The following is a 144,179-nucleotide window of genomic DNA, read 5'->3' on the forward strand; positions in this document are numbered from 1 at the left end:
GATCGATTTAAAGTCCAGGTGCAACGATTTTGGCGCTCAGCTCTTCCAACCAGCAGACAACGGTTTAATTCTTTTTTAATAGATCAATAGTTACCAAGGCCAATGTGACAACCGCAAAAATGCAGAATAAAATAAGAATAGACACCAGACTAAAGCCGCGATCAACATTTTACCCCTTATTTCATGTCTTTACGAATGTGGTTTCAATATCTACAACGAAACGTTCAAGCGGTAATAATTTGACTAGTAAATTGGAACTGTAAATCTATAACCTTACACAAGATATTCATAAAGCACAATGAAGTGTTATTTGATATAGTCCAAAATCTTCATTTCTTCATAAGAAGGTATTGCTCTGGGTTTTTATTTTCAAGCGTAAAACGGCGCAAATTCTGTAAATCCAGCGCCCAATCTATTGATATTAGAGATACCAGATCGCTGATTGACTGACTGACTGAGTACTTGAATGGAGCCTATTAATGAACATTAAGCACATTTAGGATATATTTCTCACGTAGCGGTACATATCGGTACTGAAATCATACGAAAACCATCCGGCTGTTTCAAGAGGCCAAAGATGAATAGAGCCATCGACAGGAGATAAACAAAGATAAGCAGAATTAACTACGTTGAACATTAATGAACACATCTGTAAACACTTTTTAATCCAATAATCTTAGAGCAGAGAAATATCCCTACCATGAAGATGTCTGTGTTCCCAGTCCCTCCTGGTTCTGGTCAGCCGGCCAGGTTCGCAAGTGGTCAAACCATTCCGTCAGTCTGGAATTTTCTTGGAATTTTTTTTTTAATCCAAACTTCTACGCCGACATTCCAATTCTGAAAAAAAGGGAAATAGAATTAGTATTAAATATTACTCAAGCTTTCTTGTTTAACATAAAAAGGAACCGCACAGGTGAGTCGATAGTTTCAGTACATTTGTAGACTTGTGTCATATGATCAGATCGATTACGTAACCGGTGACGCAACATTGCGAAACCGTCTGCTGCTGATGCACGGTAAACCGCTGTAACGAGATATCCGTGAGGAAACAGACACTTTCGGCGGCAATTTAGGGAAACAGTTCGAGCTGCTTACAGAGTTGTATTTCTCATAAGAGTCTGCTAACAATGACAAAACAAACGTTGGTTAAATATACTTAAATAATCGCTACAATTAACTTCCAATCCATTCAGTTTTGATTTCCAGAAATGACGTGAGAAACTGGAACATTGCATTTCAGAAATAATAACTTTTGTCCCCGCGCAGTGTTGAGAAAAACCAACCTTTCTCATGACGAGTTAGGATCCAACTGCTTGTTTTCCAGAAACTTTTCTTGATAATGTCAATCTCATGTCCAGTATACGTCAGCTTTCGCTGGTGTCAGAAGAAAAATCGTGTTTCGTTGCGAATCTCTTTGGCGAAGGAAATATATAGCGCTAGCCTCAAATTGACCCTGTACTATTTTCGTCCGCGGCCGAACTATTTCGTAGGTTTCATTAGAATGCACAGAAGGTTTGGGCGACGAGCCTTTGTCTATATATCCCTACAGAGTAGGTCTAGCCTTGCCGGACGGGCCCACCAGTTTTGACCGACGGAGAAACTGATCGCTCTCTGCCGTGGACTCTAGCCCCGAGCTTTCTAAGTCACTGGTCAGTGAGCCAGCGAGGCTGGTAGCCCTAGACCAGTTTTTACATGGCTTTTCAAGCGAATGACCTCGACTGACCGTCGCAAATGACAGCGAACTAACCTCTGTGTAACCCCTTCAATACCTCCCCCCCCCCACAATCCACCCCCCAACCAACTCTCTCGCTAGCCAGTCGTTCCCATGTTTAGAGCTTGACCATCCACAACTTCTGTGGTGAACTATTGAACCCGCTGCCCGCGTGACCTCAGCCTCGCTTACGCAACGGTCACGTGACTCAACGACTGGTCCACAGTGCACGGCCGAAATTTAACAAAGATGGCGGCCATTTATCGTACTTAATGTCCAGATTTGCACACCATGACCAAAGCATTCATACAAAACTGTCATTGGAGGCAAAACTAGCTGTAGGCTTATGTTTTCGCGGAAACTCTAAAAGAAATCTATGAAATGCATGCATGCGACTTAAATTTACTGATGATATGATACGAACACTCAGGATCCTGGACAATAAACGCCCCGATACGTCCGTCAGTTAAGTTCCGGCCTCTCCACGCGCTTGTTGCCATGGTATTCGTAAAAACCGTGTCAGCTTGACCTGTCAACTCGGACAACAAAAGTCAATATTTTATTTCGGATCGATTTGTGTAGCTAAACAGGTCAGTCGTGAACAAAAGGAAAATGAAGGACTTGCTGTTGTTGCAGGCTATGGCTGGAGAAGCAGTAAATAAACAATACAGGGTCAAGTACATGCAAGACGAAAATATAACCGTTTCAAGGTTCTGTGCAATGTTAAGCCAGGACACCGCCATATATGTTACGCTGGTTCGCCTCGTGTGGACTATTGCCTAAAAATAAACCATTAATCGTCCTGTTCAGATTACGTTAATCCAATAATATAATTGGAAAGATGATTATTTGGTTTACATCAATTATTTAAATGTAATGTATTTTTGACGTAAAATGTAAACAAGTGCTTCATTTGGTCAGAAAAAAAACATTCGTCAAAGAGGAATAGAATCGTCCAGTTAACTTGGTGTACCGCTAAATGGGATGTGTTTCGCACGGTGCGATGGCATGTATAGGTGATGAAAATTTGTAACACATAGTGTATTCCACAGATACATATACTTTTTCAACAAGCACAAAACTATTAACTTTGTCTACCACCGCCAAATGGTATAAACTTAACACTGCTTACGCAAAAATGAGTGAAAATAATCGTTGTCTGCCACCATAAAGCAATCAAGCAGCACAAACTTATAAATTATCTCAATAAAAATACGCTTTTCATATTTTACGTAATCTATTCAGGCTCATGTGTCATATATATATTCACAGTAGGTGCACGCGTACTTGTATCGGGACCTTGTCACATATACACGGTGACTTGGAATTAACAACAAAGGAAATAATGTGATGAAGGCCCCATTTGCAACATGTGATTAAGGCCCCATTTGCAATATGTGATCTCTCCCATTGGCAATAAGTGATTTGAAGCCGCATTTGCAATATGAGATATATGGCCTCATTTGAAATATGTGGTTTAAGGCCACATTTGCAATATCTGATTTATGGCCCCATTTGCAACATGTGATTTAAGGCCCCATTTGCAATATGTGATCTCTCCCATTGACAATAAGTGATTTAAGGCCCCGTTTGCAATAAGTGATTTGAGGCCGCATTTGCAATATGAGATATATGGCCTCTTTTGAAATATGTGATAGGTCACATTTGCAATATTTGATTTATGGCCACAATCACATTACTTCAAACTCAGATTTAGTTGTTAGATCTCTCAGTTAGTCAATTAGTTCTGCGACAAAAGTCATGCAAGTGAGAATTTTAATCACTCTATCAGTACACATGTACATAAAACTCATTATGTCACACGTAAGATGAAATACCATGGCAATCTATGACCACTGGTACATTTTGCAAACGTTTTGTTACGAAAAAGTATCAGAAGAAAACTATTTTCAAAGGTGACTTCTTTATTTACTTATTAAGTAAATTGCTCAGATATCTCATGTTTCAGCCTGACCTCCAATCAAATAATGAAATTTAATGTTATATCGCTCATGTATGTTATCTTAAAGGGAAATCAGTTCATTACGATGAACTGTTATCAATTTATGTCATAAAACTCATGGCCAGCTTAAAAATCAGCACGTTGGGCTGTGCCCGCTTTCCACCTACTATAATGCTGGTCGCCGTCGTATAAGTGAAATATTCTTGAGTACGGCGTAAAACACCAATCAAATAAATAAATAAATAAAAATCAGCATTTTAAATCTTAGTTATAGTGGTCGTGCTACATGTATCTTGCAAATGATTTATTAATACATTATTTACACTATTAATACAGTTTAACAGCACATACATATATGGATTAGGTATCTGTGCATATTGAAACGTGGTACGTCGTGGACATTCCAAAGTATGGAAACATCTGGAATTTATTTATTTGCCAGATTTTTTCCGAGACAGTATGGGCTCACTGAAGAAAATATGTACGTATCATTCATATTTCTGACGTGTGTGACTTAAACATTTGTATTCTCCAGATACCCCCATCAACCCAGCCCCATATATCCCCATTTACCCTACTCCAACCAAATACATAATTAAACCATTAAATGATTATTTATTTCTTTGATTTGATTGATGTTTTACGTGGTACTCAAAATATTTCACTTATACGACGGCGGCCAACATTATGTTGGTAGGAAACCGGACAGAGCCCCAGGGGAAACCTACAAGCACCCGCAAGTTGCTGCAGACTGTCCAACGTACGAGAGGAAGCCAGCATGACCTGGACTCGAACTCACAGCGACCGCATTAGTGAGAGGCTCTTGGGTCAATGCGCCGCGCTGGCACGCTAACCACCTTGGCCACATTAAATGATAATGTATCACACGTTATCAATTGCCATAACAAAAGATTGTCCCATAGCTGAGGTAATAGGCTGATGACATTGCGCACAAGTTTTCGGTTGTCGTAACAGAAGAGAGTCGGCGAGCTATCGGCCAAGCACGTCATCAACTGGCTGGGGTATACAGGTCATGCCCGCTTGCTGTCGAGAGTACGATACTTTAGTGATGCAGCATTTCGCCTGTGAAGGATTTGTGACCGCCTTATGTCACAGGAATACATCGTCGTGATTTCACACAGTTAATTGTTAAAGAGAACAAAAAGTTCACTGCAACACTCTCTAAAACGTTTTTGCTATGAAATTAATAAATAAATAATTTTTGAACGCAAGACCACTCAGTTGTCGAGATACAGTGCATAGTGTTCCAGAAAAGCTATAGGTCATACTTTAAGCACGTAAAAGTAACCTTTTTCGCTTTATAGAGAAGGGATGATAACACTGGTTCAATCAAGCCCCCCGTCCACACCTCAACCCCTCCTTCGCCTATCAGTGACAGTGAATAAATTGTTCTCAAAATTGTCAGTCTGTGTCCACAACGGCTTGACTACGAAGACAACTTGCACTTTTGTCTCTTCCCAAAGTTCTGCACATCTGGTTTCCATTTGCTTTCTAAAGCTATCAAGTCTGAAACTGTCCACGGGCATTTGAGAAGTTACGGGCGGACAAGGATATTGGGGTAAAACGGGCGGGGTGGATTTCACTCGGTCCAGTTTCTACAGTCGTTCATCTGTCAACTCTCTATAACTATAGTTGCTGAAGTCCTTAGCATTAAATGAAATCTTATCTTATCTGGCTGTAAATAGCGCCATCTACAAGCTGTTCTTATCGACAGCCACGTGCGCAGAATGAAGCGTTGTGTTTATATTGTTATAAACACAATAAGTCTTAATAATATGGTCTACGGTCATTATTTTAAGAATCTGAGATTAACGGCTTTCAGTCTAGACATCGAAGCAGATATCCGTATCCCATCCGCCGGCAAAATGGACGTTCCGGGTCAACAATCGCCAGGTCAATTCCCAATACGATGTTTAACACAAACACAAACCAATATGCAAAGAACTAAGAAAGTATATAAAGGACGGGATCATGCAAAGAGAAGCAGGCACCAGTTTTCAATGATGTTGAAAAGGCACAATGTTTAACAGAATTCAAGAACGCATCACTTCCGGTTGCTTCAACAGGCACCAAGGATTTGATGCATGGAGAGAGCCTCCTCCGGTAACGTCATAGTCTCAAACCAATATGACTACGTATATGGATGTTTGGTGTAATTTGCCTTCCATTTACCTGTGTATTTAAAGCTGGTGGGATTATCCTGCTTAAAGAGGTATACCACCATCGAATATGACCAAAATAATTCAGCTGAATTAATGATTTATTGATTTATTTATTTGACAGGTGTTTTACGTCGTGGTTAAGAATATTTCACTTATACGACGGCGACCACCACTTTACTAGGAGGAAACCGGGCAGAATGAATTATATGACAGAAATTTGTGCTATTATAACATAATAGCTAATATCCTATTAAATCACTTATGACAATATCTCTTTTACAATGTCTCTTTTTTTTTAAATTGTAACAGAAGTGTACGAGCTAATATTAATGAATGATAAAAGCCTTAATTGACTGGGTTGCAAACTGTTGATTAAAACTTAGGTGTTTATAAATTATAATCTGGACTCAGATCGATAAAAGGCATAATTTAATTAGTTTTTCCAATACTCTGTTAAACCAATCCTGGCCTTGGCTTCTTAATTATGTATTATAATATTTTTTCTCTGTATATGTATTTAGTAGTTCACCACCCACATTCATACTAATTAAATATCCAAGTCTTAACTACCTCATACATCTGATATTGAACCCTAATTATTTAACTAAAAAAAAAAATGCTTTTCACTTTCATTTTTTCCCACGACATTCCACCCCGGTCTTCAGTGCGGTCCGCGTTTGATCGAACGTTGCTCGCTTCCATTTTGTTTATTTCCACTCGTATCTGTCTTCCTCATCCCGCTATCTATTGTGCATCTTCGGTTCCCACACTCAAAGTTTCCACCCTGGGATAATGCCCGTTTTGTTCAGGCCTGATGCAGGTCATTTTTTGCGACCTACAACAAAAAAACTAGACGTGTGTTTTTGTGAGAGGGTCCGGTCCACCTTGACTGGCAGGTGTGGAGCCTTATCCCTGAGTCTGGACAGGGGCAGGTGCTAGGAGGCTTATTTACTGCGCGACACCCCCCCACCCCACTCCTACACCCCTTCACCCCTCCCCCCCACCATTTCACCACCCGCTATCAACCCAACCTAAATTCCCCAGTGACCCTACACAAGTCCCCTCCCCTGCTACAATCCCATGCACCTCCTCACCATACATGCCTCAAGATTCTACAGATAACATGTGATTATACATGCACTACCTTTTAAATTCAGATGTTTAAAGGTATGTATCTACCTACCTGTATGTATACTAGTTTTAAGCAAAAATCCGAAACTAGATGAAGGTTCGTAGACACATTTTGCACCATTTTCAAAACTTTTCAAAAAACACATTTCCTTCATATAAATGGTATGTTGTTACATTAATGCATATAGTACGACCCTATCAGTTTATAGATACAGTTAATACGTTAATTTAACGCCTGAAATCTATAAACTGTTCAATTGTGGTCTACATCCCACAAATCTTGATGCGACAAATGGTAAAGAGCTGGATTCGAACCGTCTCTCCATCGCTCATACAGATAACTCGACTATAAAGTCCAAAGGCTCACAAAGCTCATCCTTAGTTCCTATAACGAACTTGTTAAGTGCCATGAATAATTAACGAAGCCTACCTTACATGTGAAGAAAAGCGTTACCAAATCTGTCCCAAGCCTTATCTCAATGCCAGCGACATTAATCGAGAATTTCAAATGATAGCCAAACATTTCAAATATATATAATAACAGCGTCTTTAAGAACGGATGCTCTAACTAAGAAATAACACTGAGCTTACGTCTATGAAAGGCTATCTAACTAAGCTTAAGTAACTGGGCGAAAAATGTCACAAGCTAAGCAGAGAGAAGAAAAGTGCAACACATTTTTTTTATTTTTAAAGCATGAAACAAAACAAAACGAGTAAAATTGCTTGTCACGATGGGAGGGTCGGTGCCGTCTTTATAAAACTTGCGGGCGACAAGTGTGTGCCAGCTCTCGAATCATGGAGAAGTCACGTCTGTTCCGTGTTGAAATAATGAGACAAAAACCCGCTGAAAGATATTACATTGACGTTGTATATAACAAAGAAGATCTTTTCAATATTTTTTGAACATGCTGTTCGTCTTTTTGGCTTAATACGTTGACGTGTGAGGCTTTTTAGAAAGGTAAATGTCATAGAATAAACGTTATCTTTAACAGCAATGAAGACATCCGTGTATTCAAGGCCTACATAGATAAAGGGCCTGCTTTATGCTTATTTGCAAAATGTTCACTTTACATATTGAACAAAGCTGAAAATCATCTACGTTATCAAATAATCTATCCAAACCAATGGATAACACCCTGTCCTTCCTATTTTAAAGGAAAAACAAAACACTGACTGAAAAGCCGTCTTTTCTACATAATAAACCTTATTCTGTGTAACTAAATGACGTCAGCAGTGTTCTGTGACGTATAGGTTCTCGTGGCAGATAATATCTCGTGCAGTTTCATGCCTGCGAACGTGACCATTAACACTTACTCTTCATATATTATATATCATATAATACCTATATGATGATAAAAACATGGGTATAATCAAAATGACGCTAATTTTACATAAAACTTGATCTACATTCGGAATTTGTGGTCAGTCGTTTATGTAATAATTTCACCAGTTAAAATTTACCAAGTTAAAATTGCCTTCCAAGAGAGAATTACTGACCAAAACAACGGGAATGCTGACAAAAAGACAATGTATACTATAATATTGATTTTTAACTTTGAAAGGGGGCGTGGCCTAGTGGTTAGCGTGTTTGCGCAACACAATGACCCAGGCGCCTTTCACAAATCCTCTTCCCCTCCTCTCATCCGTGGGAAAGTCTGCCAGCAACCTGCAGAGGGTCGTGGGTTTTCCCCGGGTTTTTGCCCGGTTTCCTCCCACAATAATGCTGGCCACAGTCATAAAAGTGAAATATTCTTAAGTACGGCGCAAAACTTCAATTAAGTTAATCCGATTGACTCCTGATCAACATAGTCCCAAGTTTCGAATCCGGCTTTCGCAGATTAAGTTTTGATTCAAATAATAAAAAATATATATATACTTATGAGTGTTATGTTCTTTATTATGTTCTTTATGATAGTCACGCAGATATTATCCCACGACCATCCGCCTGCATAAGCTGGACTTGAACTCACAGCATTGGTTCTCACCGGCATCGGTGAGAGGATCCAGGGTCATTGCTCCGCCCTTGGCGTGCTAACCACCTTCGTTGGATAAGATGTTAAAACTGACACCATAAATGATATAAGAGGCCATATGTTCTAAGGTGTAACTAATTAATGTCTGATAAAAGGGAAATGATAAAAGTTCTACTAACCATAAGTTAAATATAAGGACATACGCGACATTCGTTTTTAAATCAGACAACATTAAATTGTTTTGGAAACACTAGTAACTAAACAGGATAAAGTGAAATCTTTTCAAGAATTCTGTAGTTAAAACATTAAAATATTTTAGAAAAACATTCAGCAATTCTGATGAACAGCCATTCAAATAAAACAACTTTAAAATATATTGGAAACAAAAGAAGACAAAACAATTCTTTGCAGGAGCTTGCAGGAACTGTTGTCTAGGCGACATACTGAAATTCGTCTAATTTTTAGGACACTTGGTCAGCTATTTTAGTCAATATACATGTGACTGACAGGAATACAGTTTCTCTTCTCAAATTGTCAGTACATCTAACAACATATGCACACCTTTCCTTTTCTGAGAAAATGAGAGTGAATTGTATTTTTTGCTTTCAGCACTATCATTATCTCATGTAAAATTAGAAGAATTACAGTACACATTTTTGTGATCCAGATATTGAAAGTGAAACTGCAGGCCATGGATATAGTCATGAACTAATGCTCGTGAGTCACGACTTACGTGAACAGACTAAGAGGAAGCTGTTTTAACTGCTTGCCGACATTCCCATTGCATAACCATTTATACTGGTCATTAACAACGGATTCTATTTTCGGAAATCAGCGCATCATTTCCTCGTGTCGCTGGACCCCCAGGACAGACTAAACATGGCAAGAAAATGTCATCACTTGACCACATTTCTCGGAACATTTATTTATACTGCTGACCGATTTTATCATTTGGCCTGGTTACCTTGGAGTCGCGCGCGGTTAGTGGGTCAGCGCGAGGAGGCAACTCGCGGTCATCGCGAGATGCTCGTGACAAACTCCCGTCAGATGAGCAACCTCAACCGCTTTCTGACGTATTGATTTGTAACAGCCATGCGACAGAGGCTACTGTAGCAAAATGAGCTGCAGTAAGAAGATTGCAGGACGTAGCGATACATTTCTATGACAACAGTACATTGCGTACCAACACACTAACTAAGGAAAACTTGCTATCTGGAGCGTTTTGATATCAGGTATTCCCAGACACAATTAAAAATCGCGATGTTTTGTACACTTATACGTAAAACTAAATACAAATATTGAGCACAGAATGTTGTACAGCAAAACGTTTTATTTGCCACGATATGGCTGAAATATGGCCATTGTACGCATTACACTTCAACCATTCTCTCGATCATTCATTCATCCATCCCTTCACAGGGACAAACATTACATATGGGTACAATGTTAAATAGACTGTCAACGGCACTTGAAGATGAACCGATTATATTGTTGCCCGACGATGTGAACAATATCTATGGAGGTCCAATGGTAGTCTCGAGGACGAGTTACACAGAAGGTCCAAATGACAGTAGGACGCATTGTTTTCTTCTGTGACTTTGCAGTACGTGTGTACTTCATATATGTTTTATGACCTTCACATTCACAGATCATTGTGACGTAACAAAGGAAAGAATAAATGGGTTCACAGTTTTAGACTGTCTTGATTGAGGCGTGGAGGAGTTTTATGAGTTCCCCCATGAGGTACCATTTACCGCACAATGGCGACTCTGGCCGAAGCCCCATTGCCCATTCTTGGTCGTTGTAATTCATAAATACGTGTAAGGAGTAATCACTTTGCAAAACGTCAGCGTCGAAAGGCAGGCCTAAATAGCAGCTTAGGATCGAGTTACATTAGGTGGGAAAGCGTACTCCATATCTATTTCATCGCAAAAATATTCCACAAATATTGCTGTTAACAGACTATGATATCAGGACCATGCTCTGTGAGAATACAAGATGAATTACGACACTCAATCATTTGTTGTTCGTTAATGTCCAGTACAAATCTCTAAGCTACATAACACAAGAACTTCCCTAACATCAGTACATACTTCGCCGTTACAATCATCACAGTACACTAAAGTCCAGTTGACAAATCTCCCAGTTAAATACACCAGAGCTTCCCTAACACCAGAACTTCCCTAACACTAGAACTTCCCTAACACCAGGCCTCCCCTAACACCAGAACTTCCATAACACCAGAACGCCCCTAACACTAGAACGCCCCTAACACCAGACCTTCCCTAACACCAGAACTTCCATAACACCAGAACGCCCCTAACACTAGAACGCCCCTAACACCAGACCTTCCCTAACACCAGAACTTCCTTAACTCCAGAACTTCCATTACACCAGAACTTCCATAACACCAGAATTTCCCTAACCCCAGAACTTCCATTACACCAGAACTTCCATAACACCAGAACTTCCCTAACCCCAGAACTTCCATTACACCAGAACTTCCATAACACCAGAACTTCCCTAACTCCAGAACTTCCATTACACCAGAACTTCCATAACACCAGACCTTCCCTAACACCAGAGCTTCCCTAACACTACAACTTCCATAACACCAGAACTTCCCTAACACCAGACCTTCCCTAACACCACACCTTCCCTAACACCAGACCTTCCCTAACACCAAACCTTCCATAACATCAGAAGTTCCCTAACACCAGAGCTTCCCTTACACCAGAACTTCTCAAACACGAAATGAGTACAAATGTCGCAGTTACATAACGCAAGAAGTTGTTCTTTGTTGCAAGTCGCAACTCAATTAAGTTCGTTATAGTTTAAAACTAACAACACACATGTTCAACCACAAACTCATATTGTATATGTTTCATAATATGCGGGCTGTTAAGACTTATCACTTACGATTTAAATCTCGGTAGTGAAAAGATGTCCAGAACTTTCCCATCTCTACGTAATCCCACAAACTCATGCCAGTAAATGTGTCTTTAAAATATCAAATTTCTTTTGTTTATTTAATTTTTGCTACAATTTCATGATTCACCCTTTTCTGTAATTTACTCATCCACAACAGTGGATTTTTCAGGTCAAAATTAACGTTCAGAACAAACTAAGAAAGTACAGGTACATGAAGTGAGAAATTAGGACGACTTCAGGTATTAAACAGAAGGAGTCAAGTTATTAATGATGCCGAACAAGGAATTCTATAATTTTTTTACTCCTAGATCTACAGGCGCAGAAATTTAACCTTGAACCATGATACAAAAATGTTTTTGTTATCAAAAAGATGAACATCAGCTGCGCTGTAATCGCAACTGTTCACATATGTATATCCTACGTGGTGACCTAATTCAAAACTATGCATCCACAGCCCCTAGCCCCCGGGTTAAACGGAATTAGACACAATTATGAAGCAGAGCCACTTAAATAGGTAGGCGTAATGAATCGACCTGGAATCTGTGAATAAGTGGCAACTGTCTATTTAAAGCCTTCTTAATTATTGAATTACTTTCCTGCATTGGCCTAAATTACAAGACAATTTTATGTGTAACATTTGCATGAGCGAGTCTCATACACAAAGTTGATATCGTCTCCATGGCAACGCTTTTACACCTTCGGCTAACCAAGTGATCAAAATAGTCTGATTTGGCCAAACTTTTTATGTGATAAATACAGCTGTAATTGATTTGATGAAAATGCGCATGTCTCGTTGTTCTTGCCTGTTCACTGTTCAGGTAATACTTCAAACAGATCGCACAATTAACTGTTAATGTAAAAAAAAACATGTATCCTGTCTTCCCCAAAGTCCACGCTCGTTACCTGGAAAATGACCAATACTGCGGTCAGTATTGTAGAAACTAGGTCACCCGTTATTATTTCCCTGCGCGTGACCTCAGCTTGACCTTAGCTTGCCCCAGTAAACTTTGGATGGCCCTCTCTTTTCATCTGACCACCCGTAATTAAGGCCGGTTGGTCGATCAGGTATATACCGCGCTTCTGTCTCCCGTACAGTTGGCGATTGACCTTAACTTTGCCCGCAGAAAGGAGAGAAAAAAAGACCGAAACAACCCACCTTTGTTAATTTTTAGTCTGATGTCAAAACGTTTTGACGATGGACAAGAGCTATAACAAAAAATGGGGTCAAAATCAATTATGGTTCTGTTAAGATTCATGTGTATTTGGGGGTAGTTTTTGTCTTTCGATTTATTTTTAGTATTATAGATAGGACACCGGTCACTAGTTCTCGGCACGCTGCATTCCAGTTTTATACACAGACTAGACTAAGGAATGTTTGAGGTCCGTCGTTTATACTTGTTTATGTAGTTCCTCGGAAAGCGACAAAATGAAGGCATTTACTTAAGATTTACAGCAAAGAGAGTAAAACCAGAGAAACCGCCATGGCTATCTTGACACCTCCCAATGCCAAAGTCAGGATATAAAAAAACGTGACGTTTTGATTTTTGAACCGTTACAATAACTCCTCATACTTTTTCCCTTACAAAAAGGAGTGCTAACAAGATTGTAAATCAACACGTACATTGATGGCCCATTTTAAAGCTCCAATTTCCCTTCCCTGTAGCAGTATAAAAATATTAGTGAAATTTTAATGCTTTCATGTGAAATAATCGCTGATATAATCACTGATACAATAAGGATACGTTTCATTGTTTGACAACCCCTTAGTTTATAGTACACATAGAGTATTATTTATTGTTGGTCATGATAAATCACTGTCCGTCGTAAATACTGTATTTGTTCCCATTTAACGCCACTATGTTGCTTCTGGTCTTGAAATGGAGTGTGGTAGGTGTCTTATCCATTTTTTAAAAAAATATTGTTTAATGTTTTGAGAAAGGAAAACTGGAGCTATAATTTGGATCTAGGTATAAATATTGTCACTGTTCCGCAGGGCACTCCCTCCCCGCCAAACACCTGACTTGTACAACCGTGCTTGATATCGAATTTTCCCTTTTTTTGTGTGGGACAAATCAACCGTAGCTGGTTGATTGGTTATGTGTGACCGGATATGTGAGTGGGTACCAGTTATGTTTGACCGCATACCTGTTATATGTGACTGGACACCGATTATTGTGACAAGAGACCATGTTGGGTGTGACGGGATACATGTTATGTGAAGCTGGATACTACCTGAGTGTGACCAGTTACCTGTTATGGGAGGCCGGATACCAGTTAGGTGTGAACGGATACCTATTTTGTATGACTACATCCCGGTTATGTTTGACGGGAACCTAGTTGTTATGTTAGGTCGAATACCCGTTATGTGAGACCGGATACCAGTTAGGTGTGACCGGATCCCGGTTATTGTGACAGAATACCCTTTGGGGGTAACCGGATACCTGCTATGTGAGGCGGGATATCAGTTAAGTGTGACCGGGTACCTGTTATGTGAGGCCCGATACCTGTTATGTTAGACCGGATACCAGTTATGTGTGACCGGGTACCTGCTATGTGTAACTGGATACCAGCTGGGTGTGAACGGATACCTGTTATGTGTGGCCGGCTACAAGTTAGGCGTGACCAAATAGGCTATCGCGCAATCCCTACAGCTTTGATTTTACTCCGCTCTTCGCCAGCCTTTCTTTCTGCATTGCATCAGACATCGATGGCTTTGGCGTACACGGATATTATGTCAGTGTAAAGTGACCAGTGTCAGAGCGATGAGTGATGCGTGCACCACCCCAATTAACCAAGTAGCGGATTCCACAAATCCATTTCTATGGCAACGTAAGACATTATTTATAACGTTTAAGTTTTTATGCTGAAAATGGATATTAGATAACGTTTCCGGTTTAGTCAAAATTTTAATTTCCGCCTTAAAATCGTATTTTTAATTTTGACTGAAGTTAGAAATGTCATTGTGAAATTGTCACTTGTGACTGAACTTGAACACAGAAATAAAGTCATAAGATACCTACCTGAGCTGGAGCAACGTACATTTTATAACACTACTACAAATAAAACTTTCCAACATAACAAAAATGTTTTTTTTTCATTTCCGGATCCCAAAATGAATTTATTCCATATCGCATGAAAATTGTACTATTTTGTTCAGAAATAAATGTTTAGGCTGTATAAAACCTTGGCCTAATACGACAATAAATATTTGACTGTACACAGTAAGCGCATAGGGGAAATTTATTGTTGTGCGGCTGGGCACATAGGCCTACGTCTATGGTCAGCGAGAGTAATAGGCCAAGGGAGACAACTCAGCCAGCACTGAATTCTAAATGACACAACAGTGATTTATTAAATTAATTAAAATTCTTAACTTAAAGCCAATTTTTTTAAGGTTTATCAATACAAAAGTATTTTAGTCACATTATCCTGTAAATGTTTGACGGTTACCGGTTGTACCCTGTCTACTATTATGGAAAATGCTCTAATGACATTCCATATGCAAATAAGCTGAGCTCACGATGCATTCACGGCAACCCCACGCTGGGTATATAAACGTGGCTGTATTCACTGCACCATCGGTGGTCCGGTGGCTGACTACGGAGCTCCTACTCACCTGAAAGATTTGATTTACTTGCTGTATCTGACTTGACTTTGGGGTGATGAGTTGGCCGTTCTTGACTTCCATTTTGGCAAGAAATTTTTCCATTGTTCATCTCTTCGAAACTCCTGCGCAACTCGTCCATCTGTTCGTGTCAAAAAGAATACAAGGACCAAATAATCGGATAAGCAGGCCACCAATTGACAGAAACTGATGCAAACAGCTAATTATTTGCAAAATTAAAGACACTGTTTGTGCTTGTAGAAATGAGAAATGATGATTTTGTGTCTCACAGCAGTCTCCGTATATCCTTGATAGTTGTAATTTTTTTTAATTACAGACTGCTATGTGTCTTTGTACACAATTTTCCGATGTGTTCTTGACTGACTGAGAGTAAATTCAACCTTTTCAAAAATAAAGGACTGAGTGAGTGAGTGAGTGAGTGAGTGAGTGCATGGGGTTAAAGGTCGTACTCAACAAGTTTTCAGTCATACGACGACGAATAAAGGGTTGAATAATCATAGATATCATACAAATAAATTTTATTATGGTGTATGGGTTAATAATAATGCTCAAGGGATTTAGCACCCCAGCGGGGCACAATAACCCAGGAGTTATCCCACCAGTGGTGCGGTCGCTATGAGCTCTAGTCCAGCTCACGCTGGCTTCCGATTTGGCCGTATGTGGGACGATCTGGCAAAAACCTGCGGATAGTCGTGGGTTTCCCCCAGAGCTCTGCACGTTTTTGTCCCACCACAATGCTGACCACTGTCATATAAGTCAAATATTCTTGAGTACGACCTAACATCAATCAAATAAGTGAATAAATAATTGCAACTAACTGTGACAATCAGTGAAAACTGATGACTGTATCTTCGGCATTAATCAGATGGTGGTATTTCCAACAGATATTATTTAATTGTTGTTGAAGAGGTTGAATAGTGTAGGTATTATAGAACATTAGGGATTAACTGAGTGGATTAATAAGCTAATCAGCTATTAGTTCACTGAATTGTGGACGAATTTAAATGCATTAGCGGTTAGTTAATGGGAAAAGTGCTTGTGCAAGCATCAGCCACTTGTTAATGGGGATGGTGTGTGTATAAGCATCAGTCAACAGTTAATGGAATAGTGGTGTTATAAGCATCAGTCAGTAGTTAATGGGATAACGCTTGTATAAGCATCAGTCAGAAGTTAATGGGATAACGCTTGTATAAGCATCAGTCAGAAGTTCATGGAATAATGGTGGTATAAGCATAAGCCACTTGTTAATGGGGATGGTGTGTGTATAAGCATCAGTCAACAGTTAATGGAATAGTGGTGGTATAAGCATCAGTCAGTAGTTAATGGGATAACGCTTGTATAAGCATCAGTCAGAAGTTCATGGAATAATGGTGGTATAAGGATAAGCCACTTGTTAATGGGGATGGTGTGTGTATAAGCATCAGTCAACAGTTAATGGAAAAGTGGTGGTATAAGCATCAGTCAGTAGTTAATGGGATAACGCTTGTATAAGCATCAGTCAGAAGTTCATGGAATAATGGTGGTATAAGGATAAGCCACTTGTTAATGGGGATGGTGTGTGTATAAGCATCAGTCAACAGTTAATGGAAAAGTGGTGGTATAAGCATCAGTCAGTAGTTAATGGGATAACGCTTGTATAAGCATCAGTCAGAAGTTCATGGAATAATGGTGGTGTAAGGATAAGCCACTTGTTAATGGGGATGGTGTGTGTATCCACAGTCAATGGATAGTGGGGATAGTCGCTGTCAATGCATCAACGAGCAGTTAATGACTGGATAATAGGGCCGCCACTGGGTCTTCCATGAGGTTAAAAAGGTGCCTTTTTAGGAGAAAGCTGTGGTCATGTGGGATTTATGGCTAATGACAAGTTTCGGAGTTAAACCAGCGTAAGCTAGTTGAAAACCTAGCTTCAGTGTTAGTGTAAACTTATTTAGAAAGCCTAGGATAAACTTTACGTTTTTAATCCACTTGAAGGTACATGTAATTTAATAATCCTGGCCCACATCAAATACAGATTCGGCGAACTCAAAGATTTTTTGTTCTACCTCTATACTGAAAAACATCGATTCTGTTGATTCAACAGACTCATTCTGTTGTCTACAACATATGAGTCACTATTGTGACATAACCACATACGATATCCCATTTTTCGTAGTTTCACGCTTCTAAAACTAAGTCGCAGTCGTTGTCGTGTAACAAGGGAGGTAATTCAGAGCAGGCCTATTATGTATGCACATCAGGGAGTTTTTGCAATTAAAACAATAAAGATCAAAACACCAATTAGGTACAGGTGCTTGGATGTTTATTAAAAAAGGTCATCATTTCATAAAAAGTGAACAAATAGCCGAACTCAATTTAAGTAATTATATCAATAAACCATTACCGATATTCTTCGTGCGGCGCTGAAGACTCTTGCAATTTCTCAAAATACAAAATGGACGTAGGCCCACGTCTAGGAAGATAGCTCGAGCAAAATTGATTTAAAACCAAAACATAACTGTTTTTCGTGTTTGTCTCTGTAATGAACGTATCCTTACTAACAAAAGCATACATTATGTGTTGTCAAACTTTACATCGTGGGTGCCTCTTTTTATGCAAATGATTAAGGCCCATAACGCATCCACGGCAGCTCCTGGTCGGCTATATAAAGGGTTGGTCGTCCAGGCATCAACGGTGGTCCGGGGGCTGACTACGGAACTCCTATCTACCTGAACGATTTGATTTCTAAACCTGATTTGATTTTCATTTGGAGTGAAGAGTCGGCTTTTCTTGACTACCATTTTGGAGTAAATATTTGATCATGTCTTCAATAAAACTGCCAAAGGTGTCATATTGGAAATTGCAGTTATCAATTTTGATTGCCTTTTATTCGCTTAACTTGTCGTAATTCATAGTTATCATGTCATGTGCACAGGTGTATGCATCATTTGATGTATTCAACTTCTGTGATAAATTCAAGTTATTAAGTTTGTCACTTGATGTATGCAAGTTATCATTTGAAGCACATGTGTGCAAGTGATCATTTGAAGCACATGTGTGCAAGTGATCATTTGAAGCACATGTGTGCAAGTGATCATTTCCCGCATTAAACTTATCACTGGTGTATGACAGTTATCTTTTTATGTATGCCAGTTATCATTTCACGTGTATGCCAGTTGTCACTGGATTTATTCATTGGTCACTTTTGGTCGTTTACCGTGAAACAAACATCTTTGAAGTAAATTATCGCACAATCATTTCAGTTAAAAAGTTCAATTCTTACCGAGCCTGGTCGTTGTCTAAAGGAAAACCCTGGCTACAAATGGCAGGTTTTCCGCTAAATAGTTTGAATCCAACATCCCATGGTTAGGTCGAGGCCTTACGTCAGTGTGTTTGTCTAATTCTGCTTAAGCTGAGATTCCTTACATGCGGTAGCGGTATACGGTACGCGGTATGCGGTACGCGGTATGCGGTACGCGGCAAAAAATCGAAATAGTTAAAATAAGTTGCAATGATTCCATAGGTACGGTCGCGGATCCGTTTTTTCATGCGGAAACGTATACGGCAAAATCAATCGCACCATGTAGCGATCGGTGCGGTATGCGTTTTCAAAACCGGACAGGGTATCCCAAGAAATGACGTCACTGGTGGGGTGTTTCCCCGACACGTGGTCGGAACTTGTTTAAATTGTTCTCTGGTTAGACGAAAGTACTGTTGGAATTTTTCTCCATCCAGCTGCAATTCCGAGACCAAGTTATGGAAAGCTCCCTGCTGAGCTCTTTGCCGCAAAATACTGTGGACCCACCATCGGTGTTTTCTCTTTTTACGCTTCTTTAGTTGCAACAACTTATATGACATTGCTATTATGGTAAGGTCTGAATCTTGCTCTAAAGCCACACGTCGTGAAATGGAGGAATGCGACATGTTTTGCTCTGATAAAAACGCACAATGAATGAAAGAAAACGCATAGGTTACCACATAAATGGAATCAGAGAAAGCGCATACCGCATGCCGTATCCGCGTACAGCTGAGATTCCATATACGCGGTATGCGGTTTGCGGTATACGGCACGCGGTACGCGGATACGGCATGCGGTATGCGCTTTCTCTGATTCCATTTATGCGGTAACCTATGCGTTTTCTTTCATTCATTGTGCGTTTTTATCAGAGCAAACATGTCGCATTCCTCAATTTCACGACGTGTGGATTTAGAGCAAGATTCAGACCTTGCCATAATAGCAATGTCATATAAGTTGTTGCAACTAAAGAAGCGTAAAAAGAGAAAACACCGATGGTGGGTCCACAGTATTTTGCGGCAAAGAGCTCAGCAGGGAGCTTTCCATAACTTGGTCTCGGAATTGCAGCTGGATGAGGAAAATTCCAACAGTACTTTCGTCTAACCAGAGAACAATTTAAACAAGTTCCGACCACGTGTCGGGGAAACACCCCACCAGTGACGTCATTTCTTGGGATACCCTGTCCGGTTTTGAAAACGCATACCGCACCGATCGCTACATGGTGCGATTGATTTTGCCGTATACGTTTCCGCATGAAAAAACGGATCCGCGACCATACCTATGGAATCATTGCAACTTATTTTAACCATTTCGATTTTTTTGCCGCGTACCGCATACCGCGTACCGTATACCGCTACCGCATGTAAGGAATCTCAGCTTACCGCGTGCCGTATACCGCAAACCGCAAACCGCATACCGCGTATATGGAATCTCAGCTTTAAGCCATGGTGCTAAGTGTGCGTGTGGGGGGTGGGGTGGGATTTGCTACTATTTAGCCGTACTTCACCGGTTATGTGTGATCATTTGCCAGCTATCATACTGTCGTCACTGCTCTGGTCTTGCTCTCTGTGCTCTACGTCTTATAATTATATCATATACCAACAAGCACAACGTCGAAACTGTCATTGCTTCTCTGGTTTTACTCTCTGTGCTATATTCCCCCCCCCCCCCCCTCCTCCTCTTGTGCTGGTATGTACATGTCACAGGGTGATAGACTTTTCGCAACTTTGTTTCTGTATCTGTTTTATAACTGCCTGCACCTGGTGACAACATTTTATCCTTTGATATAAAAGACCACGAAAAGCAAAACCAGCGCAGTGACGAGATTTTAATTTTTCTGAAGTAAATGTTCAAATAGACCGATGCAGACTCTGGCATAGCTTTTCTTGTTTGGACCTAAGTATGAAGCGAACTTTACAATATCATTTTTAATTTTAAAAATTCAAATTTTATGTGGATATACAAACTTTAAACTATCATGTTTGCACACACTACTGTATTGCCTGTAGGTAATAAGTGTGCTGCGTTACCGACCATAATGCAATTTCTCTAAATCAAAAAAAGATTGTGCGATGTCAAACTTTGCATAATTGGTGCACCCTTATATGCAAAACGGCCCATGACGTTTCCAGGGCGTAGGAAACAATTTCAAAGTGTGTGTGGGGGGGAGGGGGGGGGGGGGTTTGAAGAGGGGGCAAGAATCCCAGCCAAAAAGGCGAGGGTCCATTGACTAGTTAAACCTGACAACATTGTAACAATTTATCTAGAATTCAACATTAAATTTATGCGTGTCGGAGAGAGGTTGGTAGATTGACTAATACAAGCATTTAACTCGTATGGAGGAGAATCGGTGGAAAGAAACATCCATGTTTTTACTGGGCCTTGGTGGTAAACTTGCCGGCCTATTCGCACTGGCTTGCTTTCGATTCTCGGTCATCCCTTTCTCATCAATAAATATAGGCATATTATCAGATTAACTTTGTGGAACACAAGTCTATAGGCCTTATATCTTCAGATTGTATCTGTAGACGATGCAGGGTTTTTTTTTCTTTATTTTAAAACTGCCGTTTGTATTTGATTCAAAACAATCATAATAGTCAAAAAAAAGTTTAAAAAAGGCCAATCGGGCTATAGGAGAGATTGCACGCCCTATGTGTAGGCCTACGCTTTTACCCGTTATTAATAGTTATTACACGCTACTTTTGTCAAATATTTAGGCCTACACTTCGCATATGATAACATTTTAGAAGCTAGTATTAAGAAAAGTTGGGATCTTGTATATTAAATAATTCAACACACACTTTTGACGTTTTATCAATAGGTTATCACTGTGAGTAGACCAATTTTCAAAAATACAAATTTAGATCCCATAGAATATTTTTTCTTAAATTATACACAGGCATATGACAAAGTTGTCAGCAGTTCATAATATGTATTTATAAATGTATTACACGATAGTAGTTGTTGTTGTTTATTTTGTTATTGTTTACCTCTTGATTTGCTGTTGACGGCATAACTTCACTGCCTGACTTGTTCGCTTGTGGAGGGACTTGTATTGCTAGACGACGAAATTCGATTTGCAGATGTCGTGAAAAGGAATCCATCGGCCGTTGAACTTCACGAAGTTTGTAAGGCGGCTCCATTTCAATCGACTGACGAGTCCCATCTAAGGGAGCTAACTCCTAAACATATATAAACGTGTAGGCCAAAGGACGGGAAAAAAAGATGTAGGCCCTAGATAATTAGTAACGTGCACTGGGAAAATTGCAGTTTACCATGTTTAGTTTCCCGAGAAAATATATAATATATATGCAATCTTGTGTGTATAATTTTCGGAACCTGAAAAGTGGGATGGAGGGCGGTGGGGGGGGGGAGATATGCTTTTGGTCGTTTACTGTGAAATAAACATCTGCGAAATAGAATATCGCACAATCACTCAGGTTAAATACAATACTTACATTCCCTAGTCGTTGCTCTGGGTAAAAATGGCACATTTTTTGCTAGAAACCTTAAATCGAGCATCCGCTAAACAGATGGAAGAAAACCCCAACAGCGGTAAACTGACAAGAGGCCATGTTTCACCGGTTACGTGTGACCATATACCAACTGGCACCCTGCCGTTGTTGGCGTTACTTCTTGTGAATGTTTTAATATCATGTACATGCCAAAGGGTGATAGACTTTTCGAAGCCTGTTTTTCTGTATCTATGTTATAACTGTTTTAACCTGGTGACAGCATCTTAACGTATAATATAAAAAAAACCTACCCCTCGAGAAGTGAACAATCGCAGCGACGTAAATTCTCGTCTCAGGTAAAGATACCTCATTTTTGGGTTTTATTCTAACCATTCATGCCAGCTAAATGCTCAGATAGGCGCGCCTATGCAAACTCTGGCATGGCTTTTCTTTTTTAGACTTAACTATGAAGTGAACTTTAGAAAATCATTTTTAACAAATACCTTGAAATGTTATGTGAATACACAAAAGTAGGCTATCATTTTTGCATATGCTGGACTGCCCGGAGGTATTATAATATGTGTTCTTAAGGAATTACCTCCAATATACCAGACAGGCCTACTGTCTTTAGTGTAGCTTATTCCCAAACCTAGGAGATAATTTCAGAACCATAATTTAAAATCATAAAATCACTAGTAATTTCTGTATGTTCACGTTTCTGTCCAGAACGAGTGAATATTAAAATAATAAAGCAAATATACGATATCAAACTTTTTATGCTAAGTAAGAAAGCTGACAATGTTTCCTGTACTTTTAGGCTTTGGGCCACGTCATATATCCCATATTTTTAAAAAAAGGTCAGCCTTTCATGTATCATGTAAGTTGAAGGGCCCCTCTCGCTGCAAATGACAGGTACTGAGAGTATGAATCTAATTTAATTCCACTGGTTTAGGTTTATACGCCAGATTGTTTGTCAGATAAGCCTACCTGGTAAAGGGAGGTAGTTTTCACAGCCTCTCAAGAAATACAAAACTATTATTTATGGCTTCACTTGGTTAACTGTGGGCTATTGGGTCCCTTTGCATTGTTTAATGTGACTGTATGTTAAATGTGTGTAATTCCAGACCAGTGACGTCTCACAAATTGCATTTTTTGATACCAAATTCTTCTTAAGCCATGGTGCTAGGGGGTTAGAACAGTTTAAATAAAACCCTATGTACCTCGAGAGAAAAGAGAAAAACACCTCATGTAATTTTATATTTTTCTGATTTTTGTCCACAAAGGGTGTATCCCAACATAACAAAGCATACCTTTATGCAGCCCTGTGATAACATATACTATCACAGCCCTGTCTTGTTCCATAAGCTTACCTTGAACACCTCTGTAGGCCTACTTCCTTTGCTGGCTTCAGTAAACTAGCGCTGGCATCAAATAATTTTTCTCTTGTAGTCATAGTCGTCTCAGGTATCAATTCCAGGTAGGTCTTCCCATGAGTCATCACTAGTAAACCACACAGGGATGAAACTACAGTAGAAACTGGATAAATTCCAACATCAGCTGCCATGTTTGAAAGCACGCCTCACAGCCCACACAGGGGAGATAACTACTGACACTTTTAGACTATTTTGCACTTGTTTAATTTTGTACTATTTTTGAAATTTATTTGGGAAATGTTTTTAGTGATCTGTGTTGATTATGGTTCCCTCTAAGTCATTACTCGTGAGACTGATCCTAAACAATTAGCCAGAATGCGAGTCTAAAGGTCTAACTTGCCTAATAGCGGCAGTGGGAGTTGTATACATGATTTCAATTACTGTAAGGAGTATGTATTTAAACATGGCGGTTGGAGTTGGAATTTATCCACTTTCCACACCAGTTTCATACTTGTGTGGGATTACTAGTGATGACACATGAGAACACCTGCCCGAAATTGATAGATGAGACGACTGAGACTACGGACAAACACATTATTTGGTGCCCTGCAGTAGTATACTGAAGCCAGCTAGGGAAGTACAGAGGTGTTCAATGTAAGCTTATGGAACAAGACAGGGCTGTGATGGTATACGTAATCACACCCCACAGAGCTAACCTCTGCGATGTTTAACTTGGCATCGTCAGTGAGTGAATGAAATTCGATAATTGGTGATTTAGAAGAAACTTGGCATCACCTGTACCCCCTCTATTTCCAAATGAGCAGCGCCCACCGGAATCCACGCTAGCACCACACTGGGTGTATAACGAGCTGGATGCTCAATTGATCCCTTCAAGTGGTCTCAAGGGGTCCGTTGGCCAACTACTTAATTCCTGCTCACCTAAAGAATTCCATTTGATTACCTTATGTTATTCCCACTAGGGGTGAAGAGCTGGCCGTTCTTGACCATTTCGCATCATACTTATTGTCTTGCAGGCTGAGAGGTAGTTTACAAACTACCAAAGCTGTGATATTACAAAATGCGAATATCAGTTTTGATCGTTGGATTCACTGAGTGCACGAAAGGCATATATCGTTTTTCCCCCAAGTTATGATTTAGTGTCAGGCAGACCGGGGGCCAATTTTTGTAATGTTGGTTCATTCACCTCCGTTTTTGAGATATCACAGCATTATTGACATATTTGTTACCGGAAACAATGTCTATTCTCCTCAGTTTAGGCAGGAGAGAGAGAGAGGGAGTGCTTGGGTTTTAACGTCGTACTTAACTATTTTTCACTCATATGACGACGAAGGAATCCTTAGAGTGCATGTAATGTGCTTCCTTGTTGCAGGACGGAATTCCACCGCTCTTTTATCTGGTACTGCTTCAATGGGATGATTTACCGAAGGCAGGTAAGCCTCCCCGCCTCAGCCATTATGCTGATACGGGTCAACCAGTCGTTGCACTGTCCCCCTTAATACTGAACGCCAAGCGAGGAAGCTACAATTTCCTCTTTTAAAGTCTTAGTTGTGACCCAACCCAGGATTGACCCTGGATCTACCGTTCCCGAAGCGGTGGCTCTACCAAATGTGCTATCAAGACCGGTAGTTTAAGCTGGATATCACATCCCGGCGTACACACACTTTATATGTGGAGCTGAATTTAAAACAGACAAAATCGGTAACAATTTACCTCATATACTGAGTATAAGTTATTACATGGCGAGGCATATTATGTTTGTGATGAATTAGGGATGTTAGTTCCTCTTCGAAATATCAAGATAAGAAGTAGTCGTACAAACACTTTTTATGTGACTTTGTCCGAATAGACAAACGAGCACTTTTCAACTCACTTTGTCCGGGTAAACAAACAAACACTTGACTCTTGACAAATTTGTCCGGTAGACAAACGAACAATTGACTTTTAACTACCTTTGTCCGGGTATACAAAAGAACAACTGACGTTTAACTTACTTTGTCCTGCAGACAATCCAACATCTGACTTTTAATTAACTATTTCCAAGTAGACAAATGAACACTTTTTAACTAATTTTGTTTGGGTAGACAAACTAACACTCTTTAAAACTTTGTCCGGGTAGAGAAACGAACATTTTTTGACTAACCTTGTACGGGCAGACAAACGCAATTAATTTCTTTATTTATTTATTTGATTGGTGTTTTACGCCGTACTCAAGAATATTTAACTTATACGACGGCGGTCAGCATATGGTGGGTGGAAACGCAATTAATGATATATACAAAGAGCGACGTTGTCATTCACACATTCTGTATAGAATATATTTTATTTCAAAAATGCCCACATTGTAATATAGAACAAAATTGTTTATCGCATGGAAGGGTAGGCTATAGGTCTACTTATTGTCATTTTCACCGTTACACAAATTGCTGGGATTTGCCAGTGTAGGCGGTCATAAGAAATATAATCTAGATAAGAGGCAGAACCGAAGGACACCTAACAACTGTGCATCCTTGGGTTAGCAAGAATGATGCCAAGATATAACCCGTGTACGCATAGATCTCAACAACAGGAATACAATCCAGGTATACGTACGTGTACATGCATGTAGAGGGAAGTATCAGTAGGAAGTGCTGGATGTCTAGAGCTCATATACATGACTAAACGAGACAAAGCTCTCAGATATTTAAAACTCATTATCCTAAAACTGAATTATATCACATTTTCAAGGCCACTTGGAACAAATATTCTACAGCTTATAAGCTATACAAGCTTATAAAGCAATCTAAAATTTCCATATATAGGCTGAACTTTCACATATACATGGAATGGTAAACTAGAAGGTGTATGTAGGCATATGCCAAGCTGGTTTTCAATTTCAAGGCTTTTCCGTCTATGTTCAACTACAAAAATACTGATTTTCAAGGTTTTTCGATGTCTGGAAAAGTCTCCTTCAATGTCTAGGCTTTTCAATGTTTTCCAGGCTCCAGACGAATCCTCGTCTACATGGCGCCCTGTTGACGGGCCTGACGGTTCCTGGACGCTTTCTCCAATTTCCTCTCCAGCCGTTCCCTGGTTTCCCGTCTCTTAGATTCCTCACCCTCTGCCTTCTTGAGAACGACCTGTCGTTGTCTGGCAGACGCGATTCGCGCCTTCCTCTTCACAGATGCCAACTGCTCTTTCCGCAGGTTGGTGGCCTTGGACATGCGGTTATTCAAGTCAGCCTGTATTTTGTCCTGCTGTGGTTTGAGATCTATGGGATCAAGCAGCCTTGGTTTTCCAGACGGGTAGGCGTTTCCGTCAAAGGAAAGGTAAAATGCCACGCTTCCGTTGGCTGTTTCTCGTAGGGTTTCCGATTTGAGAAGACCATCCTGTCGGAGCTGTGTACGGACGTCTTCATCGGTGTCCCGTTTTCGGGCTATTGCCAGCGCGGGTTGCAGCTCCAGTGGTAAGTATATGGCCTCCACCACTGTAACTCCGTCGTCCGCCGGCTGCTGTCTTGCACAGTGGGATTTAACCTTCTTCTTCTTCCTTTGGCAGGTCATGCATCCCATGCATGACGCCACTGTAACCATTAAAACACTTCGTAAAAATCTCCTGACGCAAGCCATGTCTTTGACAATACTGTTGTCATCAACACAATAAGTGTGAAGAATCACGTCATGCTATTGTCTACTGTGACGTCACGTTGCTGAGTCACGTGAGAGTGACGCATACATTAGATTATTAGAATACGCCGCCTAACGTCACCAACAAACGTGACAATGGAGATGCGGCGATCGCCCGGCTCAACGTGCATCTGACGCCATCTTGATTTCTTTCCCCAGCTCATCATAATGACGCGACATTAACGACAGACTGCTTCGGTGGGCTGATGTGTCTAGCGCGTCCGCCTCAAAGTCGGGAGACCTGAGATTACACCCGGGTCGTGTCATAGAGTATAAACCTTAAAAAAAATTGCACTTGCTGCTATCTCCCTTGCCGCTCAGGCGTGAGATGCTATTAGAAGGGAACATGATTGGTTAGGTCAATTTCAGGATTATGTCACCGGGCGGGGTGTCGTTGTTATTGTCAGTTTTAGTGGTCTTATCGTGTATCACATTTGTCAACTTTTCGTGCATGCTCAACTACAGAAACTATTGCTCAAATCACATTTTCCAGACTCCTTGGAATGCCGTAATGTTATACAGTTATGCAAACTTTAAGCAATGTGAAATGGTTTATTTTTCACATATATATGGCAGTGCATCACCCAATTTCAGATATCCTGGATAGAAAGCTTGTTCAAAAGAATCTCAAACATGATATAGTATCTGAAGCTGGTTCAGTAGCCTGTTTTCAGCTCAAACTATATACATATGTTTACCCAGCTGGTATTTAATTTCAAGGCTTTTCCGTGAAGGTCCAACTACACAAATGTCTAAACCTGTATCTTATTTTAACCTGCCCAGGTGAAAAGAGCTCTACAGGATTATGGCGATCCCGAAAATCTGGGCGCATTTGCCCAAGCAAAAGCCTGACATTTCGCCTGACACCTGCCATGTTTAGTGATAGTGTTTTACTGAAGCAACCTCCTTACCACACGTAAGCAATTTGCATAATTTGCTCAAGTCTTGTGTAGGGTTTGACTTATGTTTTTTCGAGAAAAACTCCATGTTAGACTTAAGCAAAATACTACCGACTTAAGCAATTTACTGAACTTCAGAACCCTTGTGAAACGGCGCCCAAATCTATTACGGACTTTATCCAAAGCTAAACTGAACGTTGCTACCGTAACGCACCACTTCGGTCATATAGACTTCCGCGCATGACCGTGCCGCGAAGATGAAGAAAAAAAAATTCCAAAAATGGTAGATGTTGATTTGAGTAATCTGATTCGAAAGTTTAAACGTCTGGATTAGTCTTGAAGGATGTTTTACCAATGCTGGCTTTGACATATTACATTTCGGGCGTTTCAGGGTATCGGTTGATAGCAAATATAATGTAGGGTTCGAGCTGGGGTCTTTATTTTCGTCAAATTGTCCGCGTGGAAGTCTGTATGACCGAAGCTGGGCGTTGCGGTAGAAACATCCAGCTTAGCTTTGGGCTGTTACCGACTAGGTAGTTGCTAAATTAAATGTACCTATACGTGTACACCTTGCTTGGTCGGGTGCGTCGGCTCAACTATGATTAAAGGAGAAGAAAATGTATATATCAAACAAATGCCATAGAAAAGAGTATGCATTTCCTTGCATGTACATGCCATAAAAAATTCTAATATGTACCTCAAGTTGATAAATTATAAATCAGTTCAGCGCCAAAATCCGCTGCGGGCGACTCCATTTTCCCTAAGAACTAGTCCTGAAGTCTTTATGTGTTTTACTAGGAGAATTTCCGTCGGAAACCGCCGAAGTGCAGTTCGTACATTTCCGGTAGAACTTTTCTTTCCGCTTGACAAACGGGAAACCGGAAACTTGGACTTTGGTTCCCAGTTTCCACGAACAAGCTGGCAGTTTTAACTGCATATCCACGGCAGTTCCACGTTGGTCGTCATTCTTTTTTAACGTATATGCCAGTTTTTATTTCATTTATTCATGGGTCGCTTTTGGTCGTTTACTTATTCATTTATTTGATTGATGTTTTACGCCGTATTCAAGAATCTTTCACTTATACGATGGCGGCCAGCATTATGGTGGGTGGAAACCGGGCAGAGCCGGAGGGGAAACCAACAACCATCTGCAGGTTGCTGAACACACTTTCCCACTTACGGCCGGAGAAGAAGCCAGCATGAGCTGGACTTGGACTCACAGCGACCGCACTGGCGAGAGAATCCTGGGTCATTACCAACTGAGGCCCCCTTTTGGTCATTTAGTATGAAATAAACATCTGCGAAATAGAATATCGCACAATCATTCAGGTTAAATACAGTACTTACATACCCTGGTCGTTGTCAAAAGTTTCGCTCTGGCTAAAAATAGCACATTTTTTGCTGGAAACCTTGAATCGAGCATCCGTTTAATATATACAACAAAACCCCAGCAGAGGTAAACTGACAAGAGGCCATGTTTCACCGGTTACGTGTGACCATATACCAACTGGCACACTGCCGTTGTTGGCGTTACTTCTTGTGAATGTTTTAATATCATGTACATGCCAAAGGGTGATAGACTTTTCGAAGCCTGTTTTCTGTATCTATGTTATAACTGTTTTAACCTGGTGACAGCATCTTAACGTATAATATAAAAAAAAAATACCCCTCGAGAAGTAGAACCATCGCAGCGATGTAAATTCTTGTCTCAGGTAAAGACACCTCATTTTTGGGTTTTATTCTAACCATTCATGCCAGCTAAATACCAGATAGGCGCGCCTATGCGGACTCTGGCATGGCTTTTCTTTTTTAGACCTAAATATGAAGTGAACTTTAGAAAATCATTTTTAACAAATACATTGAAATGTTATGTGAATACACAAAAGTATCATTTTTTGCATATGCTGGACTGCCCGGAGGTATTATAATATGTGTTCTTAAGGAATTACCTCCAATATACCAGACAGGCCTACTGTCTTTAGTGTAGCTTATTCCCAAACCTAGGAGATAATTTCAGAACCATAATTTAAAATCATAAAACCCCTAGAAATTTCTGTATATTTACGTTTCTGTCGAGAAAGAGTGAATATTAAAATAATAAAGCAAATATACGATATCAAACTTTTTTATGCTAAGTAAGAAAGCTGACAATGTTTCCTGTACTTTTAGGGTTTGGGCCACATCATATATTCCATATTTTAAGAAAAAGGTCAGCCTTTCATGTATCATGTAAGTTGAAGGGCCCCTCTCGCTGCAGATGACAGGTACTGAGAATATGAATCTAATTTAATTCCATTGTTCTGGTTTAGGTTTTATACGCCAGATTGTTTGTCAGATAAGCCTACCTGGTAAAGGGAGGTAGTTTTCACAGCCTCTCAACAAATACAAAACTATTATTTATGGCTTCACTTGTTTAACTGTGGGCTATTGGTCCCTTTGCATTATTTAATGTGGCTGTATGTTAAATGTGTGTAATTCCAGACCAGTGACGTCTCACAAATTGCAGTTAACATCGCTGCATTTTTTGATACCAAATTCTTCTTAAGCCATGGTGCTAGGGGGTTAGAACAGTTTAAATAAAACCCTATGTACCTCGAGAGAAAAGAGAAAAACACCTCATGTAATTTATATTTTTCTGATTTTTGTCCACAAAGGGTGTATCCCAACATAACAAAGCATACCTTTATGCAGCCCTGTGATAACGTATACTATCACAGCCCTGTCTTGTTCCATAAGCTTACCTTGAACACCTCTGTACCTCCTTTGCTGGCTTCAGTACACTACCGCTGGGCATCAAATAATTTTTCTCTTCGTAATCATAGTCGTCTCAGGTATCAATTCCAGGTAGGTCTTCCCATGAGTCATCACTAGTAAACCCACACAGGGATGAAACTACAGTGGAAACTGGATAAATTCCAACATCAGCTGCCATGTTTGAAAGCATACTCCTCACAGCCCACACAGGGGAGATAACAACTGACACTTTTAGACTATTTTGCACTTGTTTAATTTTTTGTACTATTTTTGAAATTTATTTGGGAAATGTTTTTAGTGATCTGTGTTGATTATGGTTCCCTCTAAGACATTACTCGTGAGACTGATCCTAAACAATTACCCAGGATGCAAGTCTAAAGGTCTAACTTGCCTAATAGCGGCAGTGGGAGTTGTATACATGATTCCACTCACTGTAAGGAATATGTATTTAAACATGGCGGTTGGAGTTGGAATTTATCCACTTTCCACACTAGTTTCACACTTGTGTGGGATTACTAATGATGACACATGAGAACACCAGCCCGAAATTGATAGATGAGACGACTGAGACTAGAGACAGATACATTATTTGGTGCCCTGCAGTAGTATACTGAAGCCAGCAAGGGAAGTACACAGGTGTTCAAGGTAAGCTTATGGAACAAGACAGGGCTGTGATGGTATACGTAATCACATCCCACAGAGCTAACCTTTGCGATGTTTAACTTGACATTGTCAGTGAGTGAACGAATTCGATAATTGGTGTTTTAGAAGAAACTTGGCATCACCTGTGCCCCCTCTATTTCCAAATGACCAGCGCCCACGGGGAATCCACGGCAGCACCGCACTTGGTATATAACGAGCTGGATGCTCAATTGATCCCTTTAAGTGGTCTCAAGGGGTCCGTTGGCCAACCACTTAATTCCTGCTCACCTAAAGAATTTCATTTGATTACCTTATGTTATTCCCACTAGGGGTGCAGGGCTGGCCGTTCTTGACCATTTTCGTATCATACTTATTGTCTTGCAGGCTGAGAGGTAGTTTACAAACTACCAAAGCTGTGATATTACAAAATGCGAATATCAGTTTTGATCGTTTTTAACTGAGTGCACGAAAGGCATATATCGTTTTTCCCCCAAGTTATGATTTAGTGTCAGGCAGACCGGGGCCAATTTTTGTAATGTTGCTTCATTAACCAACGTTATTGAGATATCACAGCATTATTGACATATTTGTTACCGGAAACAAAGTCTATTCTCCTCAGTTTAGGCAGGAGAGAGAGAGAGGGAGTGCTTGGGGTTTAACGTCGTACTTAACTATTTTTCACTCATATGACGACGAAGGAATCCTTAGAGTGCATGTAATGTGCTTCCTTGTTGCAGGACGGAATTCCACTGCTCTTTTATCTGGTACTGCTTCAATGGGATGATTTACCGAAGGCATGTAAACCTCCCCGCCTCAGCCATTATGCTGATACGGGTCAACCAGTCGTTGCACTGTCCCCTTAATACTGAACGCCAAGCGAGGAAGCTACAATTTCCTCTTTTAAAGTCTTAGTTGTGACCCGACCCAGGATTGACCCTGGATCTACCGTTCCCGAAGCGGTGGCTCTACCAAATATGCTATCAAGACCGGTAGTTTAAGCTGGATATCACATCCCGGCGTACACACACTTTATATGTGGAGCTGAATTTAAAACACCAAAAATCGGTAACAATTTACCTCATATACTGAGTATAAGTTATTACATGGCGAGGCATATTATGTTTGTGATGAATTAGGGATGTTAGTTCCTCTTCGAAATATCAAGATAAGAAGTAGTCGTACAAACACTTTTTATGTGACCTTGTCTGAATAGACAAACGAGCACTTTTCAACTGACTTTCTCCGAGCAGACAAACGAACATCTGACTTTTAACTACCTTTGTCCGAGTAGACAAGAAAGAAACTGACGTTTAGCTTACTTTGTCCTGCAGTCAATCGAACAATTGACCTTTAATTATTTCCAAGTAAACAAATGAACACTTTTTAACTAAGTTTGTTTGGATAGACAAATGAACACTCTTTAAAACTTTGTCCGGGTAGAGAAACGAACATTTTTTAACTAACATTGTCCGGGCAGACAAACGCAATTAATTTTTTTATTTACTTATTTGATTGGTGTTTTACGCCGTACTCAAGAATATTTCACTTATACGACGGCGGTCAGGACGATGGTGGGTATAAATATATATAAAGGGCTACTTTGTCATTCACACATTCTGTATAGAATGTATTTTATTTCAAAAATGCCCACATTGTAATATAGAACAAAATTGTTTATCGCATGGAAGAGTAGGCTATAGGTCTACTTATTGTCATTTTCACCCTTACACAAATTGCTGGGATTTGCCAGTGTAGGCGGTCATAAGAAATATAATCTAGATAAGAGACAGAACCGAAGGACACCTAACAACTGTGCATCCTTGGGTTAGCAAGAATGATGCCAAGATATAACCCGTGTACGCATAGATCTCAACAACAGCAATACAAATCCAGGTATACGTACATGTGCATGCATGTAGAGGGAAGTGTCAGTAGGAAGTACTGGATATCTAGAGCTCATATACATGACTAAACGAGCCAAAGCTCTCAGATATTTAAAACTCATTATCCTAAAACTGAATTATATCACATTTTCAAGGCCACTTGGAACAAATATTCTACAGCTTTTAAGCTATACAAGCTTATAAAGCAATCTAAAATTTCCATATATAGGCTGAACTTTCACATATACATGGAATGGTAAACTAGAAGGTGTATGTAGGCATATGCCAAGCTGGTTTTCAATTTCAAGGCTTTTCCGTCTATGTTCAACTTCAAAAATACTGATTTTCAAGGTTTTTCGATGCCTGGAAAAGTCTCCTTCAATGTCTAGGCTTTTCAATGTTTTCCAGGCTCCAGACGAATCCTCGTCTACATGGCGCCCTGTTGACGGGCCTGACGGTTCCTGGACGCTTTCTCCAATTTCCTCTCCAGCCGTTCCCTGGTTTCCCGTCTCTTAGATTCCTCACCCTCTGCCTTCTTGAGAACGACCTGTCGTTGTCTGGCAGACGCGATTCGCGCCTTCCTCGTCACAGATGCCAACTGCTCTTTCCGCAGGTTGGTGGCCTTGGACATGCGGTTATTCAAGTCAGCCTGTATTTTGTCCTGCTGTGGTTTGAGATCTATGGGATCAAGCAGCCTTGGTTTTCCAGACGGGTAGGCGTTTCCGTCAAAGGAGAGATAAAATGCCACGCTTCCGTTGGCTGTTTCTCGTAGGGTTTCCGATTTGAGAAGACCATCCTGTCGGAGCTGTGTACGGATGTCTTCATCGGTGTCCCGTTTTCGGGCTATTGCCAGCGCGGGTTGCAGCTCCAGTGGTAAGTATATGGCCTCCACCACTGTAACCCCGTCGTCCACTGGCTGCTGTCTTGCACAGTGGGATTTAACCTTCTTCTTCTTTCTTTGGCAGGTCATGCATCCCATGCATGACGCCACGGCAACCATTAAAACACTTCGTAAAAATCTCCTGACGCAAGCCATGTCTTTGACAATACTGTTGTCATCAACACAATAAGTGTGAAGAATCACGTCATGCTATTGTCTACTGTGACGTCACGTTGCTGAGTCACGTGAGAGTGACGCATACATTAGATTATTAGAATACGCCGCCTAACGTCACCAACAAACGTGACAATGGAGATGCGGCGATCGCCCGGCTCAACGTGCATCTGACGCCATCTTGATTTCTTTCCCCAGCTCATCATAATGACGCGACATTAACGACAGACTGCTTCGGTGGGCTGATGTGTCTAGCGCGTCCGCCTCAAAGTCGGGAGACCTGAGATCAAACCCGGGTCGTGTCATAGAGTATAAACCTTAAAAAAAATTGCACTTGCTGCTATCTCCCTTGCCGCTCAGGCGTGAGATGCTATTAGAAGGGAACATGATTGGTTAGGTCAATTTCAGGATTATGTCACCGGGTGGGGTGTCGTTGTTATTGTCAGTTTTAGTGGTCTTATCGTGTATCACATTTGTCAACTTTTCGTGCATGCTCAACTACAGAAACTATTGCTCAAATCACATTTTCCAGACTCCTTGGAATGCCGTAATGTTATACAGTTATGCAAACTTTAAGCAATGTGAAATGGTTTATTTTTAACATATATATGGCAGTGCATCAACCAATTTCAGATATCCTGGATAGAAAGCTTGTTCAAAAGAATCTCAAACATGATATAGTATCTGAAGCTGGTTCAGTAGCATGTTTTCAGATCAAACTATATACATATGTTTACCCAGCTGGTATTTAATTTCAAGGCTTTTTCGTGAAGGTCCAACTACACAAATGTCTAAACCTGTATCTTATTTTAACCTGCCCAGGTGAAAAGAGCTCTACAGGATTTTGGCGATCCCGAAAATCTGGGCGCATTTGCCCAAGCAAAAGCCTGACATTTCGCCTGACACCTGCCATGTTTAGTGATAGTGTTTTACTGAAGCAACCTCCTTACCACACGTAAGCAATTTGCATAATTTGCTCAAGTCTTGTGTAGGGTTTGACTTATGCTTTTTCGAGAAAAACTCCATGTTAGACTTAAGCAAAATACTACCGACTTAAGCAATTTACTGAACTTCAGAACCCTTGTGAAACCGCGCCCAAATCTATTACGGACTTTATCCAAAGCTAAACTGAACGTTGCTACCGTAACGCACCACTTCGGTCATATAGACTTCCGCGCATGACCGTGCCGCGAAGATGAAGAAAAAAAAAATTCCAAACATGGTAGATGTTGATTTGAGTAATCTGATTCGAAAGTTTAAACGTCTGGATTACTCTTGAAAGATGGTTTACCAATGCCGGCTTTGACGTATTACATTTCGGGCGTTTTAAGGTATCGGTTGATAGCAAATATAATGTAGGGTTCGAACTGGGGTCGAACAAGTGCCATAGAAAAGAGTATGCATTTCCTTGCATGTACATGCCATAAAATATTCTTATATATACCTCAAGTTGATAAATTATAAATAAATTCAGCACCAAAATATACTGTGGGCGACTCCATTTTGCCTAAGACCTAGTCCTGAGGTCTTTATGTGTTAGGGGGAGAATTTCCGTCGGAAACCGCCTAAGTGCAGTTCGTACATTTTTGGTAGAACTTCCCTTGCTGGCTTCAGTACACTACCGCTGGGCATCAAATAATTTGTCTGTCCGTAGTCACGGTCGTCTCAGTTATCAATTCCAGGTATGTGTTCCCACTTGTCATCACTAGTAAATCCACACAACCAAGCATGAAACTATAGTGGAAACTGGATAAATTCCAACTCCAGCTGCCATGTTTGAATGCATACTCAACACAGCCCATACAAGGAAGATAACTAAAGACAATTCTAACTTATTTTGTACTTGTTCATTTTTGTACTTTTGTACTCTAGGTCATTACTCGTGAGACTGATCCTAAACAATTAGCCAGAATGCATGCCAAGGTCTAACTTGCCCAACAGCGGCAGTGGTAATTGTATACATGATTCCCCTCACTGTGAGCAGTATGCATTTAAACATGGCGGTTGGAGTTGCAATTTATCCAGTTTCTACACTAATTTCATTCTTGTGTGGGTTTACTAGTGATGACACATGAAAACACCTACCTGGAATTGATAGATGAGACGACTGAGACTAGAGACAGATACATTATTTGGTGCCCTGCAGTAGTAAACTGAAGCCAGCAAGGGAAGTACAGAGGTGTTCAATGTAAGCTTATGGAACAAGACAGGGCTGTGATGGTATACGTAATCACACCCCACAGAGCTAACCTTTCCGATGTTTAACTTGGCATCGTCAGTGAGTGAATGAATTTCGATAATTGGTGATTTAGAAGAAACTTGGCATCACCTGTACCCCCTCTATTTCCAAATGAGCAGCCCCCACCGGGAATCCACGGCAGCACCACACTGGGTATATAACGAGCTGGATGCTCAATTCATCCCTTTAAGTGGTCTCAAGGGGTCCGTTGGCCAACTACTTAATTCCTGCTCACCTAAAGAATTTCATTTGATTACCTTATGTTATTCCCACTAGAGGGTGAAGAGTGAGCCGTTCTTGACCATTTTCGTATCATACTTATTGTCTTGCAGGCTGAGAGGTAGTTTACAAACTACCAAAGCTGTGATATTACAAAATGCGAATATCAGTTTTGATCGTTGGTTTCACTGAGTGCACGAAAGGCATATATCGTTTTTCCAAAGTTATGATTTAGTGTCAGGCAGACCGGGGCCAATTTTTGTAATGTTGCTTCATTAACCAACGTTATTGAGATATCACAGCATTATTGACATATTTGTTACCGGAAACAAAGTCTATTCTCCTCAGTTTAGGCAGGAGAGAGAGAGAGGGAGTGCTTGGGTTTTAACGTCGTACTTAACTATTTTTCACTCATATGACGACGAAGGAATCCTTAGAGTGCATGTAATGTGCTTCCTTGTTGCAGGACGGAATTCCACCGCTCTTTTATCTGGTACTGCTTCAATGGGATGATTTACCGAAGGCAGGTAAGCCTCCCCGCCTCAGCCATTATGCTGATACGGGTCAACCAGTCGTTGCACTGTCCCCTTAATACTGAACGCCAAGCGAGGAAGCTACAATTTCCTCTTTTAAAGTCTTAGTTGTGACCCAACCCAGGATTGACCCTGGATCTACCGTTCCCGAAGCGGTGGCTCTACCAAATATGCTATCAAGACCGGTAGTTTAAGCTGGATATCACATCCCGGCGTACACACACTTTATATGTGGAGCTGAATTTAAAACACCCAAAATCGGTAACAATTTACCTCATATACTGAGTATAAGTTATTACATGGCGAGGCATATTATGTTTGTGATGAATTAGGGATGTTAGTTCCTCTTCGAAATATCAAGATAAGAAGTAGTCGTACAAACACTTTTTATGTGACTTTGTCCGAATAGACAAACGAGCACTTTTCAACTAACTTTGTCCGGGTAAACAAACAAACACTTGACTCTTGACTAATTTGTCCGGGTAGACAAACGAACAATTGACTTTTAACTACCTTTGTCCGGGTAGACAAGAGAAAAACTGACGCTTAACTTACTTTGTCCTACAGTCAATCCAACATCTGACTTTTAATTAACTATTTCCAAGTAGACAAATGAACACTTTTTAACTAATTTTGTTTGGGTAGACAAACTAACACTCTTTAAAACTTTGTCCGGGTAGAGAAACGAACATTTTTTAACTAACATTGTCCGGGCAGACAAACGCAATTAATTTCTTTATTTATTTATTTGATTGGTGTTTTACGCCGTACTCAAGAATATTTCATTTATACGACGGCGGTCAGCACTATGGTGGGTGGAAACGCAATTAATGATATATACAAAGAGCGACGTTGTCATTCACACATTCTGTATAGAATGTATTTTATTTCAAAAATGGCCACATTGTAATATAGAACAAAATTGTTTATCGCATGGAAGAGTAGGCTATAGGTCTACTTATTGTCATTTTCACCGTTACACAAATTGCTGGGATTTGCCAGTGTAGGCGGTCATAAGAAATATAATCTAGATAAGAGGCAGAACCGAAGGACACCTAATAACTGTGCATCCTTGGGTTAGCAAGAATGATGCCAAGATATAACCCATGTACGCATAGATCTCAACAACAGCAATACAAATCCAGGTATACGTACGTGTACATGCATGTAGAGGGAAGTATCAGTAGGAAGTGCTGGATGTCTAGAGCTCATATACATGACTAAACGAGACAAAGCTCTCAGATATTTAAAACTCATTATCCTAAAACTGAATTATATCACATTTTCAAGGCCACTTGGAGCAAATATTCTACAGCTTATAAGCTATACAAGCTTATAAAGCAATCTAAAATTTCCATATATAGGCTGAACTTTCACATATACATGGAATGGTAAACTAGAAGGTGTATGTAGGCATATGCCAAGCTGGTTTTCAATTTCAAGGCTTTTCCGTCTATGTTCAAATACAAAAATACTGATTTTCAAGGTTTTTCGATGCCTGGAAAAGTCTCCTTCAATGTCTAGGCTTTTCAATGTTTTCCAGGCTCCAGACGAATCCTCGTCTACATGGCGCCCTGTTGACGGGCCTGACGGTTCCTGGACGCTTTCTCCAATTTCCTCTCCAGCCGTTCCCTGGTTTCCCGTCTCTTAGATTCCTCACCCTCTGCCTTCTTGAGAACGACCTGTCGTTGTCTGGCAGACGCGATTCGCGCCTTCCTCTTCACAGATGCCAACTGCTCTTTCCGCAGGTTGGTGGCCTTGGACATGCGGTTATTCAAGTCAGCCTGTATTTTGTCCTGCTGTGGTTTGGGATCTATGGGATCAAGCAGCCTTGGTTTTCCAGACGGGTAGGCGTTTCCGTCAAAGGAGAGGTAAAATGCCACGCTTCCGTTGGCTGTTTCTCGTAGGGTTTCCGATTTGAGAAGACCATCCTGTCGGAGCTGTGTACGGATGTCTTCATCGGTGTCCCGTTTTCGGGCTATTGCCAGCGCGGGTTGCAGCTCCAGTGGTAAGTATATGGCCTCCACCACTGTAACCCGGTCGTCCACTGGCTGCTGTCTTGCACAGTGGGATTTAACCTTCTTCTTCTTCCTTTGGCAGGTCATGCATCCCATGCATGACGCCACGGCAACCATTAAAACACTTCGTAAAAATCTCCTGACGCAAGCCATGTCTTTGACAATACTGTTGTCATCAACACAATAAGTGTGAAGAATCACGTCATGCTATTGTCTACTGTGACGTCACGTTGCTGAGTCACGTGAGAGTGACGCATACATTAGATTATTAGAATACGCCGCCTAACGTCACCAACAAACGTGACAATGGAGATGCGGCGATCGCCCAGCTCAACGTGCGTCTGACGCCATCTTGATTTCTTTCCCCAGCTCATCATAATGACGCGACATTAACGACAGACTGCTTCGGTGGGCTGATGTGTCTAGCGCGTCCGCCTCAAAGTCGGGAGACCTGAGATTACACCCGGGTCGTGTCATAGAGTATAAACCTTAAAATAAATTGCACTTGCTGCTATCTCCCTTGCTGCTCAGGCGTGAGATGCTATTAGAAGGGAACATGATTGGTTAGGTCAATTTCAGGATTATGTCACCGGGTGGGGTGTCGTTGTTATTGTCAGTTTTAGTGGTCTTATCGTGTATCACATTTGTCAACTTTTCGTGCATGCTCACCTATAGAAACTATTGCTCAAATCACATTTTCCAGACTCCTTGGATTACCGTAATGTTATACAGTTATGTAAACTTTAAGCAATGTGAAATGGTTTATTTTTCACATATATATGGCAGTGCATCACCCAATTTCAGATATCCTGGATAGAAAGCTTGTTCAAAAGAATCTCAAACATGATATAGTATGTGAAGCTGGTTCAGTGGCCTGTTTTCAGATCAAACTATATACATATGTTTACCCAGCTGGTATTTAATTTCAAGGCTTTTCCGTGAAGATCCAACTACACAAATGTCTAAACCTGTATCTTATTTTAACCTGCCCAGGTGAAAAGAACTCTACAGGGTTTTGGCGATCCCGAAAATCTGGGCGCATTTGCCCAAGCAAAAGCCTGACATTTCGCCTGACACCTGCCATGTTTAGTGATAGTGTTTTACTGAAGCAACCTCCTTACCACACGTAAGCAATTTGCATAATTTGCTCAAGTCTTGTGTAGGGTTTGACTTATGCTTTTTCGAGAAAAACTCCATGTTAGACTTAAGCAAAATACTACTGACTTAAGCAATTTACTGAACTTCAGAACCCTTGTGAAACCGCGCCCAAATCTATTACGGACTTTATCCAAAGCTAAACTGAACGTTGCTACCGTAACGCACAACTTCGGTCATATAGACTTCCGCGCATGACCGTGCCGCGAAGATGAAGAAAAAAAAATTCCAAACATGGTAGATGTTGATTTGAGTAATCTGATTCGAAAGTTTAAACGTCTGGATTACTCTTGAAAGATGGTTTACCAATGCTGGCTTTGACGTATTACATTTCGGGCGTTTTAAGGTATCGGTTGATAGCAAATATAATGTAGGGTTCGAGCTGGGGTCGAACAAGTGCCAAAGAAAAGAGTATGCATTTCCTTGCATGTACATGCCATAAAATATTCTCATATATACCTCAAGTTGATAAATTACAAATAAATTCAGCACCAAAATATACTGTGGGCGACTCCATTTTGCCTAAGACCTAGTCCTGAGGTCTTTATGTGTTAGGGGGAGAATTTCCGTCGGAAACCGCCTAAGTGCAGTTCGTACATTTCCGGCAGAACTTCCCTTGCTGGCTTCAGTACACTACCGCTGGGCATCAAATAATTTGTCTGTCCGTAGTCACGGTCGTCTCAGTTATCAATTCCAGGTATGTGTTCCCACTTGTCCTCAATAGTAAATCCACACAGCCAAGCATGAAACTATAGTGGAAACTGGATAAATTCCAACTCCAGCTGCCATGTTTGAATGCATACTCATCACAGCCCATACAAGGAAGATAACTAAACACAATTCTAACTTATTTTGTACTTGTTCATTTTTTTACTTTTGTACTCTAGGTCATTACTCGTGAGACTGATCCTAAACAATTAGCCAGAATGCATGCCAAGGTCTAACTTGCCCAATAGCGGCAGTGGTAATTGTGTACATGATTCCACTCACTGTGAGCAGTATGCATTTAAACATGGCGGTTGGAGTTGGAATTTATCCAGTTTCTACACTAGTTTCATTCTTGTGTGGGTTTACTAGTGATGACACATGAAAACACCTACCTGGAATTGATAGATGAGACGACTGGGGCGACGGACAGATACATTATTTGGTGCCCGTCAGTAGTAAACTGAAGCCAGCAAGGGGAGTACAGAGGTGTTCAAGGTAAGCTTATGAAACAAGACAGGGCTGCGATAGTATACGTAATCACACCCCACAGAGCTAACCTTTGCGATGTTTAACTTGGCATCGTCAGTGAGTGAATGAATTTCGATAATTGATGTTTAAGAAGAAATTTGGCATCACCTGTGCCCCCTCTATTTCCAAATGAGCAGCGCCCACTGGGTATATAACGAGCTGGATGCTCAATTGATCCCTTTAAGTGGTCTCAAGGGGTCCGTTGGCCAACTACTTAATTCCTGCTCATCTAAAGTATTTCATTTGATTACCTTATGTTATTCCCACTAGGGGTGAAGTGTGGGCCGTTCTTGACCATTTTCGTATCATACTTATTGTCTTGCAGGCTGAGAGGTAGTTTACAAACTGCCAAAGCTGTGATATTACAAAATGCGAATATCAGTTTTGATCGTTTTTCACTTAATCCACGAAAGGCATATATCGTTTTTCCAAAGTTATGATTTAGTGTCAGGCAGACCGGGGCCAATTTTTGTAATGTTGCTTCATTCACCAACGTTATTGATATATCAGCATTATTGACATATTTGTTACCGGAAACAAAGTCTGTTCTCCTCAGTTTAGGCAGGAGAGAGAGAAAGAGAGAGAGTGAGTGCTTGGGGTTTAACGTCGTACTTCTCTATTTTTCACTCATATGACGACGAAGGAATCCTTAGAGTGCATGTAATGTGCTTCCTTGTTGCAGGACGGAATTCCACCACTCTTTTCTACCGTTTCCGAAGCGGTGGCTCTACCAAATATGCTGTCAGGACCGGTAGTTTAAGCTGGATATCACGCCCGGCGTACATACACTTTAAATGTGGAGCTGAATTTAAAACACGAAAATTCGGTAACAATTTACCTCATATACTGAGTATAAGTTATTACATGCCGAGGCATATTATGTTTGTGATGAATTAAGGATGTTAGTTCGTCTTCGAAATATCAAGATAAGAAGTAGTCGTACAAACACTTTTTATGTGACTTTGTCCGGGTAAACAAACAAACATTTTTCAACTAACTTTGACCGGGCAAACAAACAAACACTTGACTCTTGACGAACATCTGACTTTTAATTAACTATTTCCGGGTAGATAAATGAACACTTTTTAACTAATTTTGTTGGGGTAGACAAACTTACACTCTTTAAAACTTTGTCCGGGTAGAGAAACGAACATTTTTTAACTAACATTGTCCGGGCAGACAAACGCAATTGATTTCTTTATTTATTTATTTGATTGGTGTTTTACGCCATACTCAAGAATATTTCACTTATACGACGGCGGTCCGCATTATGGTGGGTGCAAACGCAATTAATGATATATACAAAGAGCGACTTTGTCATTCACACATTCTGCATAGAATATATTTTATTTCAAAAATGCCCACATTGTAATATAGAACAAAATTGTTTATCGCATGGAAGAGTAGGCTATAGGTCTACTTATTGTCATTTTCACCGTTACACAAATTGCTGGGATTTGCCAGTGTAGGCGGTCATAAGAAATATAATCTAGATAAGAGGCAGAACCGAAGGACACCTAACAACTGTGCATCCTTGGGTTAGCAGGAATGATGCCAAGAAATAACCCATGTACGCACAGATCTCAACAACAGGAATACAAATCCAGGTATACGTACGTGTACATGCATGTAGAGGGAAGTATCAGTAGGAAGTGCTGGATATCTAGAGCTCATATACATGACTAAACGAGCCAAAGCTCTCAGATATTAAAAATCATTATCCTAAAACTGAATTATATCACATTTTCAAGGCCACTTGGAACAAATATTCTACAGCTTATAAGCTATACAAGCTTATAAAGCAATCTAAAATTACCATATATAGGCTGAACTTTCACATATACATGGAATGGTAGCCTAAACTAGAAGGTGTATGTAGGCATATGCCAAGCTGGTTTTCAATTTCAAGGCTTTTCCGTCTATGTTCAACTACAAAAAATACTGATTTTCAAGGTTTTTCGATGCCTGGAAAAGTCTCCTTCAATGTCTAGGCTTTTCAATGTTTTCCAGGCTCCAGACGAAGCCTCGTCTACATGGCGCCCTGTTGACGGGCCTGACGGTTCCTGGACGCTTTCTCCAATTTCCTCTCCAGCCGTTCCCTGGTTTCCCGTCTCTTAAATTCCTCACCCTCTGCCTTCTTGAGAACGACCTGTCGTTGTCTGGCAGACGCGATTCGCGCCTTCCTCTTCACAGATGCCAACTGCTCTTTCCGCAGGTTGGTGGCCTTGGACATGCGGTTATTCAAGTCAGCCTGTATTTTGTCCTGCTGTGGTTTGAGATCTATGGGATCAAGCAGCCTTGGTTTTCCAGACGGGTAGGCGTTTCCGTCAAAGGAAAGGTAAAATGCCACGCTTCCGTTGGCTGTTTCTCGTAGGGTTTCCGATTTGAGAAGACCATCCTGTCGGAGCTGTGTACGGACGTCTTCATCGGTGTCCCGTTTTCGGGCTATTGCCAGCGCGGGTTGCAGCTCCAGTGGTAAGTATATGGCCTCCACCACTGTAACCCCGTCGTCCGCCGGCTGCTGTCTTGCACAGTGGGATTTAACCTTCTTCTTCTTCCTTTGGCAGGTCATGCATCCCATGCATGACGCCACGGCAACCATTAAAACACTTCGTAAAAATCTCCTGACGCAGGCCATGTCTTTGACAATACGGTTGTCATCAACACAATAAGTGTGAAGAATCACTTGATGCTATTGCCTACTGTGACGTCACGTTGCTGAGTCACGTGAGAGTGACGCATACATTAGCTGATTAGAATACGCCGCCTAACGTCACCAACAAACGTGACAATGGAGATGCGGCGATCGCCCGGCTCAACGTGCATCTGACGCCATCTTGATTTCTTTCCCCAGCTCATCATAATGACGCGACATTAACGACAGACTGCTTCGGTGGGCTGATGTGTCTAACGCGTCCGCCTCAAGTCGGGAGACCTGAGATCAAACCCGGGTCGTGTCATAGAGTATAAACTTTTAAAAAATGGTACTTGTTGCTATCTCCCTTGCCGCTCAGGCGTGAGATGCTATTAGAAGGGAACATGATTGGTAAGGTCAATTTCAGGATTATGTCACCGGGTGGGGTGTCGTTGTTATTATCAATTTTAGTGGTCTTATCATGTATTGCATTTGTCAAGTTTTCGTGCATGCTCACCTATAGAAACTATTGCTCAAATCACATTTTCCAGACTCCTTGGAATGCGGTAATATTATACAGTTATACAAACTTTAAGCGATGTAAAATGGTATATTTTTCACATATATATGGCAGTGCATCAACGAATTTCAGATATCCTGGATAGAAAACTTGCTCAAAAGAATCTCAAACATGATATAGTATCTCAAGCTGGTTCAGTAGCATGTTTTCATTATCAAACTATATACATATGTATGCCCAGATGGCATTTAATTTCAAGGCTTTTTCGTGAAGGTCCAACTACACAAATGTCTAAACCTGTATCTTATTTAAACCTGCCCAGGTGAAAAGATCTCTACAGGATTATGGTGATCCCGAAAAACTGGGCGCATTTGCCCAAGCAAAAGCCTGACATTTCGCCTGACACCTGCCATGTTTAGTGATAGTGTTTTACTAAATCAACCTCATTACCATACGTAAGCAATTTACATAATTTGCTCAAGTCTTGTGTAGGGATTGTCTTTCGAGAAACATTCCATGTTAGACTTAAGCAAAATACTACCGACTTAAGCAATTTACTGAACTTAAGAAGCCTTGTGAAACCGCGCCCAGATCTATTATGGACTTTGCCCAAAGCCAAACTGAAAGTTCCTACCGTAACGCACATTGTAAGATACACTTTGGCGCATCGTCGACCCGCGAAGATTCTATTTTGCCGAAGAACTGGTCCTGAAGTCTTTATGTGTTAGGAGGAGAATTTCCGTCGAAAACCACCGAAGTGCAGTTCGTACATTTCCGGTAGAACTCTTTTTTCCGCTTGACGATGGGGAAACCGGAAACTTAGACGTTGGTTCCCAGTTTACACGAACACACCGGCAGTTTTAACGGCTCTCATTGGCTGAGAGGGAACACTTCCCCAGCATTAATTACAGGGTGTTCAAGATGGAGGACACGATGGACTCAGCAATTTATATCATCTTTGCCGTTTTTATCCTTTACGTGTTTGGCGAGGAAAAATCGCAAAATTATGCATCAGGTACCACCAGATAGAAAAATGTATGCTCTTTTGCAGCCTATAGTGCCATTTTACACACTTTCTTCTCCTTTAAAGAAATAGAGTCAAACTGGCCATGGTACACAATCTTCGATATTAGTCCTCCATGAAGGAAAAAAGCACAGACGTACTTGTCTAGTAACGTGTTGCCATAAGCATTTATTTATAGCAGCAGGAAAATACAGTGTGATTTTTGTCCAAGATTTTCGCTATGTATAACAACACTTTAGCACTTGTGATATCTATTTATAGAACACAGAACAACAAAACACAATCCAAATGTTTGACATTGTGCTTAAAAACAGGTTAATTTCTTTAAATTTCTTTCAGTGACGAGCCCTTATTTGAATGCTGTACGTTTCAAAATTACCACAAAAAAATGCTTTATTTGTGGCACAATAAAATTTATAAAGCATCTGTAGAATGTCTTTTCCACAAACAAACCCAAAACTAAACATAAATATGATAGATTGAGAAGTGTTTGTCTTCCCTTTAATTTGGGCAAAAATTGGCAACTTTCAGCCCGAATTTTAACATTACCGTCTGTACAATATACGTACATTCGAGTTGCCAAGAATTCATTACAATCTAAGTCTCAATAATTTTGTAAATTTAACCCAATAATTTTGTAAATTGTCTACATTTTTCGCAATTTGGGTATTTTCTTTTTATTCACTATGATATTAGTCATAAGAATAACTAATCTGGCATCCCTATATCCAAAACAGTAAGTGTTTCACATGTTTGTTCTATTCTTCAGGAATTACTCCCCTTGCTTAATACTACCCATACAGTATTGTAACATGTACGGTTCTCTCATCACACTACAAGGCGTTACAGATACCTTCTACACAGCAAAAAATAAGTTCATTTCATTGTCATAAATTATAAAATTTGAAGAAAAAAAAGGCAGGTTTGCCTTTAAAACATGGGATGTGACCCTCTTAATGCTCAATTTTATCTGCAGCTGATGAACGCGCATGTTCACAAATACGTTCCCATCTGAAACTCACCACCCCCACCCCTGTTACATGTCAACGTCTTTCGTTTTCCATAAAGTTGCCAATATGCTAGTGTCCTTATTATCAATAACAACTGAAATAATTTAATGGCATTTTAAATTATTATTATTATTTTTAATTATAAATTTAATCAATAATTGCCACTTACCATCTCCCAAATCCCTCGGCATTTTTGTATCTTTTGGTACTTCTATGCTGATGCCACATGTAGCCTGCTGGTGCAATTCTGTGAGGATGATGCAGCCACGGTGTTTAATAATGGCTGTATCCAAACATGTCAGCACAGTTTGTGGTATGCATCTGTACTCAGTCAGTGAAAACAGTTCTAGCACAATGTCCTCAATCTGTTTCAACCTATTTCTGTTTTCCATGTTCGAATTATTAACATCTAATGTTTTAGTCAAATTTCATTCCTTTCTTACGGGGCCTGGATACAAGATTATGGCTCCTGCGAAATATCTAGCACAATATAAGCTGAAGTTCAACACGATAACCATGAAATAAAAAAAAAACATCAAACAAGCGCAGACTCCAATGTGTGAACGCTTTGTCACAATTTCCTAATCTGGAGGACAACAGAACGCAGTGTTTCGTTTTCACATTAAGAGCACAATCAATCATAATCAAAATTATCCAGATATATTTATACAGTAGTCGGGTAGTTTTGACAATAACTAGAATAAGATTCCAATACATTAAACTGAAAAATGCTGTCGAACAAATATTGTACAAGCTACATTTATACAAATTAATTAATATCTGGAGTTATTCAATCAAATATAAAAATCATACAGAACAGTGTATTCAGCATTTCCTGGGTTAATTTCACTCAGCATTCAACATCATACAACTTATGCTCAGCTTTACGTAGTAAAGAGCTGAAGGAAGTAAGAAACACTTTTACTTACAAAACAGTTTGTGCGCTGAAGAGAAGTAATTCTTGAGGAAAAGGAGGTAAAAATAAACCTGACATAAGACCCCACACTAACCACACCTCTTCCTGCGCGATGATAAAGCCTCATTAGGCAACGCCAACTTTAATTTTTGTTTTACAGGCAAAAAATCCAGAAACAGAATAAAAATAAATCTGAAAAACCACCTATTTATCAATTCTCAATATATCTATGTTCCTGTTTGTTTAGGCTCTCCGATCAGCTATATATGTATTCAACTGGAAAACCTTTCCAGCATGCATGTAGTCCACATTTTACACAAATGATTTTCAAGTTTTCATTTTTATACCATCCTCCCACAAAATAATTTTACTCTGCCAGTAAACAACAATTAAAACTGATGTGGCCTTAATTATTAGAAATAATTTGGTTCTTTTCTTCTTTTTCACTTCCTTTCCATGAATCTTTTTCTCGTCAACTGGAATTGGGAACTCTGGCCTCTGACGACAACCCAATCCCAAGCCATGAATACACGTATTGTTGCTCTGCTACGCACATTATATTTACTCTTAAACACGCCTAGTGGAACCACAAGAATGACAGGATAAGCGATATGTCACGTCCCAGGGTGTGCCACATGCCACAGCTATTATGTGGCACATGACACAGGGCGTTCCACATGTTATACCCAATATGTGGCACATGCCACAGGGGGTTCCACATGTTATACCCAATATGTGGCACATGCCACAGGGGGTTCCACATGTTATACCCAATATGTGTCACATGCCACAGGGGGTTCCACATGTTATACCCAATATGTGGCACATGCCACAGGGGGTTCCACATGTTATACCCAATATGTGGCACATGCCACAGGGGGTTCCACATGCCACAGCCAATATGTGTCACATGCCCCAGGGTATTTCACATGTTTCAGTGTATGCCACATGCCATAATACGTGCCACAAGTCCCATGAAACCCAACAATCACAAACAGTGTCAGCATGATGAAGGCCCATTTTGTTTAGTTTCTGTATCCCAAAAAAGAAAAGAAAAAAAAAAAACAGATAGAGAGAGAGAGAGGCAAAAAGGCCATCAAAACAACTGGAATTAGACAGTGGAATATTCCACTACTTATGCCACCCCTTGAAGCCGAATCCCTCTGAATAATTCACTGGGAGTGAGCCAGTGGAATCGAGGAGCATGTTTGACGGAGATTTCTCTGATTGGCTGGTGTCCATAAGAGAGCTGTCTGATGAGGTCATCATAGTGTCCTTCTGTACACTCTCAAACATACTGGCCAGCTCAGCATTAGACTTGATCTGGGTCAGGAACTCATTCATCTGTGGATTCTTGTCTGTAAAACCACAGAAATAAAAAAAAAAAGATATCTTTATGATATCCATACTAACAAAGTCATATCTCATGTATAATGGGTCAAACCTAGCACAAAAGTGCATTTTTAGAGGCAAATAACTACCATAAAATATCATTTTTGGAGCTGACACATACATTTTTCCAGCAGGATATCGTAATACCTTCCAAACCAGCCTTAAAACATTTTTCCAGAGTCATTAGAATTCTCAGAATACGGTACATTGAGCAAGATAGTCATGGACGGAATTTGGGGTCATTTGGGGTCATTCACATGTACCTTTATAATACCCTTACTAACAATGTCATTACTCATGCTCACAAGGGTCAAAATTAACCAGGAAATGTCACTGGCCAATAGGATCAGTCATTTATTTATTTGTTTGTTTGATTGATGTTTTACACCGTACTCAAGACTATTTCACTTATACCATAGCAGCCAGCATTATGTTGGGAGGAAACCAGGCAGAGCCCGATGGAAACCAACGACCATCCCCAGGTTGCTGCAGACCTTCCCAGCCGGAGAGAAGCACTCTTCTAGAATCATTAAAATTCTCAGAATATGGTAAATTGAGCAAGTATTTCATGGACGAAATTTGGGGTCATTTAGGGTAATTTACATGTACCTTTATAATACCTTTACTAACAAAGTCATTACTCACAAGGGTCAAAATTATAGGATCAGTGACCTATAAGACATACTGGCCCTTCTTGATATTATCAGCTGGTCCTCCAGTTAAATACCATAATTCTTCAATTTTTTTGCACGTTTGCGAGGTGTTCATTCAAGCATATTCCCAAAGTAGACTAATAAAATTATACTTTTTGTAAAGCACTGATATGGGCCAATCCAATTAATGTAGCTCTGTCTCCAAAATGTAATCGTAAATAAGCATAAATTGCACTGAAAACTGCTCTTTTATATGCGAAAAGGTTGAGGAATAAGGGCGCAGGACAACCTAATAAAACTGTTCTACCATTTATTTTCATGCCAGAGGTACAGCATCTTGCACCATGCCTGAATTCAGATGATTGTTTTTAAAAGTAGGAGGATAAAAAAAAATATTTATAAATCACAGATGTATTGGACAAGTGCTTGTCCTCTAAATGCCAGACCAGCAGAGCAGTGTTAATTTTCAAGGTCAAAGGCATGAAAGCAGAAGGAGCATAGGGTAGCAAAGTAGGGGACTCCCCATACACACCAGCATTAAGTGTACAGAACAGTGTTGATAAGACAGCTGTACCAGATTTGTGAGCTCTTTCAACAGATTATTATTATTTATTTGATTGATGTTTTATGCCATACTCAAGAATATTTCATTTATGACATTCTCACGTAGTGGCCGGAGGGGAAGCCAGCTTGAGCCGAAACTTGCACTCAGCAGAGATTATAGAAGGAAGGCTAGAAGCATGATTCAGAGAGAAGAGTATGTTTGTAAATGTAGGTAGTCAACAATAGCTTAACAAAGACTTATACATTATATGTCAGACAAGTGCTAGTTAATCTCTAAAGGTACATGCCCATGTTAATTTTCCAGGCCCGTGGGCATGACAGAGGAAAAAGGGGCAAAGTAAGGGATTCAGTGCACGTACCTGCATCAAGTATGGACAGCAGAGCTGTGACAGCCCTCATGGCTGAGCGCTTTAACTCGTCCTGTTTCTCAAACTCCTGCTTGACAGAGTGAGCCTTGACCTTCGTGGTACAGGTAGATCTGAGCGGTTCAACCAAACGGTCCAGCCCTGGGGGGTAGGGGGGAAAAAAGAAATATACTCTAGTGATTTATGACTGAATTACTGATGGACCGGTGACGAACATCAAAAATTTTTCACTTATATGACAGTGGTCAGCATTAATGTAAGGAGGAAAATGGGAGTGTCTGGGTTAAACCATCATACTTTGGCAAATTAGTTACGAACTTTCCCACACGTCCTACGCACATCAGCTTGGCAGAAGACAAGGGGTCTTCAGTAAACAATGGATGGCCACACAATCATCCTCTTCCAGTATTTATTTATTTATTTGATTGGTGTTTTAAGCCGTATTCAAGAATATTTCACTCATATTACGGCAGCCAGCATTAAGGCGGGAGGAAACTGGGCACAGATCGGGGGGAAACCCACGACCATTCGCAGGTTGCTGGCAGACCAGAAGAGGAAACCAGCATGAACTGGACCTGAATTCACAGCGACCACATTGGTGAGAGGCTCGTGGGTCATGCGCTGCGTTAGAGTGTTAACCAACTGAGCCACAGAGGTCCCCACCTCCAGTAACTGAAGAGGACTACAAAATGCCAGTCCAAGGTTGGGATTGAACCCTCCCCTGATTATGATTATTACTTACTCTGTAGTACAGCATTAGGACAGAGGGTGGCGAGCCTCACTAATGTCAGGTACATCAACATTTTAATATCATAATGATCCTTTAATCCGTCCTCCACATGGTTCAAGAACTCAAAGATGTCCAGCCGGTCCAAGCACGAATCCAACAAGGTATACATGCACTCAAACGCTGCCTGTGAAGTAAAAAGCATAAAAAGATTGTGATCACCGATTCATCTTGTACATGTTCTATCAACTATATAATGAAATGGAAATATGCAATATTGTTTAAATAATGAACTTTGTATGCAATTGAGCCGGCAATTGCCGTTTTTCATTTAGTTAGACAAAAATGGTGTATTAAATCAAAGTGTGATTTAGGCCACAAAAATAGGCAATATAATAAATGGAGCCAGCTTAGTTTGGGTTACCAGTTTTCTTGCTAGTATAAATGTCCAAGCCTGCCCTGAGCAGGCCTTTTGTCACCAATTTTTCCTAATGTAACGACAGTTATGGGCATTTAATGTGATAACAATCTGATGGGAGACACAAAGAAGTCTATGTGGGAATCCACCTCGCCTCACTAATACACTACCAAGCTTCATTGCTGAAGAAAACTTCAGCTGATCAGCATAAATGAGATTTACTTTGTTTGTAGAACCTCAAACTTGTTGGCTTGCCTTGAATTTGCCTGTTTTGATACATTTGTTTAGTTAAATTTTGGTATGTGTTTAATGCCATAACCACAGACATTTCACATCTAGGCAACACCGATCTTATTTTATGTTTTATGGAAACATTTTAAGCAAACACAAAAACTCCAAAAATTCAATAAAAATTAAAGCTGTTATCCAACAGAGTTGCTGGGTCCATGCAACTATACTTTTACCACTTCTTGTAGCCTGATGTCTATAAAGTTCATGACAATCGTAAAAAACACGAAAACATGTAAAGGAATGTACTGGATTTGAACCCTACTCTGCCAAGCATCATTTACAATTGGCCAAGTACTGATGACTAGAACAGAGATTAGGCGGCTTTGATCTTCTACTGATACCCCACGACAAAAGACAAAAAGAATGCATTGTTGTGAAGTTGGCGCCAGAGAGCAGAAGACACCAATGCAGAGCTTATGACCATTACCACGGTAAACTGCAGTCAATGGTTTCATGCAATCTAGCACGAAGTTCCATTGTTATTTACATAGGACAGTTTGGTCAAGTTTTTGTTGGTTTTTTGGTCGAAAAATATGAAAAAAACACCAAGTATAAAAATAATTCTTGCAGATTTGGAATTATGAAGTCAATGGGCACCAGATAGTGTGTTTGTTTAATAATTTTAAGCGGTTATAAAAATTGACCTACTTTTGAGCCAAGTTCATTGGTCAGCTTTGACCTTACTTGCATACCAAACTAAAAGTTTTTACACAACGGGTAGAGCGATTCACCTAAAAACTATGAACAGAAAGTTTATCTTGACAGGTTTCACCATTTTGGAGAAGAAGACTTTTTTCGGTAATCAATAAAATTCCAAATGGCCGCTAAAAATCACGTGACTGGTAAAACAGCACAAAACGTCAAAAGTTGCTTCATATGTTCCTCATTAGGAATCCAAGGTTTGGTTTTTCTACCTTTACCAGTTTTGACTAAGAGCTGACTAAGAATAATAATAATAACCCAAACGATTTCAAGAGGTTTCCCTCTATGATACTAGCGTGGACTCTTAATAATCATCCAAATGATTACGATTGTCCTGCTAGAATACCGGCGTGAACCCCTAATAAAACTGAAAATCCACCTTTTCATTTCATTCAATCTTCATGCTTCTTCTGATTTCCATTTTTCAACACTTTCCAATCATGTCTTTAACAAGAAAATTTGCTGGGACAGTCCACATGTTCCACAAATTAAATGATTTGCAAGTTTTATCTTTACTGCTATACCCTCCTCTGAGGATGAAAAAAATTGACTCTGCCTGTAAAACAACAGTTTAAATTGGTGTGGTTCTAAGACAGCTTCCAGGCTGTTTGGAGATGTGAAGCTTGCTTGTAATCCATGGATGTCTTACCTTTCTGATATCCAAACCATCATCTACTGTGTGCTTGAACGGACCCATTTCTACTTCTTTAATTAAGTCTTTCTGCAAATATAGAATTACACATTAGTAAACAAAGGCAAAATACGAGGTGGGGGGTCGGGGAATAGTAGTTCTTAAACTGTCCATGTGAGGTCATAAAATGTTGAACTGCTGAAAGTCTCACCTGAATAATATCTGAAACGTGCTCCAAAACTAGAGTGTTCCTCAATACATTTGTTTGGTCTTCCAATTATTAAAAGACAATTGGTGTTTAACGTCCTATTCACAGATGTTTAATGTCCTATTCACAGATGTTTAATGTCATATTCACAGATGTTTAATGTCCTATTCACAGATGTTTCACTTGTATAGTTTATGGTTGGGTTTTTAGGGAAAAGGGCACTGAAACCTCCTCTCCTCACCAAGTACCCATCGAACATTTGAAATTACTATAAAGTTGTCGCACATCTATTTACAGGTATGTTCTAGCCTCTTACCTCATCAGTTAAGGGCCTGATGAGCTTTGTAAGTAAGCACAGCACTAACTCAAATGAGACTTCAATACATTTCTGCGAAGTAATAAGTATTTTTTTTCTAGATGATTCAGGAGATCATGTACTAACTTGCCGTAACTTTGGCTTCCTTTTCCACATATTAATTTACCCTAACTTTGGCTTCGTTGTTCCCATATTAATTTACCCTAACTTTGGCTTCGTTGTTCCCATATTAACTTACCCTAACTTTGGCTTCGTTGTTCCCATATTAATTTACCCTAATTTTGGCTTCGTTGTTCCCGTATTAATTTACCTTAACTTTGGCTTCGTTGTTCCCATATTTACTTACCCTAACTTTGGCTTCATTGTCCACATATTAACTTACCCTAATCTTGGCTTCGTTGTTCCCGTATTAACTTACCCTAATTTTGGCTTCGTTGTTCCCGTATTAACTTACCCTAACTTTGGTTTCGCTGTAAAGGTGTGGTAAAACCAGTTCTATGAGATCATGTATTAACTTACCCTAACTTTGGTTTCGCTGTAAAGGTGTGGTAAAACCAGTTCTATGAGATCATGTATTAACTTACCCTAACTTTGGTTTCGCTGTAAAGGTGTGGTAAAACCAGTTCTATGAGATCATGTATTAACTTACCCTAACTTTGGTTTCGTTGTAGAGATGTGGTAGAACCAGCTCTAGAAGATCACGTATTAACGAGGGTTTGTTGTGAGCTGCCGAGTTGAACGTTACCAAGGCAACCCGCCGCACATTGAGGTCAGGGTCTTGTAAAGTCCGCAGGAAGTCTCCGATGCAGCTCCTCAATAGAGAGTCGATGCCTTGAGGCTTGGTGGAACAAGCAGACAAAGTTTATGAAAGCAACAATGGTTTTTTTTTTTTTTTTTTTGGTATTTTAACGAACAATCCCATTATTAGTTAGAATTAGTTTGAACATGGTTTATGGCTGTTAATGAAGCTTCCATGAGAGTAATTTCATGCATAAACACATTTTATATACATGCACTAAAAATTCGCCCAAATAATGCTTCAGAAAAATATCAATTCCTTGCTGAAGTTTACAAATTATTTTGCCCGTGGTTTTTTGTTTTCTTTTACTACAGAACTAGTTAAGAGTCACAATCATTAAAATAAGCACCCTACATACGCATAGGACCATGTCTTGGTTTAATAATGCCTCAATTTAGGCCAATCAAATAATCCCGTGCTTAACATGGCCTTACAATGATTTACCCACAAAAACACAGCAATCAAGCTAAAAACCCACAAAACACAATAGTCGCTCCCAAAATGGCTCACACTTATCTTGCTTGTAGATGTATATGTAATAAGCACCTTAAGAGGAATGTAAGTGTCTGCTTTATTTTTCTTTGTTACTTTCTACCAATAAGGTAATGTGAGATATTTTGATTAAATCCAATTCATTGGCTGTGAATATCATCAACAGAAAACCTTCCCATTGGCATGTGGATATATACATGAAATGGACAGACAGAAAAATGGGCAACAATTGCCATACAATCTCTGTTAAAGTTTACAAACTGCTACTGTTTTACCACGTATCACCCATCTCACCTGATCTGTGATAGTGAATTTGACCGCTGTCACCACAGTACATCTCGTTAAGGCTGATGGAGAGTCCAAGTACTTCTTAAGCCGGGGGAGTAAGGTGGAGGGGTCAATGAGAGTCAGTTTTCCCAGACATTCAGCCACTACGTTCCTTGTGCCTTCCTCAGGGAACTCACAGTGGTCAAACAATAAGCCCCTGAGATGAAAAAGAAAAAAAAAAAAAAAAAAAGAACACCATGGATAAAACCACTGATGGAATTTAAAATATCAAAACATTGCATATCCCCTATGTGTACCTGTAGTAGTCAAAATAAGAGAACAAAAACAGAAATAAGGCCTCACAGCACCCATACGAGACCAGTCTTTCCTAGAGGTAATGTGCAGATATGATTTCCATATTGGCGGGAGGGTTAGACCGTGCAATAGGTCACATGACTGCTGTTAACCGTTTACTGTCCAGCGCCGATGTCCTGGACAAAGCTGGGATTGAACCCACACCTAGACAGTGGGAAAATGTCATTACTCTCAATACCAAAGTACCTGTGCAAAAAATTGCCATTTGCATCTATTCTAAATGCACAAAAATAAAGTGCAATGAACCAAAAGTAGTTAACCTTACACGAAATTTCACATGCAAGTAGTCACAGTTAATCACTGCGGTTGTTTAAATTCCACAACGCTGGTACTTGTAAATGCTAACTACATTGGATATTTGAACCGATGCTTACTGCTAAGGGAGATAAATCTTTGAACATCACTCACCAGATGGACTGTACATAGGGTTTGAGCGTTTCCACACCTTTACTGCTTGCTGATTCACAGCTGATGATCTGAGAAGGAAAAAAATATATTGGTTGAAACAATCATAGCAGCAATGGACTGAATCCACAAAGCCGTTTCTGACTTAAGTCCAAATTTAATAACTCCTTACAATGCTTAGTTCTGGTATTGAAGTTGCAATCTGAACACATTTTTCTTAAGACAACATTGATGAGGGGGACAAAATTTTAATTAGTAATGCCCATCAATAAGCTTTACAACTGTAATTCAAACTTCGACTTAAGTCAGAAATGGTTTTGCCAAATTGGCCTCAGATCTAGAATCTAGATTGTGGAATCAGTAAAATATACCAATTTCACAAAGCCGCTTCTCTCTTAAGTCTCTCTTAATTAAAATCTTGCCATAATGCTTAGTTTTTGGTACTTGGAAGTAAAACTTATGAAAAATAACACAAATGACATTGTCAAAAGGTTGATTCATATATTCCAAAAAATATATTTTGATTCATATATTCCTCTTGGAGCAGTGAATGCAAATGATTTTAGAACAACTGAAGCTTCCGTTATGAGCCTGATTATAAGATCAAACCATCTGACTGAGAAAGGTTGAGGCTTATGTTAAATACTGGAATGAGTATTTGCCACAAAACATTGACAGCAAATTCAAAACAAACACACCATTAATTAAAGAATCAAAACTTAAAACTTACACACCCTATGTATATTTGACTTAACTGATTGGCGTTTTATGCCGTACTCAAGAATATTTCACTTATATAACAGCGACCAGCATTTTGGTGGAAGGAAACCAGGCAGAGTCTAGGGGAAATCCAGGATCTTCCCCTGGTTGCTGGCAGACCTTCCCACATACGACCAGAGGAGAAGCCCAATGTGTACTTGATTTGTACTTAAGTTTTACGCCATATTCACAACTATTCCATACAATGGCGGCCAGTAATATGGTGGGAGGAAACCAGTGAGAGCCTGGGGCCGGTTTCATGAAGCTCACTTAGCTAAGTAAGCCCTTAACTACCATGGCAACATATGTTGTAGATATATCAAGTGCACTTAGCTAAGGGCAACTTAACACCTGGTGGTAACCCACGACCATCCACAATTTGATGGCAGACCTTCCTATGTATGACGGGAGAGGGACCTTAGTCAGTTAGCCCGCTAGTGGAGGGTAATGACCCAGGAGCCTCTCACCAATGCGCTCGCTGTGAGTTCAAGTCCAGCTCATGCTGGGTTTCTCTCCAACCGTAAGTGGGAAGGTCTGTCGGCAACCTGCGGTTTCCGCCTGTCTCTGCCCGGTTTCCTCCCACCACGACGCTGGCCGCCGTCGTATAAGTGAAATATTCTTGAGTATGCCGTAAAACACCAATCAAATAAATAAATCAATTAATAAATATGACAAGTGAGGAAGCTCAACGTCTATTTTGAAACAGGACAGGTTGCACATTTGATTTATTTATTTATTTGATTGGTGTTATACGCTGAGGGAAACCCATGACCATCTGCAGGTTGCTGGAAGACCTTACCACATACGGGTTACACATTTGACTCACCTCCTTCAGAGAATGCAGAAGTAGATACTGACGTTTTGGTTGGTTTTCTATCTCCTTCAGCACAAATGGAAGGAATTTTGGAAGATTTCCTACACTGACGTTTCCTGAAAAACAAGTTAAAAAATTTTACACTATGGCTTGGCTTTTACTGACTTGCAACGACACAGACCAACTGCTGACAAGGCACCTGTGCGGTTAGAAACACTACAACTACATTTTACAACTGAGAACACATGAAACTCACATGCTGAACGCAAAAGGTGTATTAATGACAGAGATATTATATGCACTTTTAGAGGAATAAGATATTTCTGCAATTTTGTTTATTTATTTGTTTGACTGGTGTTTTACGCAGTACACAACCATTCTTCACTTTTATGAACTGCCAGCACCATTATGGTGGGAGAAAACCGGGCTAGACAAAGGAGAAACCCACGCATAACAGAGAGCCAGCAAAAGCTGGACTTGAACTCACAGAAATCACCTTTATGAGAGGCTCCTGGGTCATTGTGTTGCACTAGCACACTAACCACTAGGCCATGGAGGCCCCATTCTGCCAGTTTGAGACATTCAGATCATCCCCTCTGTTAGTACTGTTGACCATCTTACCTAAAGCATACGAGGCTGCGGCCTTGACCTCCTCATTGTGGGAGGAGAATGACTCGATTATCACTGCCTGGATCTCACCCTGGGGACTGAGGTCTCTGAAAGAGCAACACCAACAATCACGAGTAATACAAACTGTGAAACAACAACAACTGTAAACTAATGCAAACAATGAGGAACAACAACAACCAGGTGTGGGTCATGGGTGTGGAACCAGTGTGCCCGGTGTAAACCACTGACCTTCGGTGAGTTCCTGACAATCATTCCCACGTGCGATATATGCAGTACTCGTGGAAGGAAAGTGGACTTCAGTGAATGTCACGCGATATATATATATATATATATATATATGTATTACTTCACAAAACAAGCTTTCCCCAGGAGGCTACAAAACTGCTACTGGTTGGCTAACAATCTGAATGAAGTTGGTTTATGATATAAACACATGTAAGTGTATACTCACGCATGTTTACCGATCTCTCCCAGTGCGAGTAAGGCAAACAACCGGATTGAGTCTGATGACTTTGCATTCTGGAAATGAGAAATTTGAACGAGATGCCACAACAATACGGACGTTTCCAGACATTATGGTGATGTCCGTATGTTCTGTGGCCTCGTCGTTTTATGGCAAATCAGTGAATTTAAACAAAGCCGGCATAGACAAAAATAAACATTATTCACAAAATATGACTTCAATTTCCTCACTCCAAACTCCACTAAATCAAGTATCTTTTATTGATGACTTTAGCCTAATTCCTCAACCTTCTCGCATGTGAAAGAGCACGCTTATAATTCAATTTTGGAGACAAAACTCCATTGGTTGGATTGGCCAGTTTCAGGGCTTCACAAAAAGTATAATTTTATCGGTCTGCACAGAATAACGCCTTTGGAACATGCGAAAAGGCTGAAGAATTACTGTACACGTATATACGTGCATTTTGTGGTGCATCAATGTGCCCTACTGTGACCTAAAAGAAGAAGTTTGAGCACAAAAGATATAATGTTAACACAACATTGTTCATGTCTTACATGTACGCAGATTTCAGAAACTGTAATTCTTCAACCGTTTCGCACGTTTGCAAGATGTTTATTCAAGCATATTCAGAAGGCAGTATTCTGTGTTGACTGATAACATTATACTTTTTGTGAAGCCCTGAAACTGGCCAATCCAAACCAATGTGGTTTTGTCTTTAAAATCAAATTTATTTATTTATTTGATTGGTGTTTTACGCCGTACCCAAGAATATTTCACTTATACGACGGCAGCCAGCATTATGGTGGGTGGAAATCAGGCAGAGCCCGGGGCAAACCCACGACCAAAATCAAATTAAAAATTGTGCATAAATTGCACTGAAAGTTGATATTGCATATGTGAAAGGTTGAGGAATTAGGTTTTCTAAACCCACCAAGTTAACGCCAAGTTATGCGTGTACCATGAATCAGGGGAAAATGGTTCAATTTGCTATACAAGTGTAGAGATGACACACCACGAAAATGTTCATGGTGAACGTCAAACAGCATAAACACTGTATAGTTTGACATGATGTAAAGTCTAACGCCAAGTACTATGACAGCCAGCCTTGAATTCTCAACAACTTGGACAGTAACCCAGTGCCTCATCACCGACAACTATATTGATACGAGTGCGTCTTAGTTTGAAATGTAACTGAGTTGTGTCATCAAGTTCTTCTAGAATACTATTATATTTCCAGTGCTGTCAGTACTTGTAAACACAACTTCAATCTTCATAATCCCACCCAAATGGCCAGAGAAAAGATGGAGTGGGCTAAAATTTGTTCTTGTTGTCACACTTACCTTTATGTCACTCACAAATTGATTGACAACCACAGACCCTTCCCCTTGGCTGATAATCGTCAGGGCAGCCACGCACTTTGCTATTGAATGAAACGCCTACAACAGGAAATAAAGGACAAGTCCAAGTATAAAATATCTTCCAAAACAAAGCCTAAGTGAAAACCTGCATACTTGTGATTCTATGTTTCTGCCATGTGCAAATGGTCCTCTAAATTGCAATTCTTGAGAAACTATTTTTCATTACTATTTTTCAGATCACTTTATATCCCTTAATAAAGCCTCCACTTTGTTAGTATGCATATTTTCCGTCCATGGTCGGGAATATTCAGAAATGATGTCATCGATAAACACACTGGGAACACCAGACCAGCTTATGGCCCCTAGTTCCGCCTCTCCTCTTGACAAAGTCTGGACGGTTATCAATGTTAGTGTCACCACAGCAGGCTACTCCATATTAAGAAAATAGAAACCAAGCATTTCATGTATGCTTCACACGATGTAGTGGACGGGGTAATCAGTGCCTTCAGGGTACAATCTTACCTGTTTGTGAACTGCTAGCACCCCCTGGGGAAGCTGACCTGGGTTATAGATGGGCATGATTAACATCTGTGAAGAGAAGAAAAAGGAAATTAGTCATTGTAGCTTTCTGCTGTCTAAACCACAGCAATGATTTAATGTGTAATTAATAAAATAATGGCATCTTGTGTATTTTGGAGGAATTTTCCTCGTCGATTCATTACATTACTCCAAGCCATAATATTTTTTTCCTCTCAAATTAGTAAAACCACGCAAGAATACCAAACTTACCGGCAAAACTTTTAAAATAGTTTGATTTCTTTGTTTCAGTTTAAACAATACAAAGAAACTGTGTGAAACGCATTCATTCTGAACAAAAAGAAAAAAAAAAAAAACAAAAAACAACAACAAAGCAAACCTGTGACAAATCTTTAAATCCCAGCTTAGGCAAGTTGGATTTGACAACTGCCTGAAAAAATTCTAGCATGGCATTTAGAGCGCCCCCTTGTAGCAAAGGGGAGCGAAGCAGAACCAGAATCTGTGGTAAGATTTCCTGCTGGATGTTTGACAATGAAGAGTTGTGGATCTTTGATATGGAGGTTAGCAAGTTCAAGGTCAACTGAAAGATAAAATTTGACAGATCAATTGTAGTACACCACTTTAAAAAAAATCTATGATCTACATGTAGCCAATTTATCCTGTAGTCCATACCCCTGAATATTATGCTTTTATAACTAACAAATCTTACCCTAAATGACCTAAAATTACGACCACAAAAGTGCATTTTTAAGGTAATTAAACGTAATAAAATTTAAACTTTGGTACTTTTTTTTAGTACATCTTCAACTTTTTCAAACACTGAAGCACCTTTTAAAATTTAAATGTACAATTACTATGAAAGCGACGCTAAAAATGACTCGTTTGTGACACTTAGGATGCAAGCATCATAAAACTGTGCAAATTATTTCTTACACCCTATATTTCTTTCAGAAAGATTCAAAATATTGGTTGCATAGGTGGTTGAAAAGGTTGAGGACTTAGGGTATACTTTCCCAGAAGAAAATCCAAACAAACCTTTTAACAACTTTCTAAAATCAATACAAATCTCAGAATCTAAAATCTGTCATTTCATGGACAGCATTTTAGGTCTCTTAGGGTAGTACAAAATCCCATTCCCGTTTCATAACATCTTGAAACTTGTTACCATGGTCTAACCAATTCGCTGAGGTAGCATTACGCCATAATCATTCATTAATCTAAATTAAGGGCGTGCACGTGATTATAAAGTCGTCATAAAGGTGTCATTTCATTCTAACGGCTCGATGTTATTCTAACTGCCCTGATCAACAGTCAATCACCCATAATCATCAGATGATGTCACCAAGAACAAGTCCAAAATTTCACACATGTATACAAAGACAAACTGAATACAGTCAATAAATTTTAACCAATGCTCAGAAAAAAAATACTTATTTACTTATTATAAATAAATCTGATTGCTGTATTCAAGAAAACATATTTTAATTCTTTGAATATACTTCGCAAGCTACAAAACAGATTTGTTCTGAAGTGTCTTGTCGTTTGTAATGACTGTACGACTGTAATATAGTGTAGCACAGTATAATATAGCCATAGTAACGCTCAATTATTCCCACAATGCACCACATAATTTTATCTCCCTAAGCTCTGCCTACCTGTGAGACGTGGAGGTCGTTCTCGTGTATAAGGGGTGGCATTTCCTTCATCACGTCTCCTATCATAGCACGGGTCAAACCAGCACCTGTCCCGGAGGGAGGAGAAAAACAGAGATACACCATCAGAGTGAGGGGAAAATAATTTGATTCATTTTTTTTATTTATTTGATTGGAAGTTTACGCTGTATTTAAGGATATTTCCTTCATACCAGCAGCTTTATGGTGGGATGAAAACCGAACACAGCTCGGGAAAACCCCACGACCATCAGCAGTTTGCTGACAGACCTTCCCATGTATGACCAAAAGAGGGAGCCAGTTGGAACTAAACTTATAACAATTGCATTGGTGAGAGGCTCCTGGGTTACTGTACTGTGCCAGCATGCTAATCACCAGGCCGAAAATGCTGAGATCTTCACGCACAAAATACATTGACACTTCTGAGAAACTTCTGAGGACTGTTGGCAGGTGGAATTAACAACATTGTTATTAACATTGCTTGTGGCAGCTCGATCTTTCAAGAACACAGAATTCTTGTTGAATGCCTGCTTGAGACAAAGCCCATTAAAGCCAGCTGAATGTTTAGGTAAGCCACATTTATTTAAGCTTGACCAAGGCTGAAAGTATTATCACCACAATCAGCCAATCAGCGTCAATTCTGTATCTCTCGAATGTGCTGCTTGAGTGAAACACCATGCATGCACCAAAACAAAGCATGCACAAAACATGCTGAAGAGACATGTCGTCCCATCCAAACATACACCACAGACGCTTGGCTGGCAATTGCAAACTCAACAAAATATGGATGTGTGAACTGCCAATTGCAGTAGAAAGGTACAAATCATACTTTTTTTTCTACTTTGCTACAATACATCTACAGTATGAGAAAAAAATCGGACTGGATGAAATGTGAATCGATTTTAGTGGAAAGATACAAACTGCATGAAATAGTTTGACCTGTTTTACATCAACAAATCAAATAATGAATCTGTACAATGTCAATGCTTCAAGTTCTACTCAAAAATCCCACTGAAAATGTCTGTAAAGCAGACAAATGGCAGAAAATGTCTGTAAAGCAGACAAATGGCAGAAAATGTCTGTAAACCAGACAACATGGCAGAAAATGTCTGTAAACCAGACAACATGGCAGAAAACTTTCATGTCCAGTTCATATAACTCTGTACAACCTACCGTAATTTTTAACAAGAACATCGAGACAGGCAAGGGTGCTGAGTTTTAATGCTCGGTGATTCTTCCTCAGAAAAGAGGCTAAGATTGGCACTCCTTCTCCCTGAAAATAAACAGAAAACATTAACATACAAGGGGGTCAATTGTTGGTTTTGTAATTTACGACCATTTCATATGCACACAGGGCATTAAAAATAGAACAACGACCTTGTATTATTGTGTGTGAGTGAGTGAGTGAGTGAGTGAGTGCTTGGAGTTTAACATTATACTCATCAATTTTTCAGTCATATGACGACGAAGGAATCCTTAGGCTGCATGTACGTGTAATGTGCCTCCTTGTTGCAGGACGGATTTCCACTGCTCTTTTATTTAGTGCTGCTTTACTGAAACGCCTTACTGAAGGCAAGTAAGGTGCCCCGCCCGAACCATTATACTGCACTATCCCCTTCATGCTGATCGCCAAGATACAACTTGAAAGTCTATCAATTAAAATCATTAAAAACATTCACAAAGCCTATAAAACTAAAACCAATAAAACAGTTCAACCTTCCATCAGCTAGCCCTTTGTAGATGTAGGCAAAAAGAAATATAAAAAAAAACAACCCAAAAAAATAACTCTCTATCACTGTATGCTGGAGATCCATGTACGAGTTAAAAAAACAAAAAGCTTAACCTTCCATCCGAGAGTGTGCATTTACACACCATACTTTAGACTGGAGAGCTAAACAAATAAGCTTACCCTTCGATCAATGAATGAGAGCCCATTATACATGCATAGGAGCTAAAAGAAAAAGCTTAACCTTCAATCCACGTATGACAGCCCATCATACAGGAGCTAAAAAAAAAGAGCTTAACTGGACACCAACACTGACACCTCAGCTGACACTGCCACTTTCCCCCTGCTTAGAACACCTCACCTTACTTCGTACAGGCCAGCCAAAAGTGACAGATCTAACTTAACTGATAGCTTTTACAGATTACACACAAGTGATTTACTTGCAGTTGTGGTATACCGGTCATAAAATGCAATGATAATGTATGCTCAACTGGTTTGATTAAGATAACTTCTGTCACATGGAATAAGACCAGAAACTGAAAACCTTCATGGACAGTACATGTCCAATCTTATTCATAAATTAAAAAAAAAATAAAAATAAAAAAAAGACACTTTTTTTCAGAACTTACCAATATTGGTGTTAAATCTATCTTCAAAGGAGATCTGCAACATGTCATAGAAAATGTTTAAAGATATGTGTAAATAATATGATAGTTAAACAGTAACGATGCCATGGGCAATGACAAAGTTCTCAAAGCTCCACAAATTAAGAAATTATAAACACAGACTCAGAAATTTTTTTCCCCATGTGGCACCAATGACTAAGAACAAGGTTAACTGATGATATCATTGCATATATAAAGCTTTAAAATTTACACACATTACATTTACACACACCCAGGTGGTAATTTCAATCTAAGGCACCATGGTGAACACACCTAAAATGGAGACACACCATCAAACACATCATCCAGACATTGGATATGACACCACATATATTACATTTACACACACCCAGATGGTAATTTCAATCCAAACCATTATGCTAAACACACCTAAAAAGGTGACACACCATCAAACACATCATCCAGACATTGGACATGACACCACATACATTACATTTACACACACCCAGGTGGTAATTTCAATTCAAATCATCATGGTGAACACACCTAAAAAGGAGACACACCGCCAAACACATGATCCAGACATTCGATACACACGCCAACCCAACATCCACTATGACATTTTCTACTGCCACATTATCCATATACTAGGCAGAACACATCAAATCGCACTGTTCAGACAACTGTAACAGCCAACTGTAACAGCCACATCATCCATATACATGTACTAGGCAGAACACATCAAATCACACTGTTCAGACAACTGTAACAGCCACATCATCCATATACATGTACTAGGCAGGACACATCAAATCACACTGTTCAGACAACCGTAACAGCCACAACATCCATATACATGTACTAGGCAGAACACATCAAATCGCACTGTTCAGACAACCGTAACAGCCACATTATCCATATATTAGGCAGAACACATCAAATCGCACTGTTCAGACAACCGTAACAGCCACATTATCCATATATTAGGCAGAACACATCAAATCGCACTGTTCAGACAACCGTAACAGCCACATCATCCATATACATGTACTAGGCAGGACACATCAAATCACACTGTTCAGACAACCATAACAGCCACATCATCCATATACATGTACTAGGTAGGACACATCAAATCGCACTGTTCAGACAACTGTAACAGCCACATCATTCATATACATGTACTAGGCAGAACACATCGAATCGCACTGTTCAGACAACCGTAACAGCCACATCATCCATATACATGTACTAGGTAGGACACATCAAATCGCACTGTTCAGACAACCATAGCAGCCAGATCATCCATATACATGTACTAGGCAGAACACATCAAATCACATTGTTCAGACAACCATAACAGCCACATCATCCATATACATGTACTAGGCAGAACACATCAAATCACACTGTTCAGACAACCGTAACAGCCACATCATCCATATACATGTACTAGGCAGGACACATCAAATCACACTGTTCAGACAACCATAGCAGCCAGATCATAACGAAACACAATACAAAGTGATACACAGGATGAGAATTTCTCACGGCTGCATGGCCCAGAAACCACCAAGGTTAGGTACTACAGGTGCAAATCATGCCTTACCCAGCTATCATGGAGAGAGCTTTCACTGTCGTTAATCGTGTGATTTCATTCTTCAGCCGATCAAGGAATATAGGTAAACAAACTCTCAGGTCATTGGTCAGTCTGTCACCAAGGTTACAGATGATCTGTCCCCTGAGAAAATATTTAGTTGTTTATTTATTTATTTGATAGGTGGTTTAAGCAGTACATGCATATATATATATATTTCACTTATACGATGGAATCCAGCATTATGGTGGGAAGAAACCCTGCAGAGCCTGGGGAAGTGAGTGAGTGAGTGAGCGCTTGGGGTTTAACGTTGTACTTAACAATTATTCAGTCATATGACGACGAAGGGATCCTTAGGGTGCATGTATGTGTAATGTGCCTCCACCCCTCTTTTATCTAGTGCTGCTTCACTGAGACGACTTACCGAAGGCAAGTAAACTCCCCCGCCTGAGCCATCATACTGACACAGGTCAACCAGTCGCTGCACTATCCCCTTCGTGCTGAACGCCATGCGAGGAAGTTACAACTTCCTCTTTTAAGGTCTTAGGTGTGACTCGACCCAGGATTGACCCTGGATCTACCGCTCCTGAAGCAGTGTAACTATTTGAAAGCTGGGGACTTGTTCACATGCTGATGCCTTTGTTGGTCACTGACCCACTTCTTAGATGCTGATTTTGAAGAGAAGATTCTTCAATGAACCTAGTCTTTACAACTAAAATGTGTTTGTTTTATTACATACGCAAGAAAGTACACAATGTACATGTAGTTACTTACGACCGAATTATCTTCTTTTTTTCTTATTTGATAGGAAGTTCATATTTCAATAGCTTATTTATTTCACTGGTGTTTTAACGCGGTACTTCATTTTCACGTGTACATAAATTGAGGTCAAGTTTATGGGTAGAGGAGGAAACTGAGTAGTCAGAGAAGGAAACCAAGTAGCCAGTGAAGAAAACAATTTGCCAGTGAAGGCCATCACAAGACATCTGAGAAACCTTATCCCATATTTATCTGACTTATTTGATTGGTGTTTTATGCCGTACTCAAGAATAGTTTCACTTATACGAGGTAGCCAGCATTGTGGTGGGAGGAAACTGGGCAGAGCCCGGGGGAAACCCACGATCATCCGCAAGTTGCTGAAAGACCTTCCTACTTACGGCTGGAGAGGAAGCCAGCATGAGAACTCACAACAACCGCACTGGCGTGAGGCTTCTGGGTCATTACGCTACCTTAGCACGCTAACCAACTGAGCCACGTAGGCCCCCCATCATCCCATAATGCCACAATAAAACAAACGGTTGGAAGCTTAACACTTAACCTCACCAGACACTGGCTACAATCTTTTTGAGGTGAATATTTTAGCAGGGCAAAAAACTTGAAGGCTCTTGTCCCAAGCTTTGCGAAAGGGTGAAAGTGAAAAAAGAAGTTTTTAAAATGAAACTAAAAAGTTATCTAATTTTCAAGTCTTTTAAGTTTTTAAGTGTACTAAACTAGACTTTCTTTCATATTAGTGGTAAACCATCCTTTCTTTGTTAAATTTTCTTGTTACATGTAGTTTTCATACAGCTTGATTATTCTGCGAAATGTTTTCCGGAACAAATATGGCTATAGATATGGCTCTGTTTTTTAAATAGGGGTGTACATTTTCTAAAACACCTCATGTGCTATTTGTAACAGATAATAGTGAAGGTTTTTGATATAAAAGGTGAGCCTTCAGTCAACTTTGTCATCAGGTAAAATATGACATGTGCTTGGAAAGCATCACCAGGCTCTAAAATTTGTTCTAACATACTTCGAAGGATCATGTATTTATTTATTTGATGGGTGTTTGATAATATTTTACTTATACGACGGTGGTCAGCATAATGAGTTCAGGAAACCAGGTAGAGCGGGAAGGAAACCCAAGACCATCTACAGGTTGCTGGCAACCTACCTACCCACGATATCAAGCTGTTGAAAGTTTGGGAAAAGCGAATGGGCTAAAGATAATGTTTAAAGATTATGCCTACCTCTACAGAGATATTTCCATAAACGGTTAACCCCGACTGAGGTAAAAGGCAAAAGGTTGGACTTCATCTGATTTGTGTGACCATTTGCCAATGATCACAATGCCATCCTTGCTCTGGTTTTATGCTGTAATCTTCTATAACCTAACCTGGCCGTAAGTTGGAAGGTCTGTCAGCAACCTGCAGATGGTCATGTGTTTCCCTCGGCCTCTGCTCGGCTTTCTCCCACCATGATGCTGGCCGCCGTTGTACAAGTGAAACATTCTTGAGTACGGCGTAAAACACCAATAAAATAAATGAATAAATAAATCTATAACATAACAGTAATCCTTCTAATCAAATAACCTGGAATGAAGTGAAAATTTCCATGTACTCACATACAAGCTATGGCTCGTTCCTTCACTTCCTGGTCTATATCTGCTGCCTTGAGACGACTCAAGCAAGCTGTGTACAAATTCTTCACATACGGTTCAAAATCAAACGACGCTGAACCATCTGTAAACGAAAAACAGAACTTTAAATTTAACTTTTGGTTCGGGAAGAATCTTTTCTTAAAGTTTGCTGGAGAGCATAAAAATAAAACTGAATACCTATCTAATTGGTTGTAAAGGTGGACTGTCTTGACAATTGCTCCTCATTTAAACCATATATTGACCTGCTGATGGTCATGGGTTTCCCCAGAGCCCAGTTTCCATCCACTATAATGCTGGTCATCGTGGTATAAGAGAAATACTCAAGTATGGCTTGAACCTCCAATCAAATTTATTTATTTATTAATCTGATTGGTGTTTTAAGCCGTACTCAAGAATATTTCACTTATGGCCGCTGCCAGAATTATGGTACGACGAAAACGGGCAGGGTCTGGGGAAAACCCACGACCATCAGCAAGTTGCTGGTAGACCTTCCCACTTCAGGCCGGAGAGGAAGCCAGCATGAGCTACACTTGAACTCACAGTGACTGCATTGGTGAGAGGCTCCTGGGTCATTACACTGCGCTAGTGCGCTAACCCAATGAACCACGGAGGCCCCTCCATACAAATACAAAAATAAATCTGCATGTTGCTGGCAGGTCTTCTCACGTATGACATTATAAGAAGGCAGCATAAGCTATACCTGAACTCACGATGAACACACTGGAGATTAAGACTAATGGGTCATTGTGCTGTGGTAGCACATTAACCACTTGGCCATGGAGGCCCCGCAAGAAAACCTGTACCCTAATTTTTCCACGTTTTCAACCACCTCTGCAACCACTATTTTGAAACATTCTGAGAAAACTATTGGGCGTAGAGAAATAATTTCCATAATCTTATGAAGCTTGCATCTTTTTTGACAAACAAATCCTTTTTAGTGTCGTGTTCAAGTAAATAATTATATGCGTAAAAACCTTCCACTGAAAAAAGCGCTTTAATGGTTGGAAAGGGTTGAAGATTAACAGTAATGATAATCAAATCAGGGTGTATGGATGTCACTTTTAAAACCACAGTGGCTTTAACCACTGCAGAGTTAACACACAGGACTGACCTATGGGTCGTATGACCTTGACGAGCTGTTGTGTGACCAGCAGAGCCTCTGATGTGATCTTGTAGAACGGATCTTCCACAGCATGCACAATCGGCTGAAACAGACAAGGTGCGGCAAGTCGAGCATATCACTTTCAGACGTGTTAAGAGTGAACAGATAATTTATTTACTTATTTGAACTATCAGCTAAATAAAGAAAGTTCTGTGTCAAAGTAAATATGTCCCTCTTGGACATGTTAGAGAGAACAGCTACTTTTTTAAATTATTTGCACTTATAGGCCAAAAGAAACGAAAGAGTGTGTCAAATCAAGTATGTCACAGATGAGTGAGTGAGTGAGTGATTGGGGTTTAACTTCGTACTTAACAATTTTTCAGTCATATGGCGACGAAGTAATCCTTTGAGTGCATGTAATATGCCTCCTTGTCGCAGGACGGATTTTCACCGCTCTTTTATCTAGTGATGCTTAACTGAGACACCTTCTGAAGGCTAGCAAGCCTCCCCGCCCAAGCCATGATGCTGATAGGAGTCAACCAGTCGTTGCAGTATCCCCTTAATGCTGAATGCCAAGGGAGGAAGTTACAACTTCCTCTTTTAAGGTCTTACGTGTGCCTCAGCTTAGGATTGACCCTGGATCTACTGTATTATCATACTGACACTATTGGTTGAAACAAACAAGTCAAATCAAGCATGTCATTCCTAAGCCTAGCTTACATGTACCCTAAACGACCTAAAAATTTAACCTCAAAAGAGCATTTCTGGAGGCAAATAAATGTCAAGAGATATTACATCTGGTGCTAAAATTTACGTTTTCTCAGTAGAAAATCATTCTACCTTCCAAACACTTCCCAACACACTTTTCTTAAGTCAACAGAACTCCCAGAATGTGGAAAAAAGAGAGACTTAGTCCTGTATGAAATTTTAGGTCATATAGTCACAGTGGCGTCCCGTCAGAACTTGCTGTAATCGGGTCTGGGTGCGTCGGTGATCAGTGAGTGATCAGTTGTGTCTACCAATGTGACAAGTGCGCTTTATTCGTCCATTGGCAACTGGTAAGGGCCAGTTTCTGTTAGTAGGTCGTGTTCTACTTTCATCGATCAGTTGGAGCTATCTCTAATTAGTTCCTCACGCAACATTAGCGCTCTAGCGATTGACTCACAGCTGGTTCTGTACAAGTACATGTAATGGAGTGTAAAAATAACACGATTACTCAGCTGGACTTTTACCGCGCCATTTTGGAACAATGACATGGTGATCATGTGTCCTAAAATGACAGAAAATTGGTGATATGAGTGCTCTCTTATGACTGCGATGAACTACTACCTGTCAGTTGTGTCCTGTTTCCAATGTGCGCCACTGTGAGAGACATAAACCTCCAGTTACAGTTTAGCGCAGACAACATACGCCAGGCTTTAGGTGTGTTAAAGACAATCACTTATTTGAGACAGGTGATCTGTGAATTAATGTCAACAAAAGTTACCTAACACTTCTATCACATCACGTTAACATTTTTTAATTCCTCCCACCGTAATGACTGCCGCCGTTATATAAGTGAAATATTCTTGAGCACATTGCAAAACACTAATCAAATAAATAAAGATTATCTTTTCCATCTTTACCAAACAAAAGAGTTAAACTCAAAACTCCCCTATTCATCTTGGATTTTTTTTTTTTTTTTACTGGTGTCTTACGCCGTACTCAGAATATTTCACTTATACGACAGCGGCCAGCATTATAGTGGGTGGAAACCGGGCTGAGCCCGGGGGAAACCCACAACCATTAGCAGGTTGCAGGCAGACCTTCCCACATACTACCAGAGAGGAAGCCAGCATGAGCTGGACTTGAACTCACAGCAACCACATATTCATCTTGGAGCCGAGTAACGGAAACCCATGTCTGGAAACAGCTCAGTATGACAATTACCGGTACCAAAACCCTGATGTGAGGATGGAACACTGAGGGACTGTGATGAATGAAGATACAGTTCAGGAATGACACTTACCGGTACCAAAACCCTAATGTGAGGATGGAACACTGAGGGACTGTGATGAATGAACAGACAGTTCAGGAATGACACTTACCGGTACCAAAACCCTCATGTGAGGATGGAACACTGAGGGACTGTGATGAATGAAGAGACAGTTCAGGAATGACACTTACCAGTACCAAAATCCTGATGTGAGGATGGAACACTGAGTGACTGTGATGAATGAAGAGACAGTTCAGGAATGACACTTACCGGTACCAAAACCCTGATGTGAGGATGGAACACTGAGGGACTGTGATGAATGAAGATACAGTTCAGGAATGACACTTACCAGTACCAAAACCCTGATGTGAGGATGGAACACTGAGTGACTGTGATGAATGAAGAGACAGTTCAGGAATGACACTTACCGGTACCAAAACATGGATGTGAGGATGGAACACTGAGTGACTGTGATGAATGAAGAGACAGTTCAGGAATGACACTTACCAGTACCAAAACATGGATGTGAGGATGGAACACTGAGTGACTGTGATGAATGAAGAGACAGTTCAGGAATGACACTTACCGGTACCAAAACCCTGATGTGAGGATGGAACACTGAGTGACTGTGATGAATGAAGAGACAGTTCAGGAATGACACTTACCGGTACCAGAACACAGATGTGAGGATGGAACACTGAGGGACTGTGATTAATGAAGAGACAGTTCAGGAATGACACTTACCAGTACCAAAACCCTCATGTGAGGATGGAACACTGAGTGACTGTGATGAATGAAGAGACAGTTCAGGAATGACACTTACCGGTACCAAAACCCTGATGTGAGGATGGAACACTGAGTGACTGTGATGAATGAACAGACAGTTCAGGAATGACACTTACCGGTACCAAAACCCTCATGTGAGGATGGAACACTGAGTGACTGTGATGAATGAAGATACAGTTCAGGAATGACACTTACCAGTACCAAAACCCTGATGTGAGGATGGAACACTGAGTGACTGTGATGAATGAAGATACAGTTCAGGAATGACACTTACCGGAACCAAAACATGGATGTGAGGATGGAACACTGAGTGACTGTGATGAATGAAGATACAGTTCAGGAATGACACTTACCAGTACCAAAACCCTGATGTGAGGATGGAACACTGAGTGACTGTGATGAATGAAGAGACATTTCAGGAATGACACTTATCGGTACCAAAACCCTGATGTGAGGACGGAACACTGAGTGACTGTGATGAATGAAGAGACAGTTCAGGAATGACACTTACCGGTACCAGAACACAGATGTGAGGATGGAACACTGAGGGACTGTGATGAATGAAGATACAGTTCAGGAATGACACTTACCGGTACCAAAACCCTGATGTGAGGATGGAACACTGAGGGACTATGATGAATGAACAGACAGTTCAGGAATGACACTTACCGGTACCAAAACCCTGATGTGAGGATGGAACACTGAGGGACTATGATGAATGAAGATACAGTTCAGGAATGACACTTACCGGTACCAAAACCCTGATGTGAGGATGGAACACTGAGGGACTATGATGAATGAAGATACAGTTCAGGAATGACACTTAACGGTACCAAAACCCTGATGTGAGGATGGAACACTGAGTGACTGTGATGAATGAAGATACAGTTCAGGAATGACACTTACCGGTACCAAAACCCTGATGTGAGGATGGAACACTGTGGGACTATGATGAATGAAGATACAGTTCAGGAATGACAGCGTGTCGATCTTCATGTTCGAGCTCGAATTTTTGTCTCTGAAAACGAGAGCAAAAATAATCATTTTTAATAATAGTTTAAATATAAAAACTTCACAAGAAAACTGTTACATGGTCCTATAATGTGGATGACTCGAACAGCGTCCAATAATATGTGTCCACTAAAAAACCTTCAGGTGCAAAAGAGTAACTGCTCTAGAGCACTAACAGTACTACAAAAATGGTGAATGGTGAAAATGGTGAAAAATCACCTTAACTTATATGTGATTTATAATTACTCATATAAATCTCACACTATTTTTTTCACCAGCTTAGCACTGGAGGGTCAGGAGTTGGTGATGAATTTGATGCAATTTTGGGTGATTTATCAAATTAATGCAGTTTTTCCATGAAAAATTTGATACGTGTATGTTCTAAAACACAAACGTTTCTAAACATTTCAAATGAAGTCGGTTGCGTGCAAAACAGCTCCTTTTAGACCACAAAGCCATTGGCAATAACGAAAACAGCCACTGTTGAAAAAAAAAAGACACTACAGTACGGAGAGATAAAAAAAATACAGAAGTATTGACAGCCTTGTGTCAGTTTACCTCAGTCAGTGTTTTATATTACCTGTCCATGTATAAATGCTTAAACAGTACTGTTGCTACTTAGCAAATTACACGCATATGCAAAGATGTCAATTGCAATTTATTATATGTCCTTGAAATGACAAAAAGTTCTCGCCTTACCCCAGGGAGTACTGTATGCCTGGGACTAAGGCAGGTATATGATCTGTCAGCGCCCCAGGTAACACCAACACCATCTCTGTCAGCAAACTAAAACAGCCCTGTCTCGTTTTTACGCTTTTTTCTCTTAACTGCTTGTTCACTGCCTTCACGATTGATGGGATCTGGCCCTGTAGCATGGAAACAGGCCTGAAACAGAGCACAGAGTAATAAGAGATTGATGGGATTTGGCCCTGCAGCATGGAGACAGGCCTGCAGTATGGAAACAGGCCTGAAACAGAACACAGAGTAATAAGAGATTGATGGGATCTGGCCCTGCAGCATGGAAACAGGCCTGAAACAGAACACAGAGTCATAAGAGATTGATGGGATCTGGCCCTGCAGCATGGAAACAGGCCTGAAACAGAACACAGAGTAATAAGAGATTTATGGGATTTGGCCCTGCAGCACGGAAAACAGGCCTGAAACAGAACATAGTGTAATAAGAGATTGATGGAATGTGGCCCTGCAGCATGGAAACAGGCCTGAAACAGAGCACAGGGTAATAAGAGATTGATGGAATCTGGCCCTGCAGCATGGAAAACAGGCCTGAAACAGAACACAGAGTAATAAGAGATTGATGGAATCTGGCCCTACAGCATGGAAACAGGCCTGAAACAGAACGCAGGGTAATAAGAGATTGATGGGATCTGGCCTTGCAGCATGGAGACAGGCCTGAAACAGAACATAGTGTAATAAGAGATTGATGGGATCTGGCCCTGCAGCATGGAAACAGGCCTGAAACAGAACAGAGTAATAAGAGATTGATGGGATCTGGCCCTGTAGCATGGAAACAGGCCTGAAACAGAACACAGAGTAATAAGAGATTGACTGAATCTGGCCCTGTAGTTTGGAAGCAGGGCTGAAAACAAAAAGATTGTGTTGTCAGAGATTGATGAATCTGACCCTGCAGCATGGAAAGGGGCCTGAAAGCAGAAAATTTACTAACAATCATAGTGCAAATGACTGACCAATTTGACTGCCAGCTATTCCGAAATCATAAACGGTATGAACAAATCTTGTATGTTTAGGTTATCTGGATATCTGGCTGATTCTAGACCCATGACAGGAGGCAGCAGGGACACAAGTCTAGGCTTTCAGTAGCCAAGGATCTCAGCTGTGATCTTTTTATTATGGGGTTAGGCGTAGATCACAGCCGAGGAGTCTTCCAGGTTAAAATAGTGGTATTCAAGAACAGCGTTGTGCAGAGTTAAAAAATCCATGCCAAATAAACCCATACATGCATTAATAGGGCAAACCTCCAATACATTATGTTCACTAAGTCATTCTCTCTTCCTCTGCCAATATTTTCCACATTCTGTAGCCTTTACGACCAGTAAATCCATGATAATTCACAGTTGTGACCAATGCTCAAGTGCTGTGTCAACCTCGTGACCTAATAAATAGGGTCGATGCTCCCCACGCATGCATGGTTGATATTTCGTGACATCACTATGTTTTGATCAGCTGCTCAAACCCCTCTACTCTTGGCCACTGGAGACCGTTTGTGACCAGCATGAATTATACCACAATCCCTGGGCACTAAAGTCACATGACTGTCACATGTCATAACACAATATAGAGACATAAACCTTCGGCACGACTGTCTGCTGAAGATTGTTAAAATACAGTCATTTCTTGTTCCCTTGGATGCAGCCTTATCATCCCCCTGAACATGAATGGACTCACCCTTCCTCCTGTTCCATGGAATCAGGGTCTGTTGTTACTGTTGGGCGAGTCTGTTTTAGCAAGGTGATGTAGGCATGGAATATGTCCACCTTCACATTTTCCTCTCTCTCTGCAAACACAATACAAAACCAGTGCGAAAAATCCGAACCCATTCACTAACAGACACAGAAGGCAAAACACTTTGCAAAACAACTTCATGATGAGCCTGACATGTTTAATTATGCACATTCGGTCATATATTTGTGAAAATTAAATTAAATTAAGTTTATGATACAGATTTGACTTATTTTGATTTAAGATTTTTTTTTCTTTCACGATGGCTTCGTGGTCTAAAATGAGCTGTTTTGGAGGCAACCAACTTCATTTGATAGGCGCTCGTGTTTTAGAACATATCAAATTTTTCATTCTTTTTTCTTAAACTCAGCTGAGTTAGTGAAAAAAATTCGCCAACGAACGAAATGTAAATATTTTCAACATGAGCCTTCAGTAAACTTTTTCACCACAGAGTAAATTCTGACATGTGCTTGGAAAACATCATCAGGCTCAAAAAACTTAAAACATGAATGCTCTTATACACAAAATTAAGTATTTTCTCATTTTCAAAGAATGGAATCATAAGGTTGTCTTATAGAAATTCTCTACATGTAAATTTCAGAAAATTTTAACCAGTAATTTACCAGCGATTATACAGTGAGATGTTGCCTTATAACCGTTCTTAATTCTAAAGGGAGATAACTAAGAGATTAAAATACTGATGAACTCTAATCTAACAAAACAGAAAGCATCCTGTGTTTGATCGTCCTTCGAGTTTAGTTCACATTTAGCAGGTGTGTTCCTAAGACACGACAGAAGAGCATTGGATATACAAATTAGTCTATGGTTTTTGTCATGAACTAGCACAGCACTAGCCAATCTCTTTTCTCAGACGATCACATTTCTCACCTTTGAACCGTGCAATAAGAGCTGGTGACACAATCCTGTAGAATTCCATCAGCATCTCGTGCCGTGTGGCGATGATGGCGTCAAGACATTTGGCCGCAGCACGTCTGACTTTCCAGCTCATGTCATCGTCATCACTATATTCCTCCTCACTCTCTCTGTCAACAGAAACGGTGATCAGCTAGATTGGGTGTCAACAGAAAAGGTGATCAGCTAGATTGGGTGTCAACAGAAACGGTGATCAGGTAAACAGGGTGTCAACAGAAAAGGTGATCAGCTAGATTGGGTGTCAATAGAAATGGTGATCAGCTAAACAGGGCGTCAACAGAAAAGGTGATCAGCTACACTGAGTGTCAACAGAAACTGTGATCAGCTAGATTGGGTGTCAATAGAAATGGTGATCAGCTAAACAGGGTGTCAACAGAAAAATGATCAGCTACATTGGGTGTCAACAGAAACTGTGATCAGCTAGATTGGGCGTCAGCAGATACAGTGATCAGCTAAACAGTGTGTCAACAGAAAAGGTGATCACCTAGATTGGGTGTCAACAGAAACGGTGATCAGCTTAACAGGATGCCAACAGAAAAGGTGACTGGCTAAACAGGGTGTCAACAAAAATGGTGATCAGTTAAACAGGGTGTCAACATAAAAGATGATGAGATAAACATGATGTCAACAGAAAGGGGTTCAGCTGAATAAAGTGTCAACAGAAAAGGTGATCGGCTAAACATGGTGTTAAGAGAAAAGAGCTTGTCTGTAGGGGACACATGAAGGCAAAACTTCACCCCAATACATGAAGTACTGAAATCGTGAATTTGGTAATTTCAGTGATTGAACATCCCTCTCGTGCCATTGCGTTTTATATGCACAATATACAGGACAAAGGACAATATACAGTCTGTACTTTTTTAGATACAATCCCAAACATTTTGTTTAAAATTGCTTTTCATGTTATTGGACGCAGATCCTCATGGTACAACATTAGTTATGCCTGTACTTTGTACTTTCTAAAAATATACGTGTTAACAGTTTTAGCAACTCAGCTAAACTTGCCAATAAAAGCAAATCACCAATAAGCAGTGAAGTCCTGAAAAACAATGAAAGCATATTCCACTTTCATTTTATTATTACATCACAACATGTGTTACACTTTAAACCTTATTTTTCCTGTTACAAAAAGTTCAAGTTTCACTTTCACTTTTGAGTTATGATTGACACTGAGCGGCCTGTGTTATACTTGCTCACCCTTCATCTTCATCTTCCATCTCTGTATCCATGGAGCTCTCATCATCATCATCATCATAGTTGTAATTTGGATCATAACAAATGTACTCCAGGCAAATGTGGATAATCTGTCAGAGGCAGAAAAAGAATTATCCTTACTATTTTTTTTTTTCCCCCTAAAACCTCATCTCTGATAGCATTACTCATTTTGCATTGTACTAAGTTACATTAATCTTCAATAAGGTGCTCTAAGGTCACCTGTGCCTTCTGCACCAAAAGGAAAAAACAGGACTACTGTGATGTCAGCAGAACCTGTGGTGCTCTCGGGTTATAGAAATAACTCTGGCCTGATTAGTTATCAGCTGATAACATGCCAGTGCCTTTTATTGTCTCACTTTGGGCGAATTTGTTTAATCTTAGTGTACAATATTTCCACTGGAGAAGCCTGACAACAACAAAATTCGGGAAATTTGAAAGCATTATTGGCAGTTCAGCTTTAAACTGGGTATTATCTCCCATGATTTACCACACTGCTGGGCTCATCACTTACATCAGTCACGAACGGCGTCACCTCTTTCGGACACTTCCTAACAAACGACTCAAACGCCTGGATACAGTACTCCCTCAACTCATCGTCTTCTATTTTACAGAATTTCACCACTAGAGGGACTATACGGTCCAAATGTTCCCCAATACGATGTCCCGCCTGCCGGCTAAAAATACAAAACATTGTGCTATAAATTCATATGTAGTACTTTTTCAAAGAATTTCAAACTACATTACAAGGAGGTGTATGGATCAATGGCATATTTCATCCCCAATGCAATATTATCTACAAAATGATGTGCAAACTTTGCAACTCTACCCACTGACACTATTAAAGCTCTTCACAGAGGAAAGGCAGGCATACATCTACTGATATACCTACTTGGATGGTATTTCAACTACAACCTTCACCAATGTAACTAAATCTACAATCGTCACACTGTGGAAAACTCCTAGCATTTTTTCTAATTCAATCGTTGGATTTACATTAAAATTAGCAGTGATTTAGTATACCTTATTTCTTCTAAAATTTGCGACACCTGCTTTGCTCCGTTGAGCCCATATATATGTAATTCTAACAGTAATATGGAGTTTCTTTTTTTTTTTCTCACATGGTTAGACCAGAACAACATACTCATAAGTTTACTTTTCCAAGAGGCTGATAAAGAAATGTAATATTCTAATTTCAAAACTACTAGTATCTGTTCCAAATTTTACCGTCTTTTGCAAGCTAAAGGAGCACCACTTGTCGCTGATAAAGGGAGACAATTCTGTTTGCAAGAATTGATGTGTCTAAAAGAGTCGGCCATGTCCGATTAAATGTGCATCAGTTCGTCTGAGAAACCAGTCTTACACACAAAAGACAAGCATAGCTTTAGAAACACCTGTCTTCCATGTTGATCGGTTAAGACCTGATTCCTCACCTGATTGCCCCGAGACACTGGATATAGGTCCGGGTGGTGGACGTTGATGAATTCTTGCTGAGTTCAGATAACAGGAATTCTATCAGCTCCACGAACAGTGTGTTGTTACAGCTCATCACCAGGTGGCCAATGGCTATTATCGCACGTTTGCGCACGGCGAGACGCGGGCTAGATAACTGGGGAAGAAGTGCCTGCATGATGGAGTGATGGAAGCTTATCAGCAGGCCTGTGTGGAATAACAATAACACATGGGGATTAGAATCATTTACTGTTTGAATAAAAGGGAAAAAAATCAGTATTGTCTTCATTAATGGATTCAGCATTCGGAGTAATTCTATATCAGTGACGTAGCGGCCTCCATGGCTCAGTTGGTTAGCGCGTTAGCATAGCGCTGTGAGTTCATGCAGTCGCTGTGAGTTCAAGTCCAGCTCATGCTGGCTTCCTCTACCGTATGTGAGAAGGTCTGCAGCAACCTATGAATGGTTGTGGGTTTTCCCCGGTGCCCTGCCTGGTTTCCTCTCACCATAATGCTGGCCGCCGTCGTATAAGTGAAATATTCTTGAGTACGCCGTAAAACACCAATCAAATAAATATATCAGTGACGTCTAATATATTGCAATTAACATCACTGTATTTTTTTCTTCTTTTTTTACCTAATTCTGCTTAAAGGAGAAACCCAACGCCTTTATTTTCATCCTAAATGTTCTTTACACACATTATATTCACTATGTTAGTATGTAAACTGCATTTTAAAAAATATTATTTTAACTAGTTCCACTTTAAAAAAAACCATTTAAGTTGGACTGTTTGCTGATCTCGTCGGCCACGCAGCCCTGTTCGGGTGATGTCATGGCGTGAATACCTGTCAGAATTATGTAATGAACAGCCCTGCAAAGCACAGCCGAATCCATGCATTTGGCCCTACCTACCGAGTGCTTTTCCCGACACTACCTTAATTTATTATTACCCCTCCATGTACACCTCTTAATTAACACCTTGAAAATCATTTACATGTATGTAAAACAGTTTTACAACAAATATTTTGAAAGATACCTCAGTTGTATTAGATCCTAGATAAGCATGCTGGCCTACAACATAGCGACTGAGCGATCAATGGCCGATTTTTACCCACCTTACCGGCCACCATAGATTATGCAAACGTGCTCCAGTCTGATTTGAATTGGACGTTCATTAAATTAAGGTAATACCCGTGGAAAATTTGGTGTGGATCATTATTTTTTCGAGCGATAGGCCTACTGGCTGCGACAAGAGGATCTAAGCAGTAGGGCCAGCTGTTTGTGAGTTGCAGTGACGAGAAATTTGTTTTGTTTTAAAAAAGTAAAAATCAGGAAAAGCTTGAATGATACTGAAGGGAAACCGTGATTAGTTAACACATAGAAATGCAAATTAAAGGTATGGCACGTGATGGAGTATCACACGCGCACAGCGGCCTGTAGGCCAGGTGTGAACTGAGCTGGAGGGCTGCCCTGTAGTCTTGTGGCCATTGCAGGGCAAACGTTAGCGGTTCTTACAGTTTGTGCTCTACCTGCTGTTTCAAACAAGCAAGTACTGAACATCTTAATTCTGCATTCGGGGAGTGAAAATCTGGGCTTCTTTTCTTTTTTGTTTGGCTTTTGTGTGTGTAAGGTGGGGGGGGGGGAGATATAAGCCTCGTCCATTGGCCTTTTATTTTAGTAAGCATGGCTGAATTAGCAAGTCTCATACGACTACAATCGAGCCTGCGTAATCAAAGGTGTTTTTGATGAGATCTGGTCCATATTTTCTCAATCTGTGGCGTTTTACAGTATTCTGCATTGTGTTACTCCAGTCACAAAGCCACAGTTGGGCATGGAATAATCATGAAATTGGTAGGAAAACGTATACAGATCGTCCTCCCGTGGTCTGTGCTGTACACAGAGAAGCCTCACATGCCTGCAGGGAATGCACCGGCGTGACATCACAAGGTCAACAGTGGCTTCATCGTAACGTAGTAGATTTTCTGATGTTCAATCAGCAAAGATCAACCCATTTTTCCTCCGTTTTCAACATTTCAATCGATCGGAATGGATTCAGGGAATATGAAAGCATCTATTCACAATTTGAAAGGGTCCAGCACTGGAGTTCTACTTAGCCGTAGTGCTATTGGGTGAGTTACTTGCTAATATTCCAATGCGGTCGCTGTGAGTTCAAGTCCACTCATGCTGGCTTCCTCTCCGGCCATATGTGGGAAGGTTTGTCAGCAACCTGCGGAAGGTCGTGGTGTTTCCCCCCCGAGCTGTGCCCGGTTTCCACCCACCAAAATGCTGGCCGCAGTCGTATAAGAGAAATATTCTTGAGTACGGCGTAAAACACCAATGAAAATAAATAAATAAATAAACTTGCTAATATTAAAGGATTTGCATAAACAGTTGGAGTGAAACCCTGACTGGACTAACGAAGAGGTTACGTTTGACCATTTGTCAACGATCACACTCTTCATGTTCAATGTTCTTGTTGGTTCGTGACTTTCTGATCTACTCACCTCCAAACCTGCTGAGCAGATCTCCGAGTATGTCCAGAGCTTCCAGCTGAACGGAAACATCTTCTTGCTGTCAGGAGAATCAGATACATGAAGAATTATAAAAAATAGCGGGCTGCATTCTACATTCCAAGAACACATTAGAAAGCTATATTCTACTGGATATTCCAAGAACACACTGGCAAGCTACATTCTACTGTATATTCTGAGAACACAGTGACAAGCTACATGTACATTCTGAGAACACACTGGAAAGAAACACTGGAAAGAAACATTCTACTGTATATTCTGAGAACATTGGAAAGCTACATTCTACATTCCAAAAACACATTAGAAAGCTATATTCTACTGTATATTCTGAGAACACACTGGCAAGCTATATTCTACTGTATATTCTGAGAACACAGTGACAAGCTACATGTACATGCCACTGTATATTCTGAGAACACTGGAAAGCTACATTCTTCATTCCAAGAACACACTGGCATGCAGCACTCTTTATGCCCAAAAAAATTTGGGGAGGTTAAATTCTTTACCAAGAACACGCAGACTGGCTACATTTACTTTTCCAAGAACTCCTGGGCTGGCTACATTAGGTATTTCAAAAACACATCAACTGGCTACATTAGGTGTTCCAAGAACAGATAGATAGGCTACATTAAGTATTCCAAGAACACATAGGCTGGCTACATTAGCTATTCCAAGAACACATTCAAGGACAGACTATGTTCTATATTGCTTCATTCATTCATTTTTTGCTATTTTACTTTATTCAAATGCACTTGACTCCTTACCTTAGCAATGGCACTTGTTAGTCGGCCGGTGATTTTCTTACAAATGCTGGCCGCTAACGCCGTAGAGGAAGGCGGTAACTCACTTATCACAGTCTTCAGGCCTGCAAATAGAACCAAGGCAAATCTTAAACTGAACTTTACTAGAAATATTACTAGATTTTTTTTTCTTTCTACTTTGCTTGATTGATCATGTTTTATAATGAGTTAAATAACATGTCACTCTAAAACAGGCAAAATTACCCATTAATCAGCATTCCTAACTTTTCAGTTTGACTTTATTTCACTGACTTTTCCCTCATGCCAAAAACCTACGATGCTTCACTTATACAACAGCTATCTTTTTTGTGTGTGTGTGTTTTAACCGTTTGTGAATTTCCAGCATGTATGTGAATGCCATTATAACTGCCATATCGTAGAACGGCAAGTGAAACTTCATGCAAGCCCATCTAAATTATATCCACAACAGCTCTGTCAAGCCACCAAGATCCTAGGGCCGACTTTCACAAAACCCTCTTAACGTTAAGAGGGGCCCAGACCAGTAGGAGGCAAATCTTACAACCCAAGAACAGAGCACAATCTACCTATGCCCCATGAGCCTCATTCATATTTAGCCAATTCCCAAGTGTCCGTCCAAATCGGGGACTGATTAAGCACTATATAAACTTTCCACATACATGTATTCTTATCTCTCTTTCCCTATTTCAACAGAGGGTGTAAAGTATACTACGGGAAGAACTCACACTGTTCACCAGCTTTATATTTCCCGAGGCAAGCACGGACACATTCACTGAGGCAATAACTGAAAGTTACTTGTCACCAGGGGCCTCCGTGGCTCAGTCGGTTAGCACACAAGTGCAGCATATTGACCGAGGAGTCTCTCACCAATGCGAACGCTGTGAGTTCAAGTCCAGCTCATGCTGGCTTCCTCTCTGGTCGTATGTGGGAAGGTCTGCCAGCAACCTGCGGGATGGTTGTGGATTTCCCCGGCTCTGCATGGTTTCCACCCACCATAACGCTGGACACCGTCGTATAAGTGAAATATTCTCGAGTACGGCGTAAAACACCAATCAAATAAATAAATAAATACTTGTCACTAAAATCTTTCTCTATTCATTGGCGATAAATATGATGTACTGTTTCCTGCTTCTGAGTCAATTAAAACTCACCAATACTGGGAAATATCTCTGAGCTGTTCCTTATCAGATAACATGTTACTGCACAATGTGTCCACGATGGTCTCCACTTGAAATTCTTTGACTTTGTTCACCAGGGGGCCGAGACTGAAACAGGCAAAAAAACAAGACTTGATAACAAAAAAAAACGCCAAACTGGGCCTTACTTACACAAATAACTCCCCAAAATAATCCGATAATGAAATCTGTTCATTCCACAAAAATGATTCATCTCCTGAAACTGGAAAAAATCTTGTAACCATACATGTTAGACGAGAACAAGCCAGTTCATTTATATGGAGCTAGATTATCAACTCAATACATGAATCAATTTTGTCTATATCTCTGATGTGGCACAATTGTCCCACTCTATGTGAATTGAGTGACAGCCATATGAATTTCAAAGTAGACCTAAAAAATCCCTCCACTTTTCCTACTTTTTTTGTTTCATTTATCTACTTTTTATTTCCTACTGATTTTTATTTGCAACAACAAACTGTTATATCTGATCACAGTCACCTAGAATGCTGGTGTGCCAGTGATGGAAATTACTGATTGATTTATTTATCTCATTGGTGTTTTACACCGTAATCAAGACTACTTCACTTATGCAATGGCAGTTGGAATTATGATGGGAGGAAACTGGGTAGAGCCCTGGGGAAACCCCGAAATATCTACATCTTGCTACCAGACCATCCCACGTACAACAGGAGTGGAGGTCAGCATGATTTGGGCTTGAACTCACAGCGATCGCATTGGTGTGAAGTTCTGGAGTAATTGTGTTGCGCTAGCACACTAACCACTTGGCCACGGAGGCCACCCCAGCAGGCTTAATTGACTTACCACTTGACAGCCAGATTCTGCACCTCCCCGTTTTTGTCTTCCAACAGCTTCAGCAGCATTTTTACCACCTGGTAATTCGTAGGAAAAACAACAAATCATCCAATGGTAAAATTAATCAGTAAAATATGACTAGTACATGTATGTTTTGGTCTTGAATTCTGAATGCAGGGAAAGCCCAGGACTATTAAAATATGCCACAAGTCAGTTGAATTTAAGAGCTTTCATGTTTCAGTCCAGCTTACATGAAGTATAGCATGTAGGCACGCAGCAACTGCTTACCTTGCGCTCACTGTCCTCATCTAGCTTGATGGAATCTTTCTGAAGCTCCGCCATCAAGTCATTTGTGGCCATGAATCTAAAATCTTTATCGCTGGACGTCATCTGAAACAGAAATAGAGAGAGATTTTAGCATGCTTCTCAAATTATAACTTCAAAGAACAATAGACCACCATGCTCTCGGAGTCATGTGATCAAAACTGGTTGGACACACAGTGGAGATAAACCGTTGGCATTCTGCTTCAGTCTGGTCAAAGAAATGGACTACTCAAGACTTATATTTTTGGATATATGTAACTCAAAATGTGCATAAATTTAACCAGCCGAAAGCAGCAAATGGAGATTGACACAGTATTTATAAATTTATCTGATTGGCATTTTATGCTGTACTCAAGAATATTTCACTTATATGACAGCGGCCAGAAATATGGTGAGAGGAAACTGGGCCAAAAACCCATGAACATTCGCAGGTTGCTTCAGACTTTCCCACATACAGCCTGAGAGGAAACCAACATGAGCTCGACTCGAACTCACAGCGACCACATTGGAGAGAAGCTCCTGGGTCACTGCGCCGCGCTGGCACGATAAGCACCCTGGGTCTTCAAGGCCCCCGGATTGATAAAGTAAGCATTAGTTTGTAAAATTAATGTACAAGAGATCAAGGAGCTGGATTAAAAGTTACATGGCTGACTCTGACTGACTCTTGAATCTGGCGATTCGAAGTATGGTAGTCAGAGAGTACTGACTGTTGGTCGAGAAATAGTTGGACGCGCCATATACATGGCTGCTCAACCACAGTCAGAGTCAAGCATGTTTGTCTCAATGGTGTGTGGCACGGCTAACAGCCAGATAACCATTCCACCTACCTCTAGCTGCTCAAATCCCACATTGTAACATATATGCCTTTCCAACTGCCAAGCAAAATTTTGTAATGATAATCCAATAAAGTATTGTTTCCTGTGTAAAATGCCTCCAGGCAATACTGTCATCAGTTGAACATAACCACCCTTTTGCCTCGTTGCCTGACAGGGTCACGTGAAAAACTTGAATCGTTACCAACAGTCGAACTCCGAGACTCCATAATTCATAGTTGACTTAATTTAAGATAGTACAAATTATGATACTATATATTACCCAATTCCCAAAAATTTAAAATGACATTTACCAAAAATATTTCACAAGGCTAAGGTAATCACTGTTAAAAAAAAAATAAAATAAAAAGTCCGCTCTTGGAAAGATTCCTAAAATTGTATTCTCCCAGCAGCTGTGTTGAAAACACGAAGGTACCACATGGCCTGGAGTCATTTTACCCGTGAAGTGACCCTTTATTGGGTTACTATTACAAAATGCTGTGTGTCACATGGAAGGGTACATGTATATATTACAACGGTGATTTCAGCAGCTAGAGGTAGGTAGAGTGGTTATTGGCCCCGCTACCCATGCCCACATCATTGAGACAAACTTGTTCGACTCTAACTGTGGTTGAGCAGCCATGAATATGGAGTACCCAAACATTTCCCCCACCAACAGTCAGTGTACTTGGACTAAGAGTACGGAAGTTCCAGACAGAGTTCTTGATCAGATCAGAATATCACCTCGATCAGAATATCACCTCGATCAGAATAAATCTATGCATTGTTGTCAAAGATTAGCGGTAAGACACAATACCGTAGTCTCTAAAAAGGCATAGATGAGTTTACATCTGCGGTAACTGATTTGATACGGGACGATGAGACAGACATATTTCACGTTGCTGTTGTTGTTGTTGAGACATGAAAGATGCATTTCTCTGACATCACTTACCTTGTCCAGAAGATGGGCGATGTGATACGACACGCTCGCCATTTCCACGCTCCTTACTGACGAAGCACTCGGAGAAGACTTTCTTCAAACAAACAGAAACGGGTGAAAATAATTTTCACGGCATGTACAAGACGCAAACAAACCATCACACGCGCAGCTTTCGCCGGGACGAACGAAATAGCAGAAAGGCGTCACCTATGGGATGACATAAGGGAGATAACTCCTGCGAGCACTATCCCAAACATTTTGGCTGAATTCTGTCCGTTTGTCTCAAAACACTGGAATGGGAAGCACATACAACACGCTTCACTTTCTCGAATCAGTCACAAAATCAGCCTTACTTGTGCAAGTACCTATGCAATTATATGCAGCGGACTTAAAAGTTAATAAAGGATTTCTTATATTTTAGATTGGAAAACATTTTAGTAATTTAGCATTTCTTAAACAGCTGTCAAAATTTAGGCTAAAACTACAGTACTTGTTGTTGTTTACCTTTGAATAATGACTTATTAACCTAATAGAGAATAGACAAACCAAAAGCTTACTATAAAATCTACAAGAGGCTATATATCGGTTGGACATATAAAAACGGGCCGTAATCTTTGATGCTGCATTGCTCCATTATCCTTTGTTCAAACCCTTTCAAACTTTAGACATTCAAATGGCATGATTTTGTTAATATATTGACCAATTTTCAAGGTCATAGCTTGATTAGTGTGTTACAGGGTTGAAATTAAAACATAACCTCAAAAACGCACGTTCCGGTAACCCATATTGTATCACCTATCAGGTGTCATGAGTAGAGCGCGCGCTGCACCTGTGTGACACGCGTCAATCAAGTGTCGTCTGGAAAAATTGTCTAGGGTCCTAGTGTGAGAGAGACCCTTCTGCCAGAGAGGCACAAGTTTTGCTGAATCAAGATGGTTTTCTCTGAGGTGGACAAGGAATTGATCACCTTTTTAAATAAAACAAGGTAGAACATTATTTTGAAATGTCCGAATATGTGGTTTTGACTCTATTTTGATTTTGGTCCCATGAACAGAGATCTCAAAGGATGAAATTGGAATTTGGTCTGTATACTTAAAACATGATGGCTTTTGAGTGTGTAAATTGTTAGAAGCTGACGTAAGAGGGCTTCGGAGATATTGAGTGTTGAAGTGCGGCCCATTTTTTTTATACCCACCGGATATAAACATGTATACAGGCCTACCGGAGATTACTTTTAGCAAAAAAAATACATATTCGATAATCAAGTAAATTTTATGTATTTACCAATAATAGCTCATGCAATTTAAAATTACTGCCTTTCCGTAAATATCAGACTCGTACTTGTGCTATTTATAGTGTTAAAATAATTCCGATGTTTGAAAAAGTTTATAATATTAAGGCGACCTTGTTTTATAAATTTTAGAAACTTTATTAGGCCTACCGATTTTGAATGGTTACACGTGCATAGATGAGGTTGATATTGTGTATACTTTGTATAGGAAAAACTCGTTTGGATTTGCGCTGATCGATTTATTGCCAAAAATATCCATTATATAACCTCTAAATATTGAATCATGTAGGCCTATCGCCTTGCGTCTAAGTAGCCTACTAAAATTTGCCTCGCGCCGATCATCGTGTGCATCGACTCTAAGCTCAGTGATACGCTGACGCCGGCCCGTCGATAAACATCCCATGCATTTTGCTGTCTTCAATATAAAAAGATCAACGGCTCGAATCCAGCTCTCGCTGGTCTATCGTCTATGACATCTGTAAAGGTCTAAAAGAAAAGGTACACAATTTTCAGTTCAACTTTATTTGCATCCTAGATTACTCACATTTATCGCAAACAGCTTTGGACAACGCCAAACGGAAAAATTCATTGCATGATGCATGTATATATGTCTATATGGGGGCCTCCGTGGCTCAGTTGGTTAGCACGCTAGCGCAGCGTGATGACTCAACAGTCTCTCACCAATGCGGTCACTCTGAGTTCAAGTCCAGCTCATATTGGCTTCCCTACGTGGGAAGGTCTGCCAGCAATCTGCGGATGGTCGTGGGTTTCCCCCGGGCTTTGCCCGGTATTCCACCCACCATAATGCTGGCCGCCGTCGTATTCGTGAAATATTCTTGAGTACGGCGTAGAACACCAATCAAATAAATAAATCAAATATGTCTATATGTGTCTTTTAGCGTCATAATATGTACATTTGTGTTCCTCAATAAAATATTGTATCGTTATTTTACTGTATTGTATTGCGTTGATTGTAACATGCTTTTCAAGTGCGTGCTTGATTGTTTAACACACTGGTTCGTTAATAGATTCAGTGCCCAATATCCAGTACAAAAAGAACTGATCAATCACATTAAGTTAATACATGAATGATTGAATCACTGGTCTAACCAGTCGTTGATTTGACTGATTGGTTGAGTGAAGATGCTGGGAACATAAAAAAATGCAGTCGGGTATAGGCATATGCATGCAAGTATACAGCTGGATGTATTTATTTATTTATTTGATTGGTGTTTTACACCGTACTCAAGAATATTTCATTTATACGACGGCGGCCAGCATTATGGTGGGAGGAAACATGACGACCATCCGAAGGTTGCTGGAAGACCTTCCCACGTACGACCGGAGAGGTTGTACAGGTTGGAAGTAGTTAATATTTCATAAAAGTATAGGCCTATATTAACTGAAAAATATTTTACAGGCCAATATATGTAGGCCAATATGTAGATGTACACGCACCCCATACATGTACAATGTATAAAGGGGTTTATAAATAGTAGCCTACGGTGAGGGAAAACATATGCCTACAGGTATATATTTATGACACCTTGAGTCAACTTCCGTCTTACTCACCTGTCACAACTTGCCATGCGCGATACCAAGTTGCTTTGCTTTGTACTAAATGTGAAATGTATACAAATACAAACATCCGAGTATTTACGTACAATAAATCTCTTAATCTGAATCAAAAGTTTTGACAACTTGATAATAAATAGGCCTGTACATGTTTTCCTAAATTCGCACTTTATTACAAATTTCAAAACGCGCAGTTTACTTGTATCCCGACTCAAAGTAGGTCACCAAACCTAATGCATACCTTATCCCCCCCTCTACCTGCGCGTGTGTAAACTTAGACTAGTCCATCTTCAGGTGAACTAAACAGTCAAACGAAGCATTCCAAGATGGCGTCCAGCGTGGCAAAACAAGCGAAGGGAATGAAATGGCTGTTTTGGACGGGCTTTTTCTGCTCCGTTCTGGCTTTCCTGAGCCTCTTCGTGGCGTTTGCTACCCCCTATTGGATCCAGTCCTGGCGGCGAGTCCACAGTCCCCTGGCTAACACCGGTTATGGGAGATCTGTCTGTCGGGTTACATCAAACCGCGGACCCGACACTGGCCGCTTATGTCGGCTGTTGGTGGATCCATACCACAATCTTCCATGACATCGCCAAGGACATCATGCCGCGTAAGAATTTGTGTCTAACTTTATGTAAAAACTTCATGATTAATTATGATTACTGAATGTCAATTCTGCAAGTTAAAACACCTGTGGATTACAACCAGATGAGTTCAGTTGGTTTTGCTTTTAGCTGGACAACCTCACCTCTCACCTTTTCTACATTACTTGCACGTACGCCTTCATCCCCTGCCTTTATTGTTACCAGTTTCCAGTTCTCAGTTCTTCCATATAAGCTACTTCATCCCATTGTCCCATATATCAACTCCATCAGTCAGTCATCATACGGTTAAAACTCCATCTTCATTTCTCCCATATACCCCACTCTCATTACTTCCATACTCCACCATCATTACTCCCATACCCCACCATCATTACTCCCATATGGTTTACCCCACCCATCATTTCTGCCACCCCACCATCATTACTCCCAAATTCCACCCTCATTACTCCTATACCACCCTCATTACTCCCACATGACACCCCTCATTACTCCCCACATGACACCCTCAATACTCTTATACCCCACTCTCATTACTCTCATACTGCACCTTCATTACCCCCTTACCCTGACATCATTACTCCCATACCCAACCATCATTACTCTCCCACACCCCAACCCACATTATTTCCACACCCCACCCTTCATTACTCCCACACCTCACCACCATTACTCCTGTACCCCACCCTCATTACTTCCACCCCACCCACTTTACTTCCACACCCCACCCTTATTACTTGATACCCCACCCTCATACTCCCATACCCCATCTTCATTAGTCCCATAAACCACCCTCATTACAACCTACCATCCACCCTGATTGCTCGATGCTCCACCGTCATTAAATCCTTTTTAATAAGAAGCACCCTGTTGGAAGGTGTTGATTGTTGAAGTTTTCATTGAACCCATGTCCCTGACACCCTGCATTCATTGACAGACTGACTTGGCGACTGTCTCACTAATTACCCTGATCTTACCTGTTCTGACCTGATTTGCGGTTGCAGCATGGTTCCGTCTTGTGCAGGCGTTCACCATCATCAGTATGCTGTTCCTCATCGTGGTCTCCATCCTGCTGGGTCTGTTCAGGCCAGAAGACACCCGAGACAGCTTGTACAAGAAAAACCAACACAGGCTGATGTTTGGGAATGCTGCCTTCCTTCTACTAACAGGTAACTAATGACTGTATTTCACCTTTAGTTTGGCAGGTAAAAATGCGCTTTCAGGTGCCCATCAGAAGGTAACGATTTACATTGTTGTTTTTAAAAATGAAAAGAAAAAAAATTTAAAACTGTGTATTTTGTTGGAAATGTGGACTCTCCCAGCAATTTTTTTCTGCTAAAGATATATTTGTTTGATTAGAAAGCCCTCTAAAACAAGCAAATAAAGACATAAAAATATCGAGAAAAAGAACAAAATAAGAAGGAACCTTGTCTGTTTTATTGTTCTTGAAACAGTTAAAGTACATGAGTTTCATTTTAAGATTTTCAAGACCTAGAAAGTCCTTGAAAGTGTTATTTTGAGATAAATCCTCGAAAGTAATTATTTTTGTGAAGGAAATATCATATAACATATGATTTGGAATGGACCTGCTACCGTAGTTCCTTAACCTTTTCCCATATGAAAGAGCAACTTTCAGTGCAGTTTATACACATATATAATTACATGTTTTCAGACAAAACTATATTGGTGGAGTGGTTTCATGCTTCACAAAGGCATAATTTTATCAGTCAACACAGAATAATAATGTCTTGAAAAAATGCTTGAACATACACCTTGCAAACACGCAAAACAGTCGAAGAATTAAAGTAAATAAACCACCAAAATAGTATCAGTTACTTTCCCTTGAATGTCCGCACAAAGTCATGTGGTTAAGCTGGAAAGGAAACACTGGTGTGAAGAACATGTCAGAAGAAAGACCTTCAACCACGGTCCGTAAGCATAGGTTTGTTTTTTTTTTTAGAATTTTTTGAACATAGTGAAATGCATTTGCAACTTATAGTGACGTCACATCAGATTTTTGCCACCACATCAGATTTTTGCCACCACATCAGGATTTTTGCCACCACATCAGACACTTATCACACACAGACTGCTAGATTGCATTATTCAGAATTCATGTACATATAGATTCATGAATACATTCTTATGATACCCTCTTTGTCACCACCAGACCAGCATAAAATATGATTTATAAAACCATTTCATTTGTTTAGACAAATTGTAGAAAGTAAAACTATTTTCCTGTAGTCTGTCATTTGGTATGTATACTTGATTTCATTGTTTTCTTTGCCTTTAAGCTAAAAAGGAAACTGGGTGGTGCTTAAAGTTGCTGGAATGGTCGTGGGTTTACCCCTGGGCTCTGCCCAGTTTCCCCACATCATAATGATGACCGCTGTCGTATAAGTGAAATATTCTTGAGTGCGGCATAAAACATCAGTTAGATAAATACGTAAAAATAAAACTTTTGGAAATGTTGAAAATTACGGCCTTGAAAGCTAGTCATTGAAAAATTTCCTGATTTTTTTTTTTTTTTTTTTGATTTTTTTTATGGGTAGGAACATTATTGTCGGTGGCAGATACACCCAGTGGAAACCCGATAAAATCCTTCACTTGAACGAACTAATGTTGAAAGTGATGTGAAGAAAAAACAAAGAAATTCATTTCAGCAATGATATCCACTCAGTGGCTTTTTCTTTAGTAAGTGAAAAGTAAAATGTATTCTTTAGTGCAGATGTGCTAACCAGTTGCATGTCAATCAGTGATCACATGTTCCCTTGTTCTCGCCCACAGCTGCCATGATCTTCATTGATTCGCTGGTGTTTGCCATGGAGACTAAAGACCCTTACTGGATGCCCCGCCCACATCTCAACTACCTGTCCTGGTCATATGGATTCAATGTTGTGGCTGGATTTTGCGCAGCGTTTGCAGGAATCTGTGTGACCCTGATGGCACTGATCCTGAAGGAAACGAAGGACAACGCTAATATGCCGTGGCAACCAAAGGTGGAGGCAACCAAACCGATGTCACACGCACCTCCTCCACCATCGGAGACCAGCTCCAAGTCATATGGCACAGCAAGTCAGGTATGGTTGTACTGCTTGGGAAGTTCTGTCAGCAACCTGCTGATGGTTGAAGGTTTCCCATGAACTGAGCGCAGTTTCTTCCCCGCCATAATGCTGGTCACCGCGTACAAGTTAAATGTTCTTGAGTACAGTGTGGGAAGGTCTGTCAGCAATGTGCGGATGGTTGAAGGTTTCCCATGAACTGAGCGCGGTTTCTTCCCGCCATAATGCTGGTCACCGTCGTACAAGTTAAATGTTCTTGAGTACAGTGTGGGAAGGTCTGTCAGCAATGTGCGGATGGTTGAAGGTTTCCCATGAACTGAGCGCGGTTTCTTCCCGCCATAATGCTGGTCACCGTCGTACAAGTTAAATGTTCTTGAGTACGACGTAAAACACCAATCAAATAAATAAATAAACGGTTTTTACTGTATTTATCATGGTCTAAAATGAAGCATATATCAAATGAAAAACTCATCAATTACTGTCCAGGAAAATAGTTACATTTATTTGTTAAGAATTTTTCCAGCAGGGTATCACATTCTACACTTATCTGTGGTAACGCAGAAGGTTCCAGTGACATCGCAACCATATTGTTTACTTGTTTAGTTTGTTCCAAGGTGTTTTCAATGAATGCTGTCATAGGTCCGTATGCACTGTAGGATCCAAGGTTTCCAATGCATTTTACTAGGTTAAAAAAAAATAATACAAACTATTTTTATGGACAGTGTTATGTGGTCTTTCATCAGAATCATACCTCAGGTTGTGTTTTTCTTTAGTTTCCTTTTAACGTAAAACTTTCAAATAACATTGATGTTTTGTGTTTAACTGTATAATCCTTGAACCGCTTTGCATGTGAAAAAGTCGTCATCATATGACTGAAAAATTATTAAGTACGACGTTAAACCCAAAACACTCACTCACTCACATAAACAAGGATCAAACAACTTTCAGTGTGATTTACAAATGCACCTTAAAATTTGATCTTGAAAACAAAACTACAATGGTTGGATCCCTTGGGTCAATTTCAGGGCTTCAGAAAAAGTATAAGTTTTATCAGTCTACATAGAATAATGCTGTCATAATATTCTTGTATAAACATCTTACAGATAGCAAATAAGGTTGAGGAGTTCCATGGTATGTTGTGGTTGGTTTACGGCAGACACAAATATTTTCCTCCCCACACGTAACAATGACTGTCCTCATATAAATGTAAAATTTCTTGAGCAAAATTCTTAACAAAAATTATACATATCGTGTCATTATATGTCATTGCTTTTAAATCCCCAGCTTTGTCGGATACCTGCGACAAAGGCCAATGGTTTTCTCCTGGCTTTCATTTTCCTCCTGCACTCATTTTCCTCCTGCCACTCATTTTCCTCCTGCACTCATTTTCCTCCTGCCACTCATTTTCCTCCTGCACTCATTTTCCTCCTGCAATCATTTTTCCTCCTGCACTTATTTTCCTCCACCTGTAAACTTGAACGCCATGATACAGTATTAAGTGAAATATTCAGCAAAACCAGTAAGCATCATTCAAATAAATTTATTTATTTATTAATGATTTTTCCCCATTTCTAAACATAAAGAATGCCTTAAATTTGTCTCCTCCAATTGTTACCAGATGTCCCAGTCTTATGCCCCGCAGCGACCTCAGGTCGCCCAATACTACCCGACATCTTCGCCCATCGACAAAGAGAAACCTCCACATCGACCGATGACAGAGAAACCCTACGTGCCCCAATACTACCCATCATCAGCACCCATTGATCGCTCCAAACCACAGGATGACTACGCCCCAAGGAAGCCATATGTCCAGCCGTACAAACCAAGCCAACCCCCCATTGACCAGACGCCACGGTCACACTATTCAACATCATACCAGCCTGTATACTCTGTGGCAGTCAAGCGAACACCCAAGGGATCCAGCAATGAGGACACTAAGGAATCTGACGTTTGAGGTTATGATCTGCGTGCTTCTTTTCTGTGTTGGTAAGGGTTAATTGCAATTTTTCAATGCAAGGTGACAGTAAATTGGGCCCAAATTAGAAGTACTGTATGTCACCTAAAGTGTAGCTTTTTTTAATTGCCAGATTTTGCCAGATTCAGATTGATTTTGATCGATTTTGATATTAATCTCATAGGGCCAAGGGAAAGTTTTTTGTGAAGTTTGAAGTATCCCTTATGGGAAAAATTTAAGTTTCAGCATGAAAAATATGATTTTATAGCCTTTATGTGCCTTTGCAAGTCTATTGTTACAGACCAAATTTTAGGTTAAAAACTCTTTGTATTATCATGATCATTTTGCACTGACAAAGTTATATGAAGGGATCAGATATGTCACTTTGTCATAGTGTTTCACCTAAAGTTTGGTATGAAAAAATAGAATTTCAGAGGCATGTAAAAAAAACTTAAAATGACACTTTTGATTCCATCTCATGTTTTTCTGATGACACATGAATCAAACTCCACGAAATCATTCTTAAGGTGCCCTTTAAGGTGGATGGACCAATCAGAATCGCGAAACATGAGTACATGAGCCTATTTTTCATAACTTGCCTTTTCATAAATCATGTCACCAAACTGGTCGTCATATGCGAAAAGAAAGTTATATAAAGTCTGACCTATGACTAAGGTTTGTGAAAATGAGTTTCCAGTTTGGAGAAATCACCAGCTGAGGTATCCTTTTGATTCAGCTGAAGTTTTGTTTAAGCAAAGTATGAATAATACTACAAGAGCATCTGTGGGAAGGTCTGCCAGCAACCTGCGGATGATCGTAGGTTTTCCCTTGGCTCTACCCGGTTTTCTGCCACCATAACGATGGTTGTATAAGTGAAATATTCTTGAGTACGGCACGAAACACCAATCAAATAAATACAAGGGCTTCTGTACAAATTGATGATGTAAAATGTTTTTAAAAATCTTACATGAGCTGTTCTACAATGACAGTTGAAACACACCTGTTAGTTTGGACAAGTTTGGACGTGAACTAAAAACAAAAGAGAGACAGATTATAGCATCTCCAGATACCATGCTATAATCTGTCTCTCTTTTGTTTTTAGTTCAGGTGCAAACTTGTCCAAACTAACAGGTGTATTTCGACTGTCATTGTAGAAGAGCTCATGTAAGATGGAGACCTTCTTTGGACAGTGTCATGTGAATACTTTATCCATCCATAAACTTGACTTTCATCGTATAATAAAAAAAATGTAGAATATGCTATGTAATACTATTTATTTATTTATTTATTTGATTCGTGTTTTACGCCGTACTCAAGAATATTTCACTTATACGACGGCGGCCAGCATTATGGTGGGAGGAAACCGGGCAGAGCCCGGGGGAAACCCACGACCATCCGCAGGTTGCTGGCAGACCTTCCCACGTACGGCCGGAGAGGAAGCCAGCATGAGCTGGACTTGAACTCACAGCGACTGCATTGGTGAGAGGCTCCTGGGTCATTACGCTGCACTAGCGCGCTAACCGACTTAGCCACGGAGGCCCCTATGTAATACTAAGTAACCCAACTAATAAATTAATAAATACTTTATATTTCTTCTAACAGGATAAGAACACTGGATATTTAGATGACCACCATGCAGTGGGGCCCTCCTTTGATGAAAGATGAATGTTTGTTTTATCCTCTGCTTCAGATGCCACATAAAGTTTTTTTTTAAGTCGGATAATAGCCCTGGAATGTTTTCTGGTAGCCATCTTGAACTTTCTTGTTGAATCATCAAAAAGCTGTTGAAAGCAGAACCATGTACTTTTCACACGCTGCAGTCATGTCTGTGGTCTTCTTCACGTTAAAGGATTTATCATCATTCATATTTTTCTTGATATCTTCAAGGAGTTAATAAATAATGGTGAACATAGCTTATGTAATAATTTTGGTGTTTTGAATAATGGCTTAATAATATTTCATTAAATTTAAACAAAACTAGGCCCAAAAAACATTGACATTTACTTTCCTATGTGCATACCACATTCTGTATTACAGCATGTATCACATCTGCATCGTTTTCAGTTATGCATAGAAAGGCCAACTAACTTTAGAAAAAATTTCTTGCCTTTGTATCAAATATGTTGCACATTTATGAATATATATGCAAATTTTTATCATTATAAAAGTATTTCACATGAATAACATCATTTGTACATATAGCCTGTATTTGCTGTGAGAATTTCCTAGTAGGTGTACATATATAGAAGTATGTAGATGCAAATTCAATTCAAATTCAGTTAATAATTTTTAAAAATTCATCAAACCATAGGGAATCAATGAATTTTAATTGCAGCCTATAGTTTTGTATGATGTAAAGATGATAAAATATGAGGAAATATTTGTGCATTATATTTAAAACATATCGCCCATTCTTGTACTGTATATACATTTTATATTCCAAATGTAAGATTAAAATTTTTAGGAAAAGTATAAAAAAAAGTTGTTCTTTTTTTCTATATTGTATATTTATCTTTGTGATATTTAGAAAGTTTTGTGGGTAATTGCAGAAAGGCAGTGCTCTATTCCCCTGCAATTCTGCACAAGAAACTTGTCAACAACTTACCAAAGGACGTGATTTATTTCACCCAATTGACAAAAAAGGCATTAAAGGGCAATTAAATCAATAATTTCTAAATGAGAATTGCAATTGTCAACTATCACTGATTGCGTCGGTGTCTGTAAACTTTGCCCGAAGTTGCGCTGGTGTCTTCAGAAGGGTGTCTTACAGTGAGGAAGGCAAGGCAGTTCTAGAAATGTTAGCAGTTAAGCCACTCTGCTATCTGCTACATGAAGATAGTGCCTTAGACTGACCAATATAAGCGTTAAAGTAAAGTTAATTAAACCTTAGTGTTCTGTTAGTCGACTGCAAGGAGTGTCTTTTCTGGTGACTACATTGTTCGTGCAAAGCACCTATGGAAATAAGTCACTGTTGGGTCCAGCCTGGGACAGGGAGACATTAATTCCATCGAGAGACTAAATTAATGGTTAAAATGGCATTTTGGTGTGTGTCAGTAGGCTTTAGCTATGACTGGGCAGGGTGTTATTCTGGTGCTGTCATTAGGGTGTTCCTGTGAGGCAGCAACATGTCAGCATAATGGAACCAATCTGTTACAAGGAGATAATCCCAAGTGACATTAATCTTCAGTACACGTGATATCTGATAACCTGTAATGTGGAGGGGTGTCATGTTTGGAGTACCCAGCCAATGATATACCCTCAGGGTCCCAACAGACCACCATAAAATCCTATGTTTTAAATGTATTTTAGTCTGTTAGAGAAATTCTGAAAAAATAAATCCTTATTTCCCTGGAAAATGTTTGACGGTCTTTCATCTACTAAATACTTTATTTTAGAGGGGAGTTTTTTTTTGCCTTTAATACTACAGCCATGTAATGCTATTGCAATATACCATGGAGTCAAAACCTCAACTGTTATATCTATGTATACAGCCACCCACGTGGGCAACATATATGGTAAATGATGTCATATTATTTTCAGGGGGGAAATACAAGGGAATGAACTCTTTACTTTTGGTGCTGAACAGACATTATACCTATAGTACATCAGCCTACCTTCCAAACTATTAATCGTCAAAAAAAATTAAGCCAGTATATATGCAATTTAAGCCAATATATATGCATATATAGGTGTTATACCAACTGAAGGCTTGGCTGTAGCTTTACGACAGGACAGTAGAAGATACATTCATGGCGAAATAGTATTACTCCCCACTGTTTCACATTTCATGTACACATCCAAATTATGATCACCGCCAACTGAGTGCCTACCAGTCTAATGAATAATTAAATGTATATGTGCATCTTTATAAGCCATGTCAATGTGTTTAATAGAAATTAAATGTATAAGAATCATCATTATTATTACTATTATCCTTTTTGATCTCTCTCTTTGTGCAGCTGTTCACAAAGCTCTGGTATACAAAATTTAGACAGTTGAGATGAGTCATTTGTGTTTCTTTCTTTTTCTTTTTTTATTCTCTCATTTCTGCGCATCGGAAAATCCTACTTTTCTACCTGTACACGCATACTTCAATTTTTTGTTTTTAAATTTTATTACATACACGTATAATAACAAAGCTTTCTGATACATATATGTAGCCAATAAAAAACACCCCGCTGAAGGTGTCACAGATGTTATGGAGTGTGAATGACACTGGCCTACAGCACACATCAATGCTCCATTAGTCATATCCCCAACGCTCAAAGAATGGGGTCATTGCCGATTAAAAAATGCCGTCACACCTGGCACCCCTCGAGGTCGACCCAGTCCAGCGTATTGGACTCGCCCAAAATTTTGTCACCTGTAATCAGGCAGCTCGGTAAGAGCGTTTGTTCAAAATGGCCGCCTCAGGTATGACGGTACCTGCGCTGGTGGTGACCTCTTTGGGTATGATTTTCTTGTTGTTGGCTTACGCCAGTCCGAACTGGGTTCAATCTTACGAGGCGGCAGAAAATCCTTTTGTAAAATGTGGTCTTTGGGAATTTTGTTTCAACGACTATACGTTTCCTGCTGACTTCAAGGGCAGACGCTGGATTGGTTGCTGGTACATCTTCTCTGCGGACATTCGAGATATGTGGGAATACCTTTCCCCCCGTAAGTATCCATCTATATAAATACATATATATATATATATATATATATATATATATATATATATATATATATATATATATACATTAGCTCAGTTACTCAGTATGCATGTTTGCTTCAATAACGTCAACATTTTTAGACGATATAAGAAGCATTACCGACCTATTTATATATCTATTGAGAAATACATAAATCCATACAGTTTCTAGGGTTACAGTAAATTACTAAGGGTATTATTTCAAAAATTTTGACATTTAATTGTCACAAGAGAAACATTCTTAAGCATGTAATGTAAATAAACAAAATTATTTTGTGACACGTTCATTGAGAATGCATGAATGTCAGAATGCACGATGCTATATAGAAGCCGAATAGGCATTTCGGGAGTTTCACGAGTTCACAGAGGTTTGGGCGAGAGAGGGTGAGGGCTCTTGCAAACTAACGTGACAATAAGGCATGATTTTATGGGATTTGCTAGACTGAATATACATCTGGCATTGTCGAATCTGTCAGCAGGTACCGTAAAACCATGCCATTTATCCGTGTTAGTTTGTGAGAGTCCCCACCCTGTCTCGCCTAAAGCTCTCTGAACATGTGAGACTCCTGAAAGGCTACCTCGGCTTATTAGATGGTACATCCTTCAAGTTTGTCAATTCAGTTTTGAATGAACTTGTCATTAGCATACTTGGGATCATTTAATTGGGATTGGTGGCTATAGTTAGTTCAGTTAAATTAATTGCTGGTACGTGGGAAGGTCTGCTAGCAACCTGCGGATGATCATGGGTTTTCCTCCCACCATAATGCTGGCCGCTGTCGTATAAGTGAAATATTCTTGAGTATGGTGTAAAACATCAGTCAAAATAATAAATAAATTAAATTAAGACCTATAATTTCAACAAATTCTGATACAAAACCTGAGGTAGGTAAATATCAAAAATTGCTGAAGATAACCCTCAAAGTTAATTTAATTGAACTGTGGTTGTAGTGGGCTAGCACAGCACAATGACCCAGGAGCCTCTCACCAGTGGGACTGCTGTGAGTTCAATTCCAGCTTATGCTGGCTTCCTCTCTGTGGTATGTGGGAAGGTCTACCACGAACCTGTGGATGATCGTAGGTTCCCGCCGGGTTTCCTCTCACCATAATGCTGGCTGCTCTTGTGAAAATGGAATTCTCATTTTAGGCAGTAATAGCTAGCTGTGCAACAACTGCTTTCAAATAAAAAAAAATTTTGCTCATTAAATTTTGCTGCCTGTCAAATCAAGTAAAAAAAAAAAACACAGCTGCTTATTCCAAGCTGAAGTTTGGCATGTTTTGGCTTGTGAGAAAAATTGTCTGAATTTGCTTTCTGTTTTTGTTTCAGCTTGGTTCATCTCTGTGGAGGTGATGATGAGTGTGGTTTGCCTGGCCCAGATTGGATGTTTCGTCATCGTTTTTCTGGTTCTGTTACGATGCCTGCATGCCTCTATGAACTACAATCTGCTAAACCTGGCGACTGTGGCTATACTCGTGGCGGGTCAGTGTGTTTATAGATCAGTCAGTTGTGTTAATTTGGTCATTCACCCTCTTCAGTTTCATAGGGTATTTTGCATGGTCTCAAAGAGAGGAGACCTGGGATCAAATCCAGGCCTGGTCATACTCACCCCTCCTCACCCCCCCCCCCCCCCCCATCCAAAAAGATGGTACTTATTGCTGTTGATTGTCACTTATAGCACTGGACCGGTAGATCCAGGATCAATCCTTGGTCGAGTCACACCTAAGACTTTAAAAGAGGAAGTTGTAACTTCCTCGCTTGGCGTTCAGCATGAAGGGGATAGTGCAACGACTGGTTAACCCACATCAGTATAATGGCTCAGGCGGGGCACCTTACTTGCCTTCGGTAAGTCGTCTCAGTGATGCAGCACTAAATAAAAGAGCGGTGGAAATCCGTCCTGCAACAAGGAGGCACATTACACGTGCATGCACCCTAATGATTCCTTCGTCGTCATATGACTGAAAAATTGTTGAGTACGACGTTAAACCCCAAGCACTCACTCACTCACTCACTTATAGCACTGAAAGGTTAAAGCAAGGAAACAGGACTGGTTGGCATGGTGTCAGTATGATGTGACCGGGTGGGGTGTCATGTCATTTGTCTTCGGCACGATAATTCGATGGCTGTAGCACTTTGGCGGCATGGACTCGCCCCTGTCACAAGAAGACACAGTATGTACACACATCTAATGACTCCTCCTCATGTTATAACTGAAACATTAAGTAGGACTTAAAAATCCAAGCATATATATATATATATATATATATATATATATATATATATATATATACATGCTTAGTTTCAGAAAGACATGTTTTTCTACCGCATACCGTTTTCACACGAACAATTTGTTGAAATATAGCAGTGCAACTACACATTGACAGAAGATCCCAAAAAGAAAACATCTCTTACAACCATTTGTATTATTTTTATTATTCCATCTGTAGAATTATTTATTCATTAATGGCCGTACGTGTCAGTATTAATTGATTTTGTCTCCATACAGTGCAGTAAGGTGTGGTCAAATGTTTTCTTTTACCCTAATTCCTCAATCTTTTCGCATATAAAAGAGCAACTTTCAGTGCAATTTATGCAGTTTTTTATGTGATTGTGTAAACAAAACTATATTGATTGGATAATTTCAGGGCTTCACAAAAAGTATAATTTTATAAGTCAGCACCGAGTAATGCCCTCAGAATTTGCTTAAGTAAACACCTTACCAACATGCAAAAAGACTGAAGAATTGCAGTAGCAGTGCTAGAGTCAAGAAACACAAATTTAAGTGGACATGGCCTGAAGACATTGTCCCTCTAGATTTCCCTGCTTCCATAGTTCCTAGGGCCTTTGTATGTTGGTCGCAATAAATTGTCAGTCAGTGGCGAGCTCTTGTGTGGTTCACTGGAGACTATTTCATCGATACGATGTATGTCACATGTGGTAAAGAGTTCACTAGTAACTTGCCAAAGGTTTGTGGTTTTACTCCATGCAACTTGGTTTCCTTCACCACTGCTAAAATTCAAGGCATAAAGCAACAATCAAATATATAAATAAATAAATATTACATAAACAGTGCCTTTACATTCTGTACTCCTATAAATTAACAAAATGTGGCCAAAACTCAAAAACTCTATCCCCTAATATCCCCTATGTCATAATATTGGCTGGAATAGATAGAAAACAGTGGTGCCCTGTCTAGATAATTCGCTGATTTATGTGCTGATGTTCTGACAGATTCTGTACACATTGTGGATAATACGGACAGTTGGCATTTCACCGGAGACCACTAAGTACAAGCGAACATGTTAACTAACTGACAAAGATTCTAAAATTGATAAAACATTGTTTCCCAACCTTGTCCTTTATATTATGTACAGAACACATATATCACTATGTTATGATCGTGCCTGTTGGATTAATGCAAGCGCCTGTGGTCAAACTAACCGATGAATTAACCAACCATTCCTATTTCCTTGTTTCAGCTGCATTGAGTCTCATATCGCTTGCCGTGTTTGGACATTTTAAGGAGTCTCGTCGCTGGATGTACCGACCAGACCAGAATTTCCTGTCGTGGTCGTTTGGCTGTGCTGTCATTGCCATGCTCTTCCAGCTCATCCAGGGAGCTCTCTTCTGGAAAATGGGCAAACAATGTTACGAAGAGGGAATCAAGAACCCACCGGCTCCTCCCATGAGGTCCTACGATTACGAAATGAAACCATACAGATAAATCTGAACTGTGGACATCAAAGATTTTTATAGACATGTAATATAGGCTCATCCAAGCTACACTCCAAAAAATAATGTTAAATTTAACAAAAAAGTCAGTCGTGTCAGCGATAATAAAATGGCTTCTGTTATTGCAGGAGAATAATATGTAGATAAATTCAGCGTGCATATTCTGTTATTTTAACATTGTGATTGTTGTAGACTAACAGGATATTATGTTATAATAACAGAAAAATTTTTTAGCATCACAGACAACAGACTTTCTGTTAAACTTAATAGATTTTTTTTTAGTGTATACATCTTTGTTTTTTCTACCCTATTTCTTCAACCTTTTCTTGAAGTGCAACTGAGAAAAAAATGTATTCACCATAATGTTTTGATTATGGTAGTAATTTGTGTTTGGTGGGTTAGCTAATATTAGGGTTGAACAGAAGATTTCTTTTTGTGTGTTACTCTCGATGCGATGCCCTCAAAATATCCTCAAAACACCAACGCATGAGCTTGTGATGAGGTTGAAGAATCATAGCGTAATCATTTTTCATGCGGAATTATACCCCTTTGTTGACACCTCCTTATGGTTTAACAAACACCTGTTTTAAGCCATGAACACTTCTTAGGGAGACGTTACACATTAACTAAGATTTATGTGTTTTGCAAGGTGGACTCTTTTAAAGATAACATCGATTTCTATATATCTTGCCAGACTCAGGTTTTTCTCTTTGTTTCAAGATAGCAAAACTTCTTACGTTTTTGCAAAATCTGAAAACCCTTTTTTTTTTGTTTTTGGAAAGTTTGCATCATTGAAAATTTTGATTTATTTACATTCAAACTTTCTATATGCTTTCTTAAACTTTTACCAACTTGTAAACCATGTGCCATTTAAACAAGACCTGCATACTTTGCAAAAAAGATATAATAATGTAGTAACATATAATTCATGATTTCATCGGATTCAAACCTTGCAAAAGACAAAGTTAAATCATATTAAATTTCATACTCATGCATGATTTACATACCAAGAAGATCTTGATGCAATTTGCACATTTTCCACGTTTACAAATCTCTATAACCTTGCATTATCTGTTTATGTTCCTAAGAAATACAATAATTTGCACACCTTTTTCAAACTGGAATTTACAGTGTTAATGTCCCCATCTGTTCATTGACACCAGGTGACTCCTTGTGATGTAATCTAAAAAAGGTCATTTACATCACTACTGACCAATCAGTGAAAAGCTTTCATCAAACTACAGATGACAACCATCAATCATTCATACCCAAATGTAAATGGTATCTTCTTTCAGGCTTGCACCTGCTGAAGTTCCCAACCAAAACTTTTTTAAAAATTTTTAAATACATGTATATATGTGCTGGTTCATAAGATCTTGTTTATAACATTCACTCGGAACTATGCAAATGTTGGTGAAATTTTATCCTTTTTGTTTTAAGTTTTAATATTTGGCCTTTTCAACTATGGACCAATAATGGGTTGTATGGAAAATTTTGTGCACTAGATGGGTTTTATTTCATAAAAGTACCATACCTGTGTGAATTTAAAAAGAGGGTGAGAAATTCTTTACCTTCATCATTTTGGTGTAGTTTTACACTGAGTTTCAGTTAGTTTGTACATATATGCTTATCAGAAGATAGGCCAGTGCCACAGTAATTTCACATTGTATATTGTATTAGCATCTCTTTTTTTTTTTAAAATTAGATATTTGAACTTAACCAATATCTGTGAATATAAATTTTGTCAATAGTTTTTGTAAAATTTAAATCATAATGATTTTACTAGTATTATTCATTGTCTATAGATATTACATATAATATAAGAATATACTCAATAATGATGAAATGATGATTAATTTTTACTGAGTTTATTTCACCATTTGGGTTAAAGTATCATGGCTACTAAAAACTAAACATAGTTTCTGTCTTTTGAATTCTGTTACATGTTGCTACATACAACTGATATGTTTAATCATTTTTCAGATTCACAAACATTGCAATCATTAATGCACTACATTGCTAACATAGAGATATTGTAATCAGTGTAACTATTAATGTACTGCAGTGGTTTGATACAGAAACGTTGTAAACACTAATGTACTGCATTGTAACCATTAATGTACTACAGTGCTCTGATTCAGAAACATTGTAATGATGGATGTACTACAATGCTCTGATACAGAAACATTGTAGACATTAATGTACTACATTGTAACCAATGATGTACTACAGTGCTCTGATACAGAAACATTGTAATCATTAATGTACTACAGTGCTCTGATGCTGAAACATTGTAACCATTAATGTACTACATTGTAACCATTAATGTACTGCAGTGCTCTGATGCAGAAACATTGTAACCATTAATGTACTAAATTGTAACCATTAATGTACTACATTGTAACCATTAGTGTGCAACAGTGCTCTGATACAGAAACATTGTAATCAATAATGTACTAGGGTGCTCTGATGCAGAAACATTGTAACCATTAATGTACTACATTGTAACCATTAATGTACTACAGTGCTCTGGTGCAGAAACATTGTAATCCTTGATGTGCTGTACTGTGTTCTGATGAAGTCTATCCTTCATACATATACACTCGTGTTTTTGGTATAGAAACATTGTTATCAGCTATGTCATACAGAAACATTGTGAAACTACTAGGTCTACTTTATAATCAATATAGATGTTTTATACTTATATTTTTATGGCCTTGTATAAATGTATTTGCATTTGTAAATAAAAAACACCAAAGGTTTTTAAAGGTTATGTTATTGTTGTATTACTAAGTATTTCATTCTGGACATGAAATCCCTGCTGAATGAAACTTGGAGACTGATCAGACTTCCCATCATATTGTCTCCAAATGAGAATAAATATCCAGTACTGATAACACCATTTCAAAGAATGCATAAACTAAGATGTAAGTTTGTACAATTGCAATAATTCGCCATCTTATCCAGAAGCCTTTCACCAATGCGGTCCTTGGGAGTTAAAGTTCAGCTCCTGCTGGCTGCCTCTCAGGCTGTATGTGCACAGTAGGAAGGTCTTCCAGCAACCTGCGGATGGTTTAAAACTTCAAAAGTGGACAAAACGGAAAGGTGTTTTTTCAATTTTATATTTATTTCCATTTTGGATTTGTTTGTGTCAACTTGCCCGTAAAGCACACAAAATAAAATAGGTGTTATTCTGTCTGCAGATGGGCAGTGGGAATGAGTATTAGTCCAGCTAGAGAAACAGACTACGTGTATATGCCATATCTTGGGGTGGTGTGGTAGGGGTGTGTCACTATAGTTGTATAGCGGGAAAATATAAATGACAAAGTATCGCATTGCCTAATATTCCTCAGCACCACCCTATGTAATGATCAGCTATTGTTTATACATAACATCGTGACCCGTCGTCATAACGTCACACGTTGTATTCATGAGTGTAACCGGAACGCACGTGTCAGACATCTTTGTTACAGAACTGTGACCAGTGCTCTGTGCCTCTGTACATACCGATCTCCCAGTTTGTGACATGGTTACTTGTATTACAAGATAAAAACCTTACACCCTACACTTCTCCAAACGTTAGAATTGTGCCCTTGTAGATGGGTTGTAATCTCTTTCTTAGTGAACAAGGTTAAAAGTATATAAAAGTAAACACATAAAATAAAAATATAAACAAAATAAGATGAAAATACTTATGTCACCTGGGCTGTGCCATGATGATTGTTATGTATGGTCTATATTAGAGAGGCGTTTACAGCATGTAATGGCCAACAAATGAAATTGGAAAACTAAACTGTTCATAGTTTTACAGTGATGTCATATAGCTGTTTTGAGCCAATCATGAGCACATTCTGGACCTGTGACCTGTGACCTGTGAGTTCAGGGGCGGTAAAAACATAGCGAAGTAAACGCAGGTGAGATAGACACTGAAGAAGATTTTAGCATAAAAAATGAAAAATATAGAATTTATTTCTGGAAAAGTAACCAGGACGTATGTAGCCTTCATATTTAATAGTTCCATTGTCCTGTAGTAGTAACCAGGATGTATGTAGCCTTCATATTTAATAGTTCCATTGTCCTGTAGTAGTAACCAGGATGTATGTAGCCTTCATATTTAATAGTTCCATTGTCCTGTAGTAGTAACCAGGATGTATGTAGCCTTCATATTTAATAGTTCCATTGCCCTGTAGTAGTAACCAGGATGTATGTAGCCTTCATATTTAATAGTTCCATTGTCCTGTAGTAGTAACCAGGATGTATGTAGCCTTCATATTTAATAGTTCCATTGTCCTGTAGTAGTAACCAGGATGTATGTAGCCTTCATATTTAATAGTTCCATTGCCCTGTAGTAGTAACCAGGATGTATGTAGCCTTCATATTTAATAGTTCCATTGCCCTGTAGTATTTTACACTAAGTCCTAAGCAATCAACAAAAATCAGCATTTCGCCCACTTAGTAGCTCCATGTTATTTATCTAGAAACCAAGAATTATATGTTTATGCGCAAGGGGAGAATATAAAGCAAATGACACACAATGTACCTGCATGTACACCAGGTTTACACTGTTCTGGCGTGACCAAGAATTAAGTATACAGTGATATGTTCAGGCATGAACTTTATAATGCTGCATGGACAAAAACTGATATATGTATTATGTCACAAGCAGCTGGAATTATGGAAACAAGCTTATTATATACTTATTTATTTATTTATTTGATTGGTGTTTTACGCCGTACTCAAGAATATTTCACTTATACCACGGCGGCCAGCATTGTGGTGGGTGGAAACCCATGACCATCCGCAGGTTGCTGGCAGACCTTCCCACTTACGGCCGGAGAGGAAGCCAGCATGAGCTGGACTTGAACTCACAGCGACCGCATTGGTGAGAGACTCCCGGGTCATGACGCTGCGCTAGCGCGCTAACCAACTTTAACTTATTATATACAATTATAGCACAATTATGTATGGATATTTCTATTAAAATGATATGAAGACATTAAGGTAAATGCTTACATATATATGTACTTCTTACTATATATACATATATTTAAAATAATATGACCTTGGTGTGTTTGATTTGAGTCCTTTAGTAATTACCGATTTCTCTCCCTTCTGTAGGAACTCACCTGTGAATTTACCTGAGCTTTACAATCGCGCTGAAATACCCGGATGAAAATATTCACCGTTCAAATATGTGAATGACGCTGAAAATTCCCTTTTACAACAGGCAATAAAGATATCACAAATCGACGATTTAAGTTAAATTCAGACAAAAAATCTCCATCGTTTTTGTAAGACATGTATTAAAAAGTATCCAATGTCCTAAAAAAAAACTGAAAATAAATGCCTTTACGTTCCGCAGAATGCACACATGAGCGGAAACACCTTGACATAGTTTAACTTGGACTCGTCCACGCACCTGAAGGGGACAACAGCGACTATCAAGATGGCGGCCGACAGATTCTTCAAGTACGGCTTTATCCTATCCTTAATATCTGCCTTGTGTGTATTCGTGTCTTTCGTGACGCCGTACTGGATGGAACAGCGGCAGTATGGCGACTCGAAACACAAATTCATCCGATGCGGGCTGTGGCAGTTCTGCCTCAACGAATGGAACTTCCCTCAGGATTACATGGGCAAAAACTACTCAGGCTGCTGGTATATATTCGCCCGTGAATACGACTACGTGAGAAAATATATGCTGCCAGGTAGGGCGTTAGTTAGAAGTTACATATCCAGGTGTACGAATAAAAGAATAAGTTTGTTATGAGTCTGTTTGAATCCTCGCTTTTAAGGGGTGTAATTAAGCGTAATACTTATAATATTTTAATCGGCCTTTTGGGGGCCAAGCGGTATTCAGGGTGACAGTTGAGACCACTATATAGGCCTATATACTGTTGATTAGTCCATCAGTATTCTGTCTAACATCACTGGCCCTTATCATCCAGTTTTGTGCCGTCTTTCTGCAGACCAATCAAACTAAATAAAGTTACCAATGAATTGTTTATTTATGGAGTAATAAATTTATTAGTAAATTCATTATTTTATTTTTCGATAAATGTCTTATTTATTGACAGATGTATTATTTATTGATAAATGTATTATTTATTTCTAAATTTACTATGTATAAATCAAAGTGTAAAAGATCAATCCAATAAATAGATAATAATCTGTCCGTCATCACAATATTAAATATCGGTCAAATAGCGAGGCTTCCATGGCCAAGGTGGTTAGCGTGCAATCACAGGGCAACAATCTAGAAGCCTCTTAGCAATGCCATCACTGTTTGCCATGGTCCAGCCCATGGTGGCTTCCTCTCCGGCTGTATGTGGGAAGGTCTTTCAGCAACCTGCGGATGGTCGTGAGTTTCCCCGTGGCTCTGACTGGTTTCCTCCCACCATAATGCTGGCGTCCGTCGTATAAGAGAAATATTCTTGAGTATTGTGTAATACATCAATCAGGTAAATAAATATGCGGATGGTCGTGGCTTTCCATTCCACCATAATACTCACCACCGTTGTATATGTGAAACATTCTGGTGTGCACCTTAAAACCCCAATCAAATAAATAAATGAATAAACAAATAACTCTACAGTCAATATGTGTACTGTACGTGTTTTCAGGTTGGTTCATTGCCGTCCAGTTCTTCATGAGCCTGAACATGCTCATAGCGGGCTTGGCATGTCTGATACAGGTGCAGTATCTTCTGGGAAGTCTCTTCTCACCTCTCTACCAGAAGGTCTCCTGCTTCCTTAGCTTCTTCTCAGGTAATGTAATCAGTGTTAGATATATGGTCATCAGATGATCACTGGTTGAACAATCTGCAGGCCAGGTAAATCAATCGGTGCATTCAGGTAAAGCAATCAGTGGTTGGTTCATCAGTCGATCACTGGTGGAACAATTAGTGGACCAGGTAAATCAGTCAGTGCTTACAGGTAAAGCAATCAGTGTTTGGTACATGAATCCATGACTGGTTGAACAGTCTGCAGGCCAGGTAAATCAGTCACTGCTTACAGGTAAAGCAATCAGTCTTTGGTACATTAATCCATGACTGGTTGGACAATCTGCAGGTCAGGTGAATCAATCAGTGCTTACAGGTAAAGCAATTGGTCTTTGGTACATTAATCCATGACTGGTTGGACAGTCTGCAGGCCAGGTAAATCAGTCACTGCTTACAGGTAAAGCAATCAGTCTTTGGTACATTAATCCATGACTGGTTGGACAATCTGCAGGTCAGGTGAATCAATCAGTGCTTACAGGTAAAGCAATCAGTCTTTGGTACATTAATCCATGACTGGTTGGACAATCTGCAGGTCAGGTGAATCAGTCAGTGCTTACAGGTAAAGCGCTCAGAATTTGGTTCATGAGTCCATAACTGTTTGAACTGTTTGTGGGTCAGGTGTATCAGTCAGTGATTACAAGTAAAACAATCAGTGTTTGGTACATCAGTCAATCACTGATTGAACAATGTGCAGGTCAGGTAAATCAGTCAGTGCTTACTCAGAAAGCAGTCAATGTTTGGTTCATCAGTTGATAACTGGTTGAACAATCTCAGGCCAGATAAATCAGTCAGTGCATACTTGAGAGTAGGTGGGTGGCTTAGGACGCCAGCATGGTGCAATGACCCAGGAGTCTTCCACCAATGCAGCTGTGAGTTCAAGTCCAGCTCATGCTGACTTCGTCTCCTTCCATGGATTGAAAGGTCTTCCAGCAACCTGCAGATGCTCATGGTTTTCTTCCACCATAATGACGGACACCGTTGTATAAGTAAAATATTCTTAAGTATGGCATGAAACACGAATCAAATAAATACTTGAGAGTAAAACCCTCTGTTGAAGTGTTGGTATGTCCAATACATGTATATTTTTTAAATGGTGGCCTAATTGTACCAACATAAGAATGGCAAATATCATGCTATAACCAAGACACCCTGACTAACCACATGTTATCTTCACATTACAGCTGCACTGTCAACGTTGTCGGTGACCATCTTTGGTGTCCGTTCTCAGGACAGATTCTGGATGCCCCAGCCCGATCGTAACTTTCACTCGTGGTCCTTTGGGATTTGTGTCCTGGCTGGATTCTTCTCTGTGTTCTCCGGAATGTCGCTGATCGTTTCATGTCTCCGAGACCACTTCTTCAACCAGCCAGAGGAGCACTATGGATCTGATAAGAGGCGGGACTGACCTGTCAATCAAGCTGTTCTTTACGCCAATCATTTTCTGCTAAGGGTGTGGCTAGAACTGTCAATCACAGATGGACAGTGGAAGGAAACTTACATTCTACCTTCAATCACTGAAAGAAGGGATGATAGGGGAGGGGTCAAAAGTTTTGAATGACAGTTAGTCACCAATATAAGGCAAACTGCATGTAAATAGGCTGAAATTTAAAAACCAGTCATGGAGTTAAAATTGACAATTGGTGAAATAAATTAACCTACCACTGGCTTTATTCATCCTACCAAGTAGGAATCCTGGCTATTCATAGAAAAGGATGTACCAAATCCTCACCAGATATGTCAATCAAATTTCGGCGGCCAACATACCCTCCCCACCCTCTGTGTTAACAGTTAAGCATTTTCAAATCTGTACAAGTTCAGTGTGTTTTATACTTAATGATATAAATCCAATTCCTTGAAATGATACGTGTATCTATATATATATATATATATATATATATGTATGTAGCACCAATAATTTGCCCTTACTGAGTCAATTCCCTTATTCGTCTACATATTCAGCTTTAAACGCTTGATTATGTTTGATCAGATCAAATCAATAATTGATGAGAATCCTTTGACTCAACCACTTCATTGTTCTGCTTGATTATACTATATATTGGCGTTTAGTGGAAGATCTTTAGCGCAGGCAGCATTTGTTCAAAAAGTGTATTATTAATTCCGAAACCAGGCTTAAATCTACCCATCTTGTTCTAATACAAAATCAACACTACTCAAGTCTAGACTAAAGTTAATACCGGACTTCCTGCTAATACACCTTGAAGAAATACATCTGATTGTTCATGTTGTATAACAGAATTCAGAATTTCAACATGTATCACTTACTGTGTGTGTATATATATATATATATATATATATATATATATATTATACTATAGAAGAAACTCAATTTGTTGATTTATCTTACTAGTTTCACCGTGTCATGACGGTTTCTTCTTCAGAGCTTTTATATATATATATGTAATTCACGATTGTATTTGAATTTTTATACAAAAACAGTGTAAAATCACTTCTTTCAAATAAACATTTATAGGCGTGGTGTTTCGACCATGTATATAGGAAGTGACGAGTTTACCATATAGGCCTATACATCTATATTCTAAGATGCATATTTTATCATTTCTGTACATAAATTTTTCATGGGTGCATTTTTATACATCTCCGAGACATTCATAAATAAAAGGATTATTATAGTATTTCACATGTTTTGTATTCATTATTCTTTTCACTATTGGTGGTGTTTTTGAAATTGTTTAGTATTCGCTAGTGGTGTTTGCTTTGTACTCACTACTTGTGTTTTGTCTTCACGTGTGGCGGTGTGTTTTGTATTCAGTATTCAGTTAGTTGGCGTTGTCTTGTATTCTTCATTGTAAGGTCTTTCAGCAACCTGCTGATGGTCGTGGGTTTCCCCCAGGTTTCCTCCCACATAACGCTTGGCCGCCGTTGTATAAGTGAAATATTCTTGAGTACAGCGTAAAACACCAATCAAATAAATAAATAAATGGATAAATAATATTCTAATGTGTATGACTCAATTTTAGTTGCTTACAGTCATGTGGTTCAACAGTCATAGTCACCAGCGGTCAGTGTTCAATTGTCAGATGGTCAAGTCATTCATGGTCATAGTTATTTATGATCAGTCCACTCAGTCAGCCACGATCAATCAGTCTAGGATAAGTCGGCCATTATCAATCGGTTAGTCGGGGAAAAACCAGCGAGAGATGAATCAGTCTGAACCAATGATAGATCATTGAGTCTGAAGCTGAGGATGGCTGTGGGTTTCCATGTAAAACACCAATCAAGTAAATCAGAGAGTGAAACCGGATCAATTAGTCAGTCAGAGTCCATCAGTCAGCCATGACCAATCAGTCAGTCAGAATAAAATCACAGCCGGGATCAATCAGTCAGCCAGGATCAGTCAGTCAGAATCCATCAGTCAGCCATGGACCAATCAGTCAGTCAGGATAAATCACAGCAGGGATCAATCAGTCAGCCAGGATCACTCTGTCAGCATCAATCAGTCAAGATCATTCAGTTAGTCAGGATCCATCAGTCAGTTAGTCAGGATGAATCAGTCTGACAGGACCAATCAGTTAGCCAAGATCAGTCAGTTAGCCAAGATCATTTTTGTCAGCCAGGATCCAATCAGGTAGCCAGGATCAATCAATCAGTCAGGATCAATGTGTTAGGATCAATCAACCTGTTAGTCAGGATCAGTTAGTCAGGATCAATCAATCAGTCAGCCAGGATCAATCAATCTACTAAGTCAGGAACGATCAATTAACCAGGATCAATCAATTAGCCAGTAACAATCGGTTAGTCAAGATCAATCGGTTAGTCAGGATCAATCAGTCTGTCATGATCAAACAGTCAGCCATGATCAGTCTGTCAGCCATGATCAATCAATTAATCAGGATCAATCGGTTAGCCATGATCAAGCAGTTAGCCAGAATCAATATGTTGGTCAGAATCAATCATCTGCCATAATCAATCAGTCAGACAGGATCAATCAGTTAGCCAGGATCAACCTGTAAGTCAGGATCAATCAGATAGCTAGGACTGATAAATCAGTCAGCCAGGATCAGCCAGCCATGATCAATCAGTCAGCCATGATCAATCAGCCCAGGACAATTATGTACCATCAGTGGTTTTGAAGGTTACCTGCAACTCTTTTATTTTAAGCGTGACCCTGTCAGATTTTACATGAACTGGTTCTTAAAAAACGCATATTAAATATATAGCGCGGGAGTTAAACTGCGTTTAGAGACGTGTTTAGAAATGGCGTTGTGGCATACAACGTGCTGAAAATCTACGGATAATGGTCGAAAATGTACTTTGAAGTAGCTTTGCTCACTCCGGCAAAAAATGGGATACAGCATTTCAAAAGGTATGATATGAGTACAGTGTACTTAACTTAACGCTTGTGAACGTTAACTATTGTAATAATTTATTCGGACCATATAGGAAAAGGTATAAAATTTTATTTTTCCCACATTTGTATAACATTAATTGTTACAACGTGTTCAAATGTTTTATGGTTACAACATGTTCAAATGTTCTAATTTTACAATGTTATACAAAGTGTATATATATTATTAAACAATTATCAAGCACCCCGGTTATATTACCTCTAACCATGATACTGACCGTCGCAGTAGAACTGAAATATTCTTGAGCATAGCGTTAAAAAATAAAAAAAATTAATAAATAAACTTTTTATCGGCAAGATATGTATTTATTTACTTTATACGATTGGTGTTTTACGTCGTACTCAAGAATATTTCACTTATACAACGGCGGCATGCAATATGGTGGGAAGACACCGGGCAGAGCCCAGGGGAAACCCACGACCATCCGCAGGTTGCTGGCAGACCTTCCCACTTACGGTTGGAGAGAAACCCAGCATGAGCTGGACTTGAACTTACAGCGAACGCATTGGTGAGAGGCTCCTGGGTCATTACCCTGCACTAGCGGGCTAACTGACTAAGGCCCCTCTCCCGTCATACATAGGAAGGTCTGGCATCAAACTGTGGATGGTTGTGGGTTACCACCAGGTGTTAAATTGCCCTTAGCTAAGTGCACATCATATATCTACAACATATGTTGCCATGGTAGTTAAGGGCTTACTTAGCTAAGTGAGCTTCATGAAACCGGCCCCAGGCTCTGACTGGTTTACACCCACTATATTACAGATCTCCCCACTTACGGCCGGATAGAAAGCCAATAGAAGGCTGGACTGCGACCGCCTTGGGGAGAGGCTCCTGGGTGATATGGCCACGCTGACGCGCTAACCACCTCGGCCAAGGCGGTCTCATCGGCATGATAATAGCAGAGACCTTAGTTATACGTTATAAGTTCAACTTGTCACTTGTAACTTGAATAGGTAAAGTAATAGTAGTTTGAAATTAGCAGTCACGCGTCACACGTCACAACTTGTAACTTCTAACTAAAGGTCTCTATTACCTCGTATATCATCGTGGGTCATCGGCTTCCACCTTTATTAGATTATTTCAAGAAAATAAATATTGGCCTATAACTGAAGTACTACCCCCCCCCCCCCCTCCAAAAAAAAAAAAACGCGGCCATTTTTGCCGACTGGAATCTAACTTTCCATCTAGTCCGCATTCACAATATGTAATGTATTACAATGTATTTATTTACGGTACATTTTAACCTTTTAGATGTAGATGGTAAATTGCCAAAATTTCGCTCGAGGAAAGCGTATTTTTTGAGGCAGGTGTTGAAATAGCAAAATCCTAACTCCCAACGTATCTCAAAACATCTTTCTCAACTTAAATGAGGTCTTAGAAATGTGCTACATACAGAAAATGGCGTAAGCCGTAATGATCATTGTATATGTTATTGGAGTTTTTAAACCTCTTACGATCGATGCATGCGTATGTACGCAACATTAAACTTGTTAATTATAGCTTAGTGTGATGAAATAATTTGATCTATATAACGGATGCAATTATCTAAAATGAAAACAAATTAAAGAATGGAGATTAATTGACCTTTCTTTACTGGGAAATTTATTTATTTGATTGGTGTTTTCTTAATTTATTGGGATACTATTGGGATACTTTAATAGGCCTACTAATGTATTAAAATGGTGGTCATAGCCATGAAAATCAACAATTAACATACAGTGAAACAGAACAAAAAAGTACAAATTTGCTACACAATTGTTCCAATAAAAATGCGAGGTTCACAAATCAACACACGCTGAATAAATGAAAGTAACTGCAATCTAGCTTGGTATATGTCGTAACAACTTATCCCCCCTGTCTCACCTGAGCAGATGGTTTCGCCCGCACGGTGACGCTCGATCTCTGACAGAGAGAGCAAGCCAGGTAAAACGGAAGCGATTCGGAGGTGAACACCGACTGTAGTACCAGTTGTTCACGTATCTTCTGTCATCATCATGGCATTAGACAAGGTATACGTTGCTGCCATGAGTGTTAGTTTTGTGGGGGCCGTGTTTTTGTCCATCGCCCTATCCACCCCTTACTGGCTTCAGAACCGATCAGGTCGCACGATATCCGATAAGTTCGAGAACGGAGGGCTTTGGTCGATGTGCTTTAAAAGGTGGGATCCGAAAAATGACGAGAACAAACAAAGAGTATGACGGCTGTTACTACGTTTTTGAGAAGGAACTAGAGTTTATCAGACATATCATCGCACCAGGTATGGAATTTTTCAAAGTTAAAGGGTAATATATCAGCGTCTTTCGTTTTCATAGCATGACAGGGTTCATTTAAATACTGAGTTGTTGTTGTTTTCAGCAGTTCAGTTTCATTCATCAGTCATTACTTTTGGTTGTATAAATTAAGAAAAAAATTTTGGATTTCATCTGCACCTAGGCCTGGATGACTACACTTCGCTGGTGCCCGCGAAATCTTGTCATCCAGGGCTAATCTGTACCCAAAACTATCACCATGGCCCATAAAGCCCCCGTTAGTATTCCAACAAATCTTAGTTTAAACAGAAAGTTTCTTGTCTGAGTTATGCCAGAATGTATATTCTAATATTATAATAGGGGGCCTCCGTGGCTCAGTCGGTTAGCGTGCTAGCGCAGCGTAATGACCCAGGAGCCTCTCACCAATGCGGTCGCTGTGAGTTCAAGTCCAACTCATGCTGGCTTCCTCTCCGGCCGTAAGTGGGAAGGTCTGCCAGCAACCTGCAGATGGTCGTGGGTTTCCCCCGGGCTCTGCCCGGTTTCCACCCACCATAATGCTGGCCGCCGTCGTATAAGTGAAATATTCTTGAGTACGGCGTAAAACACCAATCAAAAAAAAAAAAAAAAAAAATATTATAATAGTGTGTCATATTCACCATAATATCCTCTTAGCCTGAAACAGTCATTATGTTTAATTAATTGAATAGGTGTGCTACGTATTGAACAGACAAATTGATCTCCTGCAATGGCAAAATACATTCTAGCATCACTCATGCCACAGACTTTCTGTTCAATCTAAGAGATTACTTCTTTGACAAAACCATTCGATTCTTTTACGTGAACTTTTAGAATGAACATGTGTTAGATACTGTTTTCATTGATGTTTATTTTTTGATGACAGTAACTTCATTTTATTTTAGTTCATGGTGGCTTCCCCTCCAGCCATACATGGGAAGGTCTGACAGCAGTCTGCGGATGGTCGTGGGTTTCCCCTGGGTTCTGCTCAGTTTCCTCCCACCATAATGCTGGCTGCTGTGGTATAAGTGAAATATTCTTGAGTGCGGCGTAAAACACCAATCAAATAAATAACTAAATAAATCATTATATTTTTATCTTTTCCTTAAATTAACCTATAACGGTAAGTAGACATGTAACTAATTATTACGACGCAGAATATGCTAGAATCTCTGGTACGCTCTAGCCAGCTATAATAATAATCATAAATATGAAATCATAAATGCTAGCTACGGGATAGAGACAAAAAACCACATCAGCGGTTACAACGTGATAGTTTGCAAATGGTCACCTTTAACCTCTGAAATATGGCATCAGTCAAAGTTTAACTCCGTGCACGGAAATTTAATGTTCAAAATCAAAAACTCATCGATTAAAGTGGTCTGTTTTTGTTACCATGGCAACTCATACACATATCACTGTTGTCACATATACACTTAATTGTTTCACAGGTTTTGCCATGCATCTGCAGAATTACTGAAAATTGGTCACTCCAGGGGCTATTTATAAATTTCCACATTCTCTTTAGGCCCAGAATAGTAATTTAGACAACATGAAACCTATTTATATGAAGGATCACATATATCAACAGATGTTATCAGGGGATGTCCAGCTATTAGTATTGCCCAGGAGCTTGGAGATGTCAGATAATTAAAGATAAAAATATACTCTCTATATCTGGCAGAGTACTTTAAGGTGATGGTACCTTAATAAAGGCATATTTTCGACATACCCTGGAAATTATCTATAAAATTACCCATGCCTAGAATCTTTACTTTTAAAAAGATCAAAGAACATATAAAATTAGACTGTTATATTTTTGTCCAAATTTTAATTCCACATTTATATGTAGATGTACCTGTATTTTCCCAAATTGAGCCAAGTTGTGTTGAATTGCAAAATATTTGAGTAGCACAAGTCATCTTAGTTATATTGAAAGTCTTCATAGAAGTAATACTAATGGAACTTTTGTTCGATTAATAATTTTTGTTACCAATTAAGGCCTCCTTACATATGGAATTTGCAATAGCTGGACAGATCCCCCATCTCGCGCGTGTTCCACTCTTTGGCCCATGGATGTGTCAGAACTCCACTCTGACCCCACGTTTGGCCCATGGATGTGTCAAAACTCCACTCTGACCACACGTTTGGCCCATGGATGTGTCAAAACATCTTGGACGCAGACTTAATTAAATCACAAAATTTGCGACTCTGAGGAGAACTCAAAGGGTGCCGATCCGTGATCTTTAACAAAATTGCAAACCCTCTGCAGGATCGTAAAGATTGCGGTCAAACACAGACACTATCAGCCCACATAGGGTTAACCCAGGACACCCTATCTCCAGTATCCACCAATCAGCATCGATTTCTTACCCCTCAAATACACGAATAAAGTAGCGAGTAAATTCAAGTGAACTAATCTACTTACTGTATGTCTAATTACAGCTCTTTAACTCTTGGCTCCTGTGGGCAACAAAACAGGCTGCACACTCAAATCCAACTTTTGCTGGTTTGGCTGCAGGGTCAGGAGGCATGGCAGATATCTGCCAAAGGGCAGTGGTTTTTTGTGGGATCTGTTTCACACTACAATTTCCTCCACCCCTGAATCTGAGGAGTGAAATACTATACACTGTTGAGAATAAAACTCCCCTACAAATCAATGATTGGTGAATAAATTATCGATTGGTATAAATGATGGTTGTGATTTGATTTCAGGTTGGTTTACTGGTGTGCAGGTGATTGTGAGTCTCTGCACATTTTTGCTACTCCTGGCTGGACTCATTCAGTTCCTACACTTCATGCGTTTTTTTTGGCCACGCCATTGCTATAAGACTGGGATCAGCAATCTTTTCCTTTTTCATGGGTATGTTAATTTATTTATTTCTTTATTTGATGGGTGTTTTACGCCATACTCAAGAGTATTTCACTTATACGACGGCGGCCAACATTACGATGGGAGAAAACCAGGCAGAGCTTAGGGGTAACCCACGTCAATCAGCAGGTTGCTGGCAGACGTTCCCACGTACGCCTGAAGAGGAAGTCAGGGGTTCGGTTCCCACAGCAGACAGAGGTTCAGTTCCCAAGAGGGTCCTGCAGATACTCTTTTTGGAATTTATCCTGAGCATTATCATAATGGTCAAGGACGCTAAGACAGCTTATCAGATGGTTTTAACATGATGGTGGATCAGCATCTAGGAAGCGGTATAAACAGTGCTGTACATGTGGGATATTGGGGTGAAGGAAGTTTAGAGCTGAGAGGAGACAATGTCGTGAAACCAATGTACTGTTGGCTGTGAAAACTGTAGTCTTTTGGAAACATGACGGAGAGATTTATCTTGTATTATGATAACCTGATGGGCGGGGTGTTATGTATTATGGTAACCTGGTGGGTGGGGTGTCATGTATTATGGTAAGCATATGGGTGGGGTGTCATGTATTATGTAAACCGGATGGGTGGGGTGTTATGTATTATGGTAACTTGATGGGTGGAGTGTCATGTATTATGATAACCCGGATGGGTGGAGTGTCATTTATTACAGTAACCTGATGGGTGGGGTGTTATGTATTATGGTAACCTGATGGTGGGGTGACCCTGTTATATGGTAACCTGATGGGTGGGGTGTTATGTATTATGGTAACCTGATGGTGGGGTGACCCTGTTTTATGGTAACCTGATGGGTGGGGTGTTATGTATTATGGTAACTTGATGGATGGGGTGTTATGTATTATGGTAACCTGATGGTGGGGTGACCCTGTTTTATGGTAACCTGATGGGTGGGGTGTTATGTATTATGGTAACTTGATGGGTGGGGTGTTATGTATTATAGTAACCTGATGGGTGGGGTGTCATGTATTATGGTAACCTAATGGATGGAGTGTCATGTATTATGGTAACCGGATGGGTGGGGTGTCATGGATTATGATAACCTGATGGGTTTTGTGTTATGTGTTATAGTAACCTGATGGTGGGGTGACCCTGTGTTATGATAACCTGATGGGTGGGGTGTCATGTATTATGGCAACCTGATGGGTGGGGTGTTATGTATCATGGTAACCTGATGGTGGGGTGACCCTGTTTTATGGTAACCTGATGGGTGGGGTGTCATGTATTATGATACGCGGATGGGTGGGGTGTCATGTATTACAGTAACCTGATGGGTGGGGTGACCCTGTCTTATGATAACCTGATGGGTGGGGTGTTATGTATTATGGTAACCTGATGGGTGGGGTGTTATGTATTATGGTAACCTGATGTGTGGGGTGTCATGTATTATGGTAACCTGATGGTGGGGTGACCCTGTTTTATGATAACCTGATGGGTGGGGTGTCATGTATTATGATAACCTGATGGGTGGGGTGTTATGTATTATGGTAACCTGATGTGTGGGGTGTCATGTATTATGGTAACCTGATGGGTGGGGTGTTATGTATTATGGTAACCTGATGGGTGGGGTGTCATTTATTACGGTAACCTGATGGGTGGGGTGTCATGTATTATGATAACCTGATGGGTGGGGTGTTATGTATTATGGTAACCTGATGGGTGGGGTGTCATGTATTATGGTAACCTGATGTGTGGGGTGTCATGTATTATGGTAACCTGATGGGTGGGGTGACCCTTTATTATGGTAACCTGATGGGTGGGGTGTCATGTATTATGATAACCTGATGGGTGGGGTGTCATGTATTATGATAACCGGATGGGTGGGGTGTTATGTATTATGATAACCTGATGGGTGGGGTGTTATGTATTATGATAACCGGATGGGTGGGGTGTTATGTATTATGATAACCTGATGGGTGGGGTGTTATGTATTATGATAACCTGATGGGTGGGGTGTTATGTATTATGATAACCTGATGGGTGGGGTGTTATGTATTATGATAACCGGATGGGTGGGGTGACCCTGTTTTATGGTAACCTGATGGGTGGGGTGTTATGTATTATGATAACCTGATGGGTGGGGTGTTATGTATTATGGTAACCTGATGGTGGGGTGACCCTGTTTTATGGTAACCTGATGGGTGGGGTGTTATGTATTATGGTAACCTGATGGTGGGGTGACCCTGTTTTATGGTAACCTGATGGGTGGGGTGTTATGTATTATGGTAACCTGATGGATGGGGTGACCCTGTTTTATGGTAACCTGATGGGTGGGGTGTCCTGTATTATTATAACCTGATGGATGGGGTGACCCTGTGTTATGGTAACCTGATGGTGGGGTGACCCTGTGTTATGGTAACCTGATGGGTGGGGTGACCCTGTGTTATGGTAACCTGATGGGTGGGGTGTTATGGTAACATGATGGGTGGGGTGAGCCAGTGTTGTGGTAACCTGATGGGTGGGGTGTTTTGTATTATGGTAACCGGATGGGTGTGGTGTTATGTATCATGGTAACCTGATGGGTGGAGTGTCATGTATTATGGTAACCTGATGGGTTGGGTAACCTTGTATTATGATCTCCTAATGGGCAGAGTTTTACCTTGTGACAACCTGGTGGGTGGGGTGTCATGTATTATGGAAACCTCATGGGCGGGATGTTATGTCTTATGATATTCTGAAGGGTGGGGGTCTCATGTTTTAGGACAACCTGACTGGTGGGGGTGTAGGATAACCTGACAGGTGAAATGTCAAGTCTTAGAATAACCTGATGGGTGGGGGTGTCATGTCTTAGCATAACCTGACAGGTGAAGTGTCAGCATAAGACACTGCATTAATAAGTAAATAAATAAATGAAGAAATTGTTTATTTTTTCCTCTCCCCAGCTGTGTTACTTTGTATTGCGGTGATTCTGTATGGGGTGCGTTCGGCCGACACCTACTGGATGCCTGACCCTGAGAGGAACTACTTGTCTTGGAGTTTTGTCTTCGCTGTTGTGACGGCATTCTTGTGTGTCGTGTCGGCGATGCTGTTCGTAGTCACCACGCTAACGACCCGCTATGAACACAAAAATTCCAATGAGGATGACTACGCTATGAACTCACGATATCGTTACTAATTCATCAAGGTGCTCACATGAGTTCATCATCTATTCATCAGCTGAACGAGAAAAATTCATCAGGCATTCAAAAGCTGCAAAGAGAACAGTTCTTCATTGGCGTACAATTCCTAGTGAATTGATTATATGAATTCAGAAAGGGAACAGTTCTTCACTCATGTACATTCATCAGCTAAAAGAGAACAGTTCAAAATGAATTAATCAGCTGAGTTCAGAAGGAGAACAGCTCTTCATCCTTGTACATTCGTCAGCTGAAAGAACAGTTCCTAGTGAAATAATGGGCTGAGTTCAGAAAGAGAACAGTTCTTCATTCATGTACATTCATTGGCTAAAAGAACAGTTGTTAGTGAATTAATCAGCTGAATTCAGAAAAAGAACAGTTCATCATCCACGTATATTCACCAGCTGAAAGAGAACAGTTCCCAGTGAATTAATTAGCTGAACTCAGAAAGAGAACAGTTCATCATCCACGTACACTCACCAGCTGAAAGAGAACAGTTCCCAGTGAATTAATCAGCTGAACTCAGAAAGAGAACAGTTCTTCATCCTTGTACATTCATCAGTTATATCAAACTTACATGTAACACACTTTTAAATATTGACAATAACAAATAACAAATGCCGTTACATGTGGTTACAGTAATTCACCAGTAATTTCATCAAATTTTTCACCTGAAAATCACCCTTCTGTATAAAATCACCAGTAGAGAAGAGAAAAATATTTTCTTTTCACCTTATCTTTCACCAACTTGGTACAGCGGGACGATTAAGCAGTGAAAAATTTCGTAAGATTGTAGGTGATTTACTGTAATTAAGATCTGGAATATCCCATTGATTCTTAAGACAAGAGTCAGTTTTAAGCATGATTGAATATTTTTTGAGTGAATGTACAGTAGTGTCCATGGATGTGGCGTGGCAACAATGTGTTGTTTGTGCATTCAGTGTCCAGTTTTACACTAAAAAAAAAATAATAATATGTTCATATTAAGAGAAAGTTGGTTGTCTTGTGATGCTAGAATGTATTCTGTCAGGTTGTATAACATACAAGATGATATTCTGGCCGAATACAGTATATTTATGTTAAATAAATATAATATATGTACTATATATTTAACACAAAAACCCTCCTGCAGTAAGAGAGTACATTCCAGCATAACTCGGACAACTGGACATCTGGTAAATATAGCAGATTAGTTTTATTAGGGCACTCTACTGAAGGATAGCTTTAGATGGTCCCTGATTGTATTGATCTGGAAACCACCAACTTACATCTACTAACACTCTGCAATGTGATTGATCAGTTATTGTGGTATTATTGCTGCTTAATAACACACCTATTTGGAAAAGGCTCATGGTATGAAAAAAGCGAAATAGAAACCAACTTGAATTATTACAGAAGAAATAAAGATCATAAAGGGCTGTTGTTGACGAGTGGATTGTACAGCAACCAGAGTTCAGCAATTAGAGGAAGTTGTAGATGTGGCAAATTTATCAGGTATATAACAACATTTCTAGAAGTGCAGGAAAAAATTTGTTCGGTGTTAACATTGCATGAGGTAGCATGGTTTCCAGAGGTATATCAGCTTAGAGAATTTGCAAGGTAGCATGGTTTCCAGAGGTATATCAGCTTAGAGAATTTGCAAGGTAGCATGGTTTCCAGAGGTATATCAGCTTAGAGAATTTGCAAGGTAGCATGGTTTCCAGAGGTATATCAGCTTAGAGAATTTGCAAGGTAGCATGATTTCCAGAGGTATATCAGCTTAGAGAATTTGCAAGGTAGCATGATTTCCAGAGGTATATCAGCTTAGAGAATTTGCAAGGTAGCATGATTTCCAGAGGCAAAGCAGTTGGAACAGTTTGCAAGGTAGTGACATTTTTCACAGGGATAGCAACTTTGAGAATTTGCAGAGCAGCAATAAATACGCTTGAAGCAAATTTCCACAGGTATAGCACATTAGAGGTTGTTTAAGGTAGCAACATTTCAGGGGGTTTAGCAGCTTGAAAATATTATAAGGTTGCAAAAGTTCCAGAGGTATAGCAATATATGCTGGAGATGTAGTAATATCTCTTGCCAAGCAATAGCTGAATCTGGAAGGAATTTGGTTGCAGATACAACGAAAAGTAGAAAATAACACTTTTTATTGTTAATAGACAGAATAATACAGAAGTAAAAAACAGATAGAAATGACAGGAAATGTTCTTTAAAATTATACCTGTATATGTTAGATTGTTTCAAACTCCATGATCTATGTACACAAATAGTAGTAATATGATTAATCAAATTCTTCGACATTTTCAAACCACCTCAGCAGCCAATATTTTGAAACATTCTGATAGAACTGTTGAGTGTGGAGAAATAACTTGCACACTTCTGTGAAGCTTGCATCTTGAGTTGCTGAAAACAAATCATATCTGGTGTCATTTTCATAATAACTATGCATAAATTCCACTGAAAAAAAAAGTGCTTTAGTGGTTGAAAAGTTTGAAGATTTACAGTATTTCCATTTCTTCCAAAGTTCCATTTCCTCCTCCCCCTCCCCCCTCCTCCTCCCCCTCCCCTAGAATCCGTGGAAAAGGTTCTATCTTTTTGATCTGATCATAATTTTTAATCATGCTACCTCAAGCTGTACATCTATCTCTCTTTCATTGCCATTGGGTATGATCAGCATATTAAGAAAACTATTCAATCCATTTAACAGTTTACCATTAAACGAATAAGGGTGCTACCAAAGGAACGAGGTGATATTTTCCAGGAAAAAACTGTATTAATATTGTTAAAGCTATATATGCTGTTGAAAGAGGGGAAATTTTGCCGAAATGTAACAAAATATTTTTACATATTTGCTTGAAATTCTTTCTACCTGTGCTTATTATAGGTTAGCCTTCATATCACAACTATAAATGACACTGACGACTAATGGATCTTTTGTATCTATTACAACAGCCAATCAAATTTCACTATACATTCTGATGTGTATACAGTGCTTGTCTTTATTGAATGGTTACCCACCATAACAGTTTTTTAGTGTTTGTGTGATATTTGTTCTACTTAATTGTACCAGGATTCGTATAGATGTAAGTTTGTGTATACATATATTTATACATGCATATTTTGTTGCTTTGATGTTATATTTGTTCTCTCTGAGTAATTGTTATCGCTTAACTTGCCAAGACTTCGAATAATTTCTTGACGGCACTATCAGCTTCACATTCTAGTATGGTAGGATTTTTTTCAGGAAGCGTTCTGAATTTTCTTGACTTCTGGACGGTTTTTCAAAGGCGTTTCTGATGGTTAATGGTTCCTTGTCCATAACACAGTTATTTAAAGGTTCTTGGCCGAAAACTGTTTTTCAGGCAAGATTTTATTGCACATTTCATTATGGTAGAATTTGTCTGGAAAGGTTCTTAGAATTTTCTTCACTTCTGGAGGGTTCTTCAAAGATGTTTCTGATGGTTAATGGTTCCTTATCCATAACACAGTTATTTAGAGGTTCTTGGCCTGAAAGGGTTCTTCAGGTGAGATTTTATTGCACATTTCGTCATGGTAGAATTTGTTTGGAAAGGGTGCTACACTTTTCTTCACATCTGGAGGGTTCTTCAAAGGGTGTGTCTGATCGTTAAGGGCTCCTTGTCCAGAGGTTCTTTTATGGTTCTTAACAGCAAAGAGTTCTTCAGTTCAAGAGTAAACCATATTATACCACCGTATAGTTTTATGAAGAAGCTGAAGATATATAGTACATATGCCTTGTTTTATTCACTTTGAAAAAGTGCCATGTGCTCCGTCCAGGCTTCCACATAAAGTGTATAAGTGTGAGAATGAGCCTTCATGTAATGTAAACTGTTACGTTACATCCAAAAAAGCAGTCATGCTGTCCGACTCAGTTATACTTCCTTGTCAGTTATGCCTGTCAACAGTGACGCATCAGGCATTAACTGGCATAGAAATGGTGAGTTTGTGTACGGCTGGTGCCCTTTGCCGTTCGCTACAGTTGTTTGCAGAGGAAATATTGGTTGAAAAATGGTGCTTATACATGTAAACGTAAAAGTAGGTGTTGCATAGCTGTGCATGGACTGGACAGAGAAGAGTAAAAAACTATTATGAAAATGTAATTGTTCTACTGAAGTCCGCGAGATTGAATTAGTATATAGAGATACACTATATGAAACATTACAGACTTAATTGGCAATTATATCTCTCATCTGATGGTTCCTATTTAATGGGTACTACATGTATTTTCAAAATTAATTTTAATTTATTCATTATTGCAAGCATCATGACTTTCTGTAGAATGATGATTCCTTGCAGTGGCACATATATGTAGCCAATCAAATTAAAGGCTATGTTGTCGCCGTCTGGCCAACCAATCATGTAAGGAATAACAAGGAAAACCCACGCTGATTGGTCAAGGCTTGACTGGCAATAGGGTTGTTTCCACATTCGTCCGTAAATGCCTTTAGTTGTTTGTAAATACATATGTTGTATACTGTGTAACCATTGCTATACATATGTGCATCGATCAATCTGAAATTGTCAACTACGATAACTTTAAATCGTGCTGTGTATTATTAATCCTGAATTGTAACATGGCTTTGCTATCTTGTACTGTTTTATATATGTTTGCATGAACTCTGTATTAACATTCAAAGCAAAGATGTAAAGATAATTATTATAAGTGTAGAAATGCGTTACATAAATTTAAAAAATATACAAAGAGAAAATGTCTATGCTTTCGTCTTGAATTTGTTGGGTATCTGATAAAGCTTGTGTGTGTGAATGGCAATTTTGTGTGGGGGAGTAGGCGAGGCGGTCAAGTGGTTATAAAGTTCTGGCTTTCAATCACAAGGCCACACCAGACTCGTGTTCAATTGTAAGGCCACACTGGACACGTGTTCAGTCGCAAGGCCACACCAGACACGTGTTCAACCACAAGGCCACACTGGACACCTGTTCAATCGCAAGGCCACACCAGACTCGTGTTCAATTGTAAGGCCACACCAGACACGTGTTCAGTTGCAAGGCCACACCAGACTTGTGTTCAATCGTAAGGTCACACTAGACACGTGTTCAGTCGCAAGGCCACACTGGACACGTGTTCAATCGCAAGGCCACACCAGACACGTGTTCAGTCGCAAGGCCACACCAGACGTGTTCAATCGTAAGGCCACACTAGACACGTGTTCAATCCAAGGCCACACCAGACACGTGTTCAATCGTAAGGCCACACTAGACACGTGTTCAATCCAAGGCCACACCAGACTCGCGTTCAATCGCAAGGCCACACCAGACACGTGTTCAACCACAAGGCCACACTGGACACCTGTTCAATCGCAAGGCCACACCAGACCCGTGTTCAATCGCAAGGCCACACCAGACACGTGTTCAACCGCAAGGCCACACTGGACACGTGTTCAATCGCAAGGCCACACCAGACACGTGTTCAGTCGCAAGGCCACACCAGACGTGTTCAATCGTAAGGCCACACTAGACACGTGTTCAATCCAAGGCCACACCAGACACGTGTTCAATCGTAAGGCCACACTAGACACGTGTTCAATCCAAGGCCACACCAGACTCGCGTTCAATCGCAAGGCCACACCAGACACGTGTTCAACCACAAGGCCACACTGGACACCTGTTCAATCGCAAGGCCACACCAGACCCGTGTTCAATCGCAAGGCCACACCAGACTCGTGTTCAATCACAAGGCCACACTAGACACGTGTTCGATCGCAAGGCCACACCAGACACATGTTCAGTCGCATCCTAGAACAGGAAATTGTCTTCATTTTGCGGCATAGGTGTAGTTGGCAGTATTGATGTTGATTTTAATGTGATTGTATGTTAAATCTGAAGACATAAATGTGGTGACATAAATGTGATGACATTTAACACAGCATTTTGAGGAATTCTAGACCAGTGACTTCTAATAAATTGCAATTAACATTGCTGCATTCTTTTTACCTAATTTTGCTTAAGCCATTATGCACACTGTCGTCGCTGTTTTTCTCTCTATGCGGTACGTCTGAATTATATGAGCTGATAAAGCATTCTCTTTGATGGATGCAAATTTACTTGATTGACTTATTTGATTGGTGTTTTCATGTCATAATGAAGAATATTTCACTTATGGTGGAAGAAAACCGGGCAGAACCCGGAGAAAACCCACAACCATCCGCAGGTTGCTGCAAGATCTTTCCACGTACGGCGGGAGAGGAAGCCAGCATGAGCTGGACTTGAACTCACATCGACCGCATTGGTGAGAGACTCCTGGGTCATTACGCTGCGCTAGCGCGCTAACCAACTGAGCCACGGAGGTCCCTCAACTTTACTTGAGTGAGTGCTTGGGGTTTAACGTCGTACTCAACAATTTTTTAATAATATGGCGATGAAGGAATCCTTATGATGTATGTAATGTGCCTCCTTGTTGCAAGACGGATTTCCACCATTCTTTTATCTTGCGTTGCTTCAATGAGACGACTTACCGAAGGCATGTAAGCCGCCCCACCCGAGCCATTAAACTGTTACGGGTCAACCAGTCGTTGCACTATCCCCTTCATGCTGAACGCCAAGCAAGAAAGTTACAACTTCCTCTTTCAAAGTCCTAGGTGTGACTCGACCCAGGATTGATCCTAGATCTACTGCTCCCGATGCGGACGCTCTACCAGCTGTGCTATCCGGGCCGGTAACGTTGCTTGAACCAATACGACCAGCGGCAGAGGGAAATCCGTCAGTAACTTTGCCTATCCAGTTTGGTGGTTACTCCCGCGGTACTGAGGTTCTTCCATTTGTAAGATAGGCCGCTGTCGTGTAAGTGAAAACATCTTCAAAAAATTAATCTCTTAATTTTAACACAAAGTCTGTTGCCTGGGTGATGCTAGAATGTAATCTGTTATTATAACACAATATTCTGTCATATTCAACATAATATCGTGTTAATCTAATAGAATCTTTATGTTGAATTAATAGAATATTCGTGTTATATTAACTCACAGGAAGCCCCTCTATTCAACAGTCAGTTCAGTGAAATATCTTTATAGGTGTCTATAAACAACCAACACCTGTGCGGGTGTGACTTCATGACCATCTGTCACCTATATAAAGATTCGCCAGATGTCAAGAAAGATCCCATGTGATGTGGATCTGCATGACGTCGTTGACACTCTGTCTTCTCCATTACGTTGTTACATCAGCAAATATGGTAATTACAAAAGATAGGTACCATTTTGGTACCCAAATTGTTCATGATTCATCGCATTCTAAGAATAGGTTAGCCCATGATTGACGAGAATTACACAACACTGCATCGAGGCGAAGTCGAGATACAAGTATAGCCAGTGACTGACGAGGTCTACGCAACATTACATCGAGACGAACCCGGGATAAAAGTACAGCCCATGGTTGTCGACGGCTACACAACGAGCAGAGGCCGAGATAAGAGTATAGCCCATGATTGTCGAGGTCTACACAACATTGGATCTAGGCGAAACCGTGATAAAGTATAGCCCATGACTGACGAAGGCTACACAACATTGCATTGAGGCAAAGCGGTGATACCAGTATAGCCTATGACTGACGAGGGCTACACAACCATTACATCGAGGTGAAGCAATGACACTATGTTGTGTGTCGTCCGAGTCAGCCATGGGCTTTCTTATTTAGCACGCACCACCGTTTTCGAGCAACAAAATATCAAACTCAACAAATTGTACTACAGAAAAGAGAACTTTCATAGACTATGAGTACTGCCGGGAATTAGAAATCATGTCGATTGATTGAGAACTACCGAAAATACAATACGTGAATGCTTGGGGTTTAACGTCGTACTTAACAATTTTTCAATCATATGACCGAAAAATGGAACTTTCATAGACTATAGGGATCCTAGATACATATGAAATATATTTCCCTATATGTACTATAGGGAAATCCTATCGATTGATTGGTCGAGCGCGGCGAGAGGAAAAACTGGACTGAATTTAGACCTTATGTTGAGACAGCGAAGTGGTGAATGCGCTCCACGACACAACCCCAGTCAGTATATATACGTGTCTGTGTTTAGTACAACTATTTTAAAATACCAGTTTACCCTTGATTCTCATGAAACTTTTAAAAGGTTTGTGTGCAATATCGGTCTTACGTTTGAAGCTGTTTTTATGATACACGGTTAACCGGGCAGAGCCCGAGGGAAACACACATCGTATGTTTCATTGCATGGGCAATCAAATGTAGGCCAATATTTCGACATACATGAATATTCCATGTACATAGAAAATATATCATTTTAGAACAGAATGCTACAAAGAAACCTTTTTTATGCGAAATTATTTTGATAACTTACTACTGTGTTTAATATTTCTATGTTCCCATATGGCTGTCGGGCGGGTGACAATACCGGGAAAGGGGAGACAACTCCGGATGCAGGTCTCTCACCTGCGCCAGGTGTGACTGAAAGACATTCTTCGCCTTACCTGTCCACCAGGTGTCGCTTTTTTCTAGATGTGATAGGAGAAAAAAAAATCGAAAAAGCTACCAGTCGAAAATGGCGTCGCGCAAGGCAGGTTATATTTTGACGGGATTCCTCCTGTCTTTGATTGGGTTTATCTTGTCTTTTGTCGGATTTGCCACGCCGTACTGGCTGGAACCATTTAACAGAGATGATGAAATTGTTGAAATTGAAAACTTGGGAATGTGGCAGTACTGTTTTAGTGGCTACACAGCTTCACGACCAGGTAATCAAGATATGGACATACTTGGCAAACGGTACACGGGATGTAAATGGGTGTTCCATCGAGAAGTTTATACCATACTGCCAGAAATATGCCCAGGTCAGTATATAGGTACATTTAAGACAAATATATTAAGAGATTAGCAGTATAAACTTGCTAAAATCTGCCGTAAACAGACAGACGTAATATATAGTGAGGTTGTAATTCGTAAGTTGTGTTGTGTATGTTATGCCCGATTTCCACCCAGCATAATGCTGGCCACTGATTGGCATATTACACCAATCAAATAAATCAAATAAATCAAATAAATATTGTGTATGTTGAAGAAATTTATGTATTTGTTTGACTTATTTGATTGGTATTTTGCGTCTAACTCAAGAGAGAAGAAATTTATGGTGATGTGATTAAAATCATAACTAGGAATAGTAATAGTTTCTGTTTTTGAAATTTTGAAATTCAGTGTTGATAAATGATGAATGTATTAAATATTAACTTTTAATTTAATAAATTTCTATATACAGTCCAGGAGTCTATGTTGTACATACATGTGACTTTTTTTAGTTTGGTTACTGTTTTTCGAACAGTAATGTGCAATCTAATGGTTGAACAGAAAACTGAAAAGAAAATGAAAACAAGGTCAAATAGTTCATTTATTTAATAATAAATATTGGCTCTTTGCATCAAATGTGTATGACGAGAGAGGTTGCATATAGTCACATTAATGGCGGACTGTTTTTGTGTAACACAGTGTTCATTAGCTCCCTGCATGCTTCCTAACATAGACAACTTAGAAACCTTTCCCTGCTTTGCCTTTGTTTTCTTAACTTTCTACACTAACAATCAAGTTGGAGAAGGGTGAGGGCGAGGGGGTGGGGTGGGTGTAGGGGGTAGGGGGAGTGGGGAGTGGGATTAGTAAAACCTCTTGGAGGTCAAATTCAGGGGCAATTAAATCAACCTGTAAGTTGTAAGGCACAGTGGGAGCACTGCACAACAGCTGGGAAAGCATCAAATCAGTGTGGCCTGTCTCTTGATTAATCTGTGGTAGCCTATGATCACAGCAAATTCTAACATATTCTGCTCTGAAAATGTGAACAAAAATTTAAAGTATTCACTTTGTTTAGGAATGAAAAGTTTTAACAAAATTATACCTTCAGGAATGAATTTCTGCTCAATTCTCAGAAAAATAGGACTTTCTATATATGTTACACCAAATTCTGCCCACTTTCACAAGTTACATAAATCAGTTTTTAATATTAGTAATTTTCCGTGTCAATTTTGTGGCCACCTTTATGGCGTTATAATCCAGACATCACTTGAGAAAGCGAAATTTGATTTATGAAGTTGTGTGAAAGTCGGCCCTGAACTTGCCTCGTCACCATATGCAAATTTGAAAGAGCTGTATTTGGGCCTGTGTGCTGTCATGAACATAGATGTGCTTAAGGCCTCTGATTGGTCTGTTACAGTCTGGTTTCGCATCACTCAAGCCCTCATCTCTGTGGACGTGGTAGGTTCGGCATTCGTCTCGCTGATGGCCTTGGTGTTCCTGTGTCTGAATATGTGTGATGCTTATCCCACGGCCAAGGAGGGGAAACTCTACCTCATATTTGGCCTTATCTCGTCAATATCGGGTAAGTAGGTCTTCTGAATTTATTTATTTATTTTTTTATTTTACGCCGTACTCTTATATGATGGCAGACGGTATTACGGTGGGAGGAACCCATGACCATCCACAAGTTGCTGGCAGACCTTCCCACATACTGCAAGAGAATAAGTCCAGCATGCGCTGGACTTCAACTCACCACGACCACATTGGTGAGAGGCTCCTGGGTTATTGCGCCATGCTGGCATGCTAACCACCTTGAGTTCGGAGGCCCTCTCAGTTGTAAAGAGTGTTTTGTGTTTTTGAAACATTGAAGACCACTTCCTCTTCCACCAATACGGCATGCAAGTCCGCACAATGTTCACGGGTAAATGTAACAGTAACAAGAGGCCTTCTAGGCTTAGTTGGTTAGCGCACTAGTGCAGCGTAATGACCCAGGAGCCTCTCACCAATATGGTTGCTGTGAGTTCAAGTCCAGCTCATGCTGGCTTCCTCTCCGGCCGTAAGTTGGAAGGTCTGCCAGCAACCTGCGGATGGTCGTGGGTTTCCACCGGGTTCTGCCCAGTTTCTTCCCACCATAATGCTGGGCGCTGTCGTATGAGTGAAATATTCTTGAGTACGGTGTAAAACACTAAATAAATCAAACCCTGCCTTGGATAGGGAATTTGAAGATTCCCCCGCTGTCACTGCTTGCGTAACCTTGGTAACATTAAAGCGGTCAACAGCGTTCATGTGACCATTTGTGCAGCCTAAAATTCATTCAAAATGATATGTTTTCTACAAATGTACCGGGCAACAATGTACGTCATACTTTATATAACCTTACCAGTCATTAGTGGTGTACATAGTCCCTGTAGGCACTCCAGCTTCCTGCTCACTTGAGGACTGCTTCGGTGACCTGATGGTTAGAGGGTCCTCCTCGAAGTTGGGAGACCAGGGATTAAAATTCAGATCGGGTCATAGCAAAGATTTTAAAAATGGTACTTTTTGTTGCCTCGCGTGTTGCCCAGCACTGAGAGGTTTGAGCAAGGAAACAGGACTGCATGGTTGGCCCAGTGCCAGTATATAACGTGACTGGTTGGGGTGTCATGTCTGGTGTCTTCGACATGATATGACAGTGGCGCCAAAGTGATGTAGTATATGTACACACATCTTATGACCCAGCACTGAGAGGTTAGAGCAAGGAAACAGGACTGCATGGTTGGCCCATTGCCAGTATATAACGTGACTGGTTGGGGTGTCATGTCTGGTGTCTTCGACATGATATGACAGTGGCGCCAAAGTGACGTAGTATGTGTACACACATCTTATTACTCCTCGTCATCATGTGACTGAAAAATTGCAGCATACAATGTTAAACCCAAGCGATCCTTCATTCATTCCTCCATCCAGGACTGACTGCCATTGTGTGTTAAAGTGAAAAATTCTTCAACATGACATTTTCGATCAACAAGTCAATCAATCAATCAATCAATCCATCCATTCTCTGTCTTGGCAGGTTACATCTGTGCCGCAGCTGTCCTCGTGTTTGGTTACTTCTCAGACAGCAAGGAATGGGCGATCAAGGAACCGCTGTACTACCACCTCTCCTGGTCATACATGTTCTGCGTGGTAGGGGGTGGGTTCAGCATTTTTGGGGGCATGTTCCTGTTGTTAGCATCCATGCAGGTTAAAGCGCTTCTCAAAGCCACCAAGCCTAACTACAAACCCACACTGGAACTCTCCACACTTACGCCAACTGTCAGATATTAGCTATGTTTTCACTATCAGAGATAGGCAACGCCAATTTTATTTTGTGTTTTATGGGTGAGCTTACACTAAAAAAATCCAAAAATTGAATAAAACTGAAAATTCACCTTTATAATTTGATTATTTTGATGACTTTCCTGGTTTTTTTTCAAAGCTTGTCGATCTTCAATTGGAAAAGTATCTGGGACAGTTCACATTTCTCACAAATTAGATGATTTTTAACGTCTGGTTTTATTTTCATGCCCTTTGACGACATGGGAAAAAGATATATTCTGCCCGTAAAACAAAAATATTAGTTGGTGTGGCCTTACTGCATTTGGCATAAAAATTTCCTCTATGACCAATTAATTACTTATTTTGCCCGATTCTGAGAATTCTGTTGATCTCAGGAAGGTGTTTAGAGGTTTGTTTAGAGGGTAGGATATCCTAGTGGAAAAGTGTCAAATTCAGCACCTTGACATTTGAACTTTGTTCGGGAAAAGTTCAGGTCAAATGCAGTTTAGTTAGTGGCTCAGTTAGTTAGCGCGCTAGCACAGCAGAATGACCCAGGAGTCTGCAGTCGCTGTGAATTCAAGTCCAGCTGATGCTGGCTTCCTCTCCAGCCCTAAGTGGGAAGGTCTGTCGGCAACCTGCTGATGGTCGTGGGTTTCCCTCAGGCTCTGCCCGGTTTCCTCCCACCATAATGCTGGCCGCCGTCGTATAAGTGAAATATTCTTGAGTACGGCGTAAAATACCAATCAAATAAATAAATAAATGAACAAATGCAGTATGTCTGTTGATAGGTGCTTAGCCATTTCATTCATTCATCTAGTACATGCATGTATATTATTACATCAGTAGTTTATTCGTCCAATCAGTGTCGTGTATTAAGTATTAAACTGTATACTATGTTGATCGTAACTACGGCGAATAACACATATTTTGGGCATATGTTGCGATGGTAGTTACGACCAGCCTAAATAATGATTGCTCTCTGGAACAGGGTCATGGTATCCCCTTGCCATAAATTATTCCAACGGCCGTTTTAGGAGTGAAATATTCCTGAGTACACAATTTAACAACAACAAAAAAAAGAAAAAAAATAGAGAAGTGAATGTTTGAATTCACAAATGACCAATGTCCAAAAAAGTTTGACCTTGAACTGTTGCATATCCAAAAGACATAGCATCAGGCCATTAGAAATTCCTCTTTTTCAATGCTCCATCTTTTTCGATCAGTCACCTCAACTAATCATGGTGTTGTTGTAAAGGTAATGTCTTACAGTTTCAAGTGAATCTCCTGTAGGTATTTTCTAAAAAGCTAACATTGTTGTAAGAGATGACTAATCAGGAGAAATGGTGTACTGTTGAAATTTTGCAGAATTAATGTCAAAAAATTGTGAAAACAATCATTTTGTTACACCATCACATCTCTGTCTGATTTAATTTCTTGTTTCACCTGTCGGATTTATTTGACAGCTATTAATGCTGTTACTAAGAACAAATAAAATGGATTTTTTAAAAAACTGTTCAATCGATAGTATGATCTTAAGCGCTTGCTTTACCACGTCTTATTAATAAGTTCAATTTTATGTAAATAAGAATATAGGAAAGGATTTTATCGCAAGAACTTTTTTCCAAGGATTTTGGTGCATGGTCTTGCACATATTTTACACGATGAAAACTGTTTTAACCACAGCTTGTCCTCCTTTTTTGAAGAAACTACATCTTTTTTTAATTTTACCTTAAACAGGATTAGATCTTAATTTTCTCAAATTGTTCAGGAAAATTATTTATGGAATACATTTCATTGCTCTTGCCAAAACACATACGTGTTGTGTGTTGTTATGCTGAATGGGTTTTCATTGTGGTTAATTTACATACCTGTTTTGTTAAACCTGTAGAAAATTGGTAAATAGATGTACCCATCTTCAGTAATTCCTCACTTGTAGTTGTGAATGTTCACGTTCACTGCATATTTGGTGCTTGCAATAAAGTTCAATCTTTTAAGAATCATTTTAAGTTATCTTTCTTAAGTATATCAAAGTATGGACATTTTAGCTTTCTCGGATTCCGAGGCTTGATTTGCATACACCAGTTTTCAGTTAGCCTATTTTATAGTAAAAAAAAAACAACTCTTAGTTCATAAAATAAATCAACTTATATACTAGTACAGGAAAAATTGTACTGTGTTCTATGCAAGTTAAATTATTTTCATATGAATGTCAGCTTAGATTCATTCATTGAAACTAAAATATCTGTTAAGATTGTAACTTTGACAGCTTTCCTCTGTAAAGTTTGTTCATATTTGGTCAAAATGGAATTTTCATTTCTTTTTAATGGGTTCAATATAAATCTGTTTGATAATGCCCTTTTATTGAAGATGTACTGTTCATTTATGATCACAAATCCACCCACTTTTGCCAGTGGCTAGGGATATTCCAGTACACTAAAATAGACACATAGGCCTGTATTTTGTATATATTTTAATCTAGTGCACATTTATCCCTAATCACTTTCACTGACTTTCAGAGAAACTCCTTGTATATTTACATCAAATCCATATCTGTATATATTACCATCATCTATTATGCTGTGTTGTGTATATATGTATTATATAATTTGTATATTAATGTGTAAAAAAAAAATGGTTACACAATAAAAGAAAAGCAAAAAGAAACACAAAAAAATCTTCAAATTTGTTGGTTTTTATTATTCATGGTTTTGTATTGTTACCAGAACATTCTGACCAGTTCTTATAAACAATACAATCTTTTTGCAATACATTTAATTACTTTGTGGCAAGATCCAGCCATAAGTCGTATTTATTTACAGATAAAACTGGTTATCAGATTTTAAATCATTTCATATATGTAATGTTGAGCAATCAAGACGTTTGAATTTGATATTTTCCGCACCATCCCAACATGTTTACAAACCGCAACAGCAAAACAACTACAGGTAACCTTGTGTCCTGGGTCTCCATGGCATTAACACAATGAGCACAAGAACAGATGGTTTTAACAGAAAAAATTACTGTTGAACATACTGTAGCATTAGCAAACTGCTTACCTGAAAAAATTCATTCTGACAGAGGTCGTCAAGCAACCCAATCACAGTGCTCAGAATATCGCTTTTTGAGGCTGTGACCTGAAAGCATGTGGCAGGGCCGTTTTTACAGAAAACTACCAGTAATATGCCTCAATACCCTGGACAAATCCTAATGATCAATCAGTACTTATGTTATTATACAATAAACATTGTCCAAGACTTTTTTTTTCGCCTTTGCCAACGGAGTATGGAAAGAGTTTAAATGTTAAGGCACTAAACAATTCTCTCATGGCAAATCATGCACCTCAGGCATTCTGATCTGGAGAGGGTGTTAAATCTGTCTTTGGGTCACACCTGGTTGATGTGGCACAATGGGACACCTGTGTGAAATGCATATACTGATTTCAAGTGGTCTGAGCATAATCAACACTAATCTACAACTTGAAAATTTGGCAGATGAATATTCATGAATCGTGTGGCCAATGTTTTGCAAATTCACAAAAAATTCCTGCACAAAGTTGATGTCCTCTTGCACTAAGGCCCCTTGTTATGCAAATGGCCCATTATAAGAGAGATAGGACATCAAAACATCAAAACCATCAAACATTTGCCGTGAAAGTATTTAATGACTCAAAGAGCTATTAGTGAGAGTTAAAAATACCCCACTAATTAATGTATGACACAATTTCAAAGAAAAAAATTAAGTAAAATTATGCATAGTTTTAATATGGTACATGTAAGATAAAACACACTTTATACAAATGATTTTCAAGTGCATTGAATTCACATCGGTAAAATAATTTTAAACAATTTATACAATTCTCCTGCAGTGTCATAGAATTATGCCATAAAAAATATATATCAATATTTGCCATTTTTCGAGTCAACTTAAAAGCTATGCATTCCCTGGGACATAATATACAGTTTTCCACCTAGCAAGTTGTGATTTACACATATCTTACATGTTTATATAAATCCAAAGCGATGCTGTTATTTGGACACCTGATTACACATCAACACCGTTGTCCTGTTAGAATGAGTACAGTTATTTATTTATTTATTTGATTGGTGTTTTACGCCGTACTCAAGAATATTTCACTTATACGACAATGGTCAGCATTATGATGGGAGAAAACTGGGCTCTCTGCCCAGGGGAAACCTATAACCATCCGCAGGTTGCTGGAAGACCTTCCCACGGACTCCTGGAGAGGAAGCCACCTTGAGCTGGACTAGAACTCACACACCTTGAGCTGGACTAGAACTCACAGCGACCTCATTGGTGAGAGAGTCACTGTCCAACTGTACAAGACAAAATGACAAAACTGAAAAGCTTAGTGTGGAAACCGTCAGAGGGCACATTCAGAAAACATTTCAGTCACCAAACTAATAATCAAGCTGTATTAAAACTAAATAATTGGAGAATTAATTTAAATTAAAATACATGCATGATAGTTTACCAATATAAAAGTTTTTCACGCAAATTTCTTTCTTTCACAGTTTCAAAATCTCTCAGAGAGCATCATTTTGATGTGCATTTGATAAAAATATGTCTTTACACAGTCGCAATGGCACCTTAGGGAAGCCTCAAATGATAATTTTTTTTTCTTTTTTCCTGACATGGCCCTGAGTCAACCAATGGACATTTTTTGATAAAATCAAGATGAAAACTTAACTATTACCACTGACATTTACATACAAGGAATTATACATACATGAAATATCAAAATGATCATTTTCTTTCAGTGAGTAATTTAGATCACCTATGACAAAACCAGATCTTAAATTGGAAAAAAAAAAAAATTCGAGGGTGCACTGCAGCACACAAAAAATGCACACAGAAAAACTTTTTTGGTTATTCCACCTGAATGGTAAAATTGCCACATTACCTAAAACTTTGCATGACATTTCTGAGTATCTACAGCACCAGTGAAGAAATATGTATCATAACTATCCTGAACATTTCAGATAAAAAACACACAAACCTAACAATTATTACTTATCTACATGGTATAATGTACATCGTACACAGTAATTTACGAAGTAATCATTTCCATTTCTGAGATCCATCTTCATCCCACTGTGACATCACATAAATCACAAAAAAACATAAAATCTCCAGGTGACTTAATTGTCAGCCTCTATAGCACCAGTGAATAATTGCACCAGAAAAACACAATTATCATGTACATATACATTTTTGTCATTTACCAAAATATAATTATGTATGTATACACATCCATTCAATTCATTTAAACATTACAAAAATCCTGAGACCCGAACATCTTGACATTTGCCATTTTAATTATGCCACTACGCTTTACCTGTGCCGACACAGTTGAGTAAACATTGTTTAAGTCAACCAGAACTTATACAAAACTCAGTTTCATGGTCCCATGACCAAAAGCAGGCTTTGTTGACTTTTGCCATATACATATGCTGTGTAGATTTTTTGTTGTCTTAACCTACCATACTATAATTTCCAGTGATTATCTGCTGTAGTTCTCAGAAATATCGCCAAATTTTTATTTCCCTATACTTTCCCGTGCTATCTCTCACCTTGTCTGCTTGCTGCGGCTTCATGCGTGTCAAATGCCCAGATATGCATGGTCGTGAATACTGGTTCATGTTCATAGCTTCATGTGAGCCAAATGCCCGGATATGCATGGTCGCGAATACTGGTTCATGTTCATAGCCTCATGCGAGTCAAGTGCCCGGATATGCATGGTCAGGAATACAGGTTCATGATCATAACCTCATGTGAGTCAAGTGCCCGGATATCCATGGTCGTGAATACTGGTTCATGTTCATAGCCTCATGTGTGTCAAGTGCACGGATATACATGGTCGTGAATACTGGTTCATGTTCATAGCCTCATAGGAGTCAAGTGCCCAGATATACATGGTCGTGAACACTGGTTCATGTTCATAGCCTCAAGCGAGCCAAGTTCCCGGATATGCATGGTCGTGAATACTGGTTCATGTTCATAGCCTCATGCGAGTCAAGTGCACGGATATGCATGGTCGGGAATACAGGTTCATGATCATAACCTCATGTGAGTCAAGTGCCCGGATATCCATGGTCGTGAATACTGGTTCATGTTCATAGCCTCATGTGTGTCAAGTGCACGGATATACATGGTCGTGAACACTGGTTCATGTTCATAGCCTCATGTGAGTCAAGTGCACGGATATACATGGTCGTGAACACTGGTTCATGTTCATAGCCTCATGTGAGTCAAGTGCACGGATATACATGGTCGTGAACACTGGTTCATGTTCATAGCCTCATGTGAGTCAAGTGCATGGACATACATGGCTGCGAACACTGGTTCATGTTCATAGCCTCATGTGAGTCAAGTGCCCGGATATACATGGTCGTGAATACTGGTTCATGATCATAAATAATCAGCAATGAACAGTAAAATGCACAAACTGATCATCAGGGTTTTCCTTTAGGATTGGAGGAGGTCAGAGTTCAAAAGTAGGCAGCTGAACAGAAAGTTATTATACCACAATTACTATTGATTTAAATAGTAAGAATATTCAAAGTAGGTGCTGGAGGGAACTTTTGTAACTTTTCTAGGAAGAAGGGGTGGCAATGCTGGTGATCAATATTGTGGCAAAGTGTTATCACATATAATCAGTTAAATAAAAAAAGAGCTTTAACCCAGACTTACATGTACATGTACATTGAAGTCATAATTCCTAAAAATCTTTAAAAATAAACATATAGTAATTTTTAATATTCTGACAACAGAAACAAAAAAAAAACATGATTTCTATGTTACAGTACCTGAGTTACCCACAAACTTCATCCCCTAAATATTTACCAAATTCGATCAGAAAAGTAGAATGTTGGAAGAATTTTGAAAACTAAAATGCTTTTTTCAATTAAGTACACATGTGAGCTTCACAGACATTATAATATAACTTGTGCAGATCAGATACCATTTTTCTAATACGCCAAAACTTCCACTCGGTCTGTGGTCGAATCTGTTGAGGATTTATGGTATTGCATCATTCCTTTATTTGCTGGTTACCATGGATACAATCACAAATTGGCCAATCACTGATCCCATACTGAAGAACTAATTACTACATCTGTATGTCACAACTTAAGTCTGAATTGCAGTTTTGGGAATTTAGCAGCCTGCTGATGGTGTCTAAATTGGACTCCTATGAATTTGGGGAGTCATAAACGGAATAATGTAAAGTAGGGTCCATAATAATATCAAACGACCAGAAGCCTTGTTTGAAAAAAAAAAAAGAGCTTTCCTACACATAAATAAACAGAAAATTTATCCATAGTCAAAACCTGGTCTCCCTTGATTTTTATTTTATACACTGAATTTTAAATCAATATGGAAGTGTTTAAATCAATATGGAAGTGTTTAAATCAATAATGAAACTGTTATACTTCATTTTTTTATAATTCACTTGCCCTATGTTTAATCGTAATTTCTCAATACTTAACAAACACATTCCATACAGATACCATCTTATTTTTCATTCAGTTTTTCATAAATCTTCCTTTTTCATACTTTCCATTTATTCACACTTGTAAGTAGACAGATAAGATTATTTTTGATATTATGTCCAAAAGTGCAAAGAAACTATCTTGACTGTCTGTTCTACAGTGTACACTGAACCTAAGGTACAATATTGCATCCTAGCTTGAACATTATCATAAATCACCAATAATTTCAATCTACATCGTCGATTAAAAAAATAAGGTAACGATAATGCCTTTTTACTACCTAGTGCTATTTTATGGATTTGTTTTTAAGATTTGTTAGGCTGGACGAACTGAATGGCAGTAAGAACGCTCTCTGCCATGTCTACAGTGCTCATGTACTATCCAATTGTTCTAAGAGTACAAATGTACTAACAAGTGTAACATACTACAATAAAGTACAAAAAGATGCCTTGTTGCCTAGGGCCACATTGTTAAAGGTTGCAAGGAGTTTGATGAATTCTTAATTAGCTTATGCATGTGATTCAACAACCAAAAACTTCTTAAAATACAGGTACATATGGGCATAAAATCTTTGCAGGCACCATATATGTACCATCTGAAATAGGTGTGAGAAATAAACTCTGAGAAAACCCATAAATCCAGTCTTCTCAAGTTTCTCACACACAAAACGGTGATACAAGATTCCTGACATCGTTATT

General features: G+C 39.7%; 5 protein-coding genes across 5 annotated transcripts in view; 3 read left to right on the plus strand and 2 right to left on the minus strand.

Moving 5' to 3' along the window:
• Window positions 1-49,103: 49,103 nt before the first annotated feature.
• LOC135464235 (cullin-associated NEDD8-dissociated protein 1-like) lies at window positions 49,104-87,720 on the minus strand. Its single transcript, XM_064741739.1, has 32 exons — window positions 87,580-87,720; window positions 85,780-85,881; window positions 85,501-85,568; window positions 84,658-84,765; window positions 83,486-83,609; window positions 82,695-82,761; window positions 80,174-80,399; window positions 79,255-79,417; window positions 78,726-78,832; window positions 77,484-77,638; window positions 76,542-76,650; window positions 74,817-75,002; window positions 74,013-74,124; window positions 70,355-70,448; window positions 69,208-69,325; window positions 66,837-66,968; window positions 65,231-65,264; window positions 64,049-64,148; window positions 62,861-62,946; window positions 61,585-61,785; window positions 61,191-61,256; window positions 60,651-60,746; window positions 59,299-59,366; window positions 58,839-58,933; window positions 58,230-58,333; window positions 56,648-56,715; window positions 55,892-56,081; window positions 54,956-55,144; window positions 53,801-53,872; window positions 51,756-51,927; window positions 51,008-51,154; window positions 49,104-49,397 (listed from the first exon to the last, which is right to left on the minus strand). Exons 1-32 carry the CDS (start codon window positions 87,619-87,621, stop codon window positions 49,171-49,173), a joined length of 3,828 nt encoding a protein of 1,275 aa, XP_064597809.1. The 5' UTR covers window positions 87,622-87,720; the 3' UTR covers window positions 49,104-49,170.
• A 3,059-nt stretch (window positions 87,721-90,779) lies between these two features.
• Window positions 90,780-98,509, plus strand: LOC135463900 (uncharacterized). The gene is given in 7 exon segments (XM_064741364.1): window positions 90,780-90,919; window positions 90,922-90,954; window positions 90,957-91,040; window positions 92,037-92,201; window positions 93,823-94,115; window positions 95,716-96,083; window positions 97,654-98,509. Coding segments are annotated over 6 exon segments (1,038 nt in total). The 5' UTR covers window positions 90,780-90,792; the 3' UTR covers window positions 96,052-96,083; window positions 97,654-98,509.
• Window positions 98,510-100,451: 1,942 nt separating this feature from the next.
• On the plus strand, window positions 100,452-113,385 carry LOC135463362 (uncharacterized). Its single transcript, XM_064740621.1, has 6 exons — window positions 100,452-100,707; window positions 102,066-102,218; window positions 104,216-104,451; window positions 109,894-110,176; window positions 111,092-111,235; window positions 112,431-113,385. The coding sequence occupies exons 1-6, from the start codon at window positions 100,452-100,454 to the stop codon at window positions 112,652-112,654; spliced, it is 1,296 nt and encodes a 431-aa protein (XP_064596691.1). The 3' UTR covers window positions 112,655-113,385.
• A 19,055-nt stretch (window positions 113,386-132,440) lies between these two features.
• Window positions 132,441-136,466, plus strand: LOC135463363 (uncharacterized). Its single transcript, XM_064740622.1, has 3 exons — window positions 132,441-132,726; window positions 134,091-134,255; window positions 135,726-136,466. The coding sequence occupies exons 1-3, from the start codon at window positions 132,441-132,443 to the stop codon at window positions 135,977-135,979; spliced, it is 705 nt and encodes a 234-aa protein (XP_064596692.1). The 3' UTR covers window positions 135,980-136,466.
• Window positions 136,467-144,044: 7,578 nt separating this feature from the next.
• LOC135463364 (uncharacterized) overlaps window positions 144,045-144,179 on the minus strand; it is a 23,428-nt gene continuing 23,293 nt past the window's right edge. Inside the window, exon 19 of the mRNA XM_064740623.1 lies at window positions 144,045-144,179. This exon is cut by the window's right edge and continues 1,021 nt beyond it. The gene's annotated coding sequence lies outside the window, so the exon portion shown is untranslated.

This window comes from Liolophura sinensis, chromosome 3, assembly GCF_032854445.1.
Source record: "Liolophura sinensis isolate JHLJ2023 chromosome 3, CUHK_Ljap_v2, whole genome shotgun sequence".
Lineage (NCBI taxonomy): Eukaryota > Metazoa > Mollusca > Polyplacophora > Chitonida > Chitonidae > Liolophura > Liolophura sinensis.

Bases quoted from the DNA above. Each gene is read 5' to 3' on its own strand.
- LOC135464235 (XM_064741739.1), bottom strand. From the start codon at position 87,621: ATGGCGAGCGTGTCGTATCACATCGCCCATCTTCTGGACAAG. The intron at 75,003-76,541 runs GTGAGTCCATTC...GCTCTGTTTCAG, and splicing joins TCCATGGAACAGGAGGAAGG to GCCTGTTTCCATGCTACAGG. The intron at 58,934-59,298 runs GTGAGTATACAC...TTGCTCTTTCAG, and splicing joins GGAGAGATCGGTAAACATGC to AGACCTCAGTCCCCAGGGTG.
- LOC135463362 (XM_064740621.1), top strand. From the start codon at position 100,452: ATGGCCGCCTCAGGTATGACGGTACCTGCGCTGGTGGTGACCTCTTTG. The intron at 110,177-111,091 runs GTAGGGCGTTAG...ACGTGTTTTCAG, and splicing joins GAGAAAATATATGCTGCCAG to GTTGGTTCATTGCCGTCCAG. The intron at 111,236-112,430 runs GTAATGTAATCA...TTCACATTACAG, and splicing joins CTTCCTTAGCTTCTTCTCAG to CTGCACTGTCAACGTTGTCG.
- LOC135463363 (XM_064740622.1), top strand. From the start codon at position 132,441: ATGGCGTCGCGCAAGGCAGGTTATATTTTGACGGGATTCCTCCTGTCT. The intron at 132,727-134,090 runs GTCAGTATATAG...GGTCTGTTACAG, and splicing joins ACTGCCAGAAATATGCCCAG to TCTGGTTTCGCATCACTCAA. The intron at 134,256-135,725 runs GTAAGTAGGTCT...CTGTCTTGGCAG, and splicing joins CCTTATCTCGTCAATATCGG to GTTACATCTGTGCCGCAGCT.